This window comes from Aythya fuligula, chromosome 1 (assembly GCF_009819795.1).
Source record: "Aythya fuligula isolate bAytFul2 chromosome 1, bAytFul2.pri, whole genome shotgun sequence".
Classification (NCBI taxonomy): domain Eukaryota; kingdom Metazoa; phylum Chordata; class Aves; order Anseriformes; family Anatidae; genus Aythya; species Aythya fuligula.
The window spans coordinates 205,690,889-205,826,180 of record NC_045559.1 but is presented as its reverse complement, the minus strand read 5'-3'; the positions used below and the strand labels follow the sequence as shown (position 1 = coordinate 205,826,180).

At 49.5% G+C, this 135,292-nt stretch overlaps 5 protein-coding genes across 6 annotated transcripts; 2 read left to right on the top strand and 3 right to left on the bottom strand.

The window, feature by feature from the left end:
• The first annotated feature begins 40,199 nt into the window (after positions 1-40,199).
• On the top strand, positions 40,200-42,292 carry TPBGL (trophoblast glycoprotein like). Its single transcript, XM_032192058.1, has one exon. It carries the CDS (start codon positions 40,353-40,355, stop codon positions 41,424-41,426), a length of 1,074 nt encoding a protein of 357 aa, XP_032047949.1. The 5' UTR covers positions 40,200-40,352; the 3' UTR covers positions 41,427-42,292.
• Positions 42,293-45,379: 3,087 nt separating this feature from the next.
• PGM2L1 (phosphoglucomutase 2 like 1) lies at positions 45,380-84,945 on the bottom strand. 2 transcript variants are annotated; one of them, XM_032207922.1, is made up of 15 exons: positions 84,933-84,945; positions 78,784-78,914; positions 70,222-70,389; positions 63,273-63,379; positions 60,993-61,077; positions 59,994-60,077; positions 58,224-58,417; positions 57,076-57,265; positions 56,753-56,850; positions 55,782-55,962; positions 53,836-53,929; positions 52,860-52,989; positions 52,135-52,324; positions 51,906-52,039; positions 45,380-49,852 (listed from the first exon to the last, which is right to left on the bottom strand). In XM_032207922.1, the coding sequence occupies exons 2-15, from the start codon at positions 78,880-78,882 to the stop codon at positions 49,750-49,752; spliced, it is 1,857 nt and encodes a 618-aa protein (XP_032063813.1). In that variant the 5' UTR covers positions 78,883-78,914; positions 84,933-84,945; the 3' UTR covers positions 45,380-49,749. The 2 variants fall into 2 exon arrangements, with proteins under 2 accessions (XP_032063813.1, XP_032063812.1); XM_032207921.1 differs by lacking the exon at positions 84,933-84,945 and having other exon boundaries at positions 78,784-79,026.
• A 975-nt stretch (positions 84,946-85,920) lies between these two features.
• Positions 85,921-87,644, bottom strand: KCNE3 (potassium voltage-gated channel subfamily E regulatory subunit 3). Its single transcript, XM_032207923.1, has 2 exons — positions 87,504-87,644; positions 85,921-86,454 (listed from the first exon to the last, which is right to left on the bottom strand). Exon 2 carries the CDS (start codon positions 86,439-86,441, stop codon positions 86,151-86,153), a length of 291 nt encoding a protein of 96 aa, XP_032063814.1. The 5' UTR covers positions 86,442-86,454; positions 87,504-87,644; the 3' UTR covers positions 85,921-86,150.
• A 183-nt stretch (positions 87,645-87,827) lies between these two features.
• Positions 87,828-93,323, bottom strand: LIPT2 (lipoyl(octanoyl) transferase 2). The gene is made up of 3 exons (XM_032196672.1): positions 93,099-93,323; positions 90,200-90,528; positions 87,828-88,547 (listed from the first exon to the last, which is right to left on the bottom strand). Exons 1-3 carry the CDS (start codon positions 93,251-93,253, stop codon positions 88,315-88,317), a joined length of 717 nt encoding a protein of 238 aa, XP_032052563.1. The 5' UTR covers positions 93,254-93,323; the 3' UTR covers positions 87,828-88,314.
• A 16,035-nt stretch (positions 93,324-109,358) lies between these two features.
• On the top strand, positions 109,359-134,876 carry POLD3 (DNA polymerase delta 3, accessory subunit). Its single transcript, XM_032207786.1, has 12 exons — positions 109,359-109,501; positions 110,769-110,824; positions 112,731-112,833; positions 115,157-115,196; positions 116,792-116,924; positions 119,661-119,925; positions 121,258-121,330; positions 123,715-123,877; positions 125,139-125,251; positions 130,342-130,442; positions 131,177-131,258; positions 134,509-134,876. The coding sequence occupies exons 1-12, from the start codon at positions 109,442-109,444 to the stop codon at positions 134,712-134,714; spliced, it is 1,395 nt and encodes a 464-aa protein (XP_032063677.1). The 5' UTR covers positions 109,359-109,441; the 3' UTR covers positions 134,715-134,876.
• The last annotated feature ends 416 nt before the right edge of the window (positions 134,877-135,292 follow it).

The window sequence follows — 135,292 nt, the reverse complement described above, 5'->3', positions numbered from 1 at the left end:
AGTGTTTAACCAGGACAAACCCTCCCTGGCTTCTGTCACGGATGACACCAGCAGGTCCACATGCACTCAGCTGTTTGCCTTTGACCAATATTTGCAAATGTCTCCGTGACATCTCATGTCTTTAACCGGCGACCTTTCCCAATCGGGGCTGTGTCTCCTGATGGTTTAGGTGCAGGGCTACGGCTTGTGCAGGGGCAAGACAAGAGGCAGAGAAAGACAGAGATGGTGATTTTGTGCCAGCCTCCCTGGTTATGATACCTCAGAGGTCATCTGGTCCAACCTCTGCTCAAGCAAGGACACTGAGAGTTGTCCAGGTCCGTGTCCAGCACCCAAATCTCTCTGAAACCTCTTGCACTTGGGTGCCCAACCCTGGTTTGCATTTGCCTCTTATTCCAGCTCCTGGAGGCAGCAGAGGAGGATGCTGAAAGCCTCTGCAGCACTCACCCTGCCCCGGGCATGCAACACCCCTGCCTTGCTGAGCACAGCGCCACGCTCCGAAGCAGGTCGCTTAATCCTTATCAGCAGCGGCGGATTTCATCAAACAAGCAGCAGAAGTGAAATGGAAATGCAAGGATACATAATTCATGACGGAGCGGACACGATTTAATTGGCCGGGCAGAGGCGGCGTGCTCGCAGGCTCGCCACCTTGTTCTCCATGCTGAGGATGATGTCAGGTCGCCACGGGATTAGCCAGATGAGGTTTTTGGCAGCCCTTTGTTCTTCCAAACCTTCCCTGCACACCCAAGTCCTCTGCAGGCGTGCAGGGAGAGCTCTGCGCTTGGGGTTACTTTGCAGGACCTGCTCAGTGTCAGAGAGAAAAGGGCTTATTTACACATAAATGAGAAAGGCAAATCTCCACAGGACGCAAAGGAGCAGGGTGTTATTGGCAGTTTCTTTCCTTTGCAAAGGCAGCGATAACCCTGGGCTTCTGCTGGGACAGGGATGGGGATGGGGACACGCTCAGCACAGCTTTGGTGCTGCTGTGCTGTGGCTCCAGGGGCCTGGTGGATGTCCCTTGGCATTGCACAGTGCAGAGCCTACAAAGCAAAGCACCTAAGTCCTATCCAGGCTTCCAAATTCCCCTTCCTGAGCTCCTACATAGCCTTCATCAGCCAAGCAGACACAGCAGATGTCTCCTTGTCCTCCTCACATGGATGAGACACGAAGAACCAGGCTCACAAGCCCATGGAAATGTGAGTCCCAGGGGAGCTAGCCCTCCCAAACCCTGCTTGGAAACCCACCACTGCTGCTTTGGGGCATTTCTTCTGCATTTGGGGAGGCAAACACACCTTTTTAGCCAGTGGGGAACATGAGAAGCAAAGTGATTGCCCAGGGTCACCCAGGAGGGCATTGACTCCAGCTCCTGGACCATCTATCAATTGCTCCCTGCCCCTTCTGCTCAGCCTCATCCCACTTTCCCATGGCAGGGCTCTGCTGCAAGCAGTTTTCTGCAGGGAACAGAGGCAGCAGGATGAAAAAAAATGGGAGGAAGGGAAAATCCAGCAGTGCCCAACACGCCCCCAGTGTAAAAAACCCGTTCTGGTATCCCCCTGACTCCCACTCCAAATACCACAAAAACCATCCAGGTTCTTCCCAACCCAGCCTGAGGGAGGGGGGGGTTCCGCTGCTCTGATTTGAGCCAAAAAAGAGATTATTTCGCATTTCTGCAAGGAGGGATGGTAGGATGGGAAGGGGAGTATCCAGCAGGGTCCTATCCCACCAGAGCATCCAGACAAGTGCTCTGCACAGGAGAGCGGAGCTGGCAGGGCTTCTTCTTCCTCTTTTATTTTTCCCCCCTTTATTGTGGAAAGCTTTAGAAAAAAAAAATAACCAGGTGGAAATGGACTCAGCAAGGAAACCTGGTTGTACTTAATCACACTCTACCTTTCTGGCAGCAACAGGGACAGCATTTCACCGGGGACTGTCTTCCTCCCCAGCAGAAGTAAATTCCTATTAGCACTGTTGCTATTTCAAGCCGCTGATTCATTGCAGCGGCCCAAATGAGTTTCACAGAGTGGCCAAGCGCACATTTAGCATCCTTCCAGCTGCGTGTCTGGGATTGCTGAGGGCTCGAGAGCCCTCTGCTGTCCACCCATCTGGCCCCCTAGGCTTGTAGCATATGGCACTGGGTGCACACTGCTTCCCATCGGCTCTGGTCACCTCTCCAGACCCTGAAAGTGAAGGTCTAGGTGGAGAACGGGGTGCTAGGAGAGATTTATCAGCTCCTCGAGAGCACTGCTTTAAAAATGGGTTCGGTACCTCTGAGATTGGCCAGGATTTGGCAAGCCAGGGGTGGAAGGACAGTGATGGGGCTTTCTGGTGTCCGATGCAAAACCCCCAAAAGCCACTGAGGTCCAGGCAGATCGTTCCCCATCATGTTCCCTTGTACCCAGTCAGTTTCCATCACCAGTCATCTGCAGCAGCTCTGCTCCAGCCATGCAGGATGCCCTACAACAAAGAGCACACGAGCCTTTCTGGGCCATTAAGCTCATCTTGGGCAATGCATTTCCCCTTCAACGTGGAGAAGGCTCCCTCCATAAAGCAAAAGTGCTTCTGGGCTCCCCACTGAGCCCCAGCCACCAAGGCTTTCGTGCCTGGGAGTCTGCCTCTAATGTCAAGACTCAGCTGGAGTACTCCCCATTTTGCCTCATGCTAGATAATCTCAGAAATGATAGGAACATTTAATGTAATAATATCTATAGCATAGCATACGTGTGTAAAATGCAGGTGTTGCATGCGGGGTGCTGTGAAATTTGGATGATCTAGACAATTACCGGCACAAAGCTCATCATTTCATTATAGTCATTATTTTAGCTTATCTATACAAATATACAGAAACCTTTTGAGAGTGATATTGTTGTGGTTGTACTGGTGTTACTGCATGTCTTCAGCAGCAGAGCTCGTGGCTAGCTGGATAGCAGGGCAGGTTTGACTGGATTCAATAATTCATATCTATATAAAACTGGCCTAAATGGTGGGAGGGAGGATTAAACACAAAGTCGTCCCCAGAGCCAAAATTATTTGCTCGTGCTGGCTGTGTTACCTTAGACAGCAATGAGACTTTTACTGGTTGTTTTATTAGTAGTCCATAAAAGCCTCATTATACAAGTCCACTGGTAATACATTATTTAGATGTGACACCTCCTCATCTGGAGTGATTGGTTCCCTTTTCTGCCCTGTTTCAGGTGTGTGAGGTCTCTGACCCTCTGGGCTATGGGGTTGGGATGTGCTCCTCTATTCCCAGAGACTTGCAGCAGGACACACAGGCTCCAGCCTCATGGCCAGGACACTTCCAGAGGCTGAGTCTCCCAGCATCATTGGGGGGTGACAGGAAAAGTGCAGGGACAGCCCTCTGGATCCCCCAACATCTCCTTCCTCACATCCTAAATCTGGGCAGGATGGAGTGAGAATCCTTGCAATGAAGCTTTGGGAATTGAAAATATCCAGATTCACATATGAATAGCAGGATTATTTGCAGTTGTTTCCTGCTAGCCATGGAGAAGTCCTTCATTTTTATTAGGATTTTCTTTGGGGGGGGATAGCAACAAACTGGACCCCACAGCTGGTGTCATGCAGACAAACAGAAAGCCCACAGGTAGAGAGTCTCCAAAGCCAAAATCCTCCTGTGCCTTTGCTTGTCCCTCAAACTCTGGTCTTGCTACAATGCCTCCCCTCAACATCATTTTTCCATTTGGGTCAGTGATGGGAGCAGGAAGGCTTTCCCTACCATGGGAGCTGTGATGGTCTGACCTCTGGGCATCCACCCAGAGCACCAGCCAGCTTGTGTTCCCATTCGAAACTGGGGTGAGAGAATGGAGCTATGTGGAGCAGGAGGAGAGGCCATGAAGTTCAGCACCCCTGAGCTTCATGCTTGCATAAAAATCCATCTCCAATAGCAATTTTCCTGACCAAACTGAGCTTTTCCTAACAAATCATGGACACCCTGCCCATCCCACCTGGGCCATGTGCTGGGCCACCATTTCTGAGGCTCTGGACTCAGCAAAACCAGGCTGAACAGAGGGGAATTTTGCCTCTCCTGCCTCTTGCCATGGCACTGATGCCCAGCACTAACCAGTAAGGTCCCAGTGAGCCCAATTAGAGCCACTGCTCCAGATTGCACCAAATCCAAGCTCTGGCCTTCATTTGTAGGTACTACCTGGCCCATGGTGTGCAATCCTCCCTCTTGAACCCTCCTGGAGGTCTGTTCCCACCCTCTGCCTTCTCCTTCTCCTCCTTTCCCTGCCCCTGCTCTCCATCACCCACTGCCTATGGCTACCAACCAAATTTTGAGCAGTGACCCACAGCCACACCACCTTACACCCCAAGCAGCACAACGGGGTTTGGCACCTTTCCCTCTGACCATATCCTGACGATGCATTTAATGCTGTTAATAAGAGCTGGGACTAGGGAAGTGTAAATGAGCAAGAGATTCCCCCTCAGCTGAGGGTGCTTTACTCAAGGGAAAATGAAGCATGTTACAAAACAGACATGGTTTTGGGCTCAGATGCCCCCACAGAAGCTGCCACCAGGCAAGAAGCAGGTCCCCCATGCCCAGAGCCTGACCCTGGCTTTGTTCAGGCTGCAGAGAGGAGGGGAGATAAAAAAGGGGCTGGGGGAGAGGAAAAGGGGTGAGCAGCTGTGGTTTGCCTCTTCTGAGCCTTGCTGATTAACATTCACAATCTAATGAGACTGGAACGAGGATCTGTTCTTGTTTGTGTACCGTAATGGATGATGATGCCGAGGTGGTTGGATTCTGGCTGTGGAAATGGAGGGTTGTGGTAATGTGACAAGAATTAATGAAATGTAACCAGGCTTTCATATAATTAAAAAGAGGAATTGCTGGAAAGATGGCTCATGCAAAACAGTGGGCTGGGGGTGGGCAGGGCTGATTAAAACTGGTGACTGGCTACAAATGATTAGATTAAAATCAATTAACTGTAGAATTGCTGTCTGGCATATGGAAGGATAATTCAGTTACATAACTGGCAACAGGATTTGCACTTTGCAAATGTTGTTTCAGTAAATCAGACCAAGCTTAGACAACATGGCCATTTAACAGGACGCGCTGCTGATCTCTGATTTTGGGGAGGGGGATTTGGGACGGCAATGCAAGGAAGAACCCGCAGCCCAGCGCAGCAGGGAACAAAGAGTGAGAAACAGAGTGGGAACAAAGTCTGAAGATGGCTACAAAACTTCGTGATGCCCTGGTTATTTGTAAACAGGGGCTGTTTTCATTACACTTTTAAAGACTGGTCGGATTAAGGAAGCATTAGAGGAGCTCAGCGCGGGTCGGCTCCATGTCCTCCCTCCTCTGAGAGCCTGCTGCTGGTGGTGCCCATTAGCGCTAATGCAAGCACATTAGCACATTGAAAGGATTCCTGTGTTACCACGTCCCTGATGACTTCATTTCTTCTTCCTCCTTTAAACACCAGCAGAAGTAGGGGGTTGAAAGCCTGCAGGAGGAAAACAAGTAGCTGCGAGTAGTGGCGGGGTGAGTCTGGGCCACCAGCCCTCGTCTCCTGCCTGGAGCAATGTGGGTGACCCTACAACACCCTCCCAGTTTGGGATTGGGGGCTCACAAAATCTTCTGTGCCCGAGGAAGCATAAGAAAGGCTTAGACTTGTTAGAGCACAACAGATGGAGGCCACAAGGATGCAGCTCTGCTGTGGGGCCAAGCTGAGAGAGCTGGAGAAGAGAAGGCCCCAGGGAGAGCTGCCAGGGCCTGCAGGGGGGGCAGGAAAGCTGGGGAGGGACTCTTGGTCAGGGCTGTGGGGCCAGGACGAGGGGCAGCAGCTGGAGCCTGGCGGGGGAAGGCTTCAGGAAGAAATTGGGAAGAAATTCTGCCCGCTGAGGGCCTGGCCCAGGCTGCCCAGAGGAGCTGGGGGTGCCCCAGCCCTGGCAGTGCCCAAGGCCAGGCTGGTTGGGGCTGGGGGCAGCCTGGTGTAATGGGAGGTGTCCCTAACCATGGCATGTTGGAATTAAGTGGGTTTTAAGGTCCCTTCCAGCCCACGCTATTCAGGGCTTTTGTGATTCTGTCATTCTGTGATTATATACAGGTGACCTCGGGTGCTGTCCCACCTCCAAGGCTCCTCATGGCCCTGTGGATGAGCAACCAGCGCTGGAAATATCCCTTGGAGGTACACACCCAACAGGCAGTGCTTGCAGAAGGGAAGCATCGTGTTTTAAATCGATTTTAGAAGTTCTTGTGAGGTCATGGATTTGCTCATCTGGGATACAGCTGCACCGAAGCTGGGATTCACCTTCTTTATAGGTCTTACTTCTAAGCAGCTCCTTTGCCAGGTATTGGTCTGAGTTTCTCTTATCAAGCAAAGGCACCGTCACATCATGACACAACTTTCATTGACACTGCTACAGAAGTGGACACACAGGGACAAACAAAGCTTCAGTTCGGGTATTTCTGGTAAGCAGGGTTCCAGGTTCATTTTGTCCCCAGAGCCTTGGGCTGCACCCTAGAAATGGCCACCAAAACACCAGAGCAGTGCAAGAAGATGTCCCAGTGGTGTAATAAGTCTGGCCCAGTTGTGCTCATGTCCTCAAGATGCAGCCTGCTCTCTAGGAAGGGTCATTGTCCTTCCAGGGATAGGGGATGGGCTTTGTCCCCTCCTTTTCCAGAAGAATTGTCCTGGAAGATCTCTGGAGATCTCCCACACCATCCAAAATATATGTGCTTCCTGTAGAAGAGGCTAGAGTAGATTTAGGTCAAAAATTGCTATGTATAGAGCAGAGAAACATCTCCTGAGCCATCTGCCATGCACCAAAGCCAAACTCTGCTTAGAGCCTGCTGAGGCTTTAAAAAAAAGCAGGTTGACTGGCTTTCATTCAGAGCATTCAAACCACTTCTGCTCTTTATAAGGCTGTTTAAACATGGCTCCACTAAGCTGCTGTCCATCATAAATAAGCTCTTGGTTCTTGCTGTCAAGAAGAAAATTAACCCTGCTTCTACCTCTTTTCTGCACAAAGGCTGTGTCCACTCCTTGACTGGAGTCCTCACGTTTAGCAGCTCTACCAGGTGAGTGAGTACATCTTCCAGCCTCTGCTGCACTTCCAACAGGGTCTGGCAGGAAAACCTTTGCTAAAGATGCACATTTTATTTAATTGGTTTTGTTAATCTCCATGCAGGGACTGTTTCTCTGTCCTTTGTTTATTCTTTTGTTTGGTTATTATGCATTGGTGCAAAATCCCTCTTTCTGCAGCTCTTCCTCTGGGAACAGCACGCTTCCACTTTCTCCATGCCTCATCAATATCCCATCTGAATCTCAGCTGAGATTCTTCTTATTGCTCATCTTGCTTTCCCATGGCCAGAAGCATCATCACCACCCAAATCCCTCTTGCAAATTACCAACACTGCAGGCTTCAGAATAAAATCTTCCCCATTAAGGAGAGGATAATCATTTCCCTCCCTGAGTGAGATGCAGCAAATTTATTGTCCTGACTCAGCCAGCAAGTTTATGCAAAGGAAGTAAGGTCAAGACTGAGTTTATAAACCCTGTCAATATTCCTGCTCTAGGAGGTTTTCTTCTCTCTGACAAAGTAGTTCAGCAAGGCTGGTTCCTTGCTTGATGTCTTTAATAAAACCAGAAGGACGCAGATGTCTTGAGATAATTCACTCTTCAGCACTGAATTGGATAGCGATCCACACCGTGGAAATGTCTGTGTGTTGTCGTGGCTGGTGCCAGAAAATTGCTCCATTCTCCCCAGCACACAGTCAGGCAGAACCCCAGACCTGGACAAAAATTATTTCCTTTCTCTTCTGCAGTTCTGTATGTCTGTAGTTTTTCCTGTCCAGAAACATTTTTGAAAATTTGTCAGGCAGCCAAATGATCTTGTTCTGCTTTTGATTTAGAGAGGACAATAAGCTGTTCTGGTTTGGGACTTTTTCTGTATTTTTTTATTTTTTTTTTTTTGTTATAACATACTTAAATTAAAACCCCCAAAAGCAGTTCCAAAAGGGAAAATAAGCCTGTTCTATTTCAGCTTTGTAAGAAGATTCCACTCTGGGGACTTTTCCTGAAACAGCGATTTGCTGAAACTAAACATATCTGTAAAGCGTTGCTCGTTGAATGAGCCCGAATTCCCCTACAGGCACAAGATCCTTATGAACATAGCTGATTAGCTCTTTCAAATTGCTGTATTTAGATGTAGCTTGCATTACCATGGAAATAATAATTGAAATGTTTCCTACCAGAGATGCAAAGGTCCAGCGGGTCACCTTGTCCCCATCTCCACCTTTTGGGACCTCGTCCTCCTGCACAGAGGCAATGTGGGGACATTTGCATTCTGCAGTCTCTTGGTCACCTCCAAGATGGGCAGACTTACAGAACAGCTTTTTCCCAACTGGAAGGTGTCTTATAGAGGATATCTTTACTCTGTCCAGGACTTTGGCAGGGCAAAGACCTTTTCTAAAGCTACCTGGCCTTGAACAGGTCAGCGGGATTCATCTCAGGTGGACAGCCACATAGAGGGTTTTTCTGGCTCAATGATACTCTAAGATAGATGTTTTGTAGGGGCTCTGCAGGTTGCTATTTCCAAGCCAAGCTGAAGCCCAAAGAGAGGAGCCCCATCCTCTTCCCATTCCACCCTGGGACTGCCCAGGGACCTGCACCACAGAGCTGTGGCTGAAAGCTCCCACTGGGAACAAAAGCAGTCTCTGGCCAAATTGGGTCACGCAACCAAACCAGCCCCTGCACTGCACCAGGGACAGGGTGGGCAGCACGGTGAGGATGTTCTTGGAGAGATTTTCCAATGCCAAAGTCTGTAGCTCACCATTAGCTCAAGCTGACTGTGAAACCTCACCTGGAAAGCAAGGACTTGATGCAAGACTAATCACAAAGAGAGAGAGGATGTCCCATCCCTGGAGGTGTTCAAGGCCAGGTTGGATGAGGTCTTGGGCAACCTGATCTGGTGGGTGGCATTCCTGCCATGGCATGAGGTTGGAACTGGATGATCTTTAAGGTCCCTTCCAACCCAAGACATTTTATGGTTCCATGATTCTGTGACTGTCTTTGCGCCAGGCTCTCAGCTTTAGCCCTGGTTTATTCTGAGACCCACCACCATGGACATCTCCCCTGCTTTTGCTCCCAGGCCACTTAGGAGCATGCTTCTTCCTATTTATAGACATCCCACAACAGCTTGTGGGGAAATAAACACCTGACACGTCCCAGCTTCTGATGTTTGCTAATGATACCCTGGCAGCTCCGTGCCAAACAGCTCCGCCAAGGAGAAGCACACCTCTCTCCAGATGGCAAGAGCTGCTGTCAGCTCAGATCAGGAAATCGCAGCTGAAATGAAGATGCAAACTGGCGTGCAGCAAGGTAGACATCAGAATTATTTGTGATCTGTGAGGTCTGTCACTACCTATGAGCAGCAGCCCGGTGATTACCTGTCATAAACCAGCCCCTGCTGAACTTAATTGCTAACCTGATCTAACATGTTTTGAACAAGGCTGCTGGCAGGAACAAGGAGACAGGCGGGTGTGCAGAAGTGCCAGCAAGCTCTCCAGGATGAGGGGACACCAGGTTGCTGAGGACTGCAGAAGGCTCCATGGAAGATGTCATTTCCAGGTCCTGGGCAAACGCAGGACTGAGCCCATGCTGGTGGCTTTCAGGTTGGTGCAAGCTCTGCAGGAGGTCAAGCCCTTGGAATATTTCTTCTTGCCTTTTTCCATCCAGAAAGGCTGAGAAGAAGAAATGAGGCAAAGCTTGCTTCTACTTTTACTTTGGGATATCTCTATCATGCTTAGCATGTACCTGGGACATTGGGTGAAGCACAGAGCTCTGATTTCCCAGCATGATGCCAGGGATAGCCTGTGATGTTCAAGAAAATCCTAAGCCCTTCTGACCACCTAATGTGCTGTGCTACCAGTTTCTGCTTTCTCCTGCAGGTGCTTGATTCCATACCCAGTCCAAGCCTTTGGCATTAATGCACTGCTGTGAATGCTCCTGGAGGACTTGGAAATTTGAAAGAAATTGCAAGTGCAATGAAAATGATGTGGGATGAGCTTGCAGTGATGGGGTAAGGTGGGCTGAGACACTTTCTTACCTCCTTCTGCCCCAGCTCCTCTATACCAATGTCTCCTTGTCCTGGCACAGCAGTGTCCCACAACAGCAGCCTTCTTCTGGGTGGTGCATCGCCTTGGGCCAGCACCCTAGCTTATCTCCATGAGTTAGCAAACTCTCTGACACTGCTGTGTGACAAAACCTTGTGCTGTCAGTGCTGTATCTACCTCTGGAGAATTATACATAATAAAATACATAATGGGCTGCTGAGAAGAGATTGCTGCCATAACCAGTGGGAAAATATCTGAAGACATGCAGATGGAAGCAAAGCTGGAGTTAATTGTGATACCATCGTTAGGACAGGACTCAGCCCAGAGAACCCAGGGCTGCACAAGTCACTCTGTCACCAGACAAGTGCTTGCAGAGGAGAGGACACCCATGGGGAGGAGCAGAGCTCCAGCCAGGGAGCTCAGCACACATCTGAGATGTGACTGTGCTCTCTGTGTGTCGAACACAATCACGTCCATCATTTCAGCCTTGCTGGATAGCTCTGTATTTAAAAGAACGAGGAGAAAAAAAAACACGTCTTTTATTTATTTATTTATTTTGCTACCATTGTGATCTCCCTGCAGAACTTAAACTCCCCCAGGTTTCTCTCCCAGGCTTGCTTCCCTGCAGGTAGGTGCTTCCAGAACTAGCTGCTGCCCATGGCACAGCCAGGGTGCGTAGTGCCTTCCTCAGCCCCATGCTCAAAAGAGTGCCCATTTCACATATGCACTGGAAACCCCATCCTTCTCTGCCTGGCGTGATGGCTCGCAGCAGCAGCAGCCATCCAGCACAAGACAGGGCATCCTGGAAAGCTCCGTTCAGCGAGATGCACCCCCCTCCCCTTGGCAGATACAGGTACCGACGTGTGGAGAACATTGCCACTGGCAATTTTGGGGGAGCAAACCACCCCACAGCCATGAGCACAGACCCATTCTCCCATCTGCTGGGGGTCAGTGAAATTGCTGCTCGTTCAATCCACATGCAGAGCCCATCGTGTGGCCACGGGCTTGCAGGAGAGAAGGTGCAGGAGGCTTGCAGCATAGAAGGACTCACAGAAAGTGTCAGCCAGCTCCAACCCCTCTCTCTTAAGAGAGAATAGGTACTTTGCTGGCTGCAGAGCAGCTCCCTGATATGGTGACTCACCAGCCCTTATGTTACACTTCTTATTTACACTCCCCAGTGCTAATGTTGTCACACTTAACAGCTCACAAGGTACTATTTCATCTCCTAAATATACACCCCCATTGTGCTGCCTGAACTCCCTTCGTTATATCATGAGCTGACTGCGGGCATCAATCACGGCTCTGATAAACAGAAACTGCCCCTAATATCATTGCACAGGCTGCGAGCAGTCAGATCGCAGCTGCGCTGGAGCCAGATGGAAGAGGGAGCGTGGAATAGACTTGCTCTCTGTTAAATATATGTGACATTTAATTATGATTGCAATAGTTTGTCTCGCATCTAGGGTAACTGGAGACTGGATTCTGCAAATAACAGGAAAAACCTCGATAATACAAGCCCTGATGCTTCCAGGCCCTGCCTGGTGCATTCTGCAGCATGCTCTGTTCCCAGGGGATTCATCATCTCAGATGCTGCATCATGCAAACTCAAGGAGCTGCAGGGTTTAAGGCCCACCAGGATGAGCTGCCATGGACCAGAGAGGGGCAGCTGTGCTCGAGTTACTTCTGCTGTTGCAGTGCTGAAGAGGTGTTGTGCACATACTGGATGGAAAAGCAGCGCTGGTTGCAGGGACAGGCAATGTCCCAGATGGACAAAGGTGGCATCTGCAGCCAGATGGAGGCAGGTTTGGTCAGTGGTGGGAGCTCTGGTCCTGCATCCTTGAGAACCCAGCTGCTGTCAGGACTTCAGGAGACATCATGGATTGGGATTCCTCCAAGGGGGGGATTCAGAAGAGACCAAGGAAGAGTCTGCGCTGTAGTTTTTGGAGAAAAGTGAGGGAAAATGTAGAAGAAAACCCAAAGTCTGTTCTCCAGAAACTCAGCCATGCCCACCAGCTCTCAGGTCAAGCTGAGACAGGCTTCCCATGCTGGAAAAGCACTGATATGGAGAGCAGGGGGAGACAGCAAAGGACTTTACACCAAGAAGGAGCAGCTCATGGTGCTTCAGAAAGGCTGAGCAATCGAATCAGAGCTTTGGGAATGGTGCAGCAGGGCTTGGGGCTGGATCAGGCACAACATGTCCTAATCACAGTTATGAAGGTTATGAATCAGTGCAAGGTGATCAGGTCTGGATACGTCTCCCAGTGGTGGGGACAGAGGTTGCAGAGCATAAATGTGGGAGAGCAAGAGTCCCTGGGGCTGGGAACTCAACTCTTCTGTGGTCTGGGGCCACGAGCCCCTGAGTGACACTTTCTCTGAATAATATCTGGAATTATTAATGTATGTTTTGGCTTTAGTGCTAAAGTGGGGCCAGTGACATCTCGTCTCCCAGCTTCTCCCAGCTTATTCCACCTCAGTCGCCTTCTTGCAGTAATGTCTGCTTAATGAAAGGTTTGGTGCTGGGAAAATGCAGCACGCAGCTAGAAATCTTACTGGCAGGTTTATATTTTGTACCGATATTCTTTGTTAAATCAAGGTCTTTTGTGCCAGGTGAAAAGCATGAATATAAGCAAACAGAAGCCCGCTTAATACCAGCCTTCGAGGAATGGATGAGCCTGCATCCAGCCCTTAAATTCTGATAATGATCTTCCCCCTGAAGCCCTGCTTTCAAAAAATCCTAAAGCTCTTTTCTCCAACAGTGTGGAGCTTTCAGGCAGCAAATGATGGCTTTATGGGTGGAGGGGACATAAATAGGACCGATTTGTTTCGTGCCTGGAGGTTTATTTCTTTTCTGGCAAACAAGCATCAGGAAAGCACCACAAGCAAGCGCGGCTTTCCTGCATGTGGGCTGCTTCCCTTCCCACCTGCCTTTGTTAGGAACAGCTGCACCTCATAAATACTAACAGCCCAGTCCACTTTTGGGGCAGGTACAACATCGTATTTATGGGAAAATGGAGACAGAAAGGATTTCCTGAAGGCACAAGGCAGTGCCCTGCAGAGATGTCCTGGAGGAGCTATTTTTTTTTGAGCAGGAGACCATTAAAACCAGCCTGTTCCCACAAATGTCCATGCCCTGGGTAGGGACATGAATATCAGATGAATTTCCTCTGTTTCTGGGGTAGCAGGACCATGGATGAGGAGGGGACAGGAGGGTTGCTTGCCACCCATGAGCACAACAACTTGAAAGGGTGGGACTTTGCAGAGGAGCTGCTAAAACTGAGCGTGGTGGGGAGCAACCGAGGCTGCCTGTGCTGAATCCCCACCTCGACGAGGAAAAGCTTCCATCAGCACCTGAGCAGCGCGTGCCGGCGGATCCGAACAATACCCAAAGTCAGAAATAAAAGGGCTGAATAATTTAGCGCGCTCCGGAACATGGGAATGGCAGGGCGCATCGCCAGAAATAGGAAATCGCCGCTAATAAAGGCAAGCGACAGTGGAAAATTCATTAAACATGTCTCAGACAAGAACATTTTGCCACTCACGGGGAAAAAAAAAAATTAAACTAGAAATGAGGGAAAATTTGTTCTACAGATTTCTTTTTTTTTTTGATAGGAACTACATAAAAAGCTGAAGCAACATTTGATTAAAGATTGGGAGAGAGAAAAAAATATATATATAATGTAAAAATGACAACAGCCTGCAACCTTAATTTCAATTTTCTGAGGCCCAGATCCATCCATTTGGGTCTTGCCTGCGTAAACAAGTCTGGGATGGGTGGTTTTTGGGGTGGAAAGGGTTCCTGGCCCTGAAGGCAGCTGCCATGTGGGGCCTGTTGCTTGCAGGCTGGGCACCCTGCAGGGACCCTTCCCCACTCCATCTCTCACCCTCGCCTTGCCCCCGTTACCTGCACATCCCCGAGTGCTCTGCCACCTCATTTATTAAGAACAAGCCACTCGTGGTGCAGCACCTTGGGCTGATAAACCCAACGTCAGGCAGTGCCACGAGCCCCACCAGTGCTCCCTCTGCCATGCAGCACTGCTGGGATTTGGGGCAACCACATTTTGTAGTATCACTTAATGGGGACTAAAGACTTGCATTTTTAGAGGCAATGAGGTTTATTGGTGGAAACCCAGGAGCTACTGGTGCTTGTGACTGCTGACCAAGGTCAGTGCTGGTGGTATATGCGAGGGACCTGCTCCTCCTTCTCCCTGGTGACAAAGCCCTTCAAGAAGCCACCCAAGACCTCCCTCATCCAGCAGCCCCCACAGCCCAGTGCCACCCCAGAAGGGAATTGTGCTGGTAAAATCCCCGTGTTTGTGTCTGTCTCTCCCCCAGGAGAGGTTCCTTCTCCCAGGTCCCTCACCCTGGGCACAGCAAATCCCAAATGAAGTCTAAGCGAATTCAAGCCACAGCAGCAATTCCCCCGAGACTTTTCACAGTAGGAATATGATTTCAAATCGAAAAAATAAAAATAAAAAATAAAATAAATAAAAAAGAGAGAGAATTTAAAAGCAAGCAGCATCCCATCTATCCCCCCCAGCTCCCACTGCAGCCTTCATCCCTGGTTGCTCCCGGAGGTCCTTCCCCAGCCTCACCCCGTGCAAACCAAACCCCAGAAGGGGCTGAGATCTCCTGCTGGCATCTCACGAGGGGACAGCTTGCACAATTCGTCCCTGGATCTGGTGGCGGATGGTGAGGCAGGGTGAGGGCATTCATCTGCTTGCTCTGCAGTGAAAGACGGGTTTGAAATCAGGACTGCCTGACAGGGTGACAGCGCTGACAGCCATCCCTTGCTGCCAACCTGCTCGCTCGTGCCCTGATGCTAATGCAGCATATGGTCCCCATCCATCTCTCTAACAGCCCCAGACCCAGCTGGCTGCCTCGCCAGCCCCTCTCCATCTGTGAGCAGCCTCGGTGGGCTCCGGGTGGTGGGGTCAGATCCAGCCCCTTCCTCCCACACTCATTTCTCAGCCCTGGGGCAGCCACACGCTGCTGCTCTGGGATGGCACAGCCCCAAAATAATGACAGATCTTTGCTGGGACACGGCTCCATCCCTGCAAGAGTTATGTGTGGCTTTTCTCCCCCAGGGGATGACCCTGACAGAAGATAGCCACCCATAACAAGCCCCCCTGGTGCTTCGGTCCTGTGAGGTGTCCCAGGTTTAACTGCACACTCTGTGTCTGTATTTGCCACCTGCATGGGTGTTTCTCTGTTCCAGCTCAGACATTTGATGCTTTGGGGCATTTTGACGCAGTTCTCACCTCCCTGTTGTCCAGGAGCAAAGCACTGCTGTCCCCTGAGTGTGGATTTGTTCAGAACTTGCTGCTAGGAAAACCCCTCACCAAAAGCAAAGATCATAAGGATCCTTCTCGAGCAGCCAGACCTAGCAATTATCTGCATTTTAGGCTGTTGGAGGAAACCTTCTCTTCATCTCTACCCACCACCACCACTTTTTCTCCTCTCTTGTCCTCTTCTCATCACAACCCTGTCTCTGAACCCCTCCAGATGTATTCCCAGTTCCTGGCTCCAGCATCAGGACAGGCCATTTGCATCAACTTTTCCTCCGTGTTTGCAAACTCCACTGATTTCTTCTGACATTTAAGAAAATAAATAAAGAAACCAGACAAAAAGCTTCTGTTCTGTGCAAGAATCATGATTACAAGGGACTCCCTGTGACCAAATAAACTGGTTGTTGCAGCAAAAATATGCATGAATAATCCTAAATGTTTGCTGGCAGCCTTTTAGAGAAAGAAACGGTACAACTAGACCAGGTAAATGCCTGGAGTAATATCACCAAAAGGCAGGAAAATGGGTCCCCTGGGAGCAATATATTCTGCTTTTGTGGTGGGAGGACAGAGGAGTTCATCTCAGCTGTGGCTGTGAACTTCCAGGAGGCCGTGGTTTGTGGAAGGGGACAAGTGGGAGGTTTAACTGGCTGCAGATTTATTATTTGGGCTGACCTGAGGGAAAATGAGAGTTTCCACCCGTTGGGAAATCCCGACACCCACCTTCATCCCTGATGGAGATGTCAAAATAGCGAAATTCTCTGTGAAGGAGGAGGGCAAAGAGAAAATATTAAGCAATATCAGAAAGTTTGTTGTTTGCTTCTCCAGTCCAGAACAAAGTGCATCTGCCTGCTCTGGCAAGTCACAGGAATGGAAACTCAGGGGCTTCACAACTATTTGGGGTTTGTCTCTGCTTTCAGAGCACCCCCATCATCGCTGTGGCCAGCTTGGGGGGCAATGAGGAGCACCAAGCATCCACAGCTCCTCTGGGCAACCTGTGCCAGCACCTCACCACCCTTACAGTGAAGAATTTCCTCCTAATGTCTTGTCCAAATCTGCCCTCTTTTAGTTTAAGTCTCATCCCCCTTGTCCTATCGTTATCTACCCAAGAAAAGGGTTGCTCTCCATCTTTTTTAGAAGCCCCCTTTAAGTACTGAAAGGCCTCAATGAGGTCTCCCTAGAGCCTTCTCCTCTCCAGGCTGACCACCCCCAGCTCTCTCAGCCTTTCTCCATAGGAGAGGTGCTTTATGGCCCTTTATGTCCCAATCCCAGTCCCTTTATGGCCCTCCTCTGGACCCTTTCTAACAGTCCCACATCCTTCTGGTGCTGGGGACCCCAAACCTGGGTGCAGGACTCCAGGTGTGGCCTCATGAGGGCAAATTTTGTCCGCCAAAGACACCTTAAATAGGTCACATCCCCCGTGGAGCATCATTAATGTGCACAAGGAACCCAGCTCGAAAGCAGCCCCCTCCCAGCCCCCTGGGCAGTGGTGGCTGCTGAGCTGTGGGGAGCTTCCTTAGCTAATGAGGCTGAGCTGAGCTCTCCTCCTTTGCAAAGCTTTTAAGTGGCTAGTCAGGGCCTGGAGCATTCTCAGGATGAAACTCATCTGGTTTTTTATTATCTTTTTCTTTGGTGAAGCTGAAGTTGGCTAATTTCTACTCTCTGCTCAGTTCGCTGAAAGGGAAGGAGGAGAGTGATCTCCCCAAAAAACAGACACAAAGCCATGCAAATGTGCTAAAGCCAGAGCAGACTCCCATCCCATCCCATCCCATCCCATCCCATCCCATCCCATCCCATCCCATCCCTCTGCTGTGCCCCCAGATTTGGGGACACCCCTTCCCCTCCTCCAGTATCCCAGGGCCCCCTCTCTCCACCCCACCTCCTGGTGGAGTATCCAGCGCATCTCACCTTTTTGAGCTTTTTCTGAGGAAAACTGATCTCATGATACATTGATAAGGGGAGTGAAGGAATTGAGGGCTTCTCTCAGCTCTGCTGCTGACAGTGGTGGAGCAGGGAGAGCTCTCCTGTGCCTCCTGGCATTGGGGCTGGCAGCTGGCATCTCCACTTCCAGCCCTCTGCAGATGGCAATGACTCAAAAACAAACCAATCTAACAATGGTGCCTTTTATTTATTTATTTATTTATTTTTATTTCATTTTTATTTTATTTTAAATAAAAAGGGAGCTCTATATCCTGGATGTACCCAGGAAAGTGCCTTCTGGGCAAGCAAGAGTCCAGGCTTGTGGCCTCCCCATCCCTGGAGATGTTCAGACCTGGGCAGGACAAAGCCCTGAGCAAGCTGGCAGCTGTCCCTACCTTGTTCCAGCCTCACTTTTTGGGAATATTGTGGATATTTGTGGATATTTCCACCAGGATGCCTGCCCCCTTGTCCGCTGATGGTGGTGCCAAAGCAGGATGCTTCAGCCCCAGCCATCAGAGGGGACCTCTGTGGGTTTCCCTCAGAGGAGACAAGCAGAGGGAAGGCCAAACCAAGCTCCTGTGAGCTGGGAGGAAAGTTGTTTCTGGTTTCCATCATCTCCTGACAAGTCTGTGAGTTTATTTCTCTCCCTGGTGTTGGAGGAACCACAGTGGGGTTTTCTCTTCCACCTTCAAATACTTCACTGAACCCAGGAGCTGGCACTGCCCCTTTCAGATGAAGCACTCAGTGCTCCTCTCCTGCCCTGCCATACAACATGACCTAAAGGCCCCAGCTCAAGGAGGAGAACCTACTTTCCTCTTGTTTTCCCCCAACCCACAGGCTGTGAGCACAGACAGCACTTTCTGACACCGCAGCAAGTCTCAGGGACAGAGCCTGGCCTGGAACCCAGCGAGAAAATCCATTCTGCATGCAGCAGGTGCCTTGAAGGATCGGTCACCAGCACTGGAAAGGAAGGGGAATGGTAAATATCCCTCCCCGAGCCAGCTCCCCTTGCGGATAGCTATTTGCACACCGATGGAGGTGGAAATTAGAGCTCTCCATCAGCAGTCAGCCAAGCAGCACAGTCACACCGCTCCTAATTCCTGAGCAAGGCTGCTGCTGTGGGTGGAATTACCTGGCTGTATTCCCATCATGGGGCTGCTCCCACCCATCCTAAACCAGTTTATCCCACAGAAGAAGACTGAGGGGTACTGGGAGCAGACGAAGGGATGTGCTGGCTTTATTTGGGGCTGGTGGCTCCCATCTGTATGGATGCTGCCACCGTGCCCGCCAGCCTTTACTCGGGGGCTCAGACACCAGAGTTCTGGGGAGCTGAATTCTTTGGGCATTTAGCAGGATATGGATTTATTGCCACTGCATCCTGCAAAGCATACATCTTTCCTCTGCCTCCCGAATCCTCCAGAGCTGATGTATTTGATCTGCCCCAGGATGTGAGGCATCATGCAGCCGGCCCACGTAGTGCTCTTCCGGCCCCGCGGAGGCTCCTGGCACTCCATCAGATAACGAGGATTTCCTCTTCAGGTTATCAATAACTCTAAATAGCTCCTGAAGAGTTCCCCTCGTGCTGCCTCAGAACACGACAGACTTGCTCAGCACCAGGAACAATGCAAGGCTGCTTCCAAAGACCAAGATTGGGTTGGATGCCTCAGTGACCTCTTCCTTTGTCAGCAGCATGCCCAGGTCCAGGAGAGGGTGGGAGCCTCAGGATGAGGTGTGGAAAGGAAATTTGGCCTCATCCAGACACAGTTCTCACTGAGAAGTGCAAAGTGAACTAGTGGGACTGGTCAGCAAAGGACCAAGGGATGTCCAGCCTGGAGGAGGCAGAGTGGGATCCAGCACCAGAAAGGATGCTGCCTTCACCGGGACGTGCAAAGCAAAGTGTAGATGGAGGATGTTGACCCCCATCTCCTTGCTCCCCTTGTGCCACCACCACTATCTGCTCCTGGGAGGGCTGTGGCACACTGGTGTGCCTCTGGATGTAAAAGATCTTCCCCAGCATTTCACAAGGGCAAAAAGAGTCCCTGCTCCACAAAATATCCAACCCACCTCTTCTTTCTTTGTCTTTCCCTAGCCCAATCAATGATGGGCCATTTTCTCCTCTCCCCCCTGTTTGGGAATTGCAAGAGGTTGTTTTTTTATCCAGGTTGATGGTCTGCAACGGAGCAAAGAAGATGCCCTGCTCTGGGCTTGCTGCAGCTGAAGGACTCAAAATAAACCTTGAAATGAAATGAGAAACAACACCAGGAAGAGATTAATGGTGAATGCCAGGTTGAAATTTGCTTTATTTTCAATTTTTACAAGCAGCCACCCCAAATCCTGACCTTTCTACCCAGGACAGAACCCCCCATCCAGCCCCAGAGCATTTAGCCCCTACATGTCCGGCTGAAACATGCACTTGGCTCTTTGGCTTTGCTAGGACTTTCTCGCCTACCTGCTAGGGGAGAAGCACAGCCAGAAACGGCGACGAGAACTTTCCACAGCAGGTACATTTAAATGCAATCTTCCTGGCCATAAATCACAGTTTAATCTGACACAAGAGTACACCTCAAGTCCTCATCAATTTGCCTTCCTGAGCTGCACGTGAACGTGAATATAAAGGGCTCCTTGATTTATCCAGCCCGGAGGAGCTGCACGGTGTTTCTTTTAATAGCTGATGCTTTATCTATCAATTCCCCACTCCCCCGTGTCTACTCCTGAGCAGGTGATTAGAATTTGTCGAGATCTATACTTCACCACAAAGCAGACCCACTTCCCATTACAGTTCTAATGCACTAGCTTTTATCAGGGGAAAATGCAAATATTTATCAGCCCCCGGATTTATAGGCACCAGAAAAAAAAAAAAAAAAAAAAAAAATACATTACCATTTTAAAGCTCCTTTTCATTGCTTTTTCATGCCATCTTTCAGCACTGCTCACGTGCCTGTGCTGCTGCAGAGCAGGGGAAGGACTGATCCCACCCAGACCCGAGCACAGGTCCCTAAGGTTTCATCCAGAGGGGTTTTAATTTCAAGGGGCCCTTTTGCAATATGCAAAGCCAATTAACTGATTAGCTGAGCCACCTGCTCATGGAGAGTCCCCTTCAGAGGCTAAGCTCAGGATAGAGATGCAAAAGTTGTTTTGGGGGGATTTAGCCTGGATTTCCACCTTTAGCTGTAAAAGTACTCACCCACAGCTCCTCCAAAGCCCAGCATCTTCCTCTCTGAGGTTTGTATTTACCCCCAGAAGGGCATCCCTGGGCAGCTCTTTAGTGATTTTTGGACATTTCTGGGTCGGTCCCCATCAGGGCACCTGCCAGAAAAAAATAGGATTGCTGGGGACTCTGTGAGGAGTCCCCTGTGTCCCATCCATGCGTCGAGATACATGGTGTTCAGCTGTTATTTCTATTACCCAGCATTTAAGTCCCTCATTAAGAGGTGTTAACTCTCATTTAATTCCCTCTCAGGATGGCAAGTGTTCATGTTTAATGAACTTTCTGCAGAGCCATCTGGGGAGATTTAAAACAACCCCTCCGGCAGCTGGTTGGGGTGTGATTAATGACGGCTGCGGACTCGAGCAGAGCAGAACCAAGGGGACAAGGCTCCTGCAAAGAGGTGCAAGCTCAGCCGTGGTGAGCATCCCTTGTTCCTCTCCAAAAACAGCACAGCTCACGGCGAGGGGCCCCATCAGCCTTTCGCTTGGAGGAGAGGTCGAAGTCTTGCAACAAATTATTTGGGGACTGCGTACATGAGCACTTCCAAGCAATGGAGATGGGCAGATCCATTCCAAAGACACTTTCAAGCCTCCTTCTGTTTTGCTGCGCTGTTAATCTTTGCATCCTGCACAAAATCCTTAAACAGTCCCCAGTGCATCAGTCTCAGGAATGAAACTGCACAGAAATAAAAAAAAATAATAATAATTGCTGTGCTCTTCGCTCAGGTCCATAATCAGTAATCCCCTCTGCTCCGTGGCTGTCCCTTCTGTATCCCCCTCCTGGCAATTAACCAAGGAGGAACCAGGGTTCGCTGAAAGCATCTTCCAACCTTGCGTTGGCGATCATTTGCAAAGCTCTGACAGAGCCATCAACAGAACAAGAAATAATTTGGCAATAATCCTATGTCACAAGCAAAGATGACAAAGCTGCAGTCAGCTCCCCTGCACTTCCCCGACAGATAATGTAGGGAAATTCATTGAGCAGCTCAAGGCTGCTTACAAATAACTTCCCTAGGACTGGGGGCATGCTCTGAATCTCTCCACATGCACACGAGGCATTTATCAATTTTATTCACTTTTTTTTTTTTTTTTTTCCAGGTCGAAGCACTCTTCTCAGCTGTTCCTTGCTGCACCACGTTGTCTGTAGAGCAGCAGACCGTGGCCACGCATCCCTGCTGCTCTTCTCCAGCCACAGCCTGCAGGGGCTCGCAGCACTCAGCCAGTGGCACCGGGCATTCCTGGGGACACGGGACATTTATTTTTCAATATGTTGTGGTCTGCGTTAGGTTTTCTGCTGCCTGGGTGAAGCCCCTTAAATCTTGTTCCAAGTGACAGCTATACGACTGCCCCTTGCTTTCCGGAGAGGTCGTTAGATTTTAGCAGCAGTGGCATTCACCCAGCGTTTTGCCAGGGGAATACTGAAGGTCCAGCATGTCACAGCGTTATGTAAGGCTGTAAAAATATGGCTTTCCCCCGCGTAAATCACATTTCTATGTCAGCAGCCAGCGAGCAGTAAGGGAATTTGTTTAACCCTGCCGTGCCTGGCAGCTGGGTCACCTTCCCACAACGCAGCCACGAACCCAAGTGGAATCATCCCTGCCTTTTCCCTTGTGGCCCCAAAGAGTTTGCCCCCTGTCCTTGTGCAGGAGCTGTAAATCCTTTCAATCCACTTATCTGCTTCTTCCTCCCCTTCGTTATTCCTGCCTTGTGTAACCCCAGCTGCCTGCAGCAGGAGGAGGCACATCCAGGCGTGCCCCTGGCATCGCAGCCATCCATCACCCGTGGCACTTCTGGCTCTCCTCCCCTGAGACCCATCACCATCACACTTCGTGCCTCTCCTTCAGTCCACAAACCCTCTCCTCACCCTCATTGTCTGTTGTCAGAGTCCTCACAAAGAGCAGCAATCACCGAGAAGGTGGCCAGCACAAAGCAGGGGTGGGATGGATGGGGATAATTCAGCAGAAGACAGAAGGAGATGGACCACAACCAAGCTTAACTCAATGCCACCAAATTCGCAGTGCTGTACTTTTCTATGGGGATCTTAGCACAAAGGTGACCCTTGGGTATCTCTCGAATGCAGCTGTGTCCTCCTGGTGCTCCTCTTTCACTGTGCATGCTGTAGGGAACACGATGAATGAGGCTCTCATATGACACCAACCCCAAGGACTATTCCAGTCTATTCAAGACAGCTGAGAAATGACAGCAGAATTATTCCCATTTTATATATTAGGAACTGGGTCCAGACTCTGACCACCATGTACCCACTGACAGAGCTGGGAATGGAAATTGTACCTCCTGAGCCTCCAAGCAGAGCTTTATTTGCAACTACCCTCCCTCTGTGTCTGAATATTTGTTTTACATCCATCCCTTGAGCTCAGCGACTGAATTCCTGGCTCAGGGTGGCTTGCCAACAGTTTTGCTCCAAACTGGTGGAGGAGTCAGGACTAGAATTACACTTTGTGTCTGCTTTGTGTGCACCCAAAGGAAATTTGGCATTAAGGGGGTGCTTTGGCCAAGGCAAGACCCTAACTTGCAGATTGGTGTCATCATGGGTGACATAAACCTCTGTGCTTTGAGGCTGTTGACTGCCTCATGGATGCAATCAGCAGGGACTGGTCACCCACCAGCTGTGTGGTGGCCTCTTTGCCCCAGGGGATGTGTGCTCCATCCCTCCTGGATCAGAACTGGAAGGTGCTTTCTGGGCTGCTCTGCTCCCACAATACACACCTAAAACAGCTGGGTACCACTTCACGTGCAGTCTGGAGCACAGAAATGGAGCTCAAAATCAAGCAGAAATTCCAGGCTGGGACGTGCACAACCTCCCCCCTGGCACCAGGGCATCCTTTCTGCAAGGGGTCCCGTCCCAACAGCATACAAAGGCAAGGTTGCCGCAGGGACAGCACTTGGGAGATGTATTTTGGGGTGGTGGCATGTTTCCCAGGTGCCCTAACACAAGGTAGGCAGGGATCAGCCCCTCTGGCTGTGGATGGAGCCATCCGGCTGATGCAGCACTTCCATTCCCTACGGTGAATTGCTGCCTCCTTCCTCGTCCCTCTTTGTAATACAGAGGCCTTTTTCATTTCCCCTCGGTTGCTTATTCATACCTTAATGGCACTTGATTTTCAATGGGCTCTCACAGCCCTCGCCTGTGCATCCTCTGCAATGCTATTAGGCTTCTCGGCGCTCCTCTGTTCTTTAAACAACCTTTTCTGCATTTCCTGCAGAGACATCTAACTGTGCCGGGGTTACACAGCTTCTGTCGGCGTCCCCATCCAGCTGAACGTGGCCATTCTCAGAGGGTAACAAGAATAGCAACAAAGCCTTTGAAATATATAAAAATTCAGATCTGAGTCCCTCGAGCTCTTTGTGTTGGCTGGTGCGTGCACCGAGGAGGGAAATTGGTCTTCAGTGCTTATCAAGCACCGGTGCTGAGCTCCCATCAGCTTCAGCCGGCCTGAAATTGCTTTTCCCCTTCCAAGGTAAAGCTCGACACCATTTAATTTTACAGTGCACCAGTATGAGAAGCAGTGAGGGGAGAGAGTGGCAGACTTAAGAGCCCCTCAGCCTCCTGGTTTGGGAGTGGGGTCTTACGAGATGTGAAGTCCTCCTTGCACATCCCCTTCCCTGCTGGCCTTTGCTGTTTGGACCCTGTGTGCCTGCTCTGTGGCACGTCTTCCCTCTCCCAGAGATGTTTGCTGAAGGGACTGTGTTTGCTAAGCCTCTACTTTCCCATTTGAATCAGGACTTCTGCCTGAATCCCTTTCCTGGATGACGAGGAAGACGCGATCACGAGCTCTCTAGTGAATGCTGATACTGGTATTTGCTTTCCAAGCACTTAGCTGGTCCTCTGAGGCCTGGTGCACATCCACCTGCTAAGACAAGAAATGGCATTTCAGTCCCTTCATCATCACGTTATTGTTTTTTTTTTCAGTGATTGCATCTTCCCTGCCATGGCAAATGCACCCGCAGCCCTGCGGGTGGGTGCTGGTCCTTGCTGGCCTGCGGGGAGTTGCAGCACCTCTGCTGTCCTCCCACCTGCATAAACTGAACCCAAATTTAGCAATTTCTCACCATGGGGGTGAGAAATGAGCCCTGTGTCTGCCCTTGCACGTGCCCACGGATGTTGTTGGTTTTCGGTGGGGCTGACAGGAGGGAAGAAAGGAGAGGGAGATCCTGCAGGGACAACTGAGAGGCCCGTCTAGATTAATGCGACCTTAAAGCTTACTCATTGAGGTTGTTTTTCAGTGCCCAAAGCACAGATATTTTAACTTGCTCCTTAATTTGCTCTTAAGGCAGTTAGCAAAATTCCTATTATCAATCAGTCCATGGCAGGCTATCCGAGAGGCAAGGCCAGGAACTGCGCATTAATTGTGAATGCTTTGCTGAATTTACTGCATGGCAGGACCGAATTTTTCACTCCGGGATGAAGCATGGATGCGCCATTTGACACAATCAATACTTTTCTAGATTGCCAGGAAATTATTGGGGCTGCAGAACCCACATGTGGAGTGTTATCACCTCTCTTGGGCGATGTACAGAAATATATCAACTCTTTCCCTGGAGTAGAGCATCCGTGGATCAGCATGGGAAATAGGCTGGGGATAAAAGGTGACACCTCCCTGCCTGCAAAAACACCTCTGTGTTTGCCATTCCAGACCCAATGAGACCCTTATCCCTCCCAAAATTGTTCTGCTGTTGCTCCAGCAGAGCTCCTTGCCACCCCATCACGACGACACAGCTGGATTCCCAACCTGCAAACCAAGGCAAATCCTCTCGTTTTTTCCCAATTCTTTCAAAAAGTTTAAGTTCTGTGTCCAGTGTAACACTGGAAGCAGCACTCGATGACCATTAAAACCCACATGAGGTGAGAATCTGAGCAGTGGTTTAGTAATTTTTCTGGGAGTTTATCTCAAAGTAGCTTTTGACAGATCCATGGGAGATGTGGTTACTGGGAACATCCCAAGCAAGAGGCAGAGAGTCAGAGAACCTGCTTAGCCACATCGTAGGGACCATTTCCACCTTGCTTGGATCCAAGGAAGATGTGCAGAGGTACCTGGCTGCCTTGTAGAGCTTAAAATGATTTTTAGGTGAGGGAGAAGCTGGGCTTTGCCTTCCTGCAGCTCTGAACCCAATTTTTTGCAGAAGCTCCCACTTGCAGATTTTACCTCTGAACAGATTAACTCCTTGTCAGGCCTCTTTGTAACAGCCTTTTCTTTTAAATTAAAACATCTTTTCCTTCTCATATTTACTCATCACTTTCCTGCAGTTTCCATCCAAGGATCAAATGCAAATGGATTTTCTGTGGTCTCTATTTGTTTGTGCTATGGAAAATTCCCCGTTTCAGGCAAGTTTCTTTTCAAGGGGCCATCTCGGACACCCTTAGATTGCAGATATTGAATATAGAAAAGAAAAAATAAATGGGAGAGGAAGGAGAGAAGGGTATGGAGAGGTGGAAAATCCCATTATATCATAGTATGGGTAATTAGTGCAGGGATATAATAGACTCGGTGCTACAAACTGATAACCAGCATCCTCCCAAAAACCTGCAGCTAAAGGGACCTCAGCTCTGCCGTGGCTGTCCCTGGTGCTGCCCTGGCTCCTTCCCGTTGGCGAGGTGGGGAGGAGGGCAGACACCTCCCCAGGCCATTTCTTTTGTCACCTGGGTGTGTGTGACAGCTCCTCCAGGTCTCCAAGCCTGGTGACGAGTGGCTCCGTGACAGCTGGTCCAGCGCCTGGTGGCACCGATGCCCGTAAGCATCCACCACGCTCCCCAGCAGCAGGGAAACTCAGCGAGGTGTTTGTCAAAAGTGATGGAGGACCAAACCTTGGGGTCTCTAAAATTCATTGATTTGTGTTATGGGGAGCAGGTTTTTACTGCAGGTCATTGTCCCGAGCTGGTGGCCCCAACATCAGGAGATGCACAGCAGGATGGGCTTGGTGCTTGGCCACCAGATTGGTAGGAAACAAGCTAAATACAGACAAGTCTCTGCTATTTAGTGTGTAGATTAAAAATAATAATAATAAAAAAAAAAATAAAAAAATAAAATAAAATAAAATAAAATAAAATAAAATAAAATAAAATAAAATAAAATAAAATAAAATAAAATAAAATAAAATAAAATAAAATAAAATAAAATAAAATAAAATAAAATAAAATAAAATAGCCCTTAATAGTTGGCCATCAGATTTCTTTGTGAACCTGTTGCCTGTGCACCAGCTCTGCAGAGGGGCTCCCAGCATCAAGTCCCCATGGAGGAGGCCAAAGCAGCATCCCTGTGCCCATGGATCTGGATGCAGAAGAACTCAGCTCAGAGGGATGCCGTGAGCTTACAAGCCCCTGGAGCATCCCTTGGTGAGCCCAGCACCCGTCACAAGCTGGCTGGGGCTGGCAGGGACCTCCTGAGAGCATCCGATCCAACACCCAGCTCGAGCAGCAACACCAGAGCTGCTTTTCCAGTGCCCTCTGTTTCCTCCCAGTGCTTTTTTCACCTCTACACCCTGCCCAGTTTCAGCTCCGTGCTCCTTGCTTCCTCAGACCTTTCCCTCTGCCCACCGTGCCCAGCAAACCTGGGAGGGAAACAGCCCGCAGCAGGAGGAGATGCGGGATGGAAATCTCCTGCACAGCCTTTTTTTTTCACATGGAAATCATTTGGAGGAATTATTAGAGAGGATCCCAGCATGGAGGTGCATGGGGCTGGCAAAATCTCCCCCTCCTGCTGCCGCTGCAGGAGCCTTGGCACTGGCTCCAAGAGGCTCTGGCACCACGCTGGGGGAGCCAGGCAGAGAGGTGATGTGCCCTCACTGTTGGGATTTGTTTGTTCTAAATAAAGGTTTAATTAACAATATCCATCACTCACACCAAGAGGTTAGTGCAGTCCCAGTGGGGGTTGTTCACGAGGTTTTACAGGAGCTTTTTCTCACATCCAGCGTCGCCAGTTTGTTTCTCACCCCAAGTGCCACAACAGACGGCTCCTTCCCTCCTCCCAGCCTCTTTCCAGAGGGATGGCCACTGATGGGGTCAAACCTGTTGTCTCCCTTTAATCTGCACAGCATGGGGAGAAAAAAAAATGAAAAATGAAACTCCTTTTAAAACAAAAACCTTTGCTGCAATCGGTTTCCTGCACTGTGTTGCAGGTCTGGGGAGATTTTGTAGGGTTTGGACACACCACAGTGTGGCCACCGCTGTCCTGGGCACGTGCTGCATTTGCAGTCCATCTGCAAAATCTTCAAGATTTTAAGAGCCAGCAGCTCCTGGATTTAAGATCCTGCAGATAAAGCATGGATAGGAATGACAAGATCCCAGCAGCAGCTTGGAAAGAAGTCATTTTCTGGGGAATAAAGAATAAAGAAGTCTCATTTGGAAGCTTTTACCCTGCAATTGCCCTCAAGGCACCAGGAAGGACATTGGTGTGAAGCTGTAGCACAGCACCAAAATCCCTTGACCAGATTCAGAAGCTTTTCCTTGCAGGATCCCATTTTAATTGAGCCCAAAATGTCTCTTTGTGCCCTGCCACGCAGAGGCAGGAGTTCCCTGAGCAGGGCGATGCCTCCGTGTCCTTTTTCTGCTGGACCTGCCTACCTCCATGGACCCAGCGACCAAATTTTCCACCCTTCCAGCTAGAAGGGGCATCATATCCAATCCCAATGCTGTTTGGAGTGGTGAGCAGGGCTACAGCAAGCTGACAGCCAGGGATGCAAAAAAAAATATATATATATATATTTTATATATAATAAATATATATATAATATATATAATATTTATATATTTTATACAATATTTTATTTATAAAATATATTTTTATATAATATTTATATATATAATATATATTTATATAATAAATATATATTTCATTATATATAATAATATTATATATAAAAATATATAATATATGAAATGATATATATATTATATATAAAATATATATTTTAATATAAAATAAATATTTAAATAATAATTAAAATTTACAATATATTTAAATATTTAAAATAATATTTAAATAATAAATAAGAAATAAATAAACCAAGAACCAAGCTCCACTCTGCCCTGGGGAAAAACCCACATGGGAGAACAAGGGGAGGAAGGATGGGGACTGGGACCTGGGAGGGAGTGAGGGGGACACAAGAGGGACAAAAGGGGCTTCCCAACAGATTCTGGGTCTCAACAGAGGCAGGCTTCATTTCTGGCTGAGCCACTAGACAAGGTTTTTAGGTCCAGCTCGTAAAGGAATAATCTTGTTTTGGGGTGCACCCGCTCCCTTAATACCTGAAGGATGGGTCCTTGTGCTCCACGGGTCTCTGAGCTCTCCAGATATTTCCCCTCTCTCCTGGTTCCTGGAGGTTGGTGCTTTGCTCTTAGTGCTAACGAGCCAAGAAGGCACCTGCAGAGGTTGAGTTGGCACTGAAATTTAATTTTAGGAATAGATTGAAGCTCTCCAGCATTTATTTTATGTTATTATCTTATTTTATTTTATTTTATTTTATTTTATTTTATTTTATTTTATTTTATTTTATTTTATTTTATTTTATTTTATTTTATTTTATTTTATTTCGTTTCATTTCGTTTCATTTCGTTTATTTCATTTTATTATTTTATTTTATATTTTATTTTTGTAGAGGAAAGAGTGTATTTTCCCTTCTTGCACAAGCTGAGAAAGGGAGAAGCTTCAGAAATCTCTTTGCCCGTGTTGCAAGCACGCTGGCTGTTCTTGGACAAACAACCAAACCTGACTTCCTACAGACTTTGGGGAAGAATTGGTGTTTTTCAGTGAGATGCTGCATTTTTAATTTTTATTTATTTATATATTTTTGTCTGGCTACCTCATGGATCCCTGCAAATGCTGTGCAGTGTCCCTGCAGGTATGGAGCTGAAATCCTGAGGAGCTGAAGGCCTGGCCCAGCAGAGCCTGAATTTTCAGGCAGTCCTACAACACCTGGGAAAAATTATCTAAGCTTGTGCTGTATTTTTTGAATATGGGTTTTCTGAAACTAAAACACACCCGAAGTCAGGCCAGGAAGAAGAAGAGCACTGACTGTCCTTCGTGCACCCTGGAAATAGGGCAAGAAAAAGGAGGTTTAGACAACCCCAGGGAGATTTAGGGTAGAGGTTGCAGAAGCTCTGTGGATTAGGATAGTTGAGTTCTCACACGTTTCCCAAAGCAACCACAAAATTATTTGTGGTCCTACTGAAGATCCCCACGGGTCTGCATGACCCAAGCCCAAAACCTCCTGCTCTTCCCTCAAAATTTTGGGTGTCACAGCCTGTGGAGTTCACCAGTCCCATCTCCATCACGTTACCTCCTCTCTGCTCAGCCCTACAGGAGAGGGCTTGTGATTTCCATCCTTTCCAGTAAACAGAGCCGTGATCCAGGCTTTGAAATAATTACTTGCAGCCTCCTAACTCGCACCAGGTTAGATTTAAGCCTTAATTTAATGGTTTATCTGGAGAGCAGGAAGTAAGCTGGGCCTGCCAATTAGGAGCCATCTGTTTTCTCCTAATCCTTTGCAGGCTCCAGACCAGCAAAAAGCAACCACCACGGTGGGACCATCGCTTGCAGACAACCCACCAGCTCTCCATGAGACGATGCCTCCAGGGACCACGTCCAGGGGTGCTCAGCACCAAGTGGCTCCTTCCAGCCCTGGGGACCACGGCGAGGTCCCATGAGGATGATTTGGATCCCCAAGGACCACGACGGGCAGTGCTGGAGGGGTTGGAGCCTTGAGATGATGGAGATTGCTGTTTTGGGGAGTACTTTGAGCCCTGATGAAGGAAGACCTTCGGAGGGTGGATGGATGGAGAAATTCTTGTCACGGAGGGGTGGGCAGATCCCTCCTGTGGAAATACCCATTTCCCAAATCCCTCCTTCCACCCCCCAACAGCCCATGGAGCATCTTTCCTCCTGGAGCTGTGACCATGGCTGGGAGAGGATCAGCCCCATGATATGAGCCCCCTGCCCAGCTGGGGACACCTGTGTCCCCCCAGGGTTGGCACAGGGACCTTCCCTGCTCCTGTTCCCCACACACAGCCCCCAGGTGAGGCCAGATCCTGGAAACCAGACCTGGCTCTGCTCCCGAGCCAGCCAGTCCCATGCCCTTGGTGCATCACCAGCAGCTCTGAAGATAATAATAACTCTGGATGCGATCGCATCAGGCTTGCTCATCTCGAACATTGTGCAGCAGGACTTTTTTAGACCTCTATTATAAACTATTTAAGGGGTGCTGAGAGCTATCTGCCCTCCGATACGGGGACCCCATGGAGATGACATCTCCCACGCCATGGGCAGAGCCCTCTTGGGGACGTGACCCAGAAAAAAATCTTTGAGAAGTCAGAATTTGGGGGCTCCCCCCTGCTCCCTCCCACGCAGCAGCCTCAGAGCAGCCCTTGCTCTAATTGTCGGAAGGTTTTTCGCCGCAACCTTGATGAAGCTTGGTTTTTTTTTTTATACGCCAACCATTAAACAAAAATAAAACAGCAATAACAGAGGGATCGTTTGCCAGATGTTATTGCCACCCTCGTCTGCATTTTCTCCTGCAAAAAAAACCTTCTGGCTGCAGCGTTTCGCTCAGGCATCGCATCCTGGGGGGTGATTTCCCTGTGCCCCCACCCCAGATGCCCCCACAAAGCCGGGGGCTGCTTGCTCCCCGTGCCCCCCACAGCCTCCCCATCTCCTGTTCACTCTGGGGGGAACCAGCCCAGGGGCTGCCCCAGCCCTGGCAGGGGAAGCTCTTGGGGGGGAGGCTGCTTTGTGGGTTGTTTGTGGCTTTGATTCATGGTGCTGGAGATGCTCCTGCGGGAAATATCCCGCTGCTGAGTCACTCCCTGGCTTTTGACAGCAATCCCTCCCTGCAAACACCTTCCCAGCCCAGCGGGAGGCTGGATCAGTGCCGGGGGGGACCTGGTTTTGGTGGCCAAACCCAGAGCCCCCCGGCTCTCCATGTGTCCAGCCTCTCTTTGGCACAGTCAGGGGTGCCCCAGGCTCCATCCAACACAACCTCCTGACACCTTGCTCATCCCTAGACCTCACAAATGGGATTTCTCAGTGCAGCCCGGGATAAATCATAAAGTTGTTGGCCAAGGACAGTGCAGAAATGTCAAGGAAGGACTGGAAGGTGCCTTGGAGAAGGTACCAGGGATGGATAGATGTAAGCGTGGCTCCACGAGACCTTCCCATGCTGGGCTGCCGAGGCAGCTTGCCCACCCAGAGCTCTGTGCAACCACTTGGTGACCCCCCCAGGCCACCAAGCACCCCTCTGGGGCAGGATTGATCCCCCCAGAGAGTCTGCATTGCTGGGCTGACCCCTGCCCATGACCATGCAAGTGCAACACCTCCTGTTTCCACCCACACACAGCACCTTTATCCCAAGTGGTCCCCTGGGTCAGAAGCTCCTGGAAAGCATCCCCAAAGCACCTTGATCCCCTTCTGACATTGCCTTCACCCTTGTCCCCTGGGTGGGAGGCAGGGGCAGGTCTGTCCTTGCTGGCTTTGGTCTGTGAGTCCCCTAAGACGCATTTCAAGCTGGCAGATCCCTGCGGTTCATAAAAGGAAATGGGATTCATTTTTCTCCCTTTTTTTTTTTTTTTTTTTTTTTTTTTTTTTTTTTTTTTCTGGGCTTTCAGTCCGCAGTGCCAAGCCAAAGCCCTCGATGTTTTACAGCTCTCACCAATGCAGCGGTGCTTCCCAAAGCAAACTGTTTATGAACGCGCCACGGCAAGGAAGGGGGAAGGTCCCCACGGCGAGTTATTTATAATCCCGCTGATCACTGGCCTCCGCTTCTCCCCCGAGCACCTCGTTCGGAGGCTGGAGGCAGGAGTTTTCAAGCACACAATTGGCTCTGTTGTCCCTTCTTGCTCAGAAATCATCACCGAATCTCCCCCAGGAAGAATTCACCATAAACGTTGTCTGAGGAGCTCCAGTTCATCGCAGGCAAGCCGCTGGTTGCTATATAGCCATTATTCGTCCCAAATTCAAGGCAGCCTCAAATAGCCCCAAAATCCTGTTGTGCACAGGAGAAGAGGAACAAATCACGGCCCAACATCTCACCTATCCCTTAGGGTCTCTGGGGACCACAGGACACTCAGGTCTTGTGCTCTCAGCGGGTTCCCCTTGTCTCCGAGGAGCCACATTTCGCATCCATCAGCACGGCCATAGCCCTGTGTACATTTTACACCATGTATTTTTTCCCCTTCAGACTCAGGAGACCATTTATGCCACCTAAAATATACAAATCTGGGTCTTACCACAGTGCCTGAGCAGCTGGAAGGCAGCAATACCCAGGGGTGACCTGGTCACATCAGCTCCATCTCCATCACTGCTCCCTGGGGAGATGAGCGAGGAGACTTCTGCCCCAGAGCAGAGCTGGGCAGGGACATTTCCATCTGTGCAGTGGGAAGCAGCAGTGGGGAGGCAAAAGGTTTCTCCATGTCCGTTGTGGACAGAGACACTAAATTTGGATGCCCAACACCAAACACTCTGGGAAAGCCCAGCTGGGACTACACATCTCCATTCCCACCCATGCTGATCCCCAGCCCCATGGCACAACAGAAGAGGTTCAAACAGGGACAGGGGACCTCGCTGTGTCCCCACCTTTCTCTGTCCTCCCCATTTTGTTTTTTAAGTTCTCACAGCAGGAAGGAAATGGTTTTGCAACAGCTTCCTGCCCATCTCCACTCACAGTGCTGAGTGTTGATTTCAATGCGCCTCTGCTTCTGATGTGCCTGTTCATCATCACCATCCCCACTATCACTATCACCATCATCACCATCACCACGATCATCATCACCATCACCACCATCACCATCACCACCACTACCATCACCACCACCATCACCACCACCATCACCATCATCATCACCACCAATACCATCACTACTATCGCCAACACCAACACCATCACCATCATCACCATCACCACCACGAATATCACCACAACCACCATCACCATCATCACCATCATCACCATCATCATCACCACCATCAGTAACACCACCACCAGCAACACCACCATCACCACCATGAACATCACCACCACCATCATCACTGCCATCACCACCACCACCAGCAGCACCAGCAGCACCACCACCAGCACCACCAACACCATCACCATCACTATTACCACCACCAACACCATCACCACCAACACCATCACCATCACAGCATGTTCAGCCTCCTCCACACCACCCCCCAGCCTACAGAGATGGGGAAGAAAGCCCCCAGGAGCAGATGGCACCAAGCAGATGTCCCCATAGCCCTGTCCCCAACTGCCAGCCCTGTCCCCAATGATCCCCACCCCTCCACCTGCCCTCACCACATGCACAGGAGGAGCTCCAAGTTTACCCCTGCTGTTGGACATCAAAACCAGGACTCCCCAGCTCCATGCCCAGAAGCCTCAGACCCAAGCTTTAATTAAATATTCTCAAGGTGCCGCACGCTGCCGTGGGCGAGAGTGTAATTTGTCATGTCTCTGTTATTAATTGTCGGTGACGATATGGGTAATTTCAGCCCCCCGGTCCCAGGCTCAGGAAAATTTATGGCTTTTTTTTTTTTTTGCTTGGCACAGTCGCGGGAGCTCAGCTGCCTGGCGAGGAGAAGGATCCAGGGGGAGCACAAGCTGGAGATGCGGTGACCATCATCTTCTGGCTGCCTGATTTGCCCTGGTCTCCTCTTTCTGTACCTCAGGAGGCTACGAGCAGCTCCACATCCTCCTGCCCTGGGTGCAAAGCTCAGCATCGTGCAGCACGGGGAGGCAGGATGCTGCTCACCCCCTCCTCCAGCCCACGTCATTAACGCGCTTTCCAACCCAACTCTGAAAATGGATTTGACACCCTGAAAAGCATGAAATAATATTTTTTTTTCTGCAGTGGTGCAAAGAGATAAACAGGCCCTGGGGGTGTTTCTGCAGCAAGGAGAGGCACGAGGCCACTCTGAGCCCTTTGCCTAATTACCCGTCCCACAGCATCGGGCAGATAATTCTCCTCTGTGGACAACCTCCAATAAAATTAACTTAAATATTAAAACCTTGAAGGGAAATCAGCTTTCCTCACCCTTTTTGTTACCTATTTTGTGTATATGCTAATGGCCCGTGCCACTTTATTATACATGGGCCCTCCTGGCGATACAGATCTGCACGGGCTTGGTGACAGGTTGGGAGAGCTCCAGCAGATCGAGTGCACATGAAAATTCACGAGGAGGTTCCCATCCCCATTTTTGGGCAGCTTGAACACACAAGAAGGAGCCATTAGGGTGCTCCATGGCTCAGAGGGAACAGGATAGGATAGGATAGGATAGGATAGGATAGGATAGGATAGGATAGGATAGGATAGGATAGGATAGGATAGGATAGGATAGGATAGGATAGGATAGGATAGGATAGGATAGGTTCGGTTCAAAAAGAGTTCAATTGGAAAGGACCTTCAAAGACCATCCAGTCCAACCACCCAAACATCTCAGGGCAAAAAGGTCCACCCAGACCCCACCACATGCCCATGTTCCCACTGAACACATCCGTCTTTGCATCTCCCATCCCCTTGGTGTCCATAACCAAGCTGTCTTCTGCACAACCCCATCCTCCCATCCGTGTCCCACCTGGGTGTCCCCACTCTGTCCTTGGGGTCTGCATGGCATGGGGAGAGGCAAAGCCAACAACGGGGCAGCAGAAGTGCTACCAAAACTATTTCACACTGGGACACGCTGCCCTGTGGTCCCCCATGGCTCCAACCCAGCGCCCTGCACCACTCCTCCAGCTTCCTATGGCTCGGTGGAGAATTTAGGGGATGCCCTGAGATGCATCCCATCTGCATGTCCAGGCACCAGCCAGACCTTGAGCATCACCTCTTTGCAAGGGGCAAAGCCTCACGATCACCACATGGCTGCTGTTGTTGTGTTGGGTTTGCGGGTACCCAACCCTGCAAGCCTCCCAAATCCCATCCCAACCATCAGTGCACGATCCCATTAAAGCCAAGTGGTTGACACTGTCCTCTCTGTCCTCCCTGCAGAACCAGAGCCGCTTCCCAGCTGTTTGCAGGTGGCCAACGTCCTGTGACCAGCACCAGCAGAGCCCCGTTGGCTTTTCTTTAGGATCACACCACTCCTTTTGGTGCAGGGCAAGCCCCTGATGTGCAGACCCAGGCTGGAGAGCTCTGATCAACCCCAGCCCACAATTATCCTGTAACCTCAGTAATAGGGTCCCCCTCTCTCCATGAATGATCCCCTGCAGCACCATAATGAAACCATCTCTTCCCTCTTAGCCCTATGGGTGGGTGTCCCCTCTGTGCCCAGCTCGCCCCATCCACCCCATCCATCCCTGGGACCAGCCCCATTCGACCCCATCCCTGTAGGGCCACATCCTCACAGCGCTGGGGCCACCCTGGAGCCATGGGGTGGGTGATGTGCGACAGATTCCCACTGCCCCTGTGCCCAAGGGGGATAAAACTTCCCAAATCTCACAGCTCCTGCGATGGAGGGCATGATGGAGAGGACTCCGACTCCTTGGGAGGGTCAGCAGGGAAAAACGCTGATGCAAGTAAATCCAGCTCACCGTTGGGAGGAAGACTGTGCCCTCCGGACTATTTTTGGCTTGTTTTTCTCAACTATGGAGCCACTGATCTATGATATTGTCGCTGCTGTGACTAAGGGCTCTGCAGTTGGAATCGCATCAAACGGGAGTTGGAAAGAGGGCAGCGCGGGTCCCGGGGGACCGGTAATGGGAGAGAGCCCTTCACCTCCTGTTTACACTTTAATGCCCATGCAGGTAATTCATTATTTATTGCTAATGTATTTATAGAGCATTACTAGCACGCACGGTGCTTTGCAGACATCTGGGGGAAAGGTTCCCCCCTCCCTCGGCTCTCGCGGTTAAACAAAGCCCCGGCTCTGCTGACCCGTTGCCTTTGTACCAAAGCCCTGGTGCTTTCTCCCCGAGCTGGAGGAGCTGCCTCTTCCTCCTGGGCTCTGTGACATTTCCAGAGGTGCCTTTTTTGCTGCTGGCTCGCTGCAGCATTTGCTGCGTGCATGCGATGAGCAGGAGAGGCACCAAAGCCAAGCCTGGCCGCGGGCACCCAAAGCGCCTGCTCCTGGCACCTTTCAAGCTTCAGCCTTGTTCTCAAAGCATCAAACATCATGGGTAGGACCAGGATTTCATTTATTCGGCATGAAAAGCCACAGTGGTGCTCCCAGGGCTCGCACCCAGCTGCTCCATGCAGTTTGCAGGTCCTGAGTTGTTCCAGTGCCTCTGCCCCTGGCACCTCTCCATCTGCACACAGATTGCACAGGACTGCCCCAGCCCACCTGCCTGCAAGTGGCTCTGCAAGCCCGAAATATTTACATGCAAAATCTTTGATACCACCCTAAAATATGCACCCCTTAGCACAACGCATCCAACCCCACCCAGGCGCTGAGGAATCAAAGAGCAGAAGCGCCGTGGGCTGGGAGCGATACCCAGAGGGATGGGCAGTGGCTGTGCCTCCAAAATGACCCTCACCCTACTCAAACCCAGTGGCCAAGGGATGTGGGTGCTGCCAGTGATGCAAAGAGGTCGCAGGTCACCATTGTGCCCAGCATGAGCTCGTGCCAGCAGCAATAAGCACAGCTCAGCCGCCAGGACGTGCTGGCCGCATGTTTTGTCTCCCCATCCCCACTGCCTTTTATTCCACATTTCTTATCTGCACCCACTGAGCCAGGGGAAGGCTCCTCAGGGACAACGCTTGGCCATGGGCAAAGCACAAAACCTCAAAACCTTCCCCCGGGTTCTTCTCCTGCCTCCCGAGCTGGGCTAAAAGCTGAATTTTACAAAAGTTTTTTTTTGTGATCCGAGCAAGAAAGGAAGGGAAGTCACCTAGGGTGAAGCCAAAGCTGAAACGGGATTTTCAGTTCAGTGCCAGCCCTGTGCAAACACAGGTGGAAGGGTTTTTCAGAGTGAAAGACGAGTTGTTAGCAGCGGCTTCACCTGGAAAGGTCACAGCACAACACCCCTCATTTTCCAGCATTTTTCTAAGGAGCCTTCTGCGGGGAAAGGAGCAATTCCAGTGGCACGGGGGTGGATTTCGGTGGCATTAAAATGACCCAGCTCACACCGCTATCGCAGCTCTTCTCCACCTCCCAAGCCTTGCACGAGGCTCTGCACCTTTCCCCATGCAAAAACTCCCTCTTTGCACTCATGGAGCAAGACTTGAAAATGTGCCCAGGAGCAGCACAAAGGCCATAAGATGATTATTTTTTTAAAATTTTTTAAATTAAAAAAATAATAATAATCACCTTTTATGCCTTTGGATCTTCCCCTGTAAGAGCCAAGGGGCAATGTACGTTGCTGATCGCCCGTTTAAGGCTGGCCGGCACTGAAAGTGTTTCTACGACACCTCCGGTCATAGAAACCTCAGCCCAAAAGCACTGCCCACAAACCACGAGGAAAAAGCAAGAAAATCCCATGGAGAGTTAGAGTTGGAATGTGTGGGGAGGAGGAGGAGAGCCTTCAGCCTCGTTTGGCAGCAGCAGCAGGCAGGGAAAGAAGGGGACACCGAGCCTCCCGTGGACATGCTGTGAGCGTGAGCCAAGCCCTGGCTGCCCTTTTACTCCAGTCCTTGCTAAAAAGACAAAAAAAGCAACAGTGGTGGCAAAAAATGGGCATCAGAGCACTCCAGGGCTGGGCCCACATCCCTGGGATGCAGCCCCCAAAATATCCTGGGCATCATCAAAGTGGGGAAGGGGAGGCAATGCCGCAGAGCCGGCGGCTACGTGCTGGTGGCACGAGCCTTCAGTGCTCTTTGGAAGCCTTGGGAAGAAAATGCGATGGTCCAGATTGATTTATTGGGAGCAAATTGTATCAATCCCAACCTAAATCTCATTGCAAGGACACGGGGATGCTGTGGAAGAGGACACAACGGTGCACACCGATCATCCACCCCGAAGCAACCCATCCCTTGGGGGATGGAGAGAGACGGGGGTGTCCTCGGGGTGCTGGGGGCTCAGCTTTGGGGTTTGCACCTCGGGAAAGCTACAGCCCAGCTGGAGGGAGGCCAGGGAACAGCGGCTGCAAAAGGAAAGAGGGGAAAGGGTGAATTCCACACCCGCAGCTGGGACCTGAGCTGGTTTGGGGCTGGAACATGCAGGCTGCACATATCGGGCTCCCCGTCCTTCGGTGCGAGAGCAGACACAGCCTCGTGCTTAAATAATTCATGGCATAAAATTTGATGTGTTCCTGAACCTATTCCTCCCCTGCCACCCCTCCCTGGCTTTCTCTGGCTGCTGTTGTTCACTATCACTTTAAATATAGGATTTGTCCTTCCTGACAGCCCGATGTAGGGTGGCCGGGAGCAGGCGCAAGGCACCCGCTCACACCGGCATCCAAAACGCACCCGGTCCCTGCAGAATCCAGGGGACATTCAGGGAGAGGGAATCCCGATGGGGGAAAAAAAAAAAAATCCTTTGGGGAAAAAGGATTTTAAAAAGTGGGGTGTGAGAGCAGGGGAGGGAAGAGCAGAAAAGCCAAGAAAAATGCAAATCTGCCCAGGCTGGGGGTTATTATTGCAACCCCAACTCAGGTCCCTGGAGGTTTGTAGGCACCCCAAGGGGTTCAGCACCCACACCCTGATCCCTGGGCTGCTCGGCTGCCTCTGCACCCCAAATACTTGGTGTCGATCCCAGAGCCGTGCCCCATGGCCAGGAGGTCACATCCCCCCTCCCCACAGCAGGCTGCTGTCCACAGCAGCCCCCGGCCCTGGCAGGACCGAGGCAGGCTTTGCAGGCAGGAGCTCTTATTAGAGCAGCTGATACAAAAAGGAAGGTGGAAAATAAAATATAAATAAAATATAAAATAAAAATAAAATAAAATAAAATAAAATAAAATAAAATAAAATAAAATAAAATAAAATAAATAATAAAATAAAATAAAATAAAATAAAATAAAATAAAATAAAATAAAATAAAATAAAATAAAATAAAATAAAATAAAATAAAATAAAATAAAATAAAATAAAATAAAATAAAAAAATAAATATAAAATAAAATAAAAAGAGCCGGGAGGAGATAACGGAGCCCGATGCCAGCTCTTTTATTCTGAGTGCCCGGTGGCAGCCGCCGCTCTCCGGGCTGCGGAGCTCGGGGATGCTGCGGGGACCTGGGGACACCCCCGGGACGGAGGGGACCGGGGTGGCCCCGAACCTCTCCCCCCGGCTCGAAGGGGGCCGGGACAGCCCCCGGCAATTCCCTGGGCTGCGAAAACCGGGACAGCCCCAACCCTGCCCGCGGTGAAAAGGGACCGGGACAGCCCCGGGACGATCCCCGGGCTGGGAAGGATCCGAGCAGCCCCGAGCCGAGCCGGGCTGAGCCGAGAAAAGCTGAACCGAGCCAGGCTGAGCCGAAGCGGGTTGAACCGAGCCGGGCTGAACCGAGATAAGGTGAACCGAGCCGGGATGAACCAAGCCGGGATGAACGGAACCGGGCTGAGCCGAGCCAGGCTGAACCGAGCCGGGCTGAGCCGAGCCGAGCTGGACCAAGCCACCTTGAACTGATTCGGGCTGAATGGAGCCGGGCTGAGCCGAGCCGAGCCGAGCCGAGCCGGGCAGCAGCAGCAGCACCGCACCCCCGACGGCAGCCGCCCGCCGCTCTCCTCCGCCCAGCCCGCAGCCCCCCCGTCCTCCCCCTCCTCCTCCTCCTCCTCTCCTCCCCCTCCTCCTCCCCCTCTCCTTCCTCCCCTCCTCCTCCTCCTCCTCCCGCCCCCAGCCCGATTTGGGCAGCGGCGCGCCCGGCGCTTCCAGCAGAGCCGCCGGCTGCGGGCAGCGAGCTGCGGAGCCCTCTCGGCCCCGGGGGGGCTTGAAGGGAGGCAGCTCGGCTCCCCCCCCGGCCCTACCCGGCCCGACATCCCCCCCCCTGCATGCCCGGGTGCCGAGCATGGCCCGCAGGCAGGCGCGGGCGGCGGGCGGGCGCTGGTTGCCCTGGCTGGGGCTCGCCTTGCTGCCCCTGGCCGTGCCCCCCGCCGCCGCCCCCGGGGGCTGCCCGTCCCCCTGCTACTGCGTGGCCACCCCCGAGCTGGTGCAGTGCCGCTACGAGCGGCTGGACGAGCCGCCGAGGGAGCTGCCGGCCTCCGTGCACAACCTGAGCATCGCCGGCAGCAACCTGAGCGTGCTGCGCAGAGCCGCCTTCGCCGCCGCCCGCCCGCTGCCCGACCTCCGCCTGCTCCGCCTGCGCCACGACAACATCCAGGCCATCGAGGACATGGCCCTGCAGGGGCTGCCGGCCTTGAGGACCCTCGACCTGAGCCAAAACCCTTTGGTCTCGGTGGCTTCGGGCGCTTTCTCCGGCGCCCCGCTGCTGCGCACGCTGCAGCTCAACCAGGCGCTGCTGGCCGCCCCGCTGGAGGAGCAGCTCGCCTTGGCGCTGTGCAACCTCAGCCTGCGGCGCCTGGAGCTGGCGGGCAACAGGCTGCAGGAGCTGCCCTTCGCCCTCCTGCCCGCCGGCTTGGAGGAGCTGGACCTCCGCAACAACTCCCTGCAGCGGCTGGCGGCCGCCGAGCTGCGGAGCTTGGAGGCGCCGGGGCTGCGGGGGCTGCGGGTGTCCCTTGGAGCCAACCCGTTGCGTTGCGACTGCGCCCTGCGCCCGCTGCTGGTTTGGCTACGCTCCTCGGCGCCCCGCGTGCTCGACGCTCGAAGCCTGCGCTGCTCCGGGCCTCCTCCGTTACGCGGCACCTCGCTGCTGCGCCTGCGGCCCGAAGTGTTGGGCTGCGGGGCCTCCGAGGGTGGCGAGGCCGGGAGGCTGGAGACGGCCTCCTACGTCTTCTTCGGCATCGTGCTGGCCCTCATCGGCATCGTCTTCCTCATGGTGCTCTACCTGAACCGCCGCGGCATCAAGCGCTGGCTGCACAACCTGCGGGAAGCTTGCCGTGACCAGATGGAGGGCTACCACTACCGCTACGAGCAGGACGCTGATCCACGCGGTGCCAGCACCGCCGGCACCCCCGGCCTCTGACAGTACCCCCAAAATCCACCCAACGCTGCCCCTCAACGCCTCCATCCCCGGCATCCTCCTCGATCCCATCCCGGTGCCGCGGCGCTGCTCCGGAGGCAGAGCCACCCCTAGGGATGCTGCGCGTGCCCGCGTTGGGGTGCGTCCGAGTGGGCAGCATCCCCCTTTGGAGGGCTCCAGACTGGCTCATCCTGCGCCCTGCTCCATCCCATTCCACTGGAACAGATCCTCTCCCCCGTCCCCATGCACGTGTGGGCGAAGCGAGGGCCGGGACAGAGCCGTGGTGGCCCCGTGGATTTGGAGCCGCTCCCCACGCCGGGCCCCGTGTCGGACTCGCAGCGCACACGTGAGTGTTGGGCACATCCCGGGGAGCTGCGGGCCGTACCTGAAACTGTCCTGGACATTCCCAGAGCCCGGACTCGACTTTGACCATGTACAGCTCTTTCCTATTAGATTTGTATTTGACTAAGGCAAAACTTCGCTTGGTTGCTCTTTTTTTTTCCCCTTTTTTGTTTCTTGCTCCACACCTGGAGGAAAAAGCACGGGCCGGCTTCTCTCCCCGAGTAACAACGTGCTTTTCCGAGCCCATTGACCGGTTTTCCTTTGTTTGGCACCACTTCCATCTCTTCCCAGGCACAAAACGATGCAGCCGCGTGGGAATCGCCTCCGCGGGCTGCGTGCATGTTCCCCGGGGCACGCGGGGGCAGCTCGTTTCGGACCCTAACCCAGCTCCTAGACTAGGCTGCCTCACCACCTCGTAAGTTAAAACGAGCGAAGCAAAAGCTCCAGCTCTAGCGCACCTGCCCGTGTTTGCTTTAGAACCGTGCCTGTTACTATATCCTACAGCAAATATATCGAAAGCTGCATCCTTTGTATCGTCTGTTCTCTCTAAAGCTTCTTGCAGGGGGTCCCGGATACCCGCTGGTTATTGCGCTTGGTTCTCCAGAGGCAGGCAGGCAGCCGCGGGCTCCCTGGAAGCACTGAGTTTTGCTGGCGCTCCCAAACTTCTTCTCCTGGGCTGCTTGGGGGAGGCAGAGCGCTTTGGTGGGGTTTGTGCACGGAGCTCAGGCTCTGCCAGCCCCGTTTCGGGAGGCAGGGGCTTGGTAAATCATCCAGAGAGCAGCTTTCCGAAGCGATTTTGCGCTCCGGAGTAGTTTTTCCATAATTCATGAGACAGCCGGGTCCGCTGAGCACCTACAGCTGCAGGGAGAAGCAGCGCGGGGCTGCGACTCGCAGGGTTTCCAAATGAAGTGGAAAGCTCGTGGAAAGTGGCTCCTGAAAATGCCGTGCCCGGAGGCTCAGCATCCTCGGAGGGCTGGGGACATCCTCGGTGCATCCTCGGTGCCCGTATCGCCGGCTGCTTCGGGGATGCTGGGCAGCACTGCTGGTTTTGCAGGGTTTTTGCAGGTACGCAGCGTGTCGGGCTTAAAAATAAGGAAAAAAAGCAGCTGGGGTGTTTTGGGGGCTTTCTGCCCCCCCTGAGCATGCAGTGTGTGTGTGTGTACTCAGCTCCTGTTCATCCAGCAGAACTCTGCCAAGGGGCAGCGCAATTCTTTCCGTGCCCAGAGCCCCGGGAAGGACAGGACCCGGTGCAGGGTGCTTTGCGTTTCCCCCCTTTGCATTTTCTCCCTTTTTATTTTCCCCCTTTTGCAAGCCCGGCGCTGAGGCAGGTGAGCCAGCAGGGACGGGAGAGGTGGGTGCGTGCCGAGCCGGGCGTCCTGGCTGCATTCATGCGGGGGAAAAAGCTGCGAGTTAAATCATCCCACCACCCCGTGCGATGAATTACCGGGGAGATTTGGAGAGGAGAAACCCCAGCCTTCGTTCCTTGTCCACTTTCCCACCTCATCCCCTGTTTTCTCACCCCTGCAACCCCCCCTTGCAACCAAAACCTGAGCAATAAAAGGGGCAGGAGGGTGGATTTGCACACCTGGCTGCAAACCCTGCAGGGCAGCAACGACCTGGTCCCCCCCTGCTTTTGCACAGCAGCACATGGGGAGGGATTTTTACTGCTGGTGACACGAGGATCTTACAAATCCAGCACATAAATGCCTCGCAGAGCGGGGAGAGCATAGGGGAGGTGATGGAGGTGGCTGAACAACCCTCAGCCCACACGGTGCCAACGTCCCAGGTTGGCTTCATGGAGAGGGCACAGGGACATCTCATGGGGGGGGTGACCCCTGGCCCCAAAACCCTTTGGTAAAGGTTTTCTGGAGCACCGTGCCCCCCGTCCCCAAGTGTGCAGAGCCCCTGGGGTGCATCCAACGCCCCCCAGAGAGGCAGAGCCCCTAAAGCCCAGGGAGCACGGGGTGCGAGCAGTTGTGTAATTAAGCAGCTGGAGGAGTGTAATTCTTGTGCCTCGTTAACACAAACATAATTCTGACAATCCAGGAGGATTATCCCATGGCTGGGGCCTGCTGGCAGATCTCTGGATTAGGGAGATGGAGACCTGTTGGCCAAACGAGGCTCAAAACGTGCTTTTTGGTTGCATAAACCCAGAGGTGCGCTGAGAGGGTTGGGATTGCTGCAATTTTTCCGCACGGACCCTTTCTTCCAAGGGCTCTGCGAGGCTGATAAATCCCCCCCATTGCTCTCAGCACCCCAAATCTCCACCCCCAGCTGCTCTAAGACCTAGCAAAAGCTCCCAAATTTGGTTTTCTTCCTTTTTTCCCCCCCAACCCCATGTGTTTTCGGTGCTCGGGGCTGCAGGGTTTGGCAGAATCTCTGCCCCAAGATCTGTCTGGGTTGTAGGCAGGGTCAGCAGTTGTCCCTTGCTGGCTGGCTGCAAGGCAGGGCCATGAAACGGGGCAAAAAACAGTGTTTTTGGAGCTGTCTGTGTGGATCCAGGCTGTCACCGCGTGCCCAAGGCCAGCACAGCAAGGAAAAGCACCACGGGGCAGGAAAAAGAGGAACAGTGACAAACTGGATGAAAACTGCACTGAAAACTGCTCACCATGCTCCAGAGGGTCATTAATTCATTAATTGCCCCATTCCTGGGACCTGGCACTTTTAATTAATAGGACTGGGTCCGGCCTGAACCTTGGGGACTCCCCCAGCACCCCAGGGTGCCCCCAGCCTCATAACCGTCCCATGGGGACCCCAGCGAGGGGCCACTTTGTCCCCTGCATGCCCAACACCAACGAGTGCCAAGGGTGGAAATTTCCTGCATTTCACCCATAAAAAACCCCAAAACCCTATAAAAAGGTGGGCTGCCCTACCCCTTTTTGCTTTCATTGCAGCTCCTGGGGCTGCAATGGAGCCACGGGCATACTCCAGGCAGGGGAGGTTTTCAGGATGAGCCCCCGCGTCCCAAACCCCTGGAGCTGTAGGATCAGCCCCTTTCCCTGGCCCCAACCCCATTGTGAGCAGATCCTTGCAGCTGTCCCTACACCCACCCCGAGGCCAATAATTTGGGGTTAATTTTGGTGAGCTAGGGGGAGGATGGAGGCCAGAGCAGGGAGCAGAGGGGGTTCAGCCTTGAGAAGCAGGAAAAAAAAGGAACAATTCCTGGGCAGACTTCTCCGGGATGAGGGCTGCAGCCGTCCCTAAAGGGATGCAGGAACCCTTCTGGGTGTGATGCTGTGCCCCTGTCTTCTACCAACCTTCATGGTTTTAAAGAAGCCTTAAAATACCTCTGATTCCTGCCTAAAAAAAGAAGGAAAAAAAACCCTGGGGAATGACACCGTGGTTCACAGATCCTACACCATCAGGAGGGGGAAATCTCCCACCAGCTTTAGGAAACGCCGCTGTCCGTGAGGCTTGGGGTGGCAGGGACCCACCTGCAGCTGGGTAGGAGGATTTGAGGATTTCCCACCAATATATGGCACAAATCAAGTCCTCCTGGTGGCACACGGTCCGTGTTCCTATTCCAAGGTGGGGACAGTTACCTGGCAGCTGTTTTGGGGGCAATTCCCTTTGAATAAATTAAAAAAAAAAAAACACACAGGAAACATGAAGGATTGCTACTACGAAGAGAATATTTTATTACCTGTAACACTTCATTCAGCTAAATCCACGGAGCAATACACACAGAAATACTTCAGAAAAGTGCAAATTCTCACTCTATTCATAATATGCCCTAGTTTTACAGAAGAACAGACACTGGGTAAACGAGAGCACAGATCCAGAAACCCGCCAGGACTCGAGGCAAGGAAGGGAACAATGCGACTTTGGATACTTCAACCACCTGGTACAAAGCTACTACTGAGCACGCAAAGGGTGGGGAAGGAGAGCAAGCGTCCTGTGCACCAGGGGGCTGGTGGCAAGACGGGTTTTAATCATCCAAGTGTCACCATGCAAACAACCCTCCTTGTTTAAGTGGGGAGAACAGAGGGGAAAAAGATGAAATAATGACAATAATAGTGTTAAGATTAAAGAGAACGGCCACTTAGATCTTTAACTTTATCCACCAGGGCTCACCGGTCCCAGGAAACATCTCATTTCTGCACTGGGCCCAGTGAAGCCTGGTTCCGAGGTGTCCTGAAACCACACCAAATTATTTGCAAAGGGTTTCCTCTGTTTCTCAGACACAGGAGCCCCTGTTTAAAGCCTCAGTGCAGAGCTCAGCGTCACTGCGGTATTTAAAACAGAAACCCAACTCCCTAATGCCTCAGGAGCCGAAGAGGAGACACCGAGTGCTACCTGAGTGCTGCTACACCAGGGAGCAAGGCCACAGATTTCAGCTTATCTCTAGTTGGAGGATACCTGCAACAGAGCTTGAGATCGGTCAACAACTGCCCGAGGTGGGTAAAAGGCCTCCAGGCAGCGGGCACTGCATGTTTTAAGTCACCTCGATGTCTGAAACAGAAAGCCAATGAATTTTAGTTCTTACTTGCATCATTTGCAGTGTAAATTAAGAATTTCCCCTCTTTAGGAAAAAAAGTTAGGCATTTAAAATTAAGGATATTAAGGGACTGACTCAGGCAAGATGCCGATTCCCTTTCAGCCTAGGGAAAGCAGTCCTGGCTGCAGGGAGGGCAAGCGAAGCAGACTGCCCCCACCCCATTTAAACAGGACCCTGCGTCAACAGCAAATGCAAAACGGGGGCTACACAACCTCCAGCTTTATGTGGACCTTCCAGTCGAACTCCCCAGGGTTAAACACGCTCCTTCCTTCTTTCCTACACGAGCCTGTTTGACTCATGCCATGGAAGCATCCTTTAGAGTTGCAGAAGAGACATGAGAATCACTTGAAGCTATCCAAGCCACAGACTGCACACTATATCACAACTAGAATAAAAAAAAAGTTGGCTAGAAGCTCACAGACATCCAACTTTGCCTGGCAAGTTCCCTGTACTTAAAAAGTTCCTCTCCTAGGCCCTTGCAAATACAATTTTACCCTATAACTGAGTGAGACAGGGATTAAGCCTGTCTCGTCAAAAAGAGAAAACACAAAAACAATCCCCCCTCAACGCTAAAAAACAATCAGCAGTACGATTGGAGTTTAAGCTGATGACTTGTTGTAGACCAACTTCTGAAGAGCTGCATTTGAACTGGAAGCACCTAGTGAACCACAGCCAGAACGTATTTGATCTCTCACCTGCTTCCTACTCAAGTTTGAAAAGCTTTTGTTCTTGCCTGTAAAGTAAGAAAGGACAGCCAGCAACTGAAGAAGATTGTGCACAAGCCCAACAAACCCTGACACGCTGTACAAGAAAGTTACAGGACACTGAAATGAGAGAATTACAGTCCTTCACAGTAAAAGTAAGGGAAACAAGGCAAAAGGGAGGAGATAAGGGAAATAGTTCCTCAAATGGAACAGTATAAATATATCAAACGGTTCAAATACGGGAGGAGAACAAGGGTAGCAGCAGTTTAAGATCAGCAATAGTTACTATACCCTTAAAATACATTCAATATCTTTGTGCCTGTCGCTGCCATTCCAAGAGCACTACTACATCTAGAACTTACTGCTCAAACCTATCGACGAGGAGAAACCTAGATCCTTAACTCCCTGTGTTCATCTTTTTACTAGAGATATTTAGTAAAGATATTTATCTTTGCTACAGGCTCATGAACAGTAGCCAACTTCTAAGAGCAACAATTTGAAAATATACTCACAATTCTCTTCCATACTGCATTTATAACTCTTGCCTACTGATAAAGCAGACCTCTGGGAACCTGCAGATTCCTGCACTTTGTAGAAACACAATTATTAACTCACAAGACAACTCCTAACGCTAACTGCTACAACACACACACAGCTGGCCTCATCTCACACGTTATGCTTTTTACAGTTTTAACCTTTACTCGTGTTCCAAGCGATTTGTTCTCTTTGAACTGCTAGTAGGGTATTTAGCAGCAAAATCCAAACCATCCAAGGTTTTGATTCTGCTGCCGGGCGAAGAAATGGCAAGACCTCCTTCAAATTCAGTGCAGTCAGAGCAGGAGCCGGGTTCGAACCTTTTTGTGAGAACTGAAGGCAAAGCATCAAAGTCCTGCCGTCACGCCTCCTGATACCTACCCAGAGCTGTACAATACAAGGAGTTATACTCTAAGTGTAAATGCTTTCACCCATTTTCCTCATCGCGTCAGTCACACGTACAATCAGGGAAAAAAAAAAATAAAGAGGTTTTTGGCATTAGATACATTTCACTCCATTGCAGAACATTTCGGAAACGTTTCCTCTTAAAATAAAAAATAAATAAATATCGGTGGTAAATAAGAATTTGTGCAACACAGACTCTCTGCGGTACATGTACATTCACATACAGCAAAAATACTTCTCCACGGTTATAGTGCAAAGCTTCTATCAGCATGAAATACCCGATACCCGCACAGACAGAGAAACCCCGGTGCTCTTTTAAAGCCGTCCAGGTGCAACACATACAAAACCACTCTGCACGGTCCTACGGCATCAAGCTGCAAGGGACAAGGAGATGGAGGACAAGTTTAGATATTTAACGGGGCAAAGCAATGGCTTTTACTTAAGTGCATCTTGGGTTCTTCTCACGTAACCTTCAGTTCAGTTTTTAATCTATTTCTTTTCTTTAATTACCGTAAAGAGAGCGGACAGATGTCCACAACATCACTGACTTTATTTTGAAGGCTGTCAGCAATTTAGTAGCCAATGTTAATGAATATTATTCTCAGTTAATCCATATCCAGTTTTTCCTCAGTGTTGTTTCAGTTAAAGCATCTTCAAGAGCTTTCCTATGCCAAAACATGGCTTTTGTATTTTGAATCGGTAGACATCTACATGTTTCTGTATCAGTATTATGTTTCTTTTTAGAAAAAAAGTGATTTAAGAGGATCACTTTCTGCTCAAGCAAAGATAGAAAATAGTGAGAAGTAAAAATTGTGCCTCAAAAGAATACAGAAGGTAGTTTATAAGATGCGACAATAAGATTTGGTAAAAAAAAGTCTGACCTCCATTCTCCCCCCTCCTTTTGTTTCTTTAAATACACAGGCATTATGACTCCAAGCCATCAAAACCAAAAAAGTTCCTAACTGGAATTTTCATACAAAGTGACTGAATTTCTGAAACCTTTAATAAAAATAACAATCAAGTCCCTTCAAAGATATAGGACTAGAAAAAAAAAAAAAAAAAACAGCTATAAAGCCTGTAGTAGTTACAGCAGGCAATTTAACCAAGAAATGAACAAGTTTCTACTCCTCTGGAAGCCTTGGAAAGGCACCAGGGAACTCAAAGAACAGACTGCAAGTGGAACTGCATGTGTTGCCACTGTTGTTTCACTCTCTGGTAAATATTTTAAGATACACACAGGAAAGGAACACCACAGCAAGAGCACCTTTAACAACAGAAGGATACTTAAGTAGCTGAAAAACGTTGTATCGGAACAACTTGTCTAAACAAGATATGCTAAGCACTGGATTCTACTTCAACACAGTCGGAAATTAAGACCTGTAAGAACACCACCAACATTCACTCAGAACAGCTAGGAAGAAGCAGGCTCTTTTTGTCAGCTTGGGGTGATCGCTTCCTTCACCACGACTATTCCATTTTAAAGCCTTTTCACACGAGAGGTGCTGGATACCTGAAGTTAGTTTAAGACGAGACCCCAACAACTACAGAGAACTGTTTTAAAGCTGCTGTGGCAGTTCATCTGCATTGGTGCAGGTCAATTAGTCTTTTGGTCAAAAGAAAGGAAAGTCTAGGTAATAAATCCCATCCCTCTCTTTTTACTTTCTCTATTTATCCTAGTTTGCTAGCCCAGAGTTCTGACAAAAGAATGCTTCTTCGTTATAGAATAAAAATGTAGCTGCTTGTTTAAACACACACACACGCACACATATTCAGTCAAGTCCTGTTCTTGGTTCCTTTGTTTGACATAACGCAGTGCAAGCAGTCACTTCTTTAACCAGGAGATCTAAGCGGAGCGCCAGATCAGTCCGTTCTTATCAGGTTCCAGAAAATTCTCGATCAAAGCCCCAATAAGCTTCTGAAGTTCTTCTTCCAGCACGGCTCTGTCACTAGAAAGGGAATAAGATGTCAGAGGTTAACACCAAGCATCTATTTAAAATACAAATTAAAAAAATAGCAAGATCTGTTGGTGATGGAGTATCTTTATTATGTTTCCTACATGGAAAGACTCCAACCTACTTGCTTGAACAAGCTCCTTTCCAGTAGCTCAGTAAATCTGGTGGATTTCTGGCTATCGCCACTAGAGGGTGATAATTTTCCCAGCCAAGAGAGCACAGGAACAAACTGCTGCAAAGCCCATGCAGAACTGCTAAGACACTGATTATTCATTGATTTAAAAGTCAGAAAGAGATGCTAATAGAAGGGGGAGGTGCCCTATATTCTTCTCTACACAGAGTTCAGCTACCCTTCAAGGGTACGTGATTGCATTTTGACTTAAATTTAAATTCAGGGGATAGAGTAATCAGGTGAAGTGTCACTGCTCACAATACAACATCCTAACACACTGATCCTTTCCCAATTTAAAGCTGTGTACTCCCTTTCCTACCCTGGAAGTCTCACAGGAGGAAGGGGAACTCAGCTTCTTCTTAAAGAGGCAAACCAGGCTTTTTATTGACACGTGCTTTGCTCACGTACAGAACTTGCAACACATTGGTGCCCTTCAGGTCACCACCTCCTTTTAAAAAATACACCCCCAAAATGCTGCAACAAAACTGACATTCCTGATGCTTAGCTTTTAAGAATAATCAATAAACTCTGAAATATTTGCAAAGCAATTATGGAGAGAAGTACGTTTCGAAGCACCTAAAGAACATTTTAAGCCTTGAACCAGGGAAGCTTGAAAGCTTTTCAATTTCACATTCCAGATTGTGATTGCCATTAACCAGCAGCATTATTGAAATTAAAGGTCATTGTATTTTGCTGACATATCAGAACAAACAGCAGAAGCCCAACAGATGCAAAGCATCACCAGTACTGTTTCCCTATCCACTTCCCCTACTTGTCCAGCCCTCTGTTAGGTTAGGGGCCATATTGTCAGCATTTATTTCTTCCTTGTTGGTGCAGCTGTTTGCCTCAACCATACCTTACCTTTTCTTCAGCAACTGACATCAGATGGTAGCTTGCCTGCTTCCAGGTTTATGGAAGCACGTTCCAACTGAATTGAGAGTCTCCCTACTCAAAGTGCATTCCTAGAGCAGACAGTCAGCAAGCTCTCTTACCAGAAGCTTGCATTTATTTGCTATGAGCTGTCATTCAGGAAACTTCTACCACTTCTGCTGTTATTCCATACTCAATTCAAGAAGTTGATTCAGAAGATGGGCTCTAGCTGTGTTGGACACTTCATGCAGCAATCAGCAGTGTTTTAAAGAGTAATTCAGCATCCTCTGGAAATTTGTCTAGGCACAAGCTTGTGCATCCACGCACATGCACATTTTACAAGCAAAGTTAAACTTCCATTATCCACTGCCTGCCTATAACTGCATGTTTTGGTCAGAGACAAAAATATGTTCATCCTGAATTCCTGCCCATAAGTAGAAACAAATACTGAATCAGAGGCTCCTTTGTGCTATTTTCAAGTCATCTACTCTATCTCAGCTAGATAGAGAACCAAAGATAATTCATCTGCATCTGTTTACAAATATAATTTCAAAAAAAATTTTTTTTTTTAACTGAAGAAGCTAAAAAGCCATGTGGTTATCAACAGGGGACAGACCTCTAATTACTATCCAGTACCTTGGAGCAATGCAGCAGATTCCCAAATGCAACAGGAGTCCAACAGGAGTTTAAGTATACTTGTCATGTCAGCAGCAGCACAATTTCATTACATTTTAATTCCAAGAGAATAAGCAATTGGGTTAATAAAAGAAGTCTCCTACAGTAGCAGATGCTTAAAATTCAATTTTTTTGGCTTATCCACTATAGAGGGGATGTCTTATGAACAGGAACGTGCATCACTCAGGCCAGTTAACAGGCTGGAACAGCCAGCTGAGACCTCTAAGGAAGCAGCAGAGGAATCCCTCTCCATGCAGGAATTGATGCCTGAGTGCTGTCTTTTCAGCCCAAAGGCACCTAGAAACACATGTATTTAGTCCTGCTACTGACCTCTGTTCGGGCAGCGCACACATCTCTGCGTAGTACTTGATCTTTGGTTCTGTTCCACTTGTCCGAAGGGTGGCAACACAACCATTTTGAAATGTAAAAGTGATCATCTGACTGCTTTTGCTCACCGGCAGCACCTACACAAACAACACAACTGTATTACTTCAGGTGTATTTAGTTTCCAGTCTCTTCAAAAACAGAACTTCTCCTGCAAAAATTCTTTGTAACTCACCGATTTCTTATTCGGCTGGCTGCTATCATAGCCAGTGGTAACATCTCGCACGTGTAATATATTGTAAATACCACAAAACTTTGGGTAAGACAGAGGGGCATCAAAGTTCCGAAGCTTCTCAAATATCCTCTTGATAGTAGGAGGATCGTAGCACAAGAAATAGGAAGTCTTTGATATGTGATATCCATACCTACAAGAAAAGATGAATTTTTTCAGTTAAAAGATTCAGGAGTTTCCTGCACATTTGGTATCTAAAGTCAGTCCCTGTTTGGAAAAACAACAGAAAAAGAATTCAGCTCTCACAGCTGTGGGAACACAGATATTTATAGGGAAATATTTGGCCTCTGAAGCAGATTTTTTGCATTACTCTGAACATCTCAAGGTATTTTTGAATTCCAGTACAGGCTTCAGTTGCAAAGAAATAAAAGCCAATGGGTTAGAACAGACTCGAGGGTCCCTTTCAACTGAACTAAGAACACCAAGTCCAAGTGCCTGACCACTTCAGGGCTAACCATAAGTTAGAGAATATTATATGAAGGGTATTATCCAAATCATCCTCCTGAACAATGACAAACACAGGGCATCAACCACTTCCACCAGGAAGCTGATTCCACTCTTTGAGCACCATCACAATAAAGAATTTTTCCTGGTGTCCAATCTGAACCTCCCCTCATGCTGCTTTGTCCAAAATAGCTAAAGAAATATTAACGAAAATCGCAACTTACGTTTCATATACCTCAATGAGCTTCTGTGCCAGCGACAGGTTCTTGCTTTCCAGGTAGGCTGCCATTTCGGCTATGACCACTGCTGCACTTACACCGTCTTTATCCAACACTGATGTGCCACACATGAAGCCTAGAAACAGAAACCTGATTGTGGAAAACTAAGTTGACATACTATTATACTGATTTACCGAGTGAAATTTTAACCTTGTTTCACATAAATGAAAATTGGCCAATATATGTAAGCTTTTTATTACTGAATATGGTTCCCCTCCTCTAAGAAATCTAGTTAACTTCAGGGTTAAAAGGGATAGAAAGATATGTACTGTAATCAATTGAATCCAGACTGATAACATCTGTTGTCTGAGGGTACTGTCAGAGTACTCCGCTAAACATATCAATTTCCTTGTTCTGTGCAAGCACAGCAATATTGCAAAGTCTTGCCAGTAATGTAAACCAAAAGAAATCCCTATTGATCCAGAATTAGTAACCTAAAAAACACTGCTCCACAATACTGCCAGTCTGCCTTCTTTCTGAAGGGATTCATGAGCCAGATCTTAATTCCTTATTGTTAAAACTCCAGAAGCTTTTATGACTATGGAAGAAAACTAATATGGAATACACGCTCTCTTCAGGAAAGGCTTCCTTTTCAAATGACTTACTGTATGTGAACATGCTATCCTAAAAAGCTGCCATTCATCCTAAGAATGGAAGAATCCCTACAGCTGAAATGTTCACGGTGCAGTTCTGTAAGAACAGTATCAGGACCAGAGATCTGATGGGATCATAACTATTTAACAGCATTTACTACGATAGTTGTCAAGTTGATTTGATGAAAGCAAAATACCAGTACTAGTAACAAGAAGAATAGAGAACAAGCAGTACTTGTGTGTTTGCTTTCACAACTAAGACCACTCCTTTTTAGCTACAGTTCTGCTGCACTGCCCTTGACATTTTAAAGTGATAGTCATATACATACCAATAGACTCTTCAAAGGCAAAGAGAACTTCTTTTCCATTATCTAGGAGATCTTTTACTCTACTTCCAATCCACTTAAAACCAGGGAGTGTTTCCTGAAACAGAGGGGAAAAAAAGAATGCTCTATATACAAACTCTCTACTTAGTTTCAAGTCAAACAAAAGTGTAACCACTGGTCCCTTCACCTCCAGGATACTTCCTTGAATTGCAATCTTTCATGTCAGCCTTGGAAGTTCAGAGAAGAGGGAAGAACAGTGGATGTATTCAGGATTTTAAGGTCAAAGGGAAAGTCTGCTGAGTCAACACGCTAAAGTTGAAGGGCATTTTTCCTACTTTCATGGAATAGCTTTCCTGAATTTAAACCTCATTAACTGATCAACAGAATAAGGACAGTAGACAAGTCAGACCTTCAATTTAGCTTATGAATCTAAGGCAAAGTGACACCAGATAGCATTTTACTAGTAAATACTCAGCTGGGACCTGAATATTAAGTTAAGGAATAAGCGTGCTTGAGAGACTGCTGTTATCTCTGAGATCTCTGATAAGTGCTACAGGAAGGAAGATCTTATAACATGAGAGAATCATGTAAAGGAAAATTTACAGCAGTTTGGGGGTGGTGGTAGGGAAAAGCACTTATGTTCTTCAAATCATGCAAAAAACAGTGAAAATTTTAGAAACTGATCACAAAGAAAAGGAAAGTACAGAGAGAGGAGGCTCTCAGAGGATACCAAGGGATTCTATAAATTCCCAGCTGTTTTCCAGTCAAATGTGTTCCTTGCTAGAAAAACAGTATGAACATTATTTAGTGAGATAATGAAATCCTCTAAAAGGCAACAATACTCATCTGAATTAATCGTATTTGGAAAGTCAAACAAAATAGCTTTGAGCATCACTTCAATTTCACTTTTTAATTCCTCATTGTTTGATGGAACATTTTTTCCCAACAGGTTTAATTTCAACATGTGTATGAAACAAGACCTGAATCTTAGGATGTTTGTGCTAAGCTTTAGAGTATTTGCATCTCTTGTGGCTAACATCCAACAGCCTCAGTAATCAGAACTACTTACTTTGAATGCAGGAACTAAAGTAATAACTGTCAGTCTGCAGGGGCAGCACACATTTTCTTCTTTTTTTTTAAGCTTGAGTCAGAAAGAGTGTAGCCAGCAGGGCCAGGGAGGTGCTCGTACCCCTGGGCTCTGCTCTGCTGAGGCCGCCCCTCGAGTGCTGGGTTCAGCTTTGGGCCCCTCACTGCCAGAAGGACATCGAGGCCCTGGAGCCTCTGCTCACAGGGAAGCAGGGCCAGGAGCAGAGGGAACGGCCTCGAGTTGTGCCAGGGGAGGCTCAGGTTGGCAATGAGGAGACATTTCTGCTCAGCAAGAGCGGTCAGGCCTTGGGACGGGTTGCCCAGGGAGGTGGGGGAGTCCCCGTCCCTGGGGGTGTTCAAGGAGAGGTTGGACGTGGTGCTTGGGGACAGGGCTTGGGGGTGACATTGGTGCTAGGGGGTGGTTGGAGCAGGTGATCCTGGAGGGCTTTTCCAACCCCAATGATTCTGGGATTCTATGAATCAGTGCAAGGTGATTAGGCCTGGATACATCCAGATGTATAGGACAAGAACCAATAGAAAAACATTTCAGTATATGTATTTAAAGTTGTGTTGCCTACTTGCAGATTTGCAGAGGTTGATACCACAGCCTGCATTCACTGTAAGGTGCACTGAGAAACGAGATGCAGCTGCTAGTCTACCTGATACTGAAATCAGGCTTCTCTAGGTTAAAAGAGCATTCTCTGCATATTGGGATGCAGAAACAGTCCCAGCCAAGAGGCCGGAAGTTATTTTTCTATTTTTCATTTCATAAAATTATAAGTGAAGGGCTGAGAGAGAGAAAAGAAAGAATACTGCAATCAGATTTTACTCTGCAAGATGGCATGATTAAAACCCACACGTACTTCAAAGTGAAATCCTTCTTTAAGTGCAATTGCCCTCAAAATTTTTGAGGAAACTGTGGTCGCTAGCATGTAAACATTCTTCACATCAGCATCTTTGGAGCAGTTTTCCTTCCAGCACGAAAACATCCACCACCCAAACAAAGCTGCTAGCTCGTTGCCAGTGAACACTTTCCAGCAGCCACTGTAAACAAAACAGAAAAGAGAAAATTTAAGAGTTCTTTCAAGTTTCCTAGGAGCATGAAGATGTTTTCTGCAGTCACTGGATCAATCAGGATCTGAGCACACTACTGACGAGCTGCGCTACACAAAGCCATACTAAACAGGACTCCACATTCATCACATTTCAATGATTTACAAGCACAGAACATTCTATTTCCAAGCAAGAGGTATCAATTAAGTTATCTTACTATCAACTTGCAAACACCTTGTAATTTATTGGATGGAAGAATAGCAATCTATACAATCTATGCACTGCAGTCAGGCAATGCCTGCAGAGCTGTGCACTACAGTTACTACTTACACAATTATTGGCATTTTGGCCTGTTAGTGGGAGAAAAATAAATTTATATTCAATATAAATAAGCCAGAAAAAAAAAACTACTAACTGTCCAAGATAACATTTATTTGCCTGCTAGAAGTGAATAAGTAAAAACTGCTTTTCTTACTTAAGATTTATCTTTAGCAACCACTGAGCTTTTCACTTAAGTTTTGCTTGGCCTTTTACTGTACCTCTAGTATTTCAGCTAATTTTTGTTTTTTTTTTTTTTTTCTCCTGTATTAACTGATTTTATTTAAAACACATTATGGGAGGTAGAGTTATACTAGAACATGAAGCTAGCATGAAAAACACCCACACAGTTAAGGCACAACCAGAAAGGGTGGATTTAAGGTATGTGTCTATCACTTCAGGTCATTCTGCAGCATTCACTACCTGTTCCTCATTAAGAGAAATAAAAGGTCCCATTACTTACTTCTCCTGCTGCTCTGCCACTGCTAATCTATCTGCATCTGGATCGGTGGCCACAACTACTTTAGCGCTTTCTTTCTCTGCAAGCCTCAGTGACAACTCCTAGAGGGAGACAGGTGGGGGCGCAGGAAAAGAAACAAATGCAGTCTTACTTAATTTACACAACACATAAAAAAGAAAATCATGCAGATTGCCCATTGAGTAAACACAACTGAAAGCCAGGTACTCCCTGTTCCTTCCCCAATTGGTTTTTCATCACAGTATTGCATCTAAATGAAATCAAATCCCCAGAAACACGTAAATCTGATGAAGTAGAAACTGAAATACCAGCACAGATTCTCCTTCTTCAGGATTTGGGCATTTGACAGTAGAGAAGTCTGGATCTGGATCTTTTTGTTCAGGTACTGGAATGGGGGGCTGAAAGCCAAAGGCCTTAAAAGCCAATTGCACGTAGTCATGTCCAACTCCATGAAATGAGGTATGAACAAACTTCAAATTTGTTTGCATGTTTAGTTCCCTAGTAAGGAAAGCAGAAATTCAGTTAGATTGCACTTATTTTACAGGACCACTTTCATGTCAGAAAGAGCAAGAGGAAAAAAAATAATAATAATTACACTTTATCCTATTCCGCTGATTTCTGCATTAATTTTAAAGAAAAAGAGTACTCATTTGGGCCTTCTCTAAAAATTGTTGGCTTAAAGTTTCCCCCCTCCTGGAAAGTTAGGTATTTACCTACTGCTGAGCTGGCTGAAAATCTCCTACGGCTGAACCATTCATTTCTACATCAAACTCAAACCCTTTCACCATCCTGAAGATCTTACTCCTGCTCTACTTCACTGAGGTTACTCATCCTCCTCCTTTTACTCATGTTCTGTCCCACCTAACCTTCAAACTTTTTATTCCATTTCACGCATGTACACTTCTTTACTCTGAATTACTGTGTTTCCTTCAGCGTTCTTTGAGCATTAAATAAAATGGCTCACATGGGAGTGTATTATTGTAGCCTAGTGTTCAAAGGCAGGGACCAGACTCGAGCCTGAAGCTAGCTGCTTTACGTGGTTCTGTTCTGATCACAGCCACCTAATTTAGTGACAATTTGGAAAAGGGACTGGGTAAGACAGAATGGGGAGATGACTGAAAATTCTTTCCACCACAAAAAGCACAGGACAACGGCCTCAAGCAGGCAGTGATGTCTGTGGCAGAGTGGAGCACCCAATTTCTGTGAACTATAAAGGCAGAAATCAAGGTACTGATCGAGGACAATAACAATTGCTACTTCCAAGTCCAAAACCATTAAAATTTTGGAAGACAATCCATGCCCTCCACATCTCCCCAGTAAAAAGGTTTATTGTATGGCAGCAGCCCATGCTATATCATTAAGCATGAATCGTACCTATCAGCACTCAATTTTCCACACTGTAATCCAGAGCTTACTTAAAAACATAATTTAAGTACATTTTATTTTTATACAATACCTATGATAACAGATCTTTTTCAGATCTTCCATGTAACAGTCACAGATTTTCTTCAGAGGATCCTGTCTAAGAGGACTGGTATCCACTAGATTGTTATTCCAAGAGCCGTTCCATGGTTCAACGCACTCTTCTATACATTTTATAATTTCCTTGTCATGAGGAGATGTGATCTGTGCTCCATTTTCCCAATAAACCTGGTACGAGTTTAAAGAAAACAAAACAGTTTATTTACAAATATTATTAACTTCGTGAGTTCTCTTATCTACAGCATTCCACATGTTTTCTGCATCTTAAAATCACGGATAAAAGCACAGAATCAGATTCATCCAATTCTCAAGTCATTTTGGATCACACAGTTTATGGCTGCATTTATGTAACGCCAGTTTCTAAGCAAGCGACCTATTTTCAAAAAAAGTTATTCAGCCATTATGACTGAAGTCATCAGGACATGAAAAAAACAAAACTGGGAAGCCTACATTTAGCATTGTTGTACTCAGTGGAACAGAAATAAAACGTTATCTTCTGCATAGCCTGGCATTCCTTTTGATAAAAACAGCTCGTTTTCAACCTAAAAACAGATAAGCACTGTGTCAAGGTACTTGTTCTTCCCATAACTGAGCAACTGTAATCTTTCCAGCTGGAAACACTATCAAACCATGAGCTAAAAGAAAGTTTCTGTCAAAGAATTATGTAGATGACTGTCTTCTTGTGGGTTTTCCAACAGCATGGTTGGTTTCATTGTGTAGACTTTCTATTCAGATCAGTCTCTTTTCTTGGTCACTGGCTTTCATGAAGCACATAGGTCCTCAGCATCAAAACTATTGTTTTATCAAGTTTGGTTAAAATTGTCCAAAACCTTTAGAAGCTGCTTGAATTGACAGGAGAAACATTGGGAGGGAAAAAAAGTGAGAGACTAGAAAAAACACTGTCCTGAAAAAATTGAAGTATTTGGTATCAGAAGACAGAAAGAATAGTTTTTTGATATACTAAGCACTTGGAAAACTGACGAGGCTTATTTTCTTATTCAGTGGTAGGACTAAGCACAGGTAAAGGCTGAATTCCTTTGCAGCTTGTCCCACAGAGGACAAGTGCAGTACAATCACCTCTGAGAGTCACCTCTGTGCACAGTGACGCTGGTTTTGCTATTGTCATTACTCACTGAGCTGCTACTGAGCTCCCAGGCAGCTGAGCTTAAAGTTTAGATTCTTATAAAGTTAAGAAAGGAAGTAACATGTTACAACACTGTATAAGCAGAATTCCTATTATGATTGTTATGCTGTTCCAAGCCTTCAAAAACAAAGCCATCTGTCTCACTGCCCAGTAAAACAAATCTCACACAGAGAGCACAAACTACTACAGTGTCATTAATCAAATATTAAACGGTCACCAACTTCAGCATCGTTACCTACTGCATTAACTAATTAATTCACTTAAGTTCGAGCTCAGTTTTAAGTTCATTTTTAAACCTGAGAGGTGAACTGATGAGTTGTTCAGGCATTCCCTCAGCTGCTGACTTGACTCTACACAATGCCACAACACTCTTGTGCTCAAGACACATAAGCAGTGTGATCTTTGGCTCCAGTCTCAGAAGAAAATGCACATAATTTGGAAGGATATAGAATGATGTGTTACTTGAAATGTTTTTTTCTTTTAATGCACAAGCACGCGTGCTTCAGAAGAAGCCAAAAATGCCTCCCAGTGCACCTAAGGCACACAGGTACTACTGGAAAGCAGCTAACTGATGTGTTATAAACCTGAGTTAAGCCTTACCTTATATCCATTGTCCTCCTTACGGTTGTGGGATGCTGTGATCATCACACCAGCAACAGCTTTCAGCTGCTGAACAGCATAGGGCTGAAAAAGACACCCAGAAATGTTGATTTACCCAAGAATTCCACAGCTGGCACAAAAACATTACATTGTTAGGAGAGTTATGCAAAAGGATGCTGCAGAAATAGCTCTTCATGTTTCACTGGCTTATTTGAAAAGTACATAAACAAATGCTCACCATTCTGTTCTCTGTAGCTAGCAACAGAGAGATGGTTCAGAATATTTCTATGCTGTTGCACAACAACATGATTCTATTTCCCAATTCCATAAACACAGTTGTTAACCAGCCAACTGAAGAAAGCCTACACTTAGATTACATTAGCATTGCGAAAGAGGAAAAAGGTTGAAATAGAATGAAGGAATTCACCAAAAACTTGCTGAAAAACAAGTATTTGGAGCTAGAAACTAGATCAGCAGCATCCATAGCAGACTAGAAGAGCTCACAAAATAGAAAAAGGTTTAGAGCTCTGTAAGAATAAGCTTCTCTGACTAGGAGAGAAAGCTGTGTGTGAGATATTAGAAGTGAATGCAGTCCATTTCTTCTGCTCTAAGCGGTGGAAGTCACGTTTTTAAACATACTATGTATGTGTATATAGTCACACACACACACAAATATTATGTTTGATCCCTAACCACACTCAGATGTTTAAGAACAGAGTAAAAACAGGAGAATGCTTCACCTGTAGCCTGCAATGCCTCAGCTACAGTGACCATTGTCCTAGCTGAGCAGCCTAGGGTGAGATGTGACTGCGACTATCTGCACTCAGAATTCAGCAACATTTTTTTTTACAGCCTCCCTGAAGAGCCAAGTGTACCGAGCATCCTCTGTTTTTCCATTTGAACGCTGGAATTTGAGCAGATAATTGCTAGTTCACGTTTTCAGTAAACTTAAATACTCCCTTAACTGCAGGGTTCAACAAAACGAAGGAGATGACTCACCACGAAAGGCGTAGGGACGTACGTTGAGAAGAAGTAGACAGGTACATCTTTAGCCAGTAGGACAGCTGCAGTGAGCTTTGCAAGTCTACCAACACAAAAATAAGACAGTCAGCCAACCCAAGTCCCCATGACAACCAATAGCTACAGGGCATTATTGTATTTTTCATTCCATTTGTTTCTTAAATCCCTCTGTTTGTCCTTTGCTTATATAAATAGCTGCATCCTACAGTTTGTACAATCAATGTTGTGCAGCTTTCAGGTTGTAGAAAGCAAGAAAGCACTTTTATTTATTGCCTGAAGAGTGCCAGGCACCCCTGTCAACGATGTAAATAAAACATTTATATCCCCTCCAAAAAAAATACAGAGCCTGCTGGAGGAGTGACTTTTCCTTAATTCAAGCACTGAACCAATCTCCCAGAAATACCAAAGTGCCAAATGTCAGCAACAGCAAATTCTGAAGAAAGGAACTCAGGAACCCACCCAGTAAAGCTTGTTCAGCAGTTTCAGGTTATTTCCTGAAACTAGATATATTCCTAAAACATAATTCTGCAAACCAGCGTGCTTTTAACTCTAGAAAGTTAGAAAGTAACCGTGTTTTTAAGCTTTGCCTTTATACTAAACTTTTCACTTCAAAAAGCAGGGAAACTCATTCTCTTTTACGAAGCAGAGTTTGATATGAAGCTGTTCTTTTCAAGGCAGGTACACACAGCTCAACAATTAACAGTGGGAAGTCCTGCTCTGAGTCAAATCCAATGAGAAGTTAAATAAAATGTTTTCTTTGCTCACTTATTTTAATAAACAAGCACTAACACTTGCTTATCTTCCCATGAGGGGTATATTGCAAGTCTGTTTAAGAATTCTGTACTCAGAATTCCACTGATAATAACCTGATATCACTTAGGAGTTTGAGAGCTAAGTGTGAAGTTCAAGCCCCTGAACTTTTGCTCCTGTAACACAATAAAGTCCATCAGTTTAATTACAAGATACCATCAGAACTCCTGCCATCCCCCTCCACGCTGGAACTGATGCAAAGGAAGGTGTGCTACTGCTCACACAGAGCCAGATGAGCGTGTTGATTGGGCTGAAAACACCTTTTTGGGGAGGCTTAATTTGATTTTAGAATGATTGGAACTATGAGACAGTTCAAGGGGACAAAGGCAGCATAATTGAGAATTGATTTGCTCCTTTGACACATGAACCATTAAGACTGTGCTGCCACCAAATCCAAATTCCAAGCTGTGTGCGGCTGAAAAGGGATGTTTTCCTAACTCTTCCACATTTTTAAATTGTGTACAACACAGGCAAATTGGGAAACAGCCTTGCAAATATAATGTAAGGGGTAAATTCAAAACCCTAATGCCAATGCCTGGAGGATAATGTGCTGCACATCTCCATGATCTCCATGTCAGACAGAAAGGTGTGGAGATGCAGGCTTCATGGAAACATAAAAGCTCTTAAAAGATGGTTGCTTCTTTGAAGAGTCACTAGTTTCTGTGCCCTGTAATATCAAGAACTTTTACATTCCTACAACGTTAAATGTGGACAGAAATAATAGTTAAAACAATTAACCATAATAGCCACGTGAACTACAATAATAAACTATAACTAAATAATAATTAACTACAGCATTGTTTTCTTTCATAAACCACGCCATTACAAGCTTTGTTGCCCTAATGACAAGGAACTACGATTCCTCATCAAATTTAGAAAGCAGTTTTTAGGCACCATCCCTCCCCTTTCCCTGCAAAGGGCTCAATTTGACATCACGAGAAGTTTATATTTAATCATCCCGTGTAAGATAGTCCCAGGGTGGAAATATTGAGATTACAGAGCAGCAGAAGGGCATCAAAATAGAGGGTTACAGTAGGCTGAAGGCAGAACTCTTCTCCCCCAAGCACGTTTCAATCAGATGTGTAAAGTGAAAGACAATTTTAACAACAGTGCATTAACATTTAGTGACTTCAAGCTAGAGGTGTTAGTACTCTGAATTTACCTTCACATTTAAATTTCTCTCCAGGCTTAGCAACTTCTTAACATCTGCCTAATGTTCTTGTGCATTTAGGCTGTAAATTCTTTGGTGAGGTGACTAGCCTGACATCCCACACGTGCACAGCAAGTGGTATTACAAAGGCTTTAGTCCATGCCTCTCTTCCTTACTATTTACTATTTAGGGGAGGGGAAGTGTGCACAGTTCACCACATTAAAACGTTCTGATAGAAGGGAACGCATTCAAAGCCACAATTTAATTTCTAGTCTTGCAAATGTAATCAATACTCATACTTCTTACTGCTGCAGTTGCTGGTCACCTGACCTCGTGTGTCATATCCAACAACAAAGCCTCTCTGCTTAAAGTCTGAGAAACTCCTCTCCAGATACTTGTAGATCCCCTGAAAAGAGAAAAAAAGAAGGGAGGGATTAGCTCCAGTGTAGTGTACACAAATGTTAAAGATGATTTTTCACATATGTTTTGTCAGTAGTCAGAACATGCCTCAGCAAACACTGAGGTCACCAAAGCAGCACATTTCTAACCCCCCAAAAAAGTGTTCACACAAAGAAAGCAACCAAACAGTTGTGGGAAATAAAAGTAGCACAGTAAGTGACCAAACCTCAGAAATAGCCAGTAAAATCCTCAAGCAGCAAACGCTTGTTTTCACTCTGCAGCATGGCTTTTTTTTTTTTTTCGGGAACCAAACTATCTTTTTAAAGACCCGGTAGAAAAAAAATCCAATTTTTGAAAATCCATCCCCTCAGACAACACAAGGACAGCGTTAGTCAGTGCTTGCCTTTATCCTTTTGTTCACAACACAAGTCACACATCTTCCAGCGCTGATTCTAGAGTGCATGATCTAAATTTGCATTAAACTGCTGTTTCATCCTTACCCACGGTTTCAAAAGGAAGTTTTTGGCTTCTGACCTGCTCCACTAGATTAAAGTCACCCATTTATATACGGATAGTGCAGCACAAATACAAGCTGTCTTGTCTCCTGTACATCACAGCAGAACATTTCCAATGGCAAGACATCAGAGAAGACCCCAGTGTGGGGAGAAGAACGGGGAAGAGATGAAGGAAGCAAGTTGGTTTGTTTTAACCTGAGGGTGTTAAAGATTTTTCAAGTTTTTAAAATTGGTGGTGAGGAAAAATATGCCCTGAAACAGACACAGGAGGAAAGCAAACAGCCTCTCAGCCAGCAGCTCCTTCTCAAAAAAAAGGTTGGGGTGCTCTCTGAAATAGTTTGTTGCAGCGTTCCAGCTTCACCTTCCACGGGGCCTTCACATTCATTCCCTTCCCACCTTGAATCTCCACCACAGAAACAAGGATGGAGCAGCAGCTTTAGACAAGACGGAAACCGTGTTGTCAGCAGAAGTTTCATAGAATCATTGGGGTTGGAGAAGCCCTCCAGGATCACCTGCTCCACCCACCCCCTACCACCAATGTCCCCACCAAGCCCTGTCCCCAAGCACCACGTCCAACCTCTCCTTGAACACCCCCAGGGACGGGGACTCCCCCACCTCCCTGGGCAACCCGTCCCAAGGCCTGACCGCTCTTGCTGAGCAGAAATGTCTCCTCATTGCCAACCTGAGCCTCCCCTGGCACAACTCGAGGCCGTTCCCTCTGCTCCTATCACTGGTTATCTGCGAGAATTGCCGTGTGCTACAGCTCATTACAACCATTACAGTTCACTAAAACAAACACATCGCCGTGAGCGTATCTTGGCCAAGCTTATCTTGACAGAGCTACCTCTTACCAGGACAAACTCCCTCTGCATGGGGGAGAAAGGGGAGATGTCAAGCTAGACTCAAAAGGATTTTTCCCCACTGCAAAGTGCATTTCTTTGCTACGTCCTTACCTGGATCTGACTCCTTATCACCACGGAGCAAGCTCTTGATGGGAAAGCCAGACTCCTACCTGTGAAACTCGGCTTGGCTGAACTTTTTAAATAAAAAGATGAATGAATTTGCAGCAAGGAGCACAGGTTTCTCTTCAGAGAACCATTTCAGCCACAGCTGCAGTGTTACTATAAAGGGATTAACGGAGAGAGAGAAACACTTGGATCAATTCTTGGCATGCCACTGGAGCCAGAAGCTGGCTGATGGCACGGTCACCAGCTGAAGTCACCTTCACAGCAGGCCGATGTGTTGATCCACAAACACGTCTGCACTGCCCCGATAACTTCAGGAACTTTCACTCCCAGTTGTAAGCAGATATGAGACAGAGGAATGGGAAAAGCTTGTTCACAACGTGAGCAGATTGAGTAACATTTAGGGAGATGAATGGCAGGTTTCTGACCGAGATACCCTCGTGCAGGCTAGCGGAATCTAGCTTGAGGTCAGGGCACGCCGCAGGGTTTATTCTGAACTAGTTCCTCAAGCACCAGGAAGTTGCACAACGAAGCCAGGATTTACAAACGAAGCAGCAGCACGTTGGACAAAGCGGTGCTGGTCAGGAACAGGAAGCAAAGAGGCCATGGAAACTTCTCCTTCAAGGTAAGCTCCGACAGAACAACCACTACTCTTCTACGCACGGGAGAGGCATCATGCTACAAAGCACTCTTTACAGATATAAAACCATTTCAAAGCATTTCTGTTTCATACTTACCCCCCCAGCAGCTTTCCCTCTCCCTCCTGCACCCCTGAACCTTCTCTGCTGGCAGTTCTAGGACCCCACACACCAAATTTCTCCTTCCAAGTGACAACCACCATAAATGTATTTGCTTTTCGAGTACACAGCAGCCCCTAATGCCAGCACCGCTGCTTGTCTCCCCGCTGTATATCCCTCAATCCTCAAACAGAGAAGCTGATTTATTTTTATCGCAGAGCAAGGGCCTCTATTGATCTCTTAGAGGTTAGACCTTCTGCTCTTTCTCCCCCGTGCCTCAAGCCAGCTATTTCTGCTGGAACATTTCTGGTAGCTCCTGGTGCCACTGGCAATCTCAATAACACCCCTCTCAGGGGGTGAGGCTGAATATTTCCTAGAACAACCCCTTAAACCAGCTTTTTTTAAGACAGTTTTGACAGAGATCAATGACACCAAGAATTCTAAGAGCGACACGAGGGCTTTATGGGAGTCCCCTTTGACCACAACACCAGCAATCACAAATGAGAGCCCACCTCCCCGTACCTCCCAGCACGCTGTGGCTCCTTACCAGTTGTTATACTGGGCAATCAGCTGTCCTGCTGGAAACTCTTGCTCTTTACCCAAATTCACACCTATTTTCTTCCAGGTCTGATTCTCCCTTCCTCCAAGACAATCAATAAATCCAACACCTCTCGGGATAAGCCCTTTCATTAAAAAAATCCCAATTTAAAGAGCTTCTCTCTCCTTTTTACAAGACTCAGGTTTTGATGGCGTCCTCATCTAACTCCTCCTGGGATTTCTGAGTAGCTGCTGCCAAATTAAAGACATCCGAGTCAACACCTTGCCGTTACACACCTGCTGATAATTAATAACTCATTAGCAAGCATCAGCATAGGAATGTATAACCTTCCCTGCAGACCTGAAAAATTCTCTTTGGATGCACTGAAATATCGCAAATATTTCCCCAGCTACACAGTTCAGGCGATTCCCTTTTATCAATATGGGTCCGGTCTGCTTCCGCTGCCATGCTTTAAGCAATCCTCTTGCTTGTCCAATTCTCTTTGATCAGGAAAAGTGAGGGAAAAGCGATGGTATCAAGAACAGGAAGGAAAAAAAACTTTGGTTGATGATTCAAGAGATAGTAACAGCTTTATGAAGTCTGCTATTTAAGTCTTTCACCTCCTATATTTAGCTTTTTTCTTACACAGCAGGAGGAAACTCAGAACAATGATGCAAAGGTGACACTATTTTTGTCCCTCTAGAGGTCAGCGAGAGTGACTAATAAACGCAATTGGTCACAATATTTGAGCAGGAAAAATGTAGGCTTTCTGCACAAGTTACGTACCAACGACCTTCAGAAGAGTCGAAAGAAACTCCTGGATATCTGTGCCCTTCTGTAGCTGAATTTTGATGATACCGATAGAATCAGTAAGTGAAATCATAAATGAATTGCACACCGAGGTCTCTTTTGAACAGCCTGTAGCACGTCAGGGCAGATTTAGAGAGACAGGGCTGCCCGTTTCAGGTGAGGTTCAGCAAACCTCTGTCAATCCAGCAGCTTCTGGAACAAGACCACTGGAAGTACTCAAATGAACGGATAAAACGCAGTGAAATTTACTCCAGAAATAAGTTTTCATCTGATTCTCAGGATGTTTTTTTTTAAATTCGATATGCGGCTTTGATAAAAAACCATAAATAGAAGCTGAGCAGAGAGAGCAAGTGACTACTGGCCAGTTCTTTAGCTTCAGAAATGCGTAAGGCTCCTGAAACTGAACTCACCAAGAGACTCCCCGCTGACCAAAACAAAAACTTTCCACTTTCTGCCAACAACGTGCACGAGCCAGCCGACCTGAGCTCAGTCACGCTTTCACGAGGCTCAAAACACAAAGGCAGCATGCAATCCTCAGGCGCCTGGAGCATGACTGACTCCAAATCCAACACACTGCGCCGGCCAAGAGGTAAGGTGACTTTTATTAACTTCCTCTGCACTATCTAGGTGTTTACCCTGCTTCAAATAAAGGGGATTGTTTAAACAGCTTAAGTAGTCTTAACGTTTTCATCCCTGACAGCATGTTATTAGGTTTTGAGCTACTGTTTTCGTCATCTCTTCAGCTCATTCCCACCATACAGCTCTGCTCGTCCCGTTCCAGCACTTACAGCTCACCACTTGGGCACCCAGGAGGCCAGACCTGAAGGAAGCACCATCCTCAGACGTATCCTATTTTGAGCTCAGAGACCTAAAGCAAGCTTTCTAAGCCTAAAACGAAACTGAAAAAAATGAAACTGAAAAAGGAAAAACGATCAGAGATAAGGCCAGGCTCCGAGCCCTACAGATAAGCTCCAAGACGCTACTTCTCTGCTTTTACAAGCCCATATGATGAGCCATTAGAATTTGTTTTCCCTACAAAAGTTTGGGCTCCAGCTGGACAAGTGGGACATCAGCAGTATGTTTAAGCAAGCCCAAGCTGTTCCGAGCTCTAAATGCTTTTACTTTGCCCTGAGCCAACAGACAAAGTGGTTTCAGTCGTGTCTGCTGAGGGTGTTTCTGAGAATTAGCTTGCAAAGAGAGGAATACTTTAAAAAGTTTAAGTACACGGTATTACAATGACAGAATTTAGTAACCCTTTGTAAATCAGGTATTAAAATACCTTTTATCTTAAAGCTGAAGCACCATTTGCAAAAAGTAGTCAAAGCAGACAAGTTTCAGCAGGCTTCTCATAACAGAAGCTTGTTATTGGTGTTCTGAGAACAACAAATGGTGACAAACGCATCAGTTCATTTCACGTTCAATACTCAAGAGTAAATGTCTTAGCTGTCCCTGCCTTTAAGTATATTTAATACACACAGTCCAAACCTTTTTGTATTTTATATTTTCATAAGGAAAGGAAATACGGACCAGTGTTCAGACTTGTCTTACACAAGCTTGAGATCAGCACGATGGCAGATCAATTTGAAATGTATTCTCAATTAATTTACGTAGCTCAGTTGTGAAGATTAAATATTTCACTACCTGTTTGGAGGAATAACTTTTCAGAGGAACACTTCAGCTGAGAATGGTCCTGGTACTGTACAATCAGTACATTTAAGTACAAAGTCACTCTGAGACAGCAATCCAGAAAGGAGCACAGCTCTTTTGATCAATAACTAAGGCATCAGCTGTTCCTTCCAGGAGACAGACAACAGGGGAACAAGTTCTTTGGGAAAATATTTAATCTGTTCTTGGACAAAACAGGGCAGCAAGGAACGGCAGAGATGGTTACACCTTACACTAATCAATAGGTTGATATTTGGATAAATAACATAACTCGAACATTGCTTGAAAGAGAAGCGGGGATGGAAACGAGGAGGCTGATCATTTTCCATCCCTCTTCTGACATGCGAGACCAAAATCAACATAGAAGAAAATGGTGTAAGACGTTGAAGGAACAAGTCTAGAAGTTGTACATGTGCACTTTTGCTAGTCAGAACAACCTAAAAATCGGTTCAAGGACAAGATGCATTAGCAGTGAGGAGCCTGCCACCAGTCCTGACCACCACACAGCACTCCTATCATCCACGGCAGCCTCTAGGCAGCTCAACTCCACCCAACAGCTTCTGCGCCCCTTCTAAACATACTCCCAGCACCATCACACAGCCTAATCTATAGCAGAGGAACAGGAAATTAGGACTAAAGCCTCCATGGCCAAATCTTTACTCCACATACATGCAAATATACATCCTATGAGACCCTTTCCAACAGCACTGCATTCCTTGAACCCACTACACACCTATCAACGTGGCAGTCAAGTTCCAAGATCTCCCTGTCCCTGACATTCATATCAGGAAATCCACCCCAACACGCTCTGCTCCAAACTTTGGAAGACCAACACCTGTTTTTTTACAATGTTTTCTTAGCAAGTAATTCTATAGCAATAAATCTAACCCAAACATGTAAGTACTAAATCATAGATAAACCATGAAACATCAACTTCCTTGAAGCAGTATGTAACGTAAGATTCGCAATTTGAGGTCCAGTTCATTCTCTGATTCAAATTAATTTCCTACTTCTCCATTTTAAAGTTTTCCAGGAGCTGCAGGAATGCAGGTGCACTTCACCACCATTCTCCCCTACAACTACTTGAGCCCACTGTGAGTAACACTCCCAACCACTGCTAAGGGAAGGTTATCCCAGAAGCAACATACACCACAGATGTTCTTCAGTCAGCCTACATTTGCTTTTTCATCCTACTTCTCACTCATTTCTCTAGCAAAGCCTGTTGCTTTTGCATACTTAATCACAAATTCGGCTAAAAATAGAAGAAAAGGGTTGTTTGGTTGGGGGTGGTTATGCTTTGAGGTTGTTTTTTTGTGTGCTGGGGTATTTTTTGCAGAATACTGAAGGTTCTTACGACAGCCAATGATTTCCACCTTCAGAGCAGCGTAACAGACTTTAGCTACTGGCCAAATTCCAGCCGGAGCGATTACGCTCTGCCTACTAGGATGTCCAGTTAAACCTGTTCCAACTATTTTATTTCCTTCCAGCCCTAAAACATTCCACGCTATCACTATGGCTGCTGTGTTTCGCCTCCAGCTTGTGTTTCAGGGCAACATTCCCCGACCCAAAAGCTTCCTGTGAGCTTGCTCAGTTCTCTGGTACTGAATTTCCCCACGTACCTGCGTTGACTGGATCACCGTTAGGTCATTGATGTAGCAGAAACCAGCTCCCATGGCAGAGCGGAGCCCGGCAGTCCCAAAGGTCAGCCTGCAGCAGAGACGATCCCGTAACTCCTTGTGCTTCCCATTCTGTAACAAGTTCTCGATCTGCTCTTTTGTTTTTTGGTTCTGCAAAAGAAGATTCAAGGTCTTTGTTTAGCACTCAAAATCAGGACTGAAACCATACACGTTTTGTTTTTAATGAATTCTTAGACAAGTCCTTCCTACCCTATAAAAATCTCCATCTACATGAACTAGCTGACCTTGTAACTCTCATTTCCATCACATTTTTTCCTGTTTCATCCTTGTTTACGAAGCATGCAGCCATCGGTGTGCTGATGTTCAGTTACCCACACACCTTCCAGCTACGTCAAGCCCCTAAGTGATGGGCACAGGCTTTAGAGCATGTTTTTCCAAGGCAGGTAGCACAAGTTAACTCGCAATCCGTGCTGCTGGAAGGCAGACAGAAATCTTAATTTCAAAGCCCTCTTTCCTTCCTCCCCACCTGCGGGAAAGGTCTGCAAACAAGCCCAGCAGAATAAAGCTGACACTGTAAAATAAAGCTTGTCTTCCACAACAGAGCTTCTCTTCTCAATTACATTAACATTTAGTGAGGTGGGCAGGAGAGAGTGAAAGCCTCCATTTGTCACAAATTCTTGCAGAAGTTGTGCATTTGTCCTGCCAGAAAAGCCCAGTCATATTCAGTGGGGCTGAGGAAGGATGAATGCTGCTCCACCAGAAGGTAAATGCCCCGTGCATCGCTGTAACAGCCACTGTAGCTACTCCACAAACTTCATTTTTCAAGTTTATTTAGGAAGCTCTGGATTTTGTCAGTTAAATACATAGAGTTAAAGCAACTTCAAAACTTCTACAATTACTGAAAAGCTCAGAAAAAAAACAAACACATTTAACACACAGTACGTGATACAGCCACTACGCAGGGAACTCACTGGGTTTAAGAGCTGGCATCTTTCCGAAGAAAAACCAATTCTACTCCCCAAAGCAGCAGTCCTATCAGTGAGAAGTAACCTTTTTTCATGTTAGATAACAGGGAGATTTATTTCCTATGGGGGGAGTTCCTGACCTGCAAAGAGTGCTTCTTGTACCAACAAAAGGGTATAAACACCACCCAAGTCAGGACTGGACACCAGGAAAGTTGTCATCCAGTGCCTTCAGCATCTAAAACCCAAGACTACAAGGGATGGGCACTTGAGAAGGAAAGAGGTTGGCCAAATAAACCAGTAGGAAGCAATTCTTCTGATCTGACACCTACTCATTGTTCGACATTTATTGCCTTTACGAAGAAGGACAGCTTTTGTTTCCTTCATGTATAAAGAGATCATTTCCTACCGCTCAGAGTCCAGCTGAGGGAGCGATCAGATATTTCTCCAAAAGGCTGCCTTCAAATATTTACCTTCAGGCCTGCACAGAAGGGAAAGCTCCAACCCTACAACCCTACAAACGCTTTGAAGTCAGCCACGTGCAGCACCCAGGACATCACAGGGCAGGGCAGGATACAACCTGCTCCTTGTTGAGATCTCCCTCTGTCCCTACAGATCTGTTCTGCCCTCGCATTATCACAGCTACCAGCTCCCAAAGGTACAAAGTGCACACAAACAAACTCTTTCCTTTTTTTTTGTGGTTAACCTGCACCCTCAGCTAACACCGAGGCTAGGGGGACAAGGAGGGAAACTTTAATATTAATTATTTATGATCGTGAGGATTAAACAGTCACAGCAACACGAATCCCAGCTCCCTGGGCATGTGTAGGGAGAGGAGAAAGTCCTCTGGGACAAAGAGAATAAGGAGAGAAGAGTAGTGGTGCCAGTCCTTTTACTCGATGTACCTGCTGGTGCATCCTTTTACACGTTGATTCCTGGTGGAAGCAGCTCACCCATCGGCTGCTGTCTTGAAGCAGTGGATAAATAAGCACAAGTATTTAATAACTGGGGATTTTGAGGGCTCTGTGAATTCCTTTGGTCATCAAGAACCTCAGTCCTGTCTCCTGGCACCCAGTAAGCACATTGCAACCTCGTGCAGGCTTGCTGAGGACAGAGCCCAGGCAGAGCGATCAGTGCAGAGCATAAAACAACAGCTCCTGTGACAACCATAGCACAGGGCAGCTCCGGCTGCACAAAACCTTCTCCAAAACCTCCTGCTTCGAGCAGAGCCCCACACAAGGGTTAAAGAAGGCAAACGGAATCTGGAAGGCGAGGGTGAGACACCCCTGACATTTAAAACAGAGGTCAGCCAGCGACGGCTCCCGCCCTGCCTCAGCAGCGCTGGGGAACTTGCTCTGCACGGAGAAAAGATCCTCGGGAGGGTTTGGAAGCGCTGGGAAAAGCCTGCTGGAGTCACCCACACCGCCTCCTCCGGGGAAGAAAAGCTCCTGTAAAGCTGGTACAAAAACACCAAACTATTTCCACTGCTCGACTTGAATCCTAGCAAAACGAGAGACGTGAGCTTAAATTAGATTTTTAAGGGTTTTGTGCCTTAAAATAAAGGGCAAGCCACTGCTGTCAGGGCTCTCGGAGGGCTCCGCAACCAGAGCGAGCCGTTACTCACAGCACTGCTAAGTCAGGCCCCAAAATAAACCAAAAAACAATGGGGCACAACTACGAGATCCCCGAAATGAAAGCCTCTTTTAGCTGCTCGGAGGCAGGCAGCCAGAAAACAAATGACTAACGCGGAAAGAGTTTGAGGCAAGAGGGCCTGAAAGCCCCGTTTCACGCCACCAGAACTCAACGCACGGTTCTGCCTTAAAATAAGGTTATTGAGCATCCTTGGTAGCTTTTTTTTTAGGATACACCCTATTGCTCACCTGCAGGAGGAGAACAACACGTACCACACCACCCGTTTCGTGGCCCTGAGCTCTGCGAGGCTGGGGCAAGGCTTTCCTTGAAGCCACACCACCACTGTTTCTGTTACAAATAGATGAACTGCTTTTTTTTCTGCCTTATCGATTCCCAAGGGAACAAAAAGGAGTCAGCCAAAATAGCATCCCAACACCGGGGAGCTAAAATTCCCTGCAACTGGAAAAGAAAAGGAAGGGGAGGGAAAGATACAAGCTAAAGATAAAAAAAAAAAAAAAAAAACAATCCTAAAGCTTTCATGAGAGGACCTGAAACTGCTTAAAGGTTTTCCTGAGCTTTGGAAGCCAAGCAGGGCAGCAGCACCGTGTTGGCACCCAGTTCAATGAGCTCAGAAACACAAACTCAGCCCCTGAAGTGCCCCCTCTTAACTGCTGCCTGGATCGGTGTCAGTGAGCTCCGTCAGTCCCAGCGCAGAGCCCTGGGGAAGTTCCTTCACAATTAGCAAGTCCTGCACTCGGATTTTCCTAAATATCCTTTAAAAACAACAAACCAAATCCCACAACACCACCACCAGACCGCTGGAAGCCTTTGAAGCAGGAATCAGCTACGCTGTTTCACACAAGCCTAAGCCTTGAATTCATCTCCAAAGCCTCCGCAGCTTTTTGGACACGCCAGGGGCACAGGGCAGGTGCTCAGGACCCCGCAGCACCCGATAAGGTGGCACAAGGAGGCTGCAGATAAGGGGAGAGCAGCCGGGAGGGCCCTGCAGGGAAGAGGCTGAAAATGCACCAAAAGAGGGGCAGGGAAGGCAAGAGGAACCTCAGGCTGGTGACAGGGCTACAGCTGGGTTTCTGAGCGTGGCTCTTACCCTTTTTGGCGTCTTTTTTTCCTCTCTTTCTCCCCGTTTGGTCCTTCCAGCCCTGTATTTCTCAGGGCTGCCCTGCCACGGAGGGGCGAAGAGGACAGGCAGGAGAAACAGCAACAGCTCCCAGCCCATCCCGGTGCCAGTTTGAAGGGCTCCCCCCTCCCCGAGCACAGCTTCTCCCTGCTGAGTGCCACCTCCCTGCTGCTCCTGCCCCCCAACAGCAGCTCTGCCCTCAGCCACAGCAGCCAAAACCGCGGCGTGAGCGCCCTCAGATGCGCTAAGCCCCCACCAAGATGTAAATTTGTGAAGAGCTCTTAATCAGCAAGCGGCTCGGAGCCTTGCAATTTGATACGTGGGAAATGAAGAGCCACCAGAGCCAGGCACTGTTTTCTTATCCCCATCTCAAGCAGAGTACCAAGGAAACCCAGGGAATTATCTCGTTCTCACAGGTTTTGCGTTAGCAGCAGGCAAAACTGAAGAGAAGGGGGCTGTCAGGAGCTCGGTCAGGATTTCAAACCCAAATATTTCACATAACCTCCACCGCGAGTCCCGCGGGGCCAAGCGGCTGCGGTGGATTTTAAGAGGGAAGGAGATGATCCTGTTAGGGACATGAGGTACAGCTTCAACAGCTTCCCAAAAAACATTTTCTGCCTGAATCCGACGTACGACAGAACTTTGGGGTCAAACCCCACAGCAGTCAACGCTCTGCAACGTCACGTTTAAGAAAGGCTGGGAGTTTTACTAAAAAAAAAGCATATTTTCTGCAGAATTCAACATTATGCTCCTTTATTTTCGGTTCTGTATGGCACAACTGCCTACTGAAAGGGAACGGCACCCTCGTGGTGTAGCTCAGAGGGACACAAGCTGAAACAACTGCAGAATTAAGGTGCGAGGGCACAGAGTATTTCCCACTGATCGTTTCACTCCCCACCACGTAAATAAATGTTTGCTGCCAGGGTCAGATCTCAAGGCGAAGGTCCTGCCAGCAGAGCTGCAGTTCACAGCTCTCCCTCCGAGCAATCTTGGTGTTGCAGGCACTTTTTGCCTGGAAACAGGGATAAAAAAAAAAAAAGAGAGAAGTCAGATTTGCTTCACATTCAGAAAGCTGACAGCCACAAACGAAGCGCACCGAGCTCTGCCTGCCAGTCTCTGGTTTTCCATCAAGTTTAAGCTTTTTTTTAAACAAAATCAGGGTCGGTCCCTTAGACCCAAACCCACTGGAGTACATCTTTGTAGGATCTCCTGCCCAGCAGATGCTGCACTGCCTGTGGCATAGCCGATCACCGTGCAGACATAACTGAAGGCCAGCAGCAGCACCTGCAGCAAGTTTTCATTTACAATTTCCCTTCAAAAATTTGAGGCTCTCATTTTTTCCTCCTTCAGCAAGAAATGTTTGTTTTCTAGCCAGCCATTTTGACCAAAAAATAAATAAAAATCAGTCAGGTGACAGTAGAGAGGCTGATGCTCAGGATAGCCTGTGCCAGCGCAGTGGGGTACACTCGCATCCTCCTTCTAAATCCTAAATCCTGCTACCAAAAGCAAAGAGGCCCCAGGGAAGGGAGCAGCACGTTCAAAGTGTTCCTTGGTTTGGTGACAGGACTCAGGAGGCCAGGCTGATTTTGGGACTGATGACCTTGAAGGTTTTTTTTCCCCAAGGTAAATGATTCCGTGAGCTCAGACAAGTGCTACCCAGCACAAATAGTGCTGGAGGAGGGTAGCAGGCCACAGACAGCTTGAGAACCTCAAAGACCCTTCAGATAATAAAATCCAGCCACCCACCAAACACAAGCCCACTGCTAAACCACGTCCCTGAGCCCACAAAGCCTTCCCACCCTCGAGCACATCGACGCTCCCGCCCAGCTCGGTGCCATCTGTGAGCCCACTGAGGGCACGTTCGATCCCCTCGTCGATGCCATTGACAAAAATCCTAAATAAAACAGGCCCCAGAAGCGAGCCCTGGGGAACACCACAGGGTGAGAGGCTGCGGAGCGGATCGAAAGCCATCCACGGCCACCCAGCCAGGATTTTCCCCGCTGAATTTCACAAGCCACAAGTCCTGCAGGTCACGCCGAGCCGTCCCCAGCCTGTCAGCAGAGGCAGGGTCACCTTCTGGGCATGCCTTTAATTTTATTTAATTGGGAATTCACCAAGATTCGAAACATCACCTTCAGTCAGCTCCACGAGCAGCTTTCTTCCAGCGTTTGGCCTTCAAACCCACCAACCTCGGCAGCAAGCAGCAGGCCAAAGCTAAAAAGGGGGCAGGGAACAGGGTCTGCTGTTGTCCTTCCCTTTTAGCCTCTTTTAGAGGCAGGCAGCCCCAGGAGCCAGCTGCACAGCCCAGCAGGGAAGTCACCTCATGTGCTGGCCCAAAATAAAACCAAAAATACTTACAGAAGTGCTCTTTTACACATCTTTCCTGTGAGTCTAAACATATTAGAACAGTTCAGTTGGAAGGGGCCTGCAAAGATCATCAAGTCCACCTGCCTGACCTCGGGGCTAACCATAAGTCAGGGGTTTGTTACAAAGGGCACTACCCAAACAAAGATTTCCATGCACAATATAACCCACTGCTGCTGAAGGGGAGCTCTCACCTTCATCCCAAAGCGCCCCGATTAATGTGCTGGCACAAAACCCATCTACCCTGAATCAGCTGTCCCAATAGCTCATAAAATCCTACAGGTCTTAATGTTTGAGCTTGCAATGAATGCAAGTTATTTTTGGAGAGCTTCTCTTTTCATCCATGGCCACCTCCTAGGCTTTATTCTCTGCAATTTCATTCCTGGAAATTCGCAGTAAAGGCTTTGTAAAAAAATAAAACCGGTGAGTTGAACGACAGGAGCAGGTCACCGGTCTGTAATTACCAAGTCCATTTCCTCCTCAAACATCGCAAAAGCTGCAAAAATTAAGTGGCAGCAGTCAGGAGCACTCCAAAAAAGCCCCTGAAAGCTTCCTCTGCTGTGCACGACAAGCGTTCAGCTCCAGCACTGAGCACACCTCATTTCTGTGCTGCTCTCCGTGTCGTATCCTGACCACTTTAAAGCCTCCTGAGATGAGGGAATTACTACAGACAAGGTCCAATTTCCCGAACTGCTCTAAACAGAAGCGGTTTTCTTGGAGACAACAGCTCTGACACAGCTTTCTATACAATTCAGATGCCTTTAGGAGACTCGAGACAGTTATGGAAAGACAATAACAAAGTCGGAGAGTGAATGAAGAGAGATTAAAGGGAGAAAATAGAAAACAAAGACTAATTGTTCAGCCCTCACTCGTAAGCCCTGGGAACAAAAGCGTGTGCCTGGTGTCTCGGAGCAGAACGTAAAGGCAGCAATCAAGGGGAGAGCAGGGAGATTTAATTAGGGAGGCTCCTCCGAGCCAGTCGCCAGCAGCGTTAAGGAAGATGCCCAGCAGTGGTGAGACAGGAGAAAAGCAAAACGATCGTCACGCAGGCAGTTTTCTCCCACCCACAGCCCAGCCTTAATCACAGTTCGTTTTAGAGGAGGTGAGCACGTACACCCAAACCAAAGGGGACGACAGCGAGGCACGGCTCGAATTAATTACAGCGAGGAAATTTCAATCAAGCTCGAGGACAAAAGCTCCCCACAGCTAAATACAGCGAGGGGGGGAAAAAATAGCACAGGCGTTTTGCTTTGATCGGAGGCAGTGAAAGTCCCCGGGGGTGAGACAGAGCCCTTGTTTGATAACAAGGTTTGTTGTTTGATAACAGCCAGCCTCTGGAGACCTCGTCTCCTGTGCCTGCGATGTGACGAGGAGCTTCTCCTTGCAGCTTTCCCTCCGTGTCCCCTCCTTTGTTTACATCGGGTGCCGCCGCACTGCCCGTGCCCAGCCTCCTCCTGCTGCTGCTGCAGCCCTCCTCCGGCTGCTCTGGAGCCCCAAAATTCACGGGGCTCCTTCAAAACCTCTCTAATTATCAAGTTCAAGCCCCGGAGGAAGTGTCACGATTGTCACCTAGAGAAGCTGGGGGTGAACAGGTGCCTCTTCAGCTGCTATTTGCCTGGCTAATTTCAGGTTTGTAGAAATATTATTATTTCACTAGTGCTGGGCTTAATCAGCACTATTTTTTCCCCTGGTAGCCTAAGGTTTAAAAGGTGTAAACCCTCCTAGATCACACCCGTTTGGGATCAGCACACACTGAGCTGTTTAAGAGCCTTTTAGCAGGGTAACCAAAGGAAAGTCAGGCTCCCAAACCCCTCGGTGTTAGAGCTCGGCCTGGCTTACCAGGTGTGGCACCACAGATATTGTCACCTACCTGCACTCCTCGCTGCTCCCAGGCACTTCCACGGGCATTTGGTGAGCGTTAGCTTGACAAAAAAGGAGGCAAATGGCCCCAAAATATCCCCCCTAGCACACAGCTGGCTGGGGCAGGACCACAAGGAAGCCACCAGCAGGGAGGTGCAGCAGCCTGTGGGGGTGTTTGGGTCCCTCCCCACCCCCAGGCGATGTTTTTAAGCCCAGCCCGTGACGTTTTGGTAAAGAAGCAAAAAATAATAAGCCTCTCGGCAGCGGTTTGGGGAAAATAACCCCAAAAAAAGGCATTATTAGCGAGACGATCCCTCAGGGGAATTAGCACTGCGCTAACACAGCCTGCAGCCCGCCAGGTGGGCTCTCAGCCCCCCGTAACCCCCGAGGGGGGTTAGAACGAGGATATTTTGGGGGAAATAAAGGCGAAAACGGTCAAAACGCCGGCTCCGGGGGCACCTCACACCGCCGGGCAGGGGGTGCCTCGGCTCGGGTAGGGGGTGCAGGGGGGCTGCCAGCATCGTGCCCCCGGCCCTCAGTGACCCTCAGCAGCCCTCAGGGGCCCCATCCCGGTCCCGGTCCCCGCACCTTGTCCCAGCTCAGCCACTGCCACACCGCCCGGTCCAGCTGCGCGTCCCCGGTGCTGCGGGCGGCCGTCAGGGGCACGTTGGAGTTCACGTCGCCCATCTCGGGTGAAAATGGGGAAGAAGAAGGAGGAGAAGGAGGCAGCGGCTTCACTCCGCGGCACCGGGCATCGCCGGGAGGGCTCCGCAGGGACCCGAGGGGCCGCAGCCGCCGCCCGCTCCCCTCAGCGCCGCCCGCACCGCTGCTTCTCCACAGCGAGGCCCCGCCCCCGCACCGCCCGCCCGCCAATCAAAGCCCGGGATTGCCGCTGGAGGGGCGGGGAAATGCGGTCCCGCCCGCCAGCTTCCTGTCGGGAAGTGTAGTCCGGTCCGGGCAAGACGCGCAGCAAAGTGGATTGGTTGTTGTCAGGCAGAGAACTACAAGTCCCGGCAGGCCTTGCGGCGTGCCGCCTTGTGCCTTAGGGGGGCAGCGGGCCCGCTGAGGGGCCCGGCCTCGCCTCCAGCCGTCACACGGCGCTGGGGCCTCGGGGGCTGAGGAGGCTCCTTGGGTGTTCCTTGTTTCCACTTATATACAAATAAATAAATAAAAATAAATAAATAAAAATAAATAATAATAAATGAATAATAATAAATTTCACTTACAAATAAAGTAAATAAATGTGTGTGTGTGTATTTAGGATATCCCGTGCTGCCCCACTGAAGGGGCGCGCTATCCGTCAGGGTGATGTGCGCGAGCAAAAACCTAAAAACCTAAAAAATTTCCTTAATTGTGCCCCTGTCAGCCCCAAGCCAGCTTCCAAGCTTCTCGCTTTTCTGCCTCTGGAAGGAAAATGGCATCAGTCCGCCCTTGGGCAATGAGCCCGTGGTTTTGGGGTGTTCTCCGACAGGCTCCAGCAGCAGTTAAATTGATGTGAGGAGGGAAATAACAACCCTCACCCCATCCCAGTCAGCCCCAGTCGTAACTGGGTTGTCCCCCTGTGTGCTCAGCCCTGCTGCCATCCCCAGCAGCTCTGCTGAGGTTGCCATAGCGATCGCAGGCCCTGACGCGAGGCTTTGGGGTCCGCAGGGTGATGGGACTGCGCTGTGAGGTTTTTGGGGTCCGTAGGGGAATAGGATCGCTGCCCAAGGGATGCTGGAAGAGAAGGGAGGTGTGAAACAACAGGGCTTCACGGCTGGGAGCAGCACAGGCCCCTGGGGAGGTTGAATGAGCTTGATGGGAGAGGAGGATGCAATGGAGGGATGGAGAGATGCAGGGATGCAGCGTGGGGTATTGAAGCTGCTCAACATAGCTCTTGTAAGCTATACAAGGGAACAATCTCTAATAAAAGCTTAGAAATCGTTTTTAACATCCCTCCCCTTTGAAGCTGTCAAGTGTGTCTTGAAGGGAGCTGGTTCCTGGCTGCAGACACAAACAAATCCTCTGGTCCAGAGGGCTGGCTTGGTACAAGGGGGTGAACCTATAAACTGTTGCACGGGGCTGCTGGTAGGCAGCAGAAGAGGTAAAGACAGAAATAAATCGGCCTGTTATCACTGAAGGGCTGTCCTACGGCTGTTTACGGTGTAGAAGGAGAAGAAGGTGGAGCGAGGAAATCACACCTAACAGATGAATCCAACAGTCAGCGGGCGAGATAGCTCTTCTCTGGGGGGATGAGGGGAATCCATCTGTTGGTACTGATGCTCGGAGAAAGGAGGCAGCCCGTGGGGCAGTAGGAAAGGGCCCTGCAACCAGAGCTGCCACACGATGAGACAGAGAGAACCCTGCCAGCCCAACCTGAGCACAAACTGCACAGCACCGTGCTTCCCATCAGCTTCGGCATCACCCTGCAGGCTTATGTACCCGATACCACCTACTCCTTCATGTTATTTCCTCTCCCCTTCTCATTTTTCCCTTTCCTCTCTCTCTGCATATCTCCTCATAAAGAGGTGGCAGCCTTAGCAGCTCTGGTGTAATCCTGAGCCCAGTTAAAGCAGTGGCCCAAGCAGCCAGAAGCCAGGACATTTTTCCAGATCTCAGAATAGCCGACGAGGGTGGCTCCCTCAGGGAATGTGCACGAGAGTCGACACGAGGCACAGCTTCTTCTCTTCGTATCTTTGCTGCTCTTTTCTGCTCCTTCGTATTTTATTTTCGAGGAAAGGCCCAGCACAACAGAAGCTCCAGTCTATAAAAACTTCATTTTCCCCAAAAAAAGGACAATGCCTATGTTAAATGCCTCTCTAAAGCCTGCCAAGCAGGAATGTTTCTTACAAGAACTCTGTAGCTCTTTGGAAAGGCAGTAAGAGAGACTCTTAAAATTAAACTTCATATTTCAAATGCTTCCATTCGTAGCTACATTTTTTTTTTCCTTATGCTCTTAATGAGAGCTTTAAATTATTCTGAAGAGTAAGTAGTCTTCTGCCATCAGAGCAAGCAGGCTGTTTCTTTATATGGCACCCTGAATCTCATAAAATAGTTTCACACAAGACAGTGACAGCCGTGCCCACACCCCACGTTATCAGTGCTCAGCTTCCCGGCCACAATTAAAAGCAGGATTTGACCTTCATCGCTGTTGCTTAATTAGGAGAATGATCAGTCCTTCAGCTATTGGGGATCCTCCGTGATTATTTCCCTGAAGAAAGATAAGGCAGCCTCATAGAAGATAAGAATCTGTGTGCGTGTTATTTCTTTCTTGGAAATAACCACAGCACAGAGGGGCTGAAACTTCTCTGCAGGATCTCCTGTGCTGGGAGCTGCCAGCGCCACGGGGACCGTGGTGGGGCTCAGCTGGAGGGAATGACTTCATCCTAGCCAAAACGCACATCTACGTGTGCCTATGTGCAGCTCTGTGTGTGTGTTTTAAGGGAAAGGCGCTGCTCCCCGTGCTGCTCTGACACCCAGAGTGCCCCCACGTAGCATAACTGCAGCCCGTGCCCCCAAAACGAGAGTCGTCTTTTAACATAGACGAAATAATGCAAGTTAAAAGAGACTTGCTAATAGCACACAGCTCCTGTTTGGGGTTTAAATTTACGCACTGCAGGGGTAAAGGTGGTTAAATGCACCCGTCAGGGCTGGGCTCGCAGCGTCTCAGTAGCGTTCCCCCGAACAATGCTGCGCATATTTCGCTCCTACCAACGCGCTCCTTGCTTTTTCAGCAGAAGAATGGCCGAGCGCACGCTGATGTCACTGCAAAGCAGAAAGAAAAACCGTCTGTACGGTCGTGTGAGCATCCTCAGTGACCTGGCACCGCAGAGCAAATCCTCACCCACAACAACCCGGATTAGCTCTGTTGGTTACCCAGAGCTGCCCAGCCCCGCGCCGGAGAGCCTCGGGGCTGAACCCAGAAGGTGCGGTGTTTCCATGGCAATTTTGCCGCACGTAATTTATTCCAAATAAGCCTCCGAAGGGCCCACGGCTCCTTCCAATGATATTCTGCGATTCTGGGCTGTTTTTTCTGCCCCCTGGTTCCTGCAGTGAGACGAGTCACGCGGGATGAACCCAGCGCGTCCTTCCAGCTCGCTCGGCAGGCACTCCGCATGCCCTTGCTCCGTGGCACGGCTTTTGTTTTATTATTTATGGATCCTGAACAGCCTGTGCCTCTTGGGTTACCTGGTGATAATGCAGCAACTCCCATCCTTTCATTTGCCTCGCTCGGAGCACCATAACGCCAGGCAGGCAGCGCAACCCTAAACCCCGGGCAGCGATAACACCCCTGCCAGTCGATAGGGTGCTGTGTGGGGACATGCCTCTGTGGGGACGTGCCTCTGTGGCCCCAAATGCCATATTTAACCTGATCTGGGGTCCAAGCAGCTGAAGGCTTTGTCCTGAAGAAGCGCAGGCTGGCAGAAGGGAAGGACACAGCAGGAACCACCGAGGCTGGGAAGCTCTCCACGGCTTGGTGCTTCACGGTGGGAGCCCTGGCGGGGTCTGATCCTGCACCCCCCAGCACGGACAACATCCTCTTTGGTTTGCTGAAGGCTTAAATGCCCTAAATAACCCGAAAATAATCAGAGCTGCCGGAAAACCTCTGCTCTCAGCCCAACAGCAGGGCTGGATCCTGGGGTGACAGCCCCTGCCAAAGCCCCCCCTGGGTGTGCCACGTTTTGTACCGGGCAGCTGGGTGCAGAAAACCCACGACAGGTCCGGTTCTGCCCACAGCAAACACAAAGAAATTCAGGCCCGTCGCCTCTCCCCACCCTAAATTCTCGCCCGATCTGATAAAAGAGCATTTTATAGACTCCGGTGAAGGAGGTGGGAAAGCCGCGGCGAGCGTGGGGGAAATTTGGGCACCTCCTGCCCGCTCAGCTCTCACCTCTCAGCACCCCAGGGAGGCCGGATTCAGACGCCAGCCCCCTCGTATATCAAAGCCTGTCCTTTCCCAACCAGACCTGGTTATTTTTAATCCTCCCCGCTAGGTATTAATAGCCCACACGCGTGCTCCGCCGAATGGTTCAGCCACATCCATCTGTGGAAAAGATGTGCCGGGCCCGTCTCCTCTGGTGGGAGAGCATGACAGGACCGTGTCAAGCTTTTCACCCCAATTTATCCCTTTGATTAATCCCAAACGAGGGCATAAATGGCATGGAATTGAGTGAATCTGTATGAAAAACTTCCTGTAAGGGGAGAAAACCAGATCCCAGCTGGGATTTCCCAACTGTCCATATGAATAAATGCTGCCTCGAGCTTTATTAAGAAAAGCTGTATTGTTTTTTTTACCCAAGCTGTTTTTTTTTACCCCCTGGTGCAGATCCTGCAGGTACCCGTGCGGTAGGCAAGCTGAACTGAGCTGCCCCGTGACCAAACGGTTGGTTTTATGGCCAGGTTTGTGATAAATTCACGGCAGCTTATCACCAGCGCCTGCAGATTGTCCTGCCAGGACTCACCCCGGCGCAACCAAGTGTTCCTGGGTGGCTTTGCTGGGGGAAATTGGAGTTTTCCATCGGGGAATTGTAAAAACAAACCCGTAAAATGGGTTATTTGGGATGGGTGAGAGCAGGAGCTGCGCCCAGCGCTTGGATTCCCACCTCTACGGATGGACATCCAGCACGTCGGGGTGATAAAAAATTCAGGGCCACGAAGGATGTGAAGCTAGCTTAGTTGAATTTTGCTTGTTTTTGCAGGTGTATGGTTAATTTTCTCCCGAAAATCAGTGATTTTGGGGAAATGGATGCTGTGGACACCAAGGGAAGGGTCCAGGAGCCTCATTTCCCCCAAAACCACCTCGCCACCCACCAGAAATCTCCGTAGGGCAGTGCTGGCTGTGGCCAAACCCTTTTCCCCTTGTAGGAGGACATCGTACCCCGTCGCTGTCGGTCCCTCCTGTTAAACCTGGTGCAATTCTCATCGAATTCTCCCCAACACGATGCCCACAACCCTATCACCGCACCCCAAGCTGCCTTAAACCAGGGTCAGCCCCAGCTTCCCACGCACGTAACGTTCCCACAGCCCTTCCCAAGGACGGGGCAGATGGCTGCAGGTGTCTCAAAAATAAATAAAATAAAATAAAATTAAAATAAAATAAACAAACAACCAAATACATTGGCCTTACACGCGCCCTGCGTCTTTCTGGCTGCAAACCCTAATGTAATCAGCTGCAATCTGCAGTTTGATTTGGTGATTTACCAAAATTTAATGATTCCCCAAAGCCAGCGCTGCCCCAGCTCTGCTCTGTGCCCGGGCGAGCGCCCCTCTGTGCTGTTCCACCCCATAAGCACCACCCATAATCACGAGCCCCTAATTAGCCCCCAAATCCAACCCCGGCAGCTGAAGCAAACCCATTTGGGGGTTTCCAGTGTATTCCCCATGTCCCCGAGCATCCCCCAAGGCAAAGGCCACCAGGTGGCACTGGCACCTTGTCACCCAGCCCGACTGTGGCTTGTGGGGACACCCAGGGCACCCCCTGGCCTTGCACAGACCCTGATCCTAATATAATTATGGGGACAGGAGGAGGAACCAGCAGAGGGGAAATCAGGAGGGTGACAAATTCTGGAGCAGCTTGCTCTTTCAGGAGGGTTTTTCCCCTTGTAGGGTCTTCCCTTCATTGGGAAAGCCACATCCTGGGGGGTTTTGGGGTGCCCACCAGGCTGTCCCATCCCGGGGACCCCACAGCAGGTGCTCTGGGTTTTAGGGGAGGGTAAACACCGCGGAGGTGGAGAAAACCCAGAGCGCAAATCCACCCGGAGGAGGAGGAGGAGGAGGATCTCATCCCGGCTGTGCCCTCCCGCTCTGCTTCCCCGGAGTTATTTGCAGATAAAGGGTTTGTTTGCCTTTCCCAACGCCGTAACCACAAGGCAAACACCCGCGGAGCCTCTCGAGCCCCCTCCTGCCTGGTGCCCAGGGACAGCAGTGGCATTTGCTCCGCCTGAAACCCTTCCTGCACCGCGTGCCCAGCCCAGGAACGGCAACCGACCCCAAAACGCAGCCCACCAGGGACCCCAAAAACCCCTGCAGCGGGTTTCACGCCCGGAGCGGGGCTGAAGGCATGGGAAATCCCAAATTCCTGGGTGCCAAGGTTGCCAGCCCTCCCCGAAACGCCGTGGTTTGGCGGCGCGGGCGCAGGCGCCGCGGCGGTGTTTGAGTGCAGGAGGAAGGTGCCCTACAGGCCAGACCAATTAGACAGTAATTAAGCCCTAATAAGCAGATTAAGACGTCCGAGGGGCCGCTCCGGGCGCCGGGGCTGGGTGGCTGGTGCTGCCCTACCCCGTACCCTTGCAGCAGCCTGTTTGGGAGGACGGGGACATTCGCCACCCCGTGGGCCAGCCCCAAACCCGGCTGCTTGAAGAGCGGGGATGCAGCCGAGGAACCCAGGAGGGTCCAAGCCCGTCCCCTTCCCGTTTGCCCCTTGGAAAACACGTTTGGGAGCCGAGGTACAAAAGGCCAAAGCTACAGCCGGCAGCACCCCGCAGGAAGGAAGCAGGAAAAGCGCCGGCATCATCGGCCAGAGCCCGGGCGGACCCTCGGGGGCGCAAGTCCCATCACAAAGCCATTTTGGCCACCGCCGTGCCCTCGAGGGGCACCACGCTCGGAGAAGAAGCAGACACGAGCCCTCGGGAACCGGCACCTCCTTTAATTCCCCGCCAGCAAAGGCCCGCCACCGTTTTTGCAGCGACAGCTTTTAGCAGCAGGAAAACCCACCCACGAGCCCACGGTCACCGAGCTCCTGGCACCCCACGGCACGCTTTGGAGGGTGAAGAGCAGAAAAGAGGCGAATTTTCCTCCTCGACAGCCCGTGCCAAATTCAGCAGGGCATGGGAACGGTGGGAAAGGAGCTGCCCCTGTTGTCCCCACGTCCCCACGGTGTCCCCAGCAGGGATGGCTCCACGGCACCGGGACCTGCCCGCGGGTCGCGCCGGGCGCGTGGATCCCGGCCCCTGACCCATTTTGGGGCTTTGCAAGCGTCAGATCATGGAGACCCGGTTCTTGATGTAGACGTGGTAGGGGTCGCTGCGCTTGTCCACCTTGCGGGACCGGGTGTAGCCCAGGATCAAGCTGCCCACGGTGGCGGCAAAAAGGGTCATGACGAAGAGGATGTACATGTAGGCGTTGTCGTCCCGGCCGCCGGCACCGCGGGCGCTGGCGTTGCGGGGGGCTGCGGGGCGCAGGAGGGTCCCGTGTAGAGTTTGGTTCAAGGCATCCAGCATCACCTGCAGGCTCCGGTGCCACGGCTCCGTCCCGTTCTCATCCTCCATCTCCTCGCCCTGCCTGAGCAACAGGGGGGTGCCGTCAGCCCCCGCGGTGCGGGAGCTTTGGGGTGGACCCAGGGGTGAGCCCCGAAACGGTCCCTGGAGCGCAAGGAGAGGGGGAGGAGGGGTGTTTTGGTGGAGGAAGGAAAACCCCAAATCCAGCCCCGTTCCCGTTAGCAGAGCCCCGGTGACGCCCACGGGAGCTGGGGGCACCCAGCTCGGGTCCCCCCCTGTGCCCTCCTGGGATTTAACACTATTTTAATTCGGTGCTGCTCCCTTCATCGACCCCAAAAAAAATCTGAGGGAGGGTATTTAATGTTTTCCGTCAAATCCACTTGAAGGCAGGCTGGGTTCAGCACCCGCTGCACGTGCACGGATGCCTGTAGGACATCCTCTGACGGACAGACAGACGGACGAGCCCCCGCCAAGCACTTCCCCTACAGAAATCGGTCCCGACCCCAAACACCTCCCCGGGCTGGCGTCACCTTCGTGCCCAAGGGACGTCCTGGGGTCCCCCCCAGCCCCCGCCAGGACTTGCCTGGGGTCCCCCACCCTAAAAAAAAACAGCTTTGGGATTGATCCTGCCACACACCCACCCCAATCACCCCAAGCAGCCCTAGCCAGGGGGGCACAGATCCCTGCACGCCCCCATGGACCCATCCCAAGGGGTGTTGCTGCCCCAAACTCCCCGAAATTTCCATCCCCACACACAAACTGGGTCCTGGACCCCCTCCAGCCCCCCCCCCCAGGACATGGGACCCCTTTTCCAGCCCACCCCAAAACCCCCGTGCACAGGCAGCTGCCTCCCCCCTAAAAAAAAAAAAATAAAAGGATCCCCCAAATGCGAGGTGGAGGAGGAAGGGGCTTTGGGGGGGGCACCCGTGGACCCCGTTGTCATTATAAACACCTGGAAATCAGGGAGAAGCCCAAATTTGGAGAATTTCCAGCCAAAAAATTAAATTTCTCCCCCACAGAGCCCTACAGCGGGGTGCACCCCAGGGTGTCCCTATATTATAGGAGGTGTAGGGGTGGGAATTAAGGGGGGGGTGGGGAGGTTTTGGCACTCACCGGGTGCTCTCGGTGCCTGCACGGCCGCCAGGCTGAGCCGGGACTGGAGCATCGCGGCCGGCAGCCGGGCTGGGAGTGCCGCAGCCTCCTCCCCTTCCCGGGGCAGAGCCACCTGCCCCAAAGCCACCCAGCCCCAATAGGGCCACCACCAACTCGTCCCCAAACCCTCAAGGATCCCGTCGTGGTGTCCCCCCCCCCCCCTCTCCGAGCCCGGATGCCGGTTTTATAGGGCCGGGAGAGCCACCCAGCTTTGCGCTTCCCAACCCCGCCACGCTGCCGGTCACGCTTTCCTGTCCCTCCTCCGGACAAAAGGAGCAGCAAAAGTTCCCAGAAAGCTGTTTTTTTTCATATAAAATCTGCCGATTTCTGTCCACCAGGAGCAAAGACGGAGATTTCAGCCACCCCGGCCTCTCCTTCTCATCCCAGGGGTCAAAACGCATCCACCCCGGTTGTGGGTTTTGGGGGGAGGTCAGCACGCATCCACCCCCATTGTGCATTTTTGGGGGAAAAGAGGAAAAATAAAACCAAAATCTGCAATTGGGGTAATTCCCACAGTGCTACCAGTTCCAGTTGAGGCTTGTGGGATCCGTCCCTGACCCCAAGCATTATTTTCACAGCACCTCCAGGAGCCCCAACCACGGGGGTGTCACAGCATCAGCACACCCCTGGGTGCCCTATAGGGCCGGCGGCGGCACTTTGGTTTTTGGGGCTGTCCCGTTCGCCAAACTCCTGTCCCAAAACCAAGCACGGGGCAACCCCATGGGGGACACGACGAGCCCCAACTGGTGTCTGGGACCACCCCGGTGCCTTCCTAGGCTTCGGGTTCATCCGAAAAGACCAAGGCGCAGCCGAAAACCTCCTGGAAGCAGTGGAGGAAGGGTTGTAGGACGTCGGCTACGGGGACGTGGCGGCCCAGCTCGCGGCTCAGCGAGGTCACCCCCATCCCTTCCAGCCCGCAGGGGACGATGTGCTCGAACCAGGCCAGGTCGGTGCAGCAGTTCAGCGCCAGCCCGTGGGAGGTGATGTAGTGCCCGCAGTGCACCCCTGGGTGTTAAAGGGGGGGGGGACGGGGACGTGAAGGGGGGGGCACCCGGCAGCTGGCAGCAGCCCCAAGGTGTCCCTCGTGCCCCGTGCCTTCCCCCTTGCACACCCCATTGCCCACCCCATTACACACCCCATTGCACGCCCCTTCCACACCCTATTGCACACCCCCTTGCACACCCATTACACTCCCCCTTGCCCCCCCTTGCACACCCCATTGCCCACCCTATTACACATCCCATTACACACCCCCCGGTGTCCCCCCCTTGCACACCCATTACACACCCCCTTCCCCACCCCACTGCCCACCCCATTACACCCCCCTTGCCCACCCCATTCCCCCCCATTCCCCCCCCTTGCCCACCTCCTTACACCCCCCTTGCACACCCCATTACACCTCCCTCCCCCCCTTCCCCACTCCATTGCACACCCCTTTCTCTACCCCATTACACACCCAATGCACCCCCCCTCCCCACCCTATTGCACACCCCCTTGCACAGTCATTACACTCCCCCTTCCCCCATTACCCACCCCATTCCCCACCCATTTCTCCCCCCATTCCCCACCCTATTACCCACCCCCCTTCCCCACCCCATTGCACACCCCATTGCAGCCCCTTTCCCCACCCCATTACCCCCCCAATTCCCCCCCCACCCCACCCCCTTCCCCACCCCATTTCTCACCCCATTACACCCCATCCCCCACCCCATTCCCCCCCATTCCCCACCCCACTGCACACCCCATTACACCCCTCTTCCTCCCCCCTTGCACCCCACATTGCCCCCCATTCCCCACCCCATTCCCCCCCATTCCCCACCCCCCTTGCACACCCCATTGCACCCCCGTTCCCCCACCCTTGTACACTCCATTACACACCCCTTGCACCCCCTTCCCCACCCCATTTCTCACCCCATTCCCCACCCCCTTCCCCCCCATTCTCCACCCCACTGCCCACCCTATTGCACCCCCCTTGCCCACCCCATTACACACCCCATTACACACCCCATTACACCCCCCTTCCTCCCCCCTTGCACCCCCCTTAACCACCCCATTGCCCACCCCATTGCACTCCCCCTTGCACCCCCTTCCCCACCCCATTGCTCACCCCATTACACTCCCCTTCCCCACCCCATTCCCCACCCCATTCCCCACCCCCCTTGCCCACCCCTTGCACCCCCGTTGCCCACCCCATTACACCCCCCTTCCTCCCCATTCCCCCCCCAATTCTCCACCCCATTCCCCCCCCCAATTCGACCCCCATTCCCCCCCCATTCCCCACCCCCTTCCCCACCCCATAACACCCCCCTTCCCCACCCCATTCCCCCCCCAATTCCCCACCCCATTCCCCCAATTCCCCACCCCCCTTGCACCCCCCTTCCCCACCACCCCCCCACTCCCTTCCCCACCCCCTTCCCCACCCCCTTCCCCACCCCATTTCCCACCCCATTCCCCCCCCTATTCCCCCCCACACCCCATTTCCCACCCCATTCCCCCCCCCATTCCCCCCCCCACCCCATTTCCCACCCCATTCCCCCCCCCACCCCCCCCCACCCCATTTCCCACCCCCTCCCCACCCCCCCAACCCCCTTCCCCACCCCATTCCCCCCCCTATCCCCCCCCCACCCCACTCCCACCCCATTCCCCCCCCTCCTCACCGATGGCCGCCACCTTCCCGTCCCCCACCCAGACTCCGGTGAGCGGGGGGGGCCTGGCAGTCGCTGCGGGCACCCCGAGGCGGCGGCACAGCCTCACCCCCACCTCCTCCAACCCCCCCACGAACCCCCTCAGCCCCAACCTCCGCGCCCTCAGGTCCAAAACCACCAAAGCCAGCAGCTGCCCGGGCCCGTGATAGGTAACGTGGCCCCCCCGCCTCACCGCCGCCAACCCCGCTCCTTTCTCCCTCAATTTGGCCGCCAGCGACACCCCGGGGGCTCCCCTCAGCCCCCAGGCGTACACGGGCTCGGCCGGTTCGCTCAGCACCAGGCTCTCGGCCGGCCAAAGCGGCGGGGCTGGGGCTGGGGCTGGGGCTGGGGGGCGGCTGCTGGGGGGGTTGCGGTGGGGGGGGGCCGCAGCAGCAGCAGCCCCTAGGGCCGCCGCCCGGGCCGCCCCCACGCAGCGCTCCTGGACGCGCAGAGCCAACGAGTAGGGCACGGGGCCCAGGAGCAGCACCCGCACGGCGCCCCCGGGCATGGCGAGGGGGTTTGGGGTGGGTTTAGGGGGGTTTGGGGGGGTTTTGGGGGGGTTTGGGGTGGGTTTGGGGTATGGAGGCCGCGTTAGGCCGCCCGGGGGAGGAGCTGAGTGCGGCGGGGAGGGGAATGGGGACGGGGCGGGGAATGGGGAAGGGCATGGGGATAAGGGGCAGGAATAGGGACAGGGGACAGATATATGGGGACAGGGAACAGACCTGGGGACAGGGGAGAGATATATGGGAACATGAGGATGGGATGGGTATATGGGGACAGGGGATGGACATGGGGACATGAAGAGCGGACAGGTATATAGGGACAGGGGACAGATGTGGGGACAGCGCACAGTGAACACACACGGGGACAGGGAATGGATATGGGGACAGTGGACAGGCATGGGGACATGAAGAGGGAACATGTATATGGGGACAGGGGACAGACATGGGGACAGGGAATGGACATGGGGACAAGGGACAGGCAGGGGAACATGAAGAGGGGACAGGTATATAGGGACAGGGAACAGATGTGGGGACAGGGGATGGACATGGGGACAGGGGGCTGGGGACGGGTGTATGGGGACAGGGGACAGAAATGGGGACAGGAGACAGATGTGGGGACAGGGGACGGACATGGGGACATAAAAAGGGGACAAGGGACAGACTAGGGGACAGGGGACAGGCAGGGGGACAGGGAACCAGGAATACGGTGTGAAGGTAGGGGATAGGGGACAGGTATATAGGGACAGGGAACACACATGGGGACAGGGGACACACATGGGGACAAGGCACAAGTAGAGAACAGGCCCCCTTGGCCAGGAGTGTGACGAGGCACAAAAAGCAAAGCGAGTCTGACCCAGCAGGGCAGCTCCAGGCATCCTTCAGGAGCCTCAAACCAAGGCTCAGCACCCCTGACCCCGCCTTTTACCCCTTTCTCCCCCCAAAATTGGCGGCAGCGCGTCCCACAGCCACCCCCCGAGCTCCCCGGGGGCTCCCCTCAGCCCCCAGGCGTACACGGGCTCGGCCGGTTCGCTCAGCACCAGGCTCTCGGCCGGCCAAAGCGGCGGGGCTGGGGCTGGGGCTGGGGCTGGGGGGCGGCTGCTGGGGGGGTTGCGGTGGGGGGGGGCCGCAGCAGCAGCAGCCCCTAGGGCCGCCGCCCGGGCCGCCCCCACGCAGCGCTCCTGGACGCGCAGAGCCAACGAGTAGGGCACGGGGCCCAGGAGCAGCACCCGCACGGCGCCCCCCCCGGGCATGGCGAGGGGGTGGATTTGGGGTTTTTGGGGGGGTTTTGGGGGGGTTTGGGGTCGTTTCTGGGCCTGGTTTGGGTTGAGGAAGCCGCCTTAGGCCGCCCGGGGGAGGAGCTGAGCGCGGCGGGGAGGGGAATGGGGACGGGGCGGGGAATGGGGAAGGGCATGGGGATAAGGGGCAGGAATAGGGACAGGGGACAGATATATGGGGACAGGGAACAGACCTGGGGACAGGGGAGAGATATATGGGAACATGAGGAGGGGATGGGTATATGGGGACAGGGGATGGACATGGGGACATGAAGAGCGGACAGGTATATAGGGACAGGGGACAGATGTGGGGACAGCGCACAGTGAACACACACGGGGACAGGGAATGGATATGGGGACAGTGGACAGGCATGGGGACATGAAGAGGGAACATGTATATGGGGACAGGGGACAGACATGGGGACAGGGAATGGACATGGGGACAAGGGACAGGCAGGGGAACATGAAGAGGGGACAGGTATATAGGGACAGGGAACAGACGTGGGGACAGGGGACGCACATGGGGACATAAAGAGGGGACAAGGGACAGACACGGGGACAGGGGACAGGCAGGGGGACAGGGAACCAAGAATAGGCGTGAGGATAGGGGGTAGGGGACAGGTATATGGGGACAGGGGGCAGACATGGGGACAGGGTATGGATATGGGGACAGGGGACAGGCAGCAGGACAGGGAACCAGGAATACGGTGTGAAGGTAGGGGATAGGGGACAGGTATATAGGGACAGGGGACACACATGGGGACAGGGGCCAGGCATGGGGACAAGGCACAATCAGCAAAAAGGCCCCCTTGGCCAGGAGTGTGACGAGGCACAGAAAGCAAAGCGAGTCTGACCCAGCAGGGCAGCTCCAGGCATCCTTCAGGAGCCTCAAACCAAGGCTCAGCACCCCTGACCCCGCCTTTTACCCCTTTCTTCCCCCCAAAATTGGCGGCAGCGCGTCCCACACCCACCCCCCGAGCTCCCCGGGGGCTCCCCTCAGCCCCCAGGCGTACACGGGCTCGGCCGGTTCGCTCAGCACCAGGCTCTCGGCCGGCCAAAGCGGCGGGGCTGGGGCTGGGGCTGGGGCTGGGGGGCGGCTGCTGGGGGGGTTGCGGGGGGGGGGGGGCCGCAGCAGCAGCAGCCCCTAGGGCCGCCGCCCGGGCCGCCCCCACGCAGCGCTCCTGGACGCGCAGAGCCAACGAGTAGGGCACGGGGCCCAGGAGCAGCACCCGCACGGCGCCCCCGGGCATGGCGAGGGGGTGGATTTGGGGTTTTTGGGGGGGTTTGGGGTCGTTTCTGGGCCTGGTTTGGGTTGAGGAAGCCGCCTTAGGCCGCCCGGGGGAGGAGCTGAGCGCGGCGGGGAGGGGAATGGGGACGGGGCGGGGAATGGGGACGGGCATGGGGACAGGGGACAGGAATAGGGACAGGGGACAAGGAAGGGACAAGCATAGTGACAGGGGACAGACATGGGGACAAGGGACGGACATGGGGACAGGAGACAGACAAGGGAACATGAAGAGGGGACATGTATATAGGGACAGGGGACAGATGTGGGGACAGGGAATGGACATGGGGACAGGGGACAGGGAAAAGGCCAAGGAATGGGGACAGGGGATGGACATGGGGACATGAAGAGGGGATGGGTATATGGGGACAGGGAGCAGATGTGGGGACAGGGGATGGACATGGGGACATAAAGAGCGGACAGGTATATGGGGACAGGGGACAGACGTGGGGATAGGGAATGGACATGGGGACAGGGGATGGATATGGGGACAGGGGACAAGGGATAAGGAAGGGACAGGAATAGGGACAGGGGGCAGACATGGGTACAAGGGACGGACATGGGGACAGGGGACAAGGAAGGGACAGGAATAGGGGCAGGGGACAGACATAGGGACAAGGGACAGATGTGGGGACAGGGAACAGATATGGGGACAGGGAACAAACATGGAGATAGGGGACAGACTTGGGGACACGAAGAGGGAACATGTATATGGGGACAGGGGATGGATATGGGGACAGGGGACAAGGAAGGGACAGGAATAGGGACAGGGGGCAGACATGGGGACAAGGGACAGATATGGGGACAGGGAACAGATGTGGGGACAGAGGACGGATGTGGGGACAGGGAACAAACATGGAGATAGGGGACAGACTTGGGGACACGAAGAGGGAACATGTATATGGGGACAGGGGACAGGTATGGGGACAGGGAATGGACATGGGGACAGGGGACAGGCAGGGGGACATGAAGAGGGGATGGGTATATAGGGACAGGGAACAGACATGGGGACGGGACAGGAAGGGGGACGGGATGTGAGGACGTAAAGAGGGGACGGGTATACAGGGACAAGGGACAGACATGGGGGTGAGGATAGGGGAGAGGGGACAGACATGGGGACAGGGGACGGACATGGAGATAGGGGATGGACATGGGGACAGGGGACAGGCATGGGGGCAGGGGACCAGGAATAGGGGCTGGGAATAGGGCAGAGGGGACAGGTATATGGGGATAGGGGATGGACATGGGGACAGGCACAGGGAGTAGGGCCTGAGAATAGGGGATAGGTGACAAGGGACAGGTGTTTGTGGGTAGGGGACAGGCACAAGGCCAGGGGACAAGGGGCCAGGGAAGGGGGACAAGCATGAGGACAGGGGATCAGGGACAGCAAACAGGGCCTGGGAATAGGATATAGGGCTGTAGGGTTCAGGTGACAGTTATATGTGGATGGGGACAGGGAAAGGGGACCTGGAATAGGATCTAGGGGCCAGGCAAGGGGACAGGGAATAGGGCCTGGCATGGGGCCAGGCAGGGGGACAGGGGATCGAGGACAGGGAATAGGGCCCAGGAATAGCTTGGGGTCCTGTGCTGGAGCCTAGGGACAGGGATATAGGGACAGGACCAAGGACTTGGGGGGAGAAAGCCCCAAAACAGGGGACAGGGCTTAGGAGATAGGGGGCAGGGGTGGGGAAAAGGGTCTGGGGATGGGGGATAAGGCACGGGGACAAGGAATGGGGCATGGGGGTGGCCTGTAGGGCCCAGGGGTATGGGGTACAGCACCTATAGGGTGGGGAACACGGGGGAAAAGGAAAATTCCTATTCTAAGCACGTTCCTTGGGGTTTTATCGGATAAAGCCAGCCCTACAGACAGCTCCGTGCTTGCCATCCCCATCCCTGAGGGGATCCTGCCCCAGTTTGCTCCCCCAAACCTACTGGGAGTGCTGGTGACAAACGGGACACGGGGGTGGCCCCGCAAGGTCAGGCCTTGGGAATAAAGCCTCGGGGACAAAGGCTGCGCACAGCCTGCCGAGATCAATCACACCGCGGCTTCAGGAGCGATAAAACCTCCCCACCTTCCTTTTTTTTTCTTACAGACATAGAAAATAACACAGGGCCCATGAGCCGACTGTTCCCACCGAGCAACCTGTCCCCAGAGCCTCCAGCGCACGTTATCAATGGGATTAAGATTATGAGAGCCTTGGTAGGTGCGGTTTGATTTTATGGAGCTAATAAACCGTGTTTTTATCAAAAAGGCACCTGGGCTCTGCTCTGCTCTGCTGAGGCCGCCCCTCGAGTGCTGGGTTCAGCTTTGGGTCCCTCACTCCCAGAAGGACATCGAGGCCCTGGAGCGTGGCCAGAGAAGGGCTCCGAAGCTGGGGAAGGGCCTGGGACACAAGTTAGGCTTTTTTTAGTTAGGTTGAGATGAGATCTGATCGTGCCATCTTTTGGGAACGTTACAACCAAGTCTGAGCCCTTGATTTCATGGATACTAAGAGGAAGTTAGGAAAATATATATTTTTTTGACGTTTCACTGGGAAATGAACCATTTCCCTACAGAAATCTCCAGCAGCAGATGCAGGCAGTGCCCTCCTGCCTCCAGCTGACCGGCTTCACTAAGGTTTCCTGACCAGGACTGAAAAACTTCCCCCAGTTTTGGGGTTTGGGCTGCTGAAATGCTGCCACTCTGCAGCCCCCTCCTTGGGATGCTCCCCCGGGGCCAAAGCTGGGGGCACACTCCCCTTTCAACATAGTAGGGGAAGATTTGAGTCGATTTTTACAGCTTTTGGGCCTCGAGGTGGTGTTCTGTGGGGCTGAGGCATCCCACCTCATACTCCTGTGCTATGAGGACTGAGGGAAGGCTCATGGCCCCACAAGAGCCCCCAACCCCTTCCCTCTTGGGGCTTCCCAAAAAGTAGCATCCCCCAAAACCCCTGTCCCACAGGACACGAGGTTATTGCCACCAGGAACAGCTTCAGGAAGGCGCAGAGGAGGGAAATCCACAGCAGGGCAGCGCCAAACTCCTACATGGCCTGGTGTGAGCCCGCCATTTTGGGATACCTCATCGCCAGCGACCCCAAAGTGAATGCTTTGAGAAAATCTTTGAGTAAAAGACCTGTGAGGAGCGGCTGAGGGACCTGGGGGGGTTTGGGCTGGAGAAGAGGAGGCTCAGGGCAGAGCTTATTGCTCTCTGCAACTGCCTGAAAGGAAGGGGTGGGGAGCTGGGGGGCGGCCTCTGCTCACAGGGAACCAGGGCCAGGAGCAGAGGGAACGGCCTCGAGTTGTGCCAGGGGAGGCTCAGGTTGGCAATGAGGAGACATTTCTGCTCAGCAAGAGCAGTCAGGCCTTGGGATGGGTTGCCCAGGGAGGTGGGGGAGTCCCTGTCCCTGGAGGTCTGTCTCTAAAAGACGTTTAGATGTAGAGCTCAGTGATATGGGTTAGTGGAGGACTGGTTAAGGTTAGGTCAGAGGTTGGGCTGGGTGATCTTGGAGGGCTCTTCCAATCTAGACGTTTCTGTGAGCACCACAACAGCTTGTAAAAAAAAGGACAGCCTGGGAAACAGCACCATAAAACCCACCGGGGCGTTGTGTCAGCACCCCGTGGGCACATTTCACATGTCTACCAGCTCCTTTTGCTCAGGATCACCGCGCCGATTCGGGGAGAGCCGCTCGGGGCCCTGCTGCCGCCGCCGGCGCCCGCCCTTGGCAGGGGAGGCTGGCGCTCGGCACCAACATTGTGTGCGGCTCCAGCTATTTCCTTTTCTTGTGATTGAGCCTCCAGCTCCCGCTGGGACATCAAAGCCCAACGCTCTTCCTTTCTGGCACGCTGCGGAGCTGCCTGCGTAAGAGAAGTGTGTGCCACCGGCCCTGCGAGCCTCGGAAATGGGATGAGAGAAAGGAGCGTGGGGCATTCCCTGCCAGCATCCTGCCTCGCGAGCGGGGAGGAGACGGAGAAGTTTGCATGGAAAGGAGCCACGGGTTTTTATCCTCCATTTATCCCCATTAAGGGCTTTTTGGTCACGACACTGCTCTGCTTTTCCCCAGGACACCTTTTGCCACAGCCGAGCTTCTTGAATCCTCCCCAGCTCCTTGGATTGCAGGAGCAGGCAGGGCCCGTCCTGCTGGCACGGGGCTGAAGGACATTTCCCCTCGGGGAGCTCTGGAGCTAAGGCAAACCCGGGTTTAATGGCAGGAAGAGGAGGGGAGGACAAAGGTGGGGGCTGTGAGACAGGTGCCTGGCAAGAGGGGGGCCGCAGCGAGCCACGGGCGGATGCAAAGGGCAGCGTCTTGGCTCCGGGAGAGCCCGTGACAAAATTCCTGTTGACTTTGGCAAGGCCAGGATGTCACAGAGAGGTGACAGAGCTGTCCCGGTGTCACGGGCAGAGCCAGGAGCAGATTGCCCTGCCTGGGGTGCCCCTCACACCGCCATCTATGGAGATATGGAGACCCCTCCCCATGCAGATCCCCCTCTTTTTTTTTTTTTTTTTTATTTCAGGCAGGTTGTACCAAGCTGGCTCCTCTTACTGAAATTTGTGCCAAGGGGCACACCAGCACAGGTGCTAACTGTTCGCATTAAATAATGATACGAATTTTCTGAAGCGTGCAGGAGTTTGGTGCGTGGGCTGGAGCCCGGCTCCGCTCGGGGCTGCATGAGCTGAGAAGAAAAATCCCACCCCGAGGAAAATCAGAACACCCTGAGCTGTGTTTCTGGACCCATCACCACGTGCCTCTGTTCACCCTTCGGGCTGGAAGGAGCCCAGAGGTCACCTCCTTGCCCCAAGGACCCTGGCATCACACGAGTGCTGCAAGCACAGCCCACCAGCCCTGCAGTTATCTGAAGGACGAACATTTTCCCTCCGCCTCATTCCTTAATAAACCTCTCACTCGAGCTGACGTCCCCGGCTCATTCAGCCAGGATCTCGGGGGACGTGACCCACGGCCAGAACCGCTCCTGCCCCCCTTATTTATTCAATGACTCAAAGAAACGCTCCCGAGGCTGTGACAAAGGGGAAGAAAAACAAGGAAATGCACGTGTGAGGCTGTGCTGCGGGCTGCGCGGGGGTGCATTTAGGAAGTAGTTAAGGAAGCTCCTTGCTGCGCCTGGGGAGAGGGGTCGGAGCCGGTGCCAGGCCCCGTGTCTGTCTGCCTTCCCCCAGCAGCAGGCATCCTTTGACCCATTTCGGGGTCTGCATTGCTCCTCCAGGCTCTCCTGCTGGTGTTTGTGCTCAGGAAGGAAAGGTGCAGCTCAGATGAACCACCTGGACCTCATCGATGCTGGTGGAGATGTCCCCGTGTCCGCTTTGTCCCCAGCTGCTTCCCAGCTCCCCTCTTGGCACAGCTCCACATGCAGCCAGTCCTGCTGAAACCATCCCAGCCAGGCTGAGCACTCCCCAGAGCACCTTTTTTTTTAATGAGAAATCCTCTAAAAGAGCTGAGTTAGGGAGCAGGCTGGCGTGCTGGCAGGTCCCTGGAGGCAGCAGCCCCAGATGGGGCGCTGGGGACACCCCTCGGGGGCTGCAGTGCCACCTGCGAGGGACATGATCGTAGACATGCTAATTTCCAAATTTCACCTGCCACATTAAATAGCTTGTGCCTCAGCTACCTGACCCAAACACCACGGTATGAGCTGCGTGTAAAGGACCAAAACTCTCCGTGCATCTTCACGGGGGCTCCAGGGGTGCTCCGAGGGGCTGCCATGGGAGGCAGAGCTCCTTGTGTGCCCTTTAGGATCCTTGTGTGCCCTTTAGGATCCTTGTGTGCCCTTTAGGGACTCTTTTCAAGCACTTACAAAGCCTGTTTCCTTGACTCATTTCTTTTCACTGCTTTTCATACTGACTCATTGCTTTGCATACCGAGGGGAGCTGGCACTCAGGCATCCGGATTTAGCAGGACAGAGGAAGAAAAAGGTGGGGTGAGCACGCGTGGCACTGCCTATTGACAGACCTGCAAATTGCTGGGAGATCAGGATCCATTTTAGCAGTGGGAAAGGAGAGGCAGAGAGGAATCGTGCAACAACCCAGGGCCGGGAAGACGGCACGGACCTGAATCCAGCAGCTCGGTGTCGTGGTCCTGGCGCGCAGAGGTCTCCACACCCAACTCTCTGCTCCCTTTCCTCTCTATCTGACATGAATTTCAGGGAACTGTTGACTAGATACCGTTCTCTTTGTGCTTGATGGAAATAAAAAATACGTGAAAAGTGACAGTCGGGATGGTAAAAATGGCTTTTCCTTCTGTTTTTCCCTGCTGCTGCCAAAAACCTGCCAGTTCGGAATGTTTTTCACAGGCTCATCTCCCAGGAGAAGCGAGCTATTTCGGATGGAAGCAGCTGGTTCTTCTAAAAGGTCTTATTTCAGACACCGGAATGGAAAAAACAACAAATAAAACACCATCTATTCCCACTCTTTGGGGTCAGACCTGGTGTTTTTGCCTCCTGTGACAAGGGGCAGACGAACCTGTAAGTGTTCAGACAGGAGCTGCGAGCTGCAGCGGCCAGAGGGGAACTTTTTTTTCAGCAGACATCGCACAGACCCGCTCCGTTTTCACTGGCACAAGTAAATACACAGCGGCTGCTGTTCTAGTTATGTTTAAATCAATAAATATTATTTTAGAATATCAAAGTGGCTGCGTTCGGCTCCCTCCAGGTGCAGGTTTTGGTTTATGGTGCCCACGCAGTTCGTGTCCGAGTGTCGCTGGAAGGAGAGGGGGGCTCACATCGGGGTGATAAAACACTCTTTGGTCCCCAAACCAGGGCTAAAGCAGGTCTCAAAGACCAGGAACCTGCACATAGGGAGGAGAATAAGGCAGGAGGGGTGGGAGCTGTGGGAATTTGGGACCCGGTCTGGGCAGGAGGCAAGGAAAGGGAGATCTGGTAAAAGTCATTTGGCTTTGTGGGCCTCCTTTAATCGTATGTGGGGTGGGGACGATTGTGCTTGACTTCGTTAAAGGCTTTGAGATTCTGCATGGAAAGGGCTTTAACACGGTGAAAATGTTTAGTATCTTTGAGGCCTTTTTAAACTCAACAGCACCAACCTTCGGGCATCTTTCTTCTCCATCTTCGGTACCAGGGACCTGCTGCTTCTCTCCTGCACAGGCTACAAAGCAGGAGCCACAGAGGTTTGGGGGATGAAGATTAGGTTGGAAGGGATCTCTGGAGGCCTCAGGTCTGACCTCGTGCCCAAAGCAGGGTCTGGCCTGAGGCTGGGCCGGGTTGCTTAGGGCTTTATCCCATCAGGTATTGAAAACCTGCACGAACGGAGACACACAGCCTGCCTGCAGCCCTGCCCAGTGCAGGAACAAGCTTCTCCTCGTGTCAGTCTGAACCTCTCTGGTTTCAGATTAGACCCATGTAGTTACCTTGGAGTATAAAGCAGGCGTGAGCGAGAGCAGAACCAGACCCTGTTCCCCGTTTTTGTAGAAATAAAAGAAATCCTCAGCTAGAAGGCCTTCAGCGAGCTCATTCGAACCCTAAGAGCAGTCGGCGATACCAGGACACACTGTGATCTGAAGGTGAAAAGTGTGATCTTACAGTTCCCAGGCACTTCAACGGAGGCCAGGAAATCATCCAGAATGCCCAAAGCAGGAAACAAAAACATAAAAAAAGAAAACAAAAGATGAAAAGAGGCTTTTTAAAGCAAAACGGTGAGTAATGCATCAAGACCTGCACTGTTTGCCTGTAAAACCAGACACAAATGCCAAGCCAAAAGCAAAATGTCATGGAGCAAGAACAGCTACGGTGACATGAATAAAGAGAGAGAAGCAGCGTGGGAGAAGGCGCACGGGAGCGCAGGAGGAAGAGGATGCGAGCAGCTTTGTCAGCAGCAGCCCAAGGGACACGGTGCCAGCTGAGCAAGGCGATTGTTGTGGCCACTGGAGAGGCACCCGGCACACTGTGGGGGCCGCGTGCGTCACGTGAGCTTATTTTAACACATCGAACGCGTGCAATTTCCTTCCCTCAGCTTTGCCAGGTGAAAAATTGACGCAGTCGAACGAGGAGCCGCATCCGCTCGGAGCTCACTTGGAGCGGGTGACTTCGCCGCGGAGCGAGGTGCTCCCCGGTTCAGCATCCTCCCGACGGGGGATCTTTGGGGTTCTGCACCTGGTGGAGCTCAGCAAGGCTCTCCCTGAAGCCTGTACATCAAAACCCCTTTTTTGGGTCAGTATTGGGTTAGTCTCTGGCCCTCTTTGCTCCCCAAACCACCGCGGTGGGTTTCAGCGGTGCGGGCGCAGCGTGCCATGGGGACGAAGGGCGGCGACCCCACTCCGGCCACACTTTGTAGGGGCTGCTGTGGGGCTGAAGCTTGGGACCACCGCTCCCCCAGCTCCTGTGGGGCAGAGCGAGGCACTGCTCGCAGCAGAAGCTCTGCCCTGCGCTTCTTACCCTTGCTCGCCCCAGCACCAGCAGCAGGATTTAAAGCCTTGGGACTTCCCGGCAGGAGTGGTGCCGAGCTGGCACCTGCTGACCGAGCAGGGGAATTGCACAAAAAATGAAGGTTTTGGAGACGTGGGGCCCGTGCCCCTGGGTAGACAGACACTCATTCCCCTGGCTGCAACCGTGGTGGCACCTTGGCGAGCTCTGCTGCAGGGGCTGAACAGCACGGCCGCAGTGGCTTCTCCAAAACTGGTATTTTTATTTATTTTTTTCCTACCACTAACCAAATCCTCTTGGGATTTTTTTCCCCCAAATCAACCAACCTGCTTTTTTTTTTTTTTTTTTTTTTCAAAGTCAAATCTCGCCAGCACCTACGGTGCCAGCCCTCCTCCAAGGACCCCATCTTCTCCCTACACGCAGAGCTCAGACCTCGCAGCGGCTTAAACTTCATGTTGCATTCTTTGGGGTACCAAGGAGGGAAGAGGGAAGGAGTTTTCCCATCCTGGGACACACAACATAGCGTGGCTGAGCTGATACATATATTTTTTCCCCTTATCTCCCTCCCTGCTCGGTCTCAGCACGCTGCAGCTGTGCACCGTGCTGTTTTTGGGGAGATGCTTTCCTGCCCTTTCTCATCTCTGTTTTATCCGTAGTTGTTCTTCAGAGAATTGTCATTATTTCCTAGCTGCAACTCTTGTTTATCTTCTTTAATAGCCTGTCTGCTGGGGAAACCGATCTGCATAGCTGCTAGAAAACAAGCTGTTCTGCCCCAGCTCCTTCTGTGCCCATCCTGCTATTGAATAAATGTCAAATAATCCATGCTGAGGCACACTAATTACCTTGAAATAAAAGGCATCGACAACAGGAATCCATAGGGGAAGCATTCCATCAATCTCCCCATGCAAACAGCCCCGAGAACACACTCGGAGCGAGATGTGGACATCAGTCAATAACCTGAAGTGAGCAATGCCAGCTACCACCGTGGCTCAAGCTGGGAAATTCTCCTGATGCTTTTGAAGCCATTCATGTAAATCATCTTTTTTTTAAAGCTGTGACAACTTGTACTTGGTGGATGGAAAGATTATATTCTTTTTGCCAACACATTCCCAGATGGCTACACGTGTTTTTTTTTTGTTTTTTTTTTTTTTTTTCAATGACAGTGCTTAAATCTTACATTTTTATTTTTTGAGAAAGAACTTTTCATGCAAAAGTATGAGAAATCCTGGCACAAACGTCTGTACAAGGCGCAAAAGTGAAAGAAATCTATCTGTTCGTGCCATTAGCCATACAATATTCCCCCCCCTGATGCTGCGCGATGCTGCGATGTGCCATAAAACAGGCGAGTGGACTGGGAACCGGCTCCAGATGAAGCCACTTAAATGTGGGTGTCTCCACTTATGCTGGGTGTCTAAAACTCGGTGTCACTGGGGGAGGACAGCAGCCAGCACTGCTGGCGGTGCCAGGAGTGATTTGACTAACAAAGACAGACAGCAACCGACTGTCAGCAGTCACGCTGTGCTTCTCTGCTGGTTGTCAATCCTGCTTAGGTATTCTTCATCCCCCTGAGCCTGATCTCAGGAGTTTTTCAGGTGCCTCTCCCTTGTCGGCGTTGTTGCTGCCTCGCATTTTGAGCATCTCAAGGTTTTTGGTTGCGAATGTGCAGGGTGTTTGATCCTCTTGCACTACGTGTGCTGCATGTTGCTTCTTGCAAAAAGCTTTTATTATTATTATTTATTTCTTTTTTTTTTTTTTTTTTAATTTGCATTGCAAATCCGGCAGCACCCAGTAATGTCCTTCTGGCAGAGTGTTCCTACATTTCTGGGCTTCCTTCTTTCAGTGGACCTACACCCTCTTTTAGGGCTCAGCAGCCTCAGACACAGAAAAAATTGTCAAGCCACACAGACAAATGCGTCTGTCTCAATGCAGCAATCTCCTACGAGAGCAATTTTCATCCCAGTTTATGGACTATGCCTGTACCGATCCCGTCCCTTGCAACCCTACAAACAAAATCATTCCAACTGCTTTTCTGGCAGTGTTTGACCCCAAGTCTTCCAGTTGTGCTTATGCATTTTGTGTGGTTAAGGAAGGAGGCTAAAATCCGACTCACCCACCACACGGGACTCCTAGCAAAAAGACCCCATTAATTCCACCCTGCTATTTTTAAGGCAGCTTGGTATAAGAAAAGAGGGGGATCAAACTCTATATTTCCTTCTGCATGTCTTACAGGTTTATTTTATTGCTCAAATCCTCTGCTTTTCTTCAGATGGGATGCATTGACACCCAATCTTCAGGAGCCTCTGATAGAATTAACCTGACAAGCTCCAAAAGGAAAAGGGTGTCTGTACCTAGACGAATTTTGGACAGATTCAGTTAAAAGTGCATGGACACCCTCCTCTGTGTCTCTAAGATCTCCGTGTCCCTGTTCTCCCTTCAGCATTGCTCGGTTGTTCGAGTTTCCCCTCATACGATATTAATTAAAACTTCAACAGAACTCCTTTCACTCCAACTCCTCCTCAGCCAGCTGCTTGCCAGCTACTATATATAATAAATTTCCAGAAGCTCTGCCCATTCTTTTTTGCCTGTTTGGAAAGCATTTTGTGAAACAACCATTATTACGAGCCTTTGGGCTTGGTTTCTGCCGGTGCTGGTGGTTTTGGCTGGGGGAAGCTCTAAGTACAAGACATTTTGTTACACACAAGCAACGTTTGAAAGAATCTTTTATAGAGCTTGGAGAACGAAAGCTTGAGAGTCAGGATACTCGGGCTTTACACCTGGGAGTATTGAAAGCTTCTTGGACAGATCACATAACCTCTCTGTGTCTCAGCATCGTCGTCTTTGAAATGGGGATAAACCTCATCTGCTTCTTGGAAGAGGAACTCGCGTTTAACTTACATTTGTCAGAGCCTCGTATGAGAGCACTGCAAATTCCATACAAGAGAGTATTATCGGGTCTTTTAAGGGAATGCTCCCAAAGTATTTCCAGATCCTGCACTAGGATTGATGCATCTTGCCTTCGGCAACCACAAATTTAGATGTCTAAACGTGACACGGTTACACTAGGTTGACTTTCTGGGCATTGAAGAAAAACAGACTCCTCTCGGGGTCAATACCAAAATAGGTGTCCTAGGAAGGTTCAGAGCAATGCCCCCTGGAAGTGCTTCAAACAACTCCAGTTATTCAACAGGAACCCCAGGCACATGCCCTTCAGCATCTATCCGTTTGCTGCATTACAATGAGAATATTTCTCTTGCTCCCATTTTTCCTTTTCTTTAAATTATTTTAAGTGTTTCATCTGTGCAGGATCATTTACAAGTGTTACTCTCCAGGACAAGGAGACAGGGTAAGTTCGAGTCTTCAGCCCCTTGGCCCCAATTTCATGGGCCAGTCTGCAGGAACTGCTGCCTTTGTAGAGCAACCAGCTCTAATGTGATGTGTGAATTAATGTGTGAGCAGTCGCTGTGCACCAGAAGGATCCCTGCAGCTCTCCTGCCAGCCAGTCCTTATGCTGTTTCCAAGATCAGTGTAGCATCCAGTAGATTTATCATGAAGAAGAAGAAGAAGAAGAAGAAGAAGAAGAAGAAGAAGAAGAAGAAGAATATGAAGAAGAAGAAGAAGAAGAAGAAGAAGAAGAAGAAGAAGAAGAATTTGAAGAAGAAAAGAAAAAGAAGAAAAGGAAAAGGAAAAGGAAAAGGAAAAGGAAAAGGAAAAGGAAAAGGAAAAGGAAAAGGAAAAGGAAAAGGAAAAGAAAGAGAAAGAGAAAGAGAAAGAGAAAGAGAAAGAGAAAGAGAAAGAGAAAGAGAAAGAGAAAGAGAAAGAAAAAGAAAAAGAAAAAAGAAAAAGAAAAAGAAAAAAAAAAGAAAACAAAAAAAAAAAAAGAAGAAACAGTTATCAAAGTTGCAAGACGTTTTAAAAATTATCTTGTACCTTTACAGGTGTTGATGCTGAAAACTGGGGGGTTTGTATACTAATAAAGTTATTGCTGCACACTCAGGAGAATTTTCTGGGTCCCAAGGAGCGCAGCACAAGGTTTGTGTGTGCCCACTGCTGCATTTCTTTCAGGCTTTGCCATTCTGGATATTTCACAAAAATAAAGCAAACGAACAAAAAAAAATGCCCAGGTGCTCAGAGGATAAAGTGGGACTCCTCAAAACACCAGGGCTGAGAGGGCACCTAATTAGTTTACAACTGAGATTGCCGCTCTCTACAGTGATGTTAGGGACATGTCCCTGGTTTACACCCTGGGTCCACTACGTGCAACCCAAAAAGAGCAATATTTGCCAGGGCCAAGTGCAACAGGAGAGATGATCACAAACAAGAAGCCAGGTTTCATGTCCCTGGTAAGCTCAGCTGGAGTACGAGGACCACAAGTGTGCAGCTGCGATGCTGGCTGCCTTCAAATTACAAGGCTTGTTTGATCTCCCCTGTTGACTGCGATGTTTGTAGGGGAATCAGGGCATTTAGGGCATAAAGTCACAAATGGGATCAGCACACCTTGGTTCTTCTTCTGCTTCCAGTACTGAGCTGATGTGCATCCCCAGCGAAATCTCATTGCTTATTCCAGGTCTCCTTGCATCCATCTCTGCAGTGCTGCTTTGGGAGTTTCAGTGGCTCTGTCACATCTTCACTTCTTTTTTCTTTGAGAAAACGGTAAAAGGACGTTAATATTCAACTGTTCCATACTTTGGTTTCAGGTTGTAGTTTTCATTTCATTGTTGATCAGCTGCTGTGTTTCAAGCACCATTGGATAGGAACATTTTGCACAACGGTTCGATTCACGAGATGAAATTGCAAAATGCCTCTTTACCAGCTTTGGGCAGACCTGGGGACCTCTCATACGAATATTCAGCAAGTCCCAGAATCTGCAAAAAAATCATTGCCTTTTCATAACAAAGAGCAGTATGTGAATAATGATTTTGATCTTTCTCCTGCTCCTTTTAAAATCAGAAATAAAATGCCTGACTTCAGGGAGTTAAAGGTCCTTGCTCAGCTCTTGCTGATTAAAAGTATACTTTGCAACATCATTGATATTAGGGCTGGTGTCACCACCTTGGGCACCCAAAGGAAGATTATTCCTCGAGTGTTAAGGCTAATTTTGCAATCTTTCCTTTCAAAGCAGCCAAGTCTATCTCTCTTCTTCTCCGTTACAGCTCTCAGTACCAATAAATGAATGCATTCGAGTTACAGACCTCACACACCCAAAGTTAATTTGAGATTCTCTTGCTGCATGGTTCAGCCCTGTGAGACATGGCACTCCATTGGGACCTCTCAGTTTTCTGAAGCCAGGATTCCTGGAGACATAATATAAATCAGAAAAGGACCCAGTGCTCATAGAGGTGACATTTCAGTGAACTCTCCATCAGAACTTGCCTCTGGCCCTAAAAACATATTTTTCAGCTCAGTGCTGTGGCCCACCTGAAAATACTAAGAGCAGAAGGAAACACGCATCACTTCTCTCCCACAGAAACAGGTGTCGTGGCATGGTTAGATGCTGAGAAGTTCTTTCTTTTGTCTTGCTTTTAACTCTCAGTACAACAAAGAAAAGCGAGCCACCTGCATGCAGCGTCGGGGCTTGCAGGTTGTGACTCTGTGCATCCCAGCCATGGTGGTTTTATTTTCCCAGCAAAAGGTCTATGGAGTTGGTTCAGGGTGGTTTGATGCATTATAGTTTTTTCCTGACTATTTAAATCAGAGACTCAATTTACAGGTAACAGTTTACTAACCTAAGTAGCTGGTATATAGAAAAGAAGTGGTTCAGGAGGATGAAATGGGCTGACAAAGGTGCCAGAGACAGGGGGATTCAGGTAAATGGGATGCAGGGAAGGTGGGAGAAGCCAGACGTCCCTTTCCTTGCAGCAGCAATCGCCCAGACCCAGTTAATCCACGTGTGGGGCCACGCTATAACCCAGCCAGGAGAGATAAATAAGAAGCACAGAAAATAAAATTGAGTATAATTCACCTTGGAAGGAGAAAATAAATAAATAAATAGATAAATAGATAAATAAATAAAGACACTGTAGACTTTATGAGTTTTTAAATTAACTGCATCAGCTATGGAGAAGCCCTTGGAAATCAGAATTGGTGTATTGATAAAGTCCTTGGCTTCCTGTGAAGGTGGATTACAAAAGGGATGTAAATGCAGTGGGATGAGGAACCTTGTCTTCCTGCATTTGGTATTTATTGCAAAAAAAATAAATAAAAATAAAAGAAACCACAGAGTAATATTTAGCACGTGTTATGAGAAGTGCTGGACATCAGCACCAAGCTAGAAGTTCCCCAGTGGAAACTTGGGGAGGGTTTATCCTGGATTAAGAACAGTTTTAAGCTGCCAAATGAGGCATCTCCATCAAGTAACGCCTCGCCCTGCCCTTCAGCGCTGACATTTCCCTGGGGCAGGGAGCAAAAGGACTCCAGACTCCGATTTGGTTCCCCTCTGGCATTCCAGCAAGGATCAGGCAAGCCCCAGGCAGGGCTGATAAAAAAGGAAAATGAGTAATTTCCAACAAGTTTGTGGTTCACTTTTCCCTGCCCTGGGTGTCTTCTACCTGACCAAGAGCAAGGATGGGGACAGGACTGCTGGGTGACAAGGAAAGGGGTGGCAAGAAGGATGCAGGTGACATGGTGGGGATGCATGAGGGGACAGCATGAGGCTGTGGGGACAAGGAGGGGACACTGTGAGGACACGAAGGGATGATGTGGGAACATGTTGGGGGACAGAACAAGGCTGCAGGGATATGAGATAAAGTCACAGGGATGCATATGCCAGGGGAGGTTCAGGTTGGCAATGAGGAGACATTTCTGCTCAGCAAGAGCGGTCAGGCCTTGGGACGGGTTGCCCAGGGAGGTGGGGGAGTCCCCGTCCCTGGGGGTGTTCAAGGAGAGGTTGGACGTGGTGCTTGGGGACAGGGTCTGGTGGTGACATTGGTGGTAGGGGGATGGTTGGACCAGATGATCCTGGAGGGCTTCTCCAACCCCAATGATTCTGGGATTCTGTGATGAGTGAGGGGACAGTGTGAGCCTGTGGGGATGGGGGGAGATGCCATGGGGATGTGTCAGGGGTGCAAATCTGTGGGGATGTGAGGAGACATGGAGGGGACGCGTGAGGGGACAACACGAGGCTGTGGGAATGTCAGGGAGTGCTGTGGGGGTCTGTCAGGGGCAGTGCAAGGCCACGGGGCCATAAGGGGACACTGTGGGGGTGGCACAAGGCAGCTGAGATATGAGGGGATGCCATGGGGGCATGTGAGGGGACAGTACAATGCTGTGGGAACAAAAGGGGACACAATTGGGATGTGTGAGGGGACAGCATGAGGCCGTGGGGATGTGAGGCGACACAGTGGGGACATGTGAGGGGACAGTGCAAGGCTGTGGGGATGTGAGGGAACGCTGTGGGGATCTGTCAGGGGACAGTGTGAGGCCACGGGGCCATAAGGGGACATTGTGTAGATGGCATGAGGCAGATGGGACACCATGGCGATGTGTGAGAGGACAACACAATGCTGTGGGGACATAAGGGGACACAACGGAGATGTATGAGGGGACAGTACAAGGCTGTGGGGACATGAGAGAACACAGTGCGGACTTGACAAGAGGGCGTAAGGCCATATAAAACAGGACGCGGGCACCCTCCGGGGCGGGTCGTCCCCAAGCCCCTCCCGGCGCCTCCGCGCCCGGCGCCATGTTACTGTCCCCGCGCGGCTGCCGTCGCGTTGCCATGGCGGCGGCCCGGCCGCCTCAGCGCTGAGGTGCGCGGGAAGGGCGCGGGGAAGGGGCCGGCCCTCATCCGGCCGCCATGGAGGACGAGCTGTACCTGGAGAACATCGACGAGTTCGTCACCGACCAGAACCGCGTGGTGAGTCCCGATACCTGCGGCTGGGGGGGCCCCTCCGTGCCCTGCCAGCCCCGTTTCAGCTCCCCCAGCCGAATATCGGCCGGTGGAGGGGGTGGTGGCGGAGTTTTTCCACAGGTCGCCGCTCCACAGGTTGCCATGAGTGCTGATTTCCACTCACAAGGGGCCAAAAATGCTTTTTTTTATCAGTTTTTTTCACCCCCTGTAATAGTTTAGTGTCTCTGAAGGGAATCAGTGATGGCATTATTCCCATCACGGGAAAAGCAGCTCTCCCCAGCCTCCTTATCCTCCGTAACCTGTTTTTTTTTCTCCACAAACAACCCCAAATCGCTGTGGTAACAGCAAAATTTTACCTCAAAAAATAAAACTCAAAGGAGTGCCTGGAACCAGGAAGGGATTGAGGCGGCCCTGCCCACCCTTTCAGCTACTGCCGGGTCAGCCTAAAAACGATTACCATTTATCACCTGTAGCATCCTGAAGCCTTGTTACTTCTAGGAAGGTTCAGAAACACAGTACCCAAGTGTGTCTGGTTTTATTTCAAAATAAAAACTTAGCCTGGAAACCCATCCAGTAAAGTTGCCACATCCTTGCGGCTGTCAAAGGATTTGTCGTAACACGAGCTGCCTCTGTCATTATAATTTATTTCCATAAAGTGGTAGACTAACAACAACTCAATTAACAGTTGTGCTTGAGGCAGGAGAGGCCCTAGCCTGAGGTTTGATGTAAAAAAGAAGGCAGAAAGGGAGGAGAAGGAGGTATAAGGATGTGCCCTGTTCAAATAGAGCAGCAAGTCATGGAGCTGCTGGCTCCTGGAGGGCTGTGGTGCAGCCAGAGATCCCTGGTCCCTTGTGACAGGGAAATTTGGGAAGTCCTCGGTGGTTTGGGGTGAGCAGCGAGTGCTTCTCACAGCCAGGTGTTGTGCTGTTCCAGTTCCTTCTCAGTTGTGAAGCTAAGCACTGAATGGCTTTGTCTGTGCAGTGGCAGTTCAAAAAGGTATTCACATAAACACACCTATTAAAATGTAGTCATAAAAACGCACCTTTTAGGGTCGGGAGATCATTCAGGTCTTGGGGGTTAAATCTATTCAGTGTAGCCCAGAAGGAGGGCGGGTGTCCACGTGCTCTCACTTCTAACAGGTTTTTGTGGTGGGTTTCCTGGGGAAGGGGGTCCTAAAGTGTTTGATTTACCGTTGGGAGGATGTGTGAGGTTTAACAGTCAAAAGAGTGAGGTTTTCTTAAAGTTTTTTTTTCTTCTTTTTTTTCTTTTCCAGGTGACATACAAATGGCTGAGCTATACTTTAAAAGTTCACGTCAACCAGGCTAAACAGTAGGTATTGGTATATCCTGCAAGCATTTGCTTTTGTGTCAGAGCCTTGCTATTACTGTTTCCCTGCCTGTGGTTAACATATGAAAATGATCTCTCTGGATGACGGGGAATCAGTTGTACCATCAAAATATCTTTTGCTTCTCCAAATTTTGCTTAAATTTGTAACTTTGGGTATATTTGGGGGAATAAAAATTACTGCAACCTTTTAAAATATTCCATAAAACAAAGGATGAGCTCTCAAGGATTCTGGGGTTGTTTTTACACAGCCAGGTAGGGCTAAGCAGAGTTAAGGATCTGAAGGTTGCATGAGCACATCAGGTCCCATAATATAAATCCTTTTTCTCCTTGTTCCCACCCAGAGCTGGGACCTAAAGGAACGTTTGTGGTGTAGCTTCAGCTGTTTTGTCCTAACTGCTTGAACATCAGCTTGGGCATCTAATGTGCTGAAAGATGGGTCTCTTTCCTCGGTGTGTGTTGGACAATTTAGGTGACGGGTGCTGCAGGGTGCTTCGCTGCTGGTGCAGACCTGGGTGGGATGGCTCCTGTGTCCTGGGATGGAAGGACACGGGCTCTGTGGGAAGGACGGGCAGGGGAAGCAAGGAGAGGACGTCCCCTGGATGTCAGCGAGCCTCACAATCCCAAGCCCTGAGCCTCGTTTGGGAGGCTTCAACTAGGAAGGTTTGATTTTCAGTCCAGGAGGCTCCAGGAATGCACTGCTGGAAGCTTCCTCCTCCAAGAGATAGAGGAGCCGATGCAACCAGGGCTGCAGTGACCACGACGTGGAGCCATTTAGGATCCTGAGGGCAGCAAGGAAGGAGCAGAGCAAGCTCTCTACCCTGGGCTTTAGGAGAGAAGACTCTGGCTTCCTCAGGGATCTGCTTGGTAGAATACCACAAGACAAAGCCCTGGAGGACAGAGGGACCAAGAAACCTGCTTAATATTCAAGGATCACCTCCTCCAAGCTCAGCTTTGATGCATCCCAACAAAGAGATAGTCAGGCAAAAATGCCAGGGGGCCTGCGTGGATGAGCAAAGAGCTCCTGGCCAAGCTCAGACAGGAAAAGGAGGCTCACAGAAGGTAGAAGTGAGAACAGAGAGACTGGAAAGAATACAGAAACGTTGTCCCAGTGGTCAGGGATCAGGTTCAGAGGAGTCTGCAAAGATGCTCAGGGGCTGGAGCTGCTCTCCTGCAGAGACAGGCTGAGGGAATTGGGGTTTAGATTAGACACAAGAAGGAAATTCTTGCCTCAGAGGGTGGTGAGGCACTGGAACAGGTTGCCCAGAGGAGCTGGGGGTGCCCCAGCCCTGGAGGTGTTTAAGGCCAAGCTGGAAGGGGCTTTGGGCACTCTGTAGCAGTGAGGATCTTCAGGTATCTCCATCAGATATTGTACCTGGGACACTCTTTGTACACCACTCGTATTGGTGGGAGCTGGAAGCTTGATTCTCAGCTCAATTTCCTCAGCACTGGTCACGCTCTTTCCTCTTGTTGCTGATCACCGTGTCCACGGTTATGTTTGGGATTGGATGTGTGCACCTGGCAGTGTCCTCAAGCACCAAAATTCCCAGCTCCTTTGTCAGGTGGTTCATAATGCTGGGTTGTAAAAGCATTTCTCAAGGGGAAACTTTGGAACAGGGATTTGAGATGATCTGCAACCATCTGTTAAAGTTTTGAGAGCTCAAATCCATTTCACCTTTGGTTAATGTTGCTGTTGGACTGTGGGATTCTTCAGGGTGGCAAGGGAGGAAGGCGACCCAATAAGGTTAATTTAATCCTGGTTAAAATAACCATGTTTATGTAAAAAGTTTCCATGTCAGATTAGCTCTGCTCTTTTTACATAAGCTTCACAGACAGGGTGGTGATGAATTCATTCCTTTCGAGGTGATTAACACTGGTTTGTTTTGTGCAGGATGCTGTATGATTACGTAGAGAGGAAACGAAAGGAGAACTCAGGAGCTCAGCTTCACGTCACCTACTTAGTAGCAGGAAACACCATCCAGAATGGACACGTTGTGAGTGTTTTATTTCTCGAAGGTGTCTCAGAGCTGCTTGTTCTTGCCTTGTTTTCTCACCTTTTGTAACCTTTGGGTCTGAAACTGAACTTAAGAATTTATCAATTTAAGTATCGATTTCTCAATAATTTATCAGCTTAATTTATCAAATTAAGACTTTATCAATCTTAAGAATCTTATCTCTCGACCCTGTTGTTATGACCAGACAACAGATTTTAGAAAATAGTCCGGAGGGTCCCTTGTGAGATCAGCTAATCCGTTTTCCAGGATCTCCTGTGGAGTAGAATTGTGCTAAGTCGTGTTTGGAGAGAGCTTGGAATTCAGTTAAAGTTGTCTTTTTAAATAAGGTAACTACTTATCATGGTGTACAAGAGAAAAAACGTTTTGTACTCAAAAATAATTTGGCTTGCTAAGCAGAGCAAATAAATACATTAACTCTTTGTAGTCAATGTATTCATTGTTTCTCATTCCTGCTTGTCAGATTTTCAAAAATGTCATTCATAATTTCAGGTAGGTACCCCAGGAGGGGTTTTTTTAAAGAAAATGAGCGAATTGGTTGCCTGCTCCCCTTTTCTCTCATAAGAGTTTAATAAGATGAACACTAAGTGCTTTCAATATTCCACCAGGTGTCTATTCATACCTTTAGGAACCCAAATATCTTTTAAAATGCAATCCACAGTCTTCATTTAGGATTAGTCCATCTCAGGGTGCCCTGGCTTTTGATAGCAGACTGGGGAGAGAAACAGCCACCATCCTTTTCAGTTTTTCTAAGTAATTGATTCACAGGCATAGGATACTCTCTTTACATCTCCAAATTTGCCTGAAAATGAAGGTAATTCTCCATTGGGTGAGCTCCATACAATGAAATTTATTTATTTTTTTAAAGCTGTACCAATGGTGTCCAACCTACAGCTTGAGTTTAACGTATTTTTCCCCTGGTTTCTTTTGGAAACAACGAGGTAGGGGCTCTTGGCTCACTAGAGTAGGTGAGAAGTTCATAAACACACAGTTTTTAAACACCTTAGGGCAAACTTAATAATAGCAATAAGTGAATTCTGACATAGGATATGCAGGATACAGTTTTTTTATTTTTATTTTTATTTTTTTGTACTCAGTCTTAGCAGTACTTTTAAAACAAGAAAAATTTACAAAGGTAAATGCATAGAGGCCACTTTTTCTTCCTCCCCACCTCATTTTTAAATACTTTGATTTTGAACCCTACACAGCCCCAGTGACTTCTAAGAAGGATGACCTGCAGCAGCAGTAGTTTTAGGGGCGGAGATGGAGCAATGCAAATTCAGTGCTCCCGAGACTGGGTGCCTGAGGGCTGCCCAGAGCTGGAAAATCTGGCAAATGCTTCCAGAAGATGTGCAGGCATTGGAGTAGCTGATGGGTAACGTCTGGCACAAGTCAATTATGGGGAGGAAACCGGTGAGAGTGCTTCAGATCCAACCCAGTGCCTGCTGGGCACCCTGCATTTCTTTCTGCTGTCAGTAGGGGTAGCCACAAGGCTGTGGATTCAACTCCAAGAGCTCTCTGTTGGGAGACAGGGCTAGAAATCTATCAGAAAGAATTCTCCTCGGGGCTTAAGCACTGCTATGTGCTTGCCACTTTATACAGCCTCAGTGGGGGGACCAAGACTGCTGATTTTTCTTTATTTTTTCAGGTTGCCTGCAGTTTCTTGTCTCTTGTTCTTCTGCTGGATAGCCTGGTATCAGTTAAACACACCATTGATGGATGGATTTTGTCGAGCCTGTCTGTTTTGGATGCTCTCTGTACTCACTGCAGCCTGTTGAATGTCAGAGAGCAGGTCCGGTCCTCGAAGACTGGAAAAAAGTACAGGCTGTAGAGCACATTTCTGGAAACATTCGTTTCTGGCTGTTAAATTAATTGCTTATCTTTTTCATTGCATCTTGCTTCTCTTTTGCCCTGTCTGTGCCAGATAATGCTATGTTAAATGTCGTAGCCTGTCTTAATATATGTGGCTACTGCATCAGCTTTCCAGCAGTTGGTCTCCAGCTGCGTTCTTTTGCTTTTCTCAGCTGTGCTGCGCAATTGTTTTGTTCTCCTTTCGTCCATATCTCATCTCCTGGTGTCAGGAACAGAGCACTGAGCGTTTCTTCTTATCTGTGAAGCAGTGCAGTGGGAAAGCAGGAAGATACAGCTGGGAAAACGAACTGCTGAGGGTGGTTTAAAGGCGTTGGCAGAGTTCTGTGAAGCTGCACCTACAGTCTGCAGGCTTTTTCATTCAATAGATAACCGAAAATATTAGATCTTTTCAAGATTTAAGGTTAAGATTAATAAAATTTATTTTTTTTTACAGTGCCACAAGGTTGCAGTAGTGAGAGAGGATAAGCTGGAAGGTAAGCAGATCGTGAAAATTATGCTTTTTTTTCTTTGAAAGAACAGCAAAGTGAGTAAAGCTCAGAACTTGCCATCTGCACATAAATGCTTAGTCAAGCTGTCGGCTTCAGGTGTGTACTTTTTGTACTAGCTTTTTCTCAGAATTTTGAGTGTCTGAGCCAACAGCTGGGTAACTTTACAGGCTTGTGATTTGGGTCTGATTTCTGGGTTGCACATTTGAGTCGACAGGGATTCTTTTCCAACTCCCTGCCACTTGACAGACGGCTCCTCCTTAAAGGCAGCAGTAAATGAGCAGGGCACAGCAATGTCTCACGGCATTTTAGACCAAATGGGAGCATTCAGGCTTCCAAGGACACTGAAAGAGATGATTCTTGTTATTGATTAAATGCAAGATCTCAATACTAATTTAATATCCCGTGAGAACATTCCCACTTTTGTCTGAGGTATTTGTTTTCACGGGAAAAAAATGTTCAAAAAAAATCAAAACAACAAGAAAACAGCAAAACTCACTTCTGCAACACTGCTTCCCAAACTGCTCCCCTTGTATTGTCAGTTGTTTTCCTGTCTGTTTCCACGTCTGGTCCTGCTAATGAGATCCGACCTGTAGCAACTGAAACACATCTGCAGGCTCCTCATCACTTTCAAGTAACATCTTTGGCGTTTCAGAACGTACCGTGGCATTTGTCGTGACCTTTACCATCGATATTAATGAACTAACTTTGAAAGACTCGTGATATTTTCCTTTTTGAAAGCTAACCTGAAGCGGATTTCTAGCTGAGTTGTCTTCATCAGGGCAGCAGACTGTCAAGCAGTGCAACTACTGCCTGTCATGCTCGTTGAATTATGTGCGCTGCGTAAAGTTCTGCTTTGCCGTGGAGGAAAGGGTTGTTCGTGGTTTTTGTGCTAGAAGACAGGCCAGGGGTATGACTGAGATTTGGAAGAGGCTGAGGACTGTGATGGGAGCAGGGCTGCGTAGTCTAGGAATGGCCCCAAGAAATGATTGCCGTGTGTGTTTTTGCAGTGCCTGGAAGCTCTGCCTCAACCCAGGGCTGTGTGGAAAGAGCGATACGAGCCGTGAACAAAGAGTTCCTAAAGAACAGCTCTTGCCTCAAGGGGACTGCAGCCTAAACAGCATAGAGGAGATAAAACATTGATTTCAGCAGCTTATGAAAGAAAACACTGCAACACTAGCTGTAACAGCAGGTGCTGCTTCAGTGGCACGGGGAGCAGTTGCAGCAGGGTTGAGGTATCGCCATCTATTTTCTTCCTCAGCCTTAGGTAGTCATATAGGATGTTCTGAATCCCAGACACTGGATGTTTTGAAGGTAAACACTAAGAGATTGGTCTTAATTCAGTTGTGTAAAAACCAGGTGTGTACAGCAGAAAACACATTTGACAGGCTCGTGGAGTCTGCGACCTTGAATTCTCAGTTAGTGATCATTAGAAGTACAATTAGATGATTTAATTTGCAGGTCCTTGCTGTCACGGGGACGGACTGTCAGTGTTCATCAGAGGCAGAGCCTAATACTGAAAGTTGCCCCTTGATTCTCTAAAAGCTGTGCTAACGGGACTTCTCTTCTTTTTCCCCTCGCAGCAATGAAGTCTAAACTGGCCACGATTGCAAGCGTGCACGTTTACAGCATCCAGAAAGCCTTGCTCAAAGACAGCGGGCCGCTCTACAACACCGACTATGACATTGTCAAAACAAACCTGCACGACTGCAGCAAGTGAGTTATGGCTCGGTTTTGCTTCTTACGCTCCGTGGTTGGAGATTGAGATGTTGTTACACAGTGCGCTTCAGCAGGAGTCAGCGGTTACCAGACATGCCTGAATTTTTAGAAAGCTAGAAGAAGTCATGCCAGACCCGTCCCTAGACAATAAATTGTATCGTTGTTTTATAAACTGAGCTATCTCCAGCTTACGGTCGGTTCGCTTGCTCTCTTACTCCAGCAGTGTTCCAGTACTTTTCTTGTCTGATGGCTAGAAACATTTTTCTTATCTCCAGGCCACGCTGAATCATGATCGTTTTTATCCAGTTCCCTGTCATGCAGGAAGAGTAAATCGAAACAGACGTACAAAGACACGAGCGATGCGTTCAGGAAAGCACTAACCTGAGCTTGCCTTCTGTTCTGTGAGCCTGTGTCTTCATCCACTGCTCTCTTCCACCTCTAAAAGATGACTTTCAGAAACCCGCTCTCCGTATTTCAGATAAGAGCCTGGAGTGTAAACAGACCAAGCAGCACAAGGGTGGAAATAGAGAAAGATTGTCTTAGAATTCAGAGGGACTTCGGTCTCCAGAGAGCATTGATTTGCTCTCTGAGTGGTGCCTGGCTGCTGGGGCTTTTCATTTATGTGTGTTTCCCCCCTGACGGCTTCGTCTTGATGCAATCAGTACGTACGGTGCCGTGACCAATCTGCTTTAGAAGCGGGATGCCTGAATGCTGTGTCACGGGAAGAGTATAGAATAGAGGGCTAGAAACATAGCTGCCTTACAAGAGGGTGGTTGGGAAAATAATGTTCTCGAAGCCGTATTTCAAATACGAATGTCAATACCGCAGTAAGAGCTAGGAAACCCAGCTTCAGGGAAGATGTGTGCTATGTCTTTGGCCGTAGTCTCCTTGCTGTTTGTGCTAAGGCACCCCTGCGTGGTGATACTCGTGCCTCAGAGGAGCCTGCCTTTCGGATTTGTACACCCAGAAGGTTTAGACAATTCTGAAATCGCTTTCTGAAGCCTACCTTTAATTCTCTGGCTGGATTTGGAGCGGTGTTTCCCAAGCAAACTGAGAAAAAGGCAGCTTCTTCACTTGTGGCCTGGCTGAACTACATCCAAACCGACCACGTTCCCTCTCCCTGGGACTTGTCAGCGACGTGAATCGCCTCTTACAGCCGGGACAAGATCCCCGCAGTACCTGCGCGAGACAGAGGTCTGCCTATGTGCATGTTTACAGCAAACAGAGCCTCCTGGCTTCTTCCGTTTCCTTCTCAGTCCATATATCTCCGAAGCTCTGGGGCAAGGATCTTAATTCTCTTCTGCATCTGTATGGGACCTCTTATGCTGTGAAGACGGAGGAGGTGGCGAGCTGTACTGGGATAAACAACGGGCTTTGATGCATGTCACCAACGTCAGCTTTCCAAGCGGAAGCAGCTCCTTGCTTGCAGAGCCCAGTCCAAACATTGCTTGTTTTTCCAGCGATTATTCAGTGAATTTTGGATCGAGCCCGCAGGTTGTAGCCGCGCAGCAGCAGTAGGGCAAGGTAAATTCCCAGAGGCCTGGGATGTGGAAGGTTTGCGTGTGCTAACTGCACCATCATTACAGACAGTGACAAAAAATGAATTAATTGTAATTTGGGGAGTTGGTGGTGTTGCTCATGAGTGTCTGTGGAGTAGGAGCGAGGGCCGTTTAGCATGCTGTGTTGACCGTGTTGAGAACAGACTGCAAGTAGAAAGGAAAGCAGGAATATTCCCCTTCAATGCCTCCTCTCCTTCCATTAAAGGTTTGGATGTTGAGGGATTGCTGCTGCAGAGGTGTTGTTTGCTGATCCATTTCGGTTTCTGACCCGCGCACAAGCAGGCTGCATGTTGAGCTGCTAATGCCCAGGCACGGCGATTAATTGGCAGAAAACTGATTTATTTCTTACGCAAATAAAAATTACGCTATGCAATTCACTGGCTTGGAAGGCGTGAGTCTGTGCTCTTTTGTGGCATTTCTGTAGGAAATCTGGAAAGCCTCGCCTGTGATTTGCACAGTGGGGAGCAGAATTCGGTTATTTTTGGGTACAGCTATTCCTGACTCTCCGCGAATTGTCTTGTAGCTGTGAGCACATCGTTTCATTCTTGTATCTCAGTATTCCCCAACAATCACGTTTCAGACTGCTGCAAGCTGAGATGCGTCTCTGCCTACCAGTGACTCCATGAAAATGCCTTTATATAGTTAAGTCACTGAATGTCGTGGATGTCTTCTGAGCCCTGTGAGTAGTTTACTCGCAGTTGTAATTTACTTACCTGGCTGGTGAGGTTGCAGCTGCTTGCTGCAGCAAGAGTGGACCCTGTCAAAGCATCTGAAAGTTGTGAACGTTTTAGATCTTCAGACAGCAACACTATTCACGCTGTAAGCTTTGGAGAGTGTAACCAGTTTAGGAATAAAATGCAGTTCTCTCCATCCCCACCCTGGGTGTGGAGATGGGCTCCCCCCCTCCACGAAATCCCAACAGCTTGTTTTGCATTTGAATGCTCTGGCTCTTGCTGACAGGTTCAGCTGATCTTTTCAGTCGAGGTCTCCATCGCTTTCCCTCAGTGCCAGCCTTTCTTTCTCGTCCCCATGCACAAATTAAATTGCTCTTTTTTTTTTTTCCCCCCATAACAGGAGAAGGCAGAACCAGCGAAGTACGGCGCTGCTGGGGAGGAAGCCGAGGTGAAAACTAAGAAGTTAAAAGGCTAATTAAATTTCTCACTCCGTCGCACAGGTTTAGTGCCATTCACTGCGCTGCCGCCGTCCCCAGGACGCCCGCCGAGGTTTCTCAAGCACAGACGTCGGCGCAGGCGGGTGCCCAGCCACCGAGTGACACGGGTGCTGCCAGCGTGCCCACGGTCAACGGCCACGGTCCCTCGGCCACCAAGCAGAGCTCACAGCAGCCCAAGGGCATCATGGGGCTGTTCGCAGCCAAAGCCGCTTCCAAAGCCCAGGACACGAGTAAAGAAACCAAAGCAGAGCCTAAGGAGGCCCCAGGTGTAAGTTACCTCAGACCCTTCAGGTTAACAGCCTCGGGCTTTGTGCTTATTCAACCTCACTAACCTTAACCAGCCGCAGCGTGGCTTCATCCAGCGCCTCTAGTGCTAAATTTGCTGTCCCCTGGGAGCGCTCAGGCAGCGCTCTTGTAAGTATTTAACCGTATAGTGCAGTCGTGCCTCCTGTCATCAGAGGGGAGAGCGTTGTGCCACGCTCTTGACCTCGCCGCAGAAGTGTAGCTGCCGTGCCTTTGACACTTTGACGTTCCTCCTTGAGCCAGATCTCCAGCTAGTATAAACCAGCATAGCTGCATTATTGAGACAATTGTTCCATTGTCTTCAGTGATGCCAATATATACAGCAGTGGAGGATCTCGCGCTCTCTATTGTGCTTAAAAGGATTTGTTTTGAGCAATAAGTGAAATGTGAGAAGCCCAGGTCTTAAAAGTATCAAGGTGTTTAAACTTGGTCTGCGAGGGAGGTTTCAGAGCCTGACCTGTGCGAGACTAAAATGTTTATCTTCCCAGCTGCTGTTTTTTCCAGCACAGGGCTGTGTTTTAATTTTAATCAGTACGAGTGTTTTTAGAGCAGATTGGCCAGTAAATGGGTATTAAAGTGGTAATGTTCTCTGTATACGGTTTAGCCTTTTTTTTTAATATAACAATTGAGTACATTTTGGTTCGTTTTTCTGATTTTTATAGTGAATTGAGAACTGCCGAAACGTGCTTGTCTGAATGCTTTGGAAAGTTTAGTGTCTGGTTGCCTTTTTTGCATGAAAATAAATGGGATTAAGAGGCCAAGCTTTCAGGCTTTCTTTTTTGTGTGTGATTTTTCATTTTGGTGGTGGCTCTAGTCATGGAATCGAGCAGTGATTTTTTTATTTTATTTTATTTTTTTTTGCAAACTGCTCAGCAGAACAGCGTATGTGCCAGAGTAGCTGGATAAAGTCTTCATGGTTTGGCCAACCTGTGTTCTTTCCCCTGTCGGTTACTGTGAATTGAGGCACTGATATTTTGTAAAAAGAACAGTTCTTTACTGGGAACTGACCCAAATCCCAACCACTTATTTCAGTAACGCTGTCAGCCATCACATGGGAATGTGACCTAGGTTAGATTTGAAGGCCTAGCTTAAGGGGTGGTAACTAACTTGCTCTCAGACTTTCAATCCACGTATTATCTAGCATTTTCAAGTTCTCCCAAACAGATGTTGAAATCCAAGACACCGACTAGTCAGCTAATTATACGTATTTATTTTGTTTGTCCAGAAGCAGTGCTGCGCGTTTCGAGGGCTCTGTTTCATGAATAATTCCTGTGGTTACACCTCTGTTTGCTTCCAGGTGTCTGCAGTAAGCAGCAAACCACCGGCAAAGGGCAACATAATGAACAACTTCTTTGGAAAAGCTGCCATGAGTAAGTGCTTTATAACCTGCATCAGTTTTCAGAAACCATTGTGGTCAGGGACCAGTCCTCTGTAGCTTAAAAAAAACAAAAGTCCTGAGGGACATAGAAAATCAATTTTTTTCCACTAAGTAACAATTAAAAATAATCAGTGCTATCAGGTGTCTTGCTATGCAGCTGTGATGGGGAGGCATGAACAGAGATCAGGGAGTAGAACTTTCCTCTTCATTCCCCCCGAACTTCAAGACATGAGGCTTGCTGGATTTCCTTTACATCCCTTCTTTTCTTAAGATCATTCATTTGAACTCAGAGGGGTTAATTTTTTTCTATTTTTTATTTTTTTTGTATGCAGCTCTTAAGGCAAAAATTAGAGGAAAGTAGAAAAGTTGTAAGTGGAATTTTTCAGACAACAAGCTTGCTGGGTGGAGATCAATTAAAATGACGTGTTTGTGCAGACTAACCCAGGAAGGATTTTTAGTGCAGAAGAAATCTGATTTAAAGTGAGTACTTTTGGCTGGAAGATTAGCTATTGGTAAAGCGTGTGCCAAAACCTGTTAGGCAGAGCATGTTAATGGTGCTTGCTTTTCATCACAAACCACTGAGGAGTCTATAGTTAGGTTTAGAGTTAATTACTGCAAAGTGAAGAGCTAATGAGCAGCGTAGAAAAGTGAGGGGTGGGCTTCCCCTTTGAGGAGGGGTTGGAATAGATGGCCTCTGGACGCCACTTCCAGATGAAATGGTCCAAGTCTAAGGAAAAGATGCAGAATCTTTTGAATACACATTGGAAATTATTTGAAGATGCTGTTACAAAAAGCACTAGAGAATTCAAAGAGTTACTGGGTGAGAGCAAACGGCAAAATTCACCCTCTATGAACCAACTGTTCAAGTCTGCGGGATACAGTTGTCAGAGAACACACAGGGAGCAGCTCTGCTGGACATCTTCAAGCTCCTGCTTTGTTGAAACCACACTCGCTGAGGATGCTTTCAGCGTAGGACTCAAGTCTAAGGGCAGGCATTACAATTAGCTCCGTTAAATTCTTAAGATCTGAGAGGAGCCCTAGACCAAAGTTCATATTCTAAAAACCCAGGAAGTGGAAACTGCCTGCTAAAGATAACACAGTGGCAATAAAAGAAAGTTTTGGATGAGTTTCTGTGACTTCCCATGGGTCTCAGTCCTCTGCTCAGTCCTCTCAGGGAGCTGAAACTTGCTTGGTGACTGCAGGGAGGGAGCAAATTGAGCAGAACTGGAAATGATTACACGTATAGAAAATACAGGGTGATTCCAGGAGGAAGATTTATTCCCTGCACGTTGATCTGTCTCTCCTGGCTTCAAAGATCTCACCGCTGCCAGAAAGTCCTGAGTTTAACAGTAATTGGGTCCTTCAGCTCTGCGCTATTGATCATAAATACGATAGCTGTCATTCAACTTCTTCCTTCTGAGCTGTTTTCCCTCGCTCGGTGAAGCAGCCAGCCTGTTTGCCAGGCGGGGTCAGAAAGGTGTTGGCAAGAAGTCTCGTAGCCCTCTCAGCAGTCTCGTAGCCCTCTCAGCAGTCCTGTAGCCCTCTCAGCAGTCTCGTAGCCCTCTCAGCAGCCTCTGTTCCTGCTGACAGTGTAGTTGGTCTCGCTGATCAATGCTTCACCCAGGCATCTCATGCTTGGGATGATCCAGATTTCTAAATCGTCTCTGCCTGTGCTAACAGCACCGCCCATCAGGTTGATAAATCTATTATTTGATGACCACTCCCCCCTGATCTCTCTCTTCTGGTACTCGATTGAGGCTTTGCAGCGGAGTTGTCCTTGTGTGTGGTGCTGTGTAGGCAAAAGGGGCTGGTTCTTGGTTGGAGTTAGGGAAGAGACAAGCTGCTACGTTACTAAAAATACTGATTGTGGGCTCTAACCTTATGGAGGCCGCACGCAGCTCTCGTTCCTGTTCATCAGTCTCAATTCTGCTGTTTCTGGACTTTTCAATGCTTGATTAAAACTGATTTGGAAGGCAATAAAGGTGGATGTGGTGGTATGCCAAGGGGGATGTGTATAAGGTGGGCTCGTGATCCTGGTGTGGTGCCTTAGATCCTGGAGACCAGGCAAGCTTCTGCCATCGCCTCCGAGCCTTCTCTGCAGAATTTATGAGCTGCTGCAGCACACCTGGCTCGCGGTGTGTTCGGGCTGTGCCATCAGGAACAACGGAAGCAAACCAGTAAATCAGCTGGAAATGTAAATGTGCCCTTCTTTCATATGTAACATAGCTTGGTCAGTGCAGATCCCTTAATGCTTTTACACATCATCTGTAGCGTTGTTGGTGCTCTTGGTGCATTGTTCTGCTTAACCAACCCCTTTTTAAGTTGTCATTCGTACCGAATGTTCAGTGTTCTTTTTTTTTACTGGTTTATTCACAGATAAACTCAAAGTCAACTCCGTGCCCGAGCAGCCAAAGGAAGAAAAAGAAGTAGTCAAGACTTCAGTTCCTGTAGCGCAACCAGAGTCATCCCCTAACGCTGTTGTAGAGAAACCTGGGAGGAAAACAGAGCCTGCTAAAACTCAACAAAAGGACAAGAAAAGGTGGGTCAGACAGTTCAGGGTCCCTGTAAGCTCTTAACCTGTGTGTTGATGGCCTGCACGAAGCTGGCTAGTCATATGATGCTGGCTTACGTGCTGTTTTCAGCTACTAAATTGCACTAAATGCGCCTAAAATTATCTTTCTTAGAATTCTTTCTCAATATTTCTTTTCCATGGAGTGCTGTAGGTGCCTCAGGGCCATTTGTGCCATCCCAAACGGGGAGGGACGCAGTCCAGGTACTCCTCAGCGGGACGGGGGTGGCGTTTCATGAGACAACCTCGTGCTGTGAGCAGGCTTAGCGTGGACCCCGCAGGCAATCTGTGGGGGCTGGCAGGAGCACCTGTGCTGCAGGGAAGGGTAGCATATTCCCAAGCTTGTATGTACACAGCTCCCAGCACACAAAGTTCTGCTTGTTGATTTCCATAGCTAATGTGCTGCTGCTTTCAATGCCGCCGGTTTACTTTGGGCTGCGACTCCGAGGGAATTTTCAGTTCAGCCCTTTGTGTTTAATCCAACCCAAACTGACAGAGACAAAAAATCATTACAGCCTGATGGCTCTCTGGTGGCCTGGGAGTAATTAATTGGTGGTCTCGATCCGTTTTTAACCGGAGAGGTAAGCGCACCGCCCAGCCCACCATCGCAGCTGGTGCTTATTGATAGTCTTACCCAAAAAGCTGTACCAGCTCCGTGAGGATACGTGGGCCTTTAGCCTCCAGGCTTGTTAGTCTGACGCGTCTCGCCAACAGTCAAAAGAAAGAAGCTATTTTATTTTTCCAGTAGTCTTTAAAAATGGCTCCAGGATTCTGAGACACTACCTCATAGGCAGTCAGTGGCGAGCAGTCTGTCAAAAGAGCTTCTGAACGATGCTGTTGGGGACATTGGTGTTTGGGAGCCTGAGCTAGAGAGACAAGATCAGGAATGTGCTCTTGCCAGCTTGCTGTGGCCAAGCTAGGTGAGGTGCCGGGCAAAAACTGAACTGCAGAGGGGCTAAAGAAGTCCTCCTTGTTTTGGAGAACTGGATAGGGGTAAGGTTGAGAGGCTTGAAAATGCTCTTGCACTTATATCTGATTGTATGGGTAAGCATACTTCAGCTTATGTGATGCTCATATGTTTCTGAGAGGGACAGAGGTGTTTGATTTCCTTGCTAGCAGTAATTCTATCAGGAACACACTTGTATAAATGCGTGCAACGTTTTCACACGCACACACAGGAGGGATGGCACGTTTTCATTCCCTTTTTCTTCTCCTCATTTCTTTGTGGCAGTAAAATGAAGAGGTTGGACAAGTCGGATAACGAGGAGGAAAGAGAACCCGAAAACCAGAAGAAAAAGAGGAAGCGAATCAAACAACTTGAGTCTGACAGCAGCGATGAGGAAGGTAAAAGGCGTGTAAACAACCAGACACGTAGGTCGGGCCTGATTTTGATAACATTGCTCTCCGAGGCTGTTGGTCAGGGGCCGAGGGAAGAGTTCAGAGCACTAAGGACCGTGCAAATGGCTGTAGCTCGAGTTTTCTGCTTTCCTTGTGCTGCGTGCACTTCAGCATACCATTGAGATGCCTCAGTCATTCAGTCTTTGTCTTAGCTTAGCTCAGATCTGGCCGTCTCCTCACCGAGTGTGCTGCCAGTCACCCTGACGTGTGTGCAAAGGAGGTTCTCGAATCTCCTGTGAAAGATATCACGCCTTTCGGAGTTGTGGGGCTGGTCGTAACCAGTTGATTTAGTGAGTAAACACTTACAAAGTGACCCTCCCCGTTCTCGGGGTCATTTTTAGTATCTTTATTCGGTCTGTTTATAGAAATGGTTTGGAAGATGACAGCATTGGAAGCAAGACTTCCAAAAAAAAAAAAAAAAAAAAAAAGAGAGAATAGAGAAACTGGAGGCAAACAGTTGAGCCATATCCGATGCGACTCCGCGTCTCCTCGGTGGCTGTTGGCTATGATAGGAGCAGGGTGCCCAGAACGTCGCAAAATTTGGGCTTATAATGAGGAACAGCAGAGCCAGATTCCAAAGAATTTGGATAATTGAGGTGACAAATGCCGTTCAACGTAGATAACTGGAAAACAAGTTGGGAGCCGAGCTAGGGAATACGTGCTAAATGGAGCAGTCATCCAACGAGCTGATCGGGAGAAGAATTTGGAGATCATTATGGACAAGTAATTGAAACCACCAGGATAGTGTAGAGCTTCAGCAAAAAAGGTGAAACAGCTCAGAGGTTGCACTAGGGAAAGGATGAGATTCCAGCAGGAGAACTGAAGCTGTTTGCTTGCTCAGTGTGGCTAACCCATGAGAAATAACCACGAGGTGAAGAGAATCTGTAATAAAAGTTAGGGATGCGAATCGTGTTGGGCGTCGTAGCAGCCTCTATGCCACCTTAGGCCTATTTTCATGGTTTCTCTCTCGCCCGGCATAATTTCAAGTGATCTGTGTCATCAGGCATCCGTCACTTCTACTCGAACTATTCCACAGAATGATAAATCTCTCAGGAAGCCGTTCTTCACCATCGGTCTTAATTTCATCACATTCCTGTGTGCGGCTCCCTGTTTAGCCGTAAAAACGACGTATGCCCACGCTCTCTGGTATTTAGTTCTTTTAAATGTTTGTCAGCTATTATCTGGTCTTTCCATTTACTCATCACCCAGCCGACTGACGAGCTGCGTTGTTTTGCTGTGAAGAGGGAAGATGGAAATCAGCCCGCTTCAGCCACTTGAAGCGCTGCTCCGTGCCGGGCTGGAATCTCTCAGCTCATCAGTTCTCTGCTAGCGAGCAGGCAGCAACGAATCCTTTGTTCCAGGCACGTGGTAGGGACGAGCAGGGGAGGCCGTTATTTGAAGGATGAAAGCTTGTTGGTTTGGCTTTCTTTTTGCTGCCAGAAGTTGCTGGTTTTGAATATCAGAGCTCTTCAGTCTCTTATTGATTACCTGTGTTACGTTAGCATATGCTGACTAGTTAATGCCTCGTGTTTTCATTTATTTCATGCTGTGAGACTCTGTGCACACACCAAATGCTCTTAGTCATTCTCCTTCGGTTCATTTATGCTCTCAAGCTTGAGTTACCTGGTTTTGCAATCAGAAACCAGGGATCTGGTCAGGTTGGGGGCCTGGTTACCTTATTAACCTCGCTCTGTAGCTTCAGTCATCAAAAACGGTGCAGGAATGTGACTTCCCTACCCGCTCCCCCGTGGGGAGAGTAGGTTTATGTTTTGCCCATTTTTAACCTACTGGAGACGTACACAGAAAATTTGGCTTTCCATTTGGAGGATTTTCTTGTCACTGCTCTTGCTCCTCCTGCGTCATAGCCCTCTTTGTTCTTTCCATTATGTCAAGAAATGGCTTTGTGCTACACGTTAGAATTGTAAATTTATGCAAATCATAGCCTGTGTATGCAAATTTGTGTATTACACGGATTAGCTTTGTGCTGCTCCCTCTTTCAAAAGGGAAAGATGAGAAATGAGAGAGTTTCCATCGTTCTTTTTAAGCTAATGACTCTCTAAACCACCCTGATTAGGTCTGCGTTCAGTGCTTTGGTTGCTTGCCCTCCTAAATCCATCTGGACGAAAGAAGATAGGCTGGGATTCTTTGAAATGCTCAGACTGGAGCCAAATCGATAATGTGGGCAATATTACATCCTCTAATCAAGTATAAAGACGTAAGCTGGGTAGAACAACTTTTAAAAAACGTACAGCAGCTGGACTTTGAGAGTTTCTACCCTTGGAAGGATTGGAAAGAGGTTTCTCCAGAGAGCAGGGGCAGTTTTAATCAGGAGCATTTGGAAACCGCTGCCAGGCAGGGCTTGGTTCATCCAGCACCCACAGAATTCACCCACAGACAATCGAGGGGTGAGTTTTAATCGTGCAAGATGGGAATCCAAACTGTCCAGGACAGTTACCAGAGGCAAAGAGCCGAGCTGCTGCTTCCATTGATACATCGAGCCTGCCGACCTCCTCCGGTCACAGGGACGCTTTGTGGGTTTGAATCCGGGTCTGTACAACCCGTGCACAGCTCTCAGGGCAAGTCGTTTGAGCTGTTCTATCTTAGCCTGCAATTAATGCACCGAAATTAGCCCCAAATAAGCTCTTCTTACCCGAGTGTCAGCACGTTGTACCGAGGTGAAAATGCAGAGAGGCCACAAGGCACAATCATCTCCATTTAAATGATTTTTTTTTTTTTCATTAAAAAGTTATATTGGTTTGAGGGTGCCTTAGTCACTGCAGGTTGTTTTACTCCCAGTGCCAGAATAAACTACACAAGTGTGTCCACAGAGGACAGGAGGTTTTGGCAGCCCCAGCTATACCAACACAAGCAGACTTTCGTAGTGTTGACAAGTGTTTTACAGCCACTTTGGAGGGTGATTTCAGTGGCAGGGTGACCTACAAACTCTATCAGTTTCGGAGAGCCGCGGCAGAAGCACTAAAGCTTCTCACAGTTTTTCCAGGCAGGGTCAGAGCAAACCAAACAAAGCCAGGATTTACATCTTTGGTACATCCAATTGCCCAACTTGTATCCATTTCACGCAGCTGTTGCTGTTGAGTAAACTGTGGGCAGCAGCTCGGGGTTGACTCAGGAGTTATCACATGTCAGAGGGCTGTGCTGGCTAGGGGAGGATAATAAAGCAACAGAGATGCAGCTCCATGGCGGCCTGAAACAACGCTGCCGTGGGAAGGAGGTGCCTTCTGCCTGCCAAAGCTGGGGCAACTCATTCTAAAGAGGCTAAAAAAAAATAAAAAAAAACAAATTTCTCCCGAGCAAGAAGAGCCGAGTTGACCCACGGAAGGTCCCTTAGCAGGCTCTGCTATCGAGCAGAGCTGGCAGGATTTTTCCCAGCCTGGTTTTCAGCCCTCTTTAAAATAATTTGTGATCAGCTTGGGTAAGTCCACGAAGCAGGTTCGGTGCTGCGCAGCCTCGGGGCGCTTCAGCCTGCAGTTGCTGTGAGACTGGGATAAATATTGAGCGTTTTGAGCTCCCCGCAGCTCCTCGCAGGCTGCCCCAGCAGTTCGCACCTTCGAGCAGCCCCGTTGTTTAGTTTTTATCTTCGCCGAGCTGCCAGAGCCAGCCCTCTGGAGCAAGGTGAAATACCGAGTCATGTTATCCCGCTCTGTTTGCATTTCTCTGCCTCGCTTACTGAAGTAGTTAGGAGGCTGAGCCCTCGTTTGAAGAATGTAATTTATTATTTGGCGTTGGCAGCCAACCACTGTTTCGCTTGAGCCCTTCTTAACCTACGAAGGTCAGTTGGCCGCACGCCTGGCACAGTCATAACTCTTCACACTGACCTAATCGGCTGGGACAGCTACAGATCCAGAATTCGTGTTACGACGACAGCATGAATGCAGGGCCACGGCCAGCAGAGCGGGAGGAGAAGCCAAGCAGGCACTCTGTCCTCCCGGCCAGCAGCAGCGTTGTTATTGTTAAGCAATAGGTCAGCTGAGGAGTTTCTTCCCCCACGTTCCCAGCTCTCCCCCACGGCTGAGGGCCTGCGTGGCCGTGTTTTGCTCTTGGGCTCAGAAAGGATTTGTTAAAATCACTGAAATTAGTCGTGGAGCCTGCTGCGGGGTGCAAGGTGCTGCTCCTTCCCCCTCCTCGCCCTGCACTGAGTTTGTTTCGCTGTCACAGCTCCGTCCTCCTGCCAGCCCCACGGAGGAGTGACCCCAGCTTTCCTACACCCTGCTAGACTCACCGAGGCCCTGCTGACACTGCCTGAGAGCTTCCAGAGCTGGGCCTCGAACACTGTGGTCAGTTTTTGGTGTTGGATTCCAGGGTTTTGGTCACTGCATCAATCTGCAGCATGAGACGGAACGGAGATGATGACTGGACTTCTTTTTTGGGGGTGGTTTGGTTGTGGTTTTTCGTTTCTGTTGGTGTTTTTTTTCCTCAAATCAGGGGCTGGGTGTCCCTGAAAATCTTTTAGGGTGGGTAGTGTTGCACTTAATTATCGGACCGAGGTAGTTTCAAGCTAATAGCATCGATCGTTTGGGTTTTGTAGCCTTGATTGTGAAGCAGTGACTCTGCTCTCCCAGTGGCAGAGAGGTAGAGAAACTAAGGGATTTGGGAATATGCAGTCTTAACCCTCACTCTTCTAATCTCTAAACAAGTAATGATCCCTCTCTTTAACGAATGACTGACATACATGGTTAAACCATTCAAATTTCTGTGCTTTTTTTTTCACGTTTTGCTTAGTGGAGCTGATGGTGGCTTCCCAAAAACGCCCTTCTCCCGTCCTATCCCACCCCCTCCAGCATCCTTGCTGTAGGAACCACAGCACGTAGCACCTCTGTGCCGGGTGAGCTGCCAGGCTGGAGGCTTGGAACTCGGTGTCCTGACCTGAACTAAACAAATCTAAGTTACAAGTTGTAAACCTCGAGCTAAATACAGGTTGCAGGCAACTACTCAGGGTTAAATAGATCTGAGGCAACGGTAGCCACAGGGGGATCTTAGAGCAGTGTGCTATCAAGATGTTCCTCTGTCCTTCTTAGTCAATGTCCCGCTGTCTCCCACACCTGAGGAAGAGAGAGCTCCATCTCCACCACCTCCAGCACCTGCTCTGAAGACTGAGTTGGAGCCTGCATCCAGTGAGGTAAGAGCGTTTTATCCAGCTTGAAAGAGCGTCAAGTTCAAAATTTTGTTTATTTTCTAGAACAGAACTTTATTGAAGGTTTGGTTTTTCTGCTGACATAGCTCGGTTTTCTTCTCTCTTACCCTGCTAATGGTTCTGTGAATTGCTGCTCACATTTGGACCCCCTTCCTTCTAAATCTTGGCCTCAGGAGTCGAGGCAGGGCCAGAAATGAAACCAGAGAGCCTCGGCGTTCAACCTTGTATCGCAGAGAAGCTGCTGCGTAAGGCCGGTGGGCTGTGGTTGGCAAGAAGTCAACCTCTGAGCTTAAAATGTACACGTAGAGTTACTGGAAGTGCAGCTGTTCATCACAGCACGTGTCCTGATACCTTGCACACCTTGTTATTTCCTCATTATTCAGAGGAATGATGAAACAAGCCCAGTGCCACCTCCTCACACAAGTAAACGCATTTCAAAAACGTCACATGCCTCAGGAGAGGAATGTGCCCCCAGGGCTGGCAGACAGGGAAGGTTGCAATCTGATTTAAGTTGTTCTGCCTCCCTAAAATTTGTCCTGGTAGGATGGGGGGGATTGTGGCATTAATAAAACTTAGACTGCAATATCCAGAGAAGGGACAGAATTTACAAATCGTGCTCAGCTTGGTTAGAGAAACCCTTGGGGTTGATGCTTTTATGACCCGAGTCTGTGCACGGGAATTTAACTCTTGATTTCTCACGGTACTGCAATGTCCTTCAGGTTTCAGCTGGAGGGAAGAAGAGGAAACGGAAGCGGGTGCTGAAATCCAAAATGTTTGTTGATGAAGAAGAAGGCTGCATGGGTAAGACTGTCCCACACACATCAGTGGGGCTAATTTTTATTGCAGTTGTGTTGAAGGTTTTTGCAGGTCAGCCTCTCCCAGGCCGAGGAAGAGGTTCACAATATCACTTTATTTTGCTTCTACCTCATGCTCCCAGCCTCAATAATTCACCATTTTGGTGAAGGCCTGGTAGGGGTTTATGAAACTGTGCTTGAATCCTAATTCTTTTTGATTATTCACAGATTTTTCTTCCAGTTCTTCTCCTTTCCCTCCTGCCAGCGTGAGCACCTCCTTCATTTGCTCTTCTTTCCAAAGATAAAAGCTTTTCAAAATGATGCAGAGAGAAGTCTAAATTTTGGGATAAATTCTATCTGGGATAAGTTTGTTGTTTTTTTTTTTTTTTTCCCCACTTGTCTTTTGAGGATAAATACAGGGCTTGTGCAACACAGCTTGATAATGTTAGTATAAATTTCAAGTATCCCAGATAAACAAGGAACAAGCTGGGGTTTAAATCCTAGAAGAGGGTTTCTGTTTGTGATAAGGATGGTTCTGCTCTCTGAAGGGGAAGAGAGTTCTTAAAAGAGTACCAAGAGCCAGAGGCTTCAAATTCCAGCCTGACTGGACGCTGCTTCCTCATGTGACATGTAACACCACCGTGCTCCTTTCCTCCTCTCTATCCTCACACTGCACAAGAGCTGTAGGAGATCAGAATGTGTTTGGTGTTGTTTTTTTTAAAGGTTTTAAAAATTTAAGAGGGTGAAATACGTTTCTTTGCAGTGCTGTTGTCAGCTAAACTGTATGAGATGCTTCACATTCTGCAGCCTTCGTGATCCGAGTAAATGTCGAGGGAGTTCAGCCAGTTCTGGAAGCTCTCTTGCCATGGTGCAGGTTTCTTGTGCACAAATGTGGAGAGATGCAGGCCTGCTTGGTCCAGATCTGGAGCTGCATGAGCCAGCCTGTTTGCACCTGTCTGTATAGTTGTATCTTAAGTTTCCTCTTAGTTTTATGCATCTCCTTTAAAGAAACAAAGCAACCAAAACCGAAACAAAGCACTCAGCAACCTCTTCTCCCAGCCCCAGAGGTTTAGCAGTCCCTTGCGAAGGCCAGACCTTTGGTTTTACACTTCATATCCACTCCCATTTTTTGAAAAGGGAAACCCAAGCCCCTGTTGTGCCTCAGGGAGACACCCCTGGGAAGGTGAGAGGGATGCAGCTGGGATGCTGAGGGACTGGGCAGGGAGAAGATTCTGCCTCCTGGACTGAAAACTCACCACTTCCCAGTCTGTTGGGCAGAAATTGCTGTCTGGTTATTGTCCAGCTTCTCCCCTCCTCTACACGCCCTTTCCAGGCACAAACCTAATCATCTGAAGGCTAGATAACTTGCAAATCTCCCAGGCTAATATAAATTGTTGTTCTTCTTGGAAATACATTTTTTTTTTCCTCTCCATGATGCCCTTTTTATTTTAAACAAGGGCTGCAGAGCTGTTAAATCCTGACATTAGGGTTAGGCTGCACCTCGTATTTCTCCATGACTTGAAGTGATCATTTTCACAAGAGCTGCAACAGTAAGAAATTGGTGTCAAAAAGCCAAACTAATTCAGGGATTAGCCCTGAGGGAAATTGAGCAATTAAAGTATCCGTGGAGTTTAACATGAGGCAGGTCACCATGCATCAGCAGGGATACAAGCGAGTGCATCTTCTTAGTCTGCTGTGGAGGGGAATTAGTGAGGTTTAAGCTAAAGCATTTCTACCTTGCACCTTCTAAAGCCTGAAGTCCACACAGACTTCAATCCTGGAGTATGTCTACGGCGTTGCAGGCAAATTTGTTTTACATTTGCATGCCTGTGGCTGCCACAAATACAGAATTTTTAAGTTCAGTCGCAATCTCAGTAAAGAAAGTTAATCTAAGATAGATTGTGTTGTAATTGGAGGGGATTAAGCACGCGCTTCGTGTTACCAACAGTTGCCACCAGGGTGACAATGCCATAACTTTTTAAAGCTCAACAACTGGCCGGCAGTCTGTTAAGAACTGCTCCCTGAAAAGCCAGTTGCCTCTGGAGGGAAGTTTTAGCTTGGATTTATAGTCCCCATTTGAGCACCCACTACCAGCGAGGAGCAGGATTTCATACCAGTCCTCTTTCCCGTCCGATGACGTCGAAAACCCTGCGTGATTTGATGCATTAATGCAACTGAGAGCTAATTTCCCAGAAGAAGAGGCGTTAAGACGTGTGTATAAACGAGGACAGTTGCTAAAGAAGAATGGTTTACTAGAAGAATACCAGAGCAGTGCTGGGAAGGCTGATACAACGTTTACTAGTATCTAATAATGGCTTTCGTCAGTGGAGCCGACTCCAGTTTCAGCTCAGCGAGTGCTGGTTTCTGTCTCTTAGCTTTCCCTCGTGGGATGCTGACAGTAATGAGCCAGCAGTCCCATTCATTAACACCCCTTGATGTTGGTGATGAGTTTGGTTTTATTTCTAAGGGATTTCTTCTGTTGCCTGTCTGCGGAGAAAGGAGCTGCCACCTGAGTGTCGTGCTCCTTTTCTCACCTCAGAGATGGCTTCATTTTTCCCCAACCACCTGCACACAGTGCTGGAGAGGGAGGAGAAGATCTCCTCTGGGTTGCCTTGCCCTAAAGTCTGGACAATTAAAGTCGGGACAATCTGTCTGATTGCTTGGGCTCCTGCTGAAATCAGACCAAGTCAGAATTTTTGATCGTCCCATCCTCTGATGCCAAACTAAAGATTTTGATTTCATTCAGATTCATCACTTCTGGGTAGCTGCTTGTCAACCTGTGGCAAGACGAATTGATGGTAGGGACCTGCTTTAGCTGTGTTTTTTCAGCACAGTCAGCCCTCGTTTCTAGAAGAGGGCAACATTTTAATATATTTGGAACAGGAATTGTCCTCTTGAGTGCTTCCCAATGTGGAGCCTTGGGCTGCTGCTGTGTAAGGTGTACGTACAGCCCATGAATGAACATCTGTGGGGACACAAGACATTTTTAAAGAGCAGGCTGACGTTAATGCTCCCAGGTCGTTAGCCTCTCTTACATTTAAGAAAGAAGGGATGCAGCCTGACAGAAAACCAGCCCACTCATCTGGATCTAGCGCGTAACCTCAAGCATTGGGCTTGGCCCCCGTACCTGGCATGTACTCCTCGAACCCAGAACTCTTGTTCCTAGAAATACAGAGGGAGAACTGCAGGGAGGAGGTCGCTGCTCTTCAATTCACAGGCTTAACCATCTCCATTTGTTTTTCTTCTCTTTTAATCAGTGACGGAGAAGGTTTACGAGAGCGAGTCCTGTACCGACAGCGAGGATGACTTCGCCAAGACCAAGCCACCAGCTGCACCCAAACAACCTGCACCGCCTGTCAAGAAAGAACCAAAGGAAGAAAAGAAGAACCCGAAGAAAGGGGCAGCCACCGCCGGCAGAGCCAACAAGCAGGTCTCCATCATGGGATTTTTTCAGAAGAAATGAACTCGTTCTTTTCCCTGGTCCCTTTGGCAGCTTGGGAGCTGTGCTCGTTTTGAGTGGCTTACTGAAAGCTGCTGCACTGGAGGAGGACAACATGCAATCTTGTGTTAAGTAAGATATCTTGCTTACTGTGTAAGTAAGCCCTCTGGACTAGATTTTGTACTGGAAAAAAAAAAAAAAGTTTTATCTGTTACTGCAATAACTCAGCCCTCTTTACTAAGCTGTATGAAAATCACCACCTAGATGGAAAATCTAGAATGAACTCTTGAAGGACTCTTCAGCTACTTCCATGACATTTTATTTTTTAATAGGGCTTTTTACCAGCTCAGTGCTGAAGGCCTGTTCCACGAGTGGTAGGTTGACTGAACGAGGAGTCAAGCTCTGGAATCATTTTTTTTTTTTTCCCCCTGTTTTTACATTCCCAGCTCTCCAGATCGATCTAAATCTTCGTGTTGGTTAGAGGCTGCAATGTAGCAGGTCTTCAGGCGCACACATACGAATATTGAACATCTGCTTCAGCTTGAACTGAATGAAATGAATTTAATTTTCCCCCTAAGACCGGTAAAATAGTTCTTGCTCTG

Excerpts from the sequence above, each read along its gene's own strand:
- LIPT2 (XM_032196672.1), bottom strand. The coding sequence starts at position 93,253 with ATGCCCGGGGGCGCCGTGCGGGTGCTGCTCCTGGGCCCCGTGCCCTAC. Across the intron at positions 90,529-93,098 it reads CCGCAACCCCCCCAGCAGCC|CCTGGTGCTGAGCGAACCGG; the intron begins GCCCCCCAGCCC and ends GCCGGCCGAGAG. Across the intron at positions 88,548-90,199 it reads CGGGAAGGTGGCGGCCATCG|GGGTGCACTGCGGGCACTAC; the intron begins GTGAGGAGGGGG and ends TTTAACACCCAG.
- PGM2L1 (XM_032207922.1), bottom strand. The coding sequence starts at position 78,882 with ATGGGCGACGTGAACTCCAACGTGCCCCTGACGGCCGCCCGCAGCACC. Across the intron at positions 63,380-70,221 it reads CGGTGATCCAGTCAACGCAG|GGGATCTACAAGTATCTGGA; the intron begins GTACGTGGGGAA and ends TTCTCTTTTCAG. Across the intron at positions 55,963-56,752 it reads GTGGCAGAGCAGCAGGAGAA|TGGCTGCTGGAAAGTGTTCA; the intron begins GTAAGTAATGGG and ends TTTTGTTTACAG.
- POLD3 (XM_032207786.1), top strand. The coding sequence starts at position 109,442 with ATGGAGGACGAGCTGTACCTGGAGAACATCGACGAGTTCGTCACCGAC. Across the intron at positions 112,834-115,156 it reads CCATCCAGAATGGACACGTT|TGCCACAAGGTTGCAGTAGT; the intron begins GTGAGTGTTTTA and ends TTTTTTTTACAG. Across the intron at positions 119,926-121,257 it reads AGCCTAAGGAGGCCCCAGGT|GTGTCTGCAGTAAGCAGCAA; the intron begins GTAAGTTACCTC and ends GTTTGCTTCCAG.
- KCNE3 (XM_032207923.1), bottom strand. The coding sequence starts at position 86,441 with ATGGAGGATGAGAACGGGACGGAGCCGTGGCACCGGAGCCTGCAGGTG.
- TPBGL (XM_032192058.1), top strand. The coding sequence starts at position 40,353 with ATGGCCCGCAGGCAGGCGCGGGCGGCGGGCGGGCGCTGGTTGCCCTGG.